The 144,179-nt window shown below is 35.3% G+C and overlaps 5 protein-coding genes across 9 annotated transcripts in view; 1 reads left to right on the plus strand and 4 right to left on the minus strand.

Annotated features, from left to right (window-relative positions):
* Positions 1–4,784: 4,784 nt before the first annotated feature.
* On the minus strand, positions 4,785–86,454 carry LOC110466639 (protein patched homolog 1-like). The gene is made up of 29 exons (XM_021523273.1): positions 86,345–86,454; positions 58,950–59,060; positions 58,176–58,368; positions 40,915–41,104; positions 40,556–40,625; positions 40,302–40,402; positions 36,820–36,931; positions 36,531–36,623; positions 33,465–33,586; positions 32,681–32,828; positions 31,256–31,387; positions 30,820–30,978; positions 27,078–27,176; positions 26,698–26,823; positions 23,651–23,769; positions 23,057–23,289; positions 21,654–21,814; positions 21,285–21,458; positions 20,836–20,974; positions 20,266–20,411; positions 19,799–19,967; positions 19,513–19,601; positions 18,439–18,630; positions 16,816–16,953; positions 16,493–16,635; positions 7,669–8,038; positions 7,412–7,517; positions 7,090–7,196; positions 4,785–6,776 (listed from the first exon to the last, which is right to left on the minus strand). The coding sequence occupies exons 1-28, from the start codon at positions 86,393–86,395 to the stop codon at positions 7,093–7,095; spliced, it is 3,990 nt and encodes a 1,329-aa protein (XP_021378948.1). The 5' UTR covers positions 86,396–86,454; the 3' UTR covers positions 4,785–6,776; positions 7,090–7,092.
* Positions 86,455–105,334: 18,880 nt separating this feature from the next.
* LOC110466640 (transitional endoplasmic reticulum ATPase) lies at positions 105,335–120,448 on the minus strand. Of its 2 annotated transcripts, none has more exons than XM_021523275.1 (18): positions 120,342–120,448; positions 118,995–119,097; positions 117,561–117,733; positions 117,169–117,249; positions 114,932–115,124; positions 114,338–114,469; positions 113,906–114,008; positions 113,525–113,658; positions 113,030–113,165; positions 112,497–112,774; positions 111,349–111,471; positions 110,841–111,053; positions 110,437–110,521; positions 109,677–109,770; positions 108,756–108,885; positions 107,984–108,142; positions 106,973–107,130; positions 105,335–106,484 (listed from the first exon to the last, which is right to left on the minus strand). In XM_021523275.1, the coding sequence occupies exons 1-18, from the start codon at positions 120,356–120,358 to the stop codon at positions 106,388–106,390; spliced, it is 2,409 nt and encodes an 802-aa protein (XP_021378950.1). In that variant the 5' UTR covers positions 120,359–120,448; the 3' UTR covers positions 105,335–106,387. The 2 variants fall into 2 exon arrangements, with proteins under 2 accessions (XP_021378950.1, XP_021378949.1); XM_021523274.1 differs by lacking the exon at positions 120,342–120,448 and adding an exon at positions 119,583–119,690.
* Positions 120,449–122,168: 1,720 nt separating this feature from the next.
* On the minus strand, positions 122,169–128,410 carry LOC110466641. Of its 4 annotated transcripts, none has more exons than XM_021523277.1 (3): positions 128,264–128,410; positions 127,036–127,169; positions 122,169–125,981 (listed from the first exon to the last, which is right to left on the minus strand). In XM_021523277.1, exon 3 carries the CDS (start codon positions 125,335–125,337, stop codon positions 123,223–123,225), a length of 2,115 nt encoding a protein of 704 aa, XP_021378952.1. In that variant the 5' UTR covers positions 125,338–125,981; positions 127,036–127,169; positions 128,264–128,410; the 3' UTR covers positions 122,169–123,222. The 4 variants fall into 2 exon arrangements, with proteins under 4 accessions (XP_021378952.1, XP_021378953.1, XP_021378951.1 ...); XM_021523276.1 differs by having other exon boundaries at positions 128,260–128,410.
* Positions 128,411–131,136: 2,726 nt separating this feature from the next.
* Positions 131,137–135,306, plus strand: LOC110466642 (leptin receptor overlapping transcript-like 1). The gene is made up of 4 exons (XM_021523280.1): positions 131,137–131,199; positions 131,599–131,673; positions 132,190–132,376; positions 134,682–135,306. Exons 1-4 carry the CDS (start codon positions 131,171–131,173, stop codon positions 134,793–134,795), a joined length of 405 nt encoding a protein of 134 aa, XP_021378955.1. The 5' UTR covers positions 131,137–131,170; the 3' UTR covers positions 134,796–135,306.
* Positions 135,307–143,971: 8,665 nt separating this feature from the next.
* The window catches only part of LOC110466638 (BRISC and BRCA1-A complex member 1-like), a 12,401-nt gene continuing 12,193 nt past the window's right edge, over positions 143,972–144,179 (minus strand). Inside the window, exon 7 of the mRNA XM_021523271.1 lies at positions 143,972–144,179. This exon is cut by the window's right edge and continues 926 nt beyond it. The gene's annotated coding sequence lies outside the window, so the exon portion shown is untranslated.

Consider the following 144,179-nt stretch of genomic DNA (forward strand, 5'->3'; position numbering starts at 1 on the left):
TGTGTGGCAGTCCTTCCTCCGTCACTGTGTGGTACCATTCTTTCCTTCACTGTATAATGGTAACCTGACCTCAACCTGTTACGTCATCGGGTCAAAGGTCGGTTCTAGTCACCACCGCTAACATAAATTATATCTAAAACAGATCGGACACCAAAAGGTTCGATATGAATCAGAGCTTAGGCGCAAAAAGTTTATAAGTATTAATTCAATATGATCAAAATAGAAAAAAAATGTATCTTTTTCTCATATTTACTTATTTTAACTGTAACTGGTTCTTACACGGACAAAGTCTAATTGAACAAGATTGACAGTCTACGTCCGATTCGTTTAACTAACACTTATATTAAGTCATTTCTCAACTCATTTATCTAATAACAACAGTCTAACTCCTGCACATTTCGACTCCTTAATCTTATATTTACAGTCTTCCTCCGACACTTTCATTACTCTGTGCATAAGTCCAACTGCTTCATCTTATACATACAGTCTACTTTCAACTCATTTTCGTTTCATTGCATGGAACCAAAACACATTATGCACTCTTTGAATTTAAGACAAAACAATGCCTCATTTATTAGTACCTTACCCACCTCTGGGTGAAGAAAATCATTTTTGTGTCATGTTTGATCACAATTTGTTTATTTTTATGTGGACGTTTAGGTAGCTAGTTCACTTTCAAGTAAGATAACTAAAACAATTGTTTGTGTTTCGACAGAATTGTGCAACTTTGACGGTGGTAGGTTGTTTGGGCAAGATTTTCTTAATGTACTATATCCCTGAGCTGATTGTGTGTTTAGCGTCGTTCGTCCAGGCTATGAATGTTTATCTTAGTAGTACATTCTCGTCACTGCCTCTCAAGATTGCATCGACTTCGGAACTATGCGGGGTATTTACTATCAAACATCACAAAAACTTTCGTACGTTTCAAGCTCGAGAAAGATTGGTTTAGAGACAGTATCCTCACTTGTTATAAAGACTTTGTCTTAGTTCTGCTTATTTGCAATCCGATTTTCTGGAAGATGTTTTGAGTGATACTTTTGTTGGCAATAGCAAACGATTGTTTCCCGTTAATCTACATCCTCAATATGTACAATACCCTGATTATAAAATTTGGACAATTTGTTCATTGCAGCTTTGTTGCCGAGAGTTCATGTTCATCATTTTAAGTTTGAACCCTGATAACTTTTGTCCTATTGCCCCGATCAATATTGATGTTCGTTCTCCAACAGTCTGTGTTGGTGACATTTCTTCACACCTTGTTTCTCCTTGTACCGATAGATTGTGCCAACTTTCAGCTGCGATGCGGTAGGCGATACGTATTTCAGATGGTGTTCTTTTGTCGTCTTCTAGTGAATGTTACAATGTACTCTTCAATTACTTTTCAAAAGTATGGCTTTAGATCTTCTAGCAAATCTTTCTTAAGAGACCACGTGATACTTCAGGTTTATCATGCTGTTACATTTTCTCTAGTGGAATATTTTTACAGCTGATTGACGTTAATGTGTTATCTTTTCAAGGTTAATCATGCAACATTTTGTCCTTTTGATGATAATTTCTATGACACAAATGTACGTGTATTAAAGCCAATTGTATTGTTTACTTCAATAATATGTTTTTCCCTGCCACTTTCGGAATTTCTTGACAATAATTAATTTTAAAATGAATGGATTCCAACCAAAGTCTGGTCAAAAGCTACATAAAAGCAATACCCAAGTCAGTTAGGAGGATTCCCGTTGTCCCCTGTAACTGAGATTAGGGATGTTTCTTTTATTTTAATTTGACTGGTTGTTGAAAAAGGCACATAACATTACAAGAAAGTTGACAACATTCTTGTCTGCACATTCGTTACCGGCACGCGGCTGTCCTGTTCAGTTTTCTCGGGACTACAAAATTCCTTCTTTTATCTTCGGGTCTTTAACATGTTCACTCGTTTTCCTGTTATGATCGGTTCCACGTGTTCAATGGTTTCCCCGACTTGTTGATTTTTCACAAACACATTTTCTGTACTTTGGACAGATCACAACTCTCTGACCAAGCTTAAGGGACACGTCTATGTATTTCCTCATCCGTATCACTTAATATCATTTGGAAATTGTTTAAACATGTGACGTATTACACACGTTGTTAATCTTGACAATGCTGTAACGTTGCAAGTTCTAACTATTGCAACTATTAATTGACTACTTAACATTAGAGTTGCGAGATTTTGGGAATAAATCATTTTCCTTATTAAAAACCTTCGCGTTAATTCGAAAATCTCTTATTTAATTGAAGACGCAAAAAAAATGTGACGTGTTACACGTTTGTTGTGATTCCAACGAAGTACATTGGATAGTAAAAGAAGTTGGACAAAGAGGTCATGAATACCTATGCTGTCTGAGGTTGTTTACGATTGTAGATGTATGATGTCCATGCGCTGACGTAGACAGCAAGACGCGAGGTGAGTTCATTACCTGGATGTCTTGTCATTGTGATGTTAAAAGGTATATCAGCTATTACTGTCGGACTCCAGTCCGGTACACATTCTGATTAACCTAACCTTACTGCAATATCGACTTTCAATTATATTCTCCGTCATTCAAACTGATCCTATCTGACATGTGAAGTTGTAGCACACGGTTACCTTAGTTTGGCTTCTGCATAATCATTTAGAAAGTCTAACTGTAACTTATTACACACTATACTACATTATTAGGAAGGAATGCATTCTAGAGGGAAAGAGGGCCAGCTTCAAATCAACTGGCAAAGACCTGTTGTCAGACGCTGCCTTCTACAGAGTTGAGACATTGCAACAAAACACAGGTAGGATATTGCAATTACCCAAAGGTAAGACACCGTAATTCTGCACAGGTAAGACATTGTCGTTACACGGTTAACTCCTGCTCGAGCTCATTGCATCCAAATATGCAAGACCTACTGCATTTCAACATATCACATATGCCCTGTGAACAAGGGCTATATCCTGATTTCATATTTGGCATTCTAATACAGAACCATGAGGCTCCAGTAGCTTTAAAAACATAACATCATACAAAACACGAAGGCCAGGGTAAGTTCATTTCTTTCATTTTATTCATTATTTGTGTATGTGGTAGTTTACACATACATTACCCCCTCTCTGTGGGGCCTGAACACAGTAAGAAGGGCAATATTCATCTACCATTTACATCTTAGTTGAGTATTATACACCTTTCAAAGGCCTATCACAGGCAAATCACCCCATCTTGGGCCCCAGGCCTGCCACACGGTGTGCCCTATATACTGAGGTAATGAAAGTCACTGAAGTGTGTATTATTTGGTAAAGCAGGGACATTCTGCCATAGTATGGCTTGGCAGGCTGGGGCTCAATGAAGGGCACATAATAAAGAATCATTGTAAATATAACAAGACAAAAAACTTATAATTTACAGATATGGCAGTGTAACATAACTGGATTATCACAGTTACTAGCAATTGCAAACCTGCCATTTTTCAGAATCATTTCAAGACTGGCCTGAACATACAGTAGCACTAGATCAGAAAATATAGCAATTAAGTTTTAATAAAAAAAATGATAAAAAGAATTTTGTTTCTTTTCAATATTGGTAAAATTCTCATGTCCATATCAAAATTGGTTGATTGATAAAAAGTTGTTTCATTTTTTTTTAAATCGCAAAAACTTGATCCAATTCATATGAAATTTATCAAAAATGAACGATTCTTGAGTTTGTACACAATGAAATAATGGACAACAAAAATACTTCCAGAAACAGATAGAATTTTGTAGTTTAAGCAAACCTGGCTTAGGGGTTTCATACAGATCATGAGCCCTTACCAGAGAAGGATTTCTTACAGTTTGTACCCTGATATGCAAGAAAAAAATCTTTATTCTTTCTCTTTATGAACTTTATGGAAAAAACAGATGAAACAAGAACAACAATTACACCGAAAAGGCACTTTTCATTTTTTTTACATTTTAAGATTTCTATTAGATGGGGAAAAAAGAAATAAAGAGTTTTTACCATGCTTTATCATTCGATATTTAAAAAAAAAAAAAAAAAAAAAATATGAGCAGAAAAATAAGTGAGCATTATAGAAAAAATCTTTTGTTCAAAAAAAAATCAAGGTGGGGACTAACAATGCAAATTACGAAAGACACAAAGTCTTTACACATGCCTGAGGTTCTACAAACAATACTATTATGAAAACATCTTTGGTTTAAAATCATTCAATAATTAAAAAGAATGTTACAATATGCGTACAATGATTATCTATCTTAATGGATGCTTGGACAGGTGGGGTCAATACAACTAAATAAATAGGGCAGTTTTATATAACAGTAGGTAGGGAACTAGGGCTATAGTATATAAAATGTTGTTGGGAATCAATTTTCAAATTAAAAAGATAAAATATTCTGTTCCAAACATCCATTAAGATAGTCTGTACTAAGGAATGCTATACAAAAGACTTACAACATTGAGTATTGGTTCAGCACAGACCTGGGAGATGTATTGTATGCTCCCACCCCAGAATCCCTCCCCATACATCCTTCTCACCACTCCTAGTCTCTCTCTCTGGATCTCTCTCCCTCTCTATCTGTGCCTCTCGAGCTCTCCGACTTTCTCTTCCCAATCCCCTCCCTTTGAAAACCTTGGGTCAGTCCCTGCCATCCCTCCTTCCTTTTTGTGCTACTAATTCCGTCTTTGCGTATTGCAGTTATCTTCTCTTGTCAGCAGGTATTGATTGTGACATCATTGGTTTGTGTGAGAAAATTACATCGTTTTCTCAAAAATTGATGACGTAACTCTCACAAGCGAATGACGTAACAATCAATACCTGCTCACAAGGGAAGATAACTCTGCAATATGCAAAGATGGAATAGGCAATAATATCGATGCTATAGCTTCTACTACGTATACCTTGCCAAATATTTCAAAGTTTTAAATATTCATAACAGATTTCTAGTACCATTAATAATACTTCACATATAAACACAATAATGCCCAATTTTATAAATCAGCTTTCCATCCCTTATGGTCATCAATGCCCTTAATAATCGACAATCTAAATAGCTCCGATAATTAAAACCCCAAATCTGTGCCGTCCACACCCCAGTGTATAATACTTTGTATCCTCTTGTTGGCATCCCTATTCGACCTATGATAACAGCACTTTATACACCTCAAATAATGTTTACATCATCATACATTAAAGTTTGTACATCTCGCCTCTGATAATAAACTTAGTTACTACATACAGACTATCTTACAATGTAACAGGACTATTATACATCTCTTATAACAGCATCAGTATTGGCACAGAAGCACAGCACGATTAAGTAATACTTTCAAGATTATAGGAGTATGTGCTATGCTACAGTGCCAAATGATAACATTTGTTTTCAAATTCATAAATAAATAAAATACATCAATTACTTCATAAAAAAAATTGGGTGTCAATATCTTACACCTGGAGCCAGATTGTTCAAAGATTGTATTGCAAAAGTCTTTAAAAAAATACATTTAAAAAAAAAAAAAATATCATTAATGTCAATTTATTTAAATAAATATAAAGACATTAATGAAAAAATAATTTTGATAATACTGCAGACAGCAAAGGTAGAAAAATGACATATTGCCACTGAATTCCAAATGATGACCAAAAAAAAAAAAAAGGAGATGGAAAATGTCAAGATCAAACGCGAAGATTCAACAGTACGTCTTTTTTAAAAGTTATAAACCTTTGAACAGTCCGACCTGATTTTACATTTGTTTATTAATGATTAACTCCCCCGACATCAACAGGATTCATAGTATTAAAATGACACTTTGATAAGGACAATCAACACATAATATTTATTATACAGTACCCGTAGTAAGCAGAAACAAGACAGACCAGATGACCAGTACAGAAATCGGACATTGTCATCTATTATCCCATCTCATGTCTGAATAAAAAGCTTCAAAGTCTTTATCTTACTTCACACATTAAATTAAGAAAGAGTGTTTCTCTCTTTTTTCCCTGGTAACATTAACGTTACAATGTATACTCCACATTTTATCCTTCATAATAAAGCAATCACAAGCCAGTTAAGCTTGACACCCGTTTAATACATATGCGGTCCACTCATGGGGTTAGCTTAAGTCTGTGCTTCACACAACTGCAGGCTCCGTTTCCGTTGACAAGTTTTAACAATAACTAGGTGAATCCAGGTTGCGAAGATTTTGTCTTTAGTAACACAACTTGGGTAGTTATCTCCATGATGTCGTTTTTGAACACGTAACAACGGTAGGTTGATGAGTTGAGCTTGCATGCTGCATGCACACCTGCTAACGAAGTTTTGTTTTACACACCTGCTAACGAAGTTTTGTTTCACACACCTGAGATTTATTTAGCATTGATCTGAAGGATAACACTGGCCATTAGCAAACATAGCTGTCCTCTAGCTTTGAAGTTCAGCTGCCTTTATATTAAGTAAATAATTATGAACAGTAATACGAGTGTCCAGTCACTCTGCGATTTGCCTAGAGGATGGATGTGCCACACCCAGGATGCAGTTATAAGGCTCCTGGACGGCACATCCACCCACCAAGTAATCTCGAACATCACAGTTTAGCACTAAGTGGTACAGTCTTCCAGGTAATGGAAGACACACAACCTTGTTTGAGAGAATACTGAGAAATGTGGCACAGCATTGAAGAAAGGACATTCATATGACGTCCCACACGATGCCTGGTATTTGTCTATATAACACAGGGCCTTAGCACCTTCCAATTATCCACACAGAACTGTACCTTCTGCAATTAAGAAAGAAAGATCAAATTAATATAATATCTTTTCTTAATAGTAGTTCAGACATAAGTTTCTATTACTGTAGTTTATTTTTCATGTATATGTACAATTTTATCAAGTATATTTACAATACCCTTACTTATAATTGTGGTATTTCCCAAACAATGACTATATGCCACAGTGTGTAATTCAATAACACTGGTAATCTTTTTATTGAAAAATTAGAATATCTTTTATAAATGTGGTACCATTATTATACTCAATAATTTGATTCCTGTCTACCTTTTGATCAAACAAGAATAACAATATTGTACATACCTGCTAGGACCTACTACTGGAATCTGAATCTGAACTTTCTAATTCTTTTAATTTCCGTCTTTTGCTTTTGCGGTTTTTATTTGATACTGACATTTCAACTGTGCCTCCTGAAAACGAAATTAAACAATACACATCAGAAACAAATTCCATTTTTTTACACGTATTTGCAAACATTTTTTTTGAAAAAGCTGAACCAAAATGCATAATTGTTTTTCAAAGTATTACCAGGAACATGGAAATTTGGGGGATCTACATTGTCAATTTAACATTCAAAAAGATATGTTTACATGCAGGAGTTGTTTCCCTTACACAGAAGACTTACCGTGCATAATAGGCGTATGGACCTCCACCTTCACAGTTGCTGTAGCCTTCACCCGTGTAATGTGGGATGCCAGCGGCGTGGAGGCAGTCGACCCCGGTGGTGTACTCTGAAATATACATGGAACATTAGGCAATTATTTAGAGTTAATTGATATTTGACCTTGAATTAAGTTCACAGATATTTTTGTTTAATTTGCCCAAATTGAGACCAATGTAGACAGTCATTGTGGCTAATTTGGAGAGATGTAAACTACTTACATTTCTACTACTGTTGTTGCTACTGTCATAGTTAGCACCCACTGGAACATGGGTGGTTTCCACGATGACCTCTGGCTCGACAATGATTTCATGAGAGGAGTATTGTGATGGTTCCTCTGTGATAGTAGTCAGAGAGTTGTCAGATGCAACTCTGGGATATAACCTTCGACTGCTTCTTGTTGCCCGTACCGGTACCTTTTTCTTTGGTTTTGGCGACGGTTCTGGTGATGGCGTTTCTAGTCTGTCTGGGTGCTCTCCTCTTGGTCTAACCTCTCCTTTAGGTCCAAAGAGGGACAGAAGCACAGGTAACAACACCAAGCCATTAAGGAGACCAATTACAACTAAAGCTGCGAGCACATTGAAGAAATACCTGAAAAGACAAAAACAACCAAATACATGTATACATTGTATACCATATTTTCAGATGCAGGTTAAAATTAATCTCTTACATTTAAGCATACTAACAATACCTGAATTTTCTACCAAAGTTTTCTCATTTTTTTTCTCCATTTTTTTAAGGAACGTAGATTAATCTGAAAACACATGCAGAGCACCTGAGAAGCACACATCTCAAACAAGCAAACACTAGGAGTAGGTGGGAGACCCTAAAGCAACAAAACCTGACAGATATACAGTCCATACCCAGAGCCCACCATAAACAAAACCTATTTTATTTATTTTCAAGACTCCTCTGACTTTATCTACACCCATGGAGCCCTACCTCCTCGGGACCACACAGACCCATGTTGAATTGACCAATAACACTGTTTAGATGGAGGAAATGCTGAGCCGCTTTAGTAGAAGGCATCCTGCAGGGCCTGTCTATAAATATCTCCACATAGCTTGGCACCTTGCCCTTCCCTTCATTTCCCTCCAACAATATCACAATCATCCAACCCCACTGTTTCAGTCATTTTTTTAAATGCATACAAAAAGCAATTTTCTTACAAGTTTTATTTAAATGTGAATATCAAAATTATTCCAATGAAATGTTAAAAGTTCAAAAAATAAATGAAAATTAAAACTGGCATGCATGACTGTAAGAAGGTAAAATGATATGACAGGAGCAAGGGAAAAAATAGTCATGTTTAGTGAATTATGACATGTTTAACCCCGTGACCTCCAGGTTTGACCTCCTGACCTCTACATGTGGTTGTGTCAGGTTGAGGTCAGAAGGCAGCCACTTCCTCCTGTGGGTTTGATGGCAAGTAATTTGATTTTTATGGCAAACTTTCCATCAGGTAACTTCTCTTCGATACAGTGTCATAGACCAATCACGCATTGCTCAAACTCAAAGGAAACAACTACATCAAAGGCACCTTCTATGGTAGGGAATACACCCATGTGTTACATTGACAAAGAATTTTATTTTTTTATTTTAATATCACTCTTTTACTTGCTCAAACTTGCTCACCGATTTCTCCTGGCATTTAAAAAAGTACATTTGAACTTCAGATACGGTGAGTATGTTATCACTCTGTGTCTAAAGTAAATCACATAATGTGCTGCGGGATTTCATGTTTTCTTCCTAAGGTGTGTGCTCAAGCATAATACCATTCATATACTACACAGTTCAACTGATGCAAGCTTAAAGAATCGTCTCTGTAATTTATAGACAGGACCACCCATGAGGAATTTCATATTCTATAATTTTACAATTCACCAAACAATGTAATCCTGAGAAGATGTGAAATATTAAATCAAATGGGAAGATTATGCAGAAGGAGGCTGCTTTATTTTTAACAACTGTCGAGGGAGATTCTATCTGACAATATTACACAAATTTTAATTATGTAACATTTTTAAAAGCATTCTGTGTTAGACAGTATGGATCAAAGGTAAGACGTAGAGTAAATCAGGACTCGCTGTAGACATGACATCCACCTTGTATATAAACACATACATCAAATAAATGAGATGGAGCCACCGAATCAGATTTTACAAGAGTATACGGCCACACACACAGTTGGTATTAGCTCTTATAGCTGCAAAACCTGCCTCCACTAGCCAGATGAACTATGTCAGCCCCTCACTCAGATTGCAGCCGTACTTGCCACTGACTACAGATCCTACACAAAATCAAACCTTCCTGCCTCACCATAGCATAAATATTTAGAAGGAGCTGATTACAGCTTTTCCTCTATCTGTTTTTTTCAGATTCTATTTATTCTTTAACAAGAGCACATTTCCTTCCAGATTTTTTTTTAACCCCAACAGAATGTTTTTTCTCTTACTATGCCATTTTGGTATTTCACAATCTTCAAAAATGTATATATACATAAGATATGCAAGTTTTCTTACTCATTTCTTTAGCCTTGAAATTTAAAATTTAAAATTCAATTGATTTAGTATATTTTAAATTAACTTAAAATCAAAATTCAAATCAATAATCTGTTTATTGTGGTAAATATATGTATTGCAGGTATTATATGTGATAACATATTGCAACTGAAGTATAGTAGTCAACAGTTGTCTAAATAGAATTTAATAAAAGCTTAAATTAAAATCTTAAATTTGAAATTACCTTTATAGGTAATCCAAAAAGTTTGTGAGAAAAACCACTTAAAGGATATTACATACTTTGCAAACGATCATTACAGTGAAAAGTTCATTTTATCATTTGTGGTATTTTATCTGATATTTTAGTTACTGTGTTCAAACAAGAAATTCATTGTTACAAGGCATAACTACACTTTGTATCAGTTGGATCAAAATTGGATCTCACCGGAGCATATGTAGGACTACCACAACAAATAGCTGTGTGTAGGCTGTGCATAGCACTTCAAACAGACCATAGACCACCAGGAAACTGTTTATATGAAGTCATATTACTGCAAACAAGGCGAAAGATAGGTTTTGCAGTATTGTAAGATGTCTATCTGTAATCAGTGACTTTATCCACGGCCAACATCTCTCCTTGGCAGGCCTGACTGATACTGGCCACATACCATGGCCACAGACCACACCTGAGCACTGCCACCCCTCTATTGTTCCCCATAATCAACTGCAACAGGCTACAGTTACTTCAGAATTATTACATAGCATACATACCATGCAGTTCTTTCTCCCAGACTAGGTGCTCAAAAGTGAGGATTGTTTTATAGTTTTATTGTACTGTTTTTTCCCAAAAATACAATTTACTTACACTTTGTTTTTCTTCTGTTGTTTTTTCCTTTTTTTTTCTGTTGAAGACATTTATTTAACAGCCAAAAAGGTCTTTAACTATATGTGATTTTAAGACATTTCTATATGAGTATTACATACATTGTTTACTCATTTGAAAGTCTTTCCTTTCTGTTTTTAATTTTGTTACTAGTATTAACAACTTAATTTTTCATGAAGTATTACACCTGGTTGCCGATCTTTAGCTGTTAAGGGAGGCAATTAGCTCTCCTTTCATCACAATGTGATGCATTTGGTTTTCTCTAATGAGTAGGGAGCTGAAAGGCGATGAATGAAGACAACCAGCGCCCTCCATACCCCTGCCTCCATCACTGCCTGGTTCATCACATTCTACACCTCTATCACAACCTAGGACACACTTCCTTTCATTTTTTCGCTATTTTTTTCTCTCGTTTTTTTCTCTGTTTCTCTCAGATGATAAGTCTTGAAAAGTGAAATAATGAAGAAAGAAAAAAGGAAATATGAATTTTCTCCCTGACCCTACCTCCCCAATTTAAAAAAATATATATATTATTAAATGATAATAATTCAGACCTGTCCAAAGTACAACAACCTCACAAGTACATCTTAAGTGGAAGGCTAATAAAATATTTGTCTTTATATCAAAGATTGAAACACCTGACAAGAAAGTATGCTCATTGCGAGATGTAGCGCCTTAGGCCTGGTGTGGGGAAGGTCTTCCCTTCAGTCTAATAGGCTAGCAGACATCCCAATAAACACCGACTACCTTACTTAATGGGTTAAGGTAGGGAGATATTAATTGTTCTCAGCTAATGTTACGATGTGTATAGTCCTGACTCCAAGTAGTGACAACGCTCATTCATCTCATATTAATCTTACAACATTTTTCCTCAAACAAAAAATCTTCCATTTGGTTTTAAGAATGACTCTCATACCAGTGGAATTAATGAGCTAGTGTTCTTGCTTCATATATACAGCTTAATATTCAAATTTCCATACCATATGTTCAGCTCTTTTAAGTATTTTTTATTTCTCCAAAATCAATTACTCAATCTAGAATTGATGTTTTCTTCCTTGGAAGGCCTTCTTTTGTAAGATTAACATTGAACTGTTATCATTGACTGGTTACAATGATGATTGATCAATGCGAACTAACACTATATATACCTGGATAGAATTGATTTATAGACATCACACACAGGATGTTCTTATAACTAAAAGATAAAACTGATTGCAACATTAAATCTCAAGATGAGGTTATTATATAATTACCACATGATTTTTTCCACATTAAAAGTTACTCAAAATATGTAGAATGAATCTTTCAATTGTTCAAGTGTATTGAGGAACGTATACAATCGTTGGAGAAGGCACATAGCATCTGGAAACATTCACAAGATAGGGGAAAAACAAAAGTGCAGCATGGTCCCACAGGTAATTTTTCAGACTTCATTCTTGTGCCTTTACATTATACACAAGAAGGAAATGATGTTTGTCAGAGCACCAGGTCAAATTTAATTTAGTAATTATGCTGTAGCTTTACGATAAATTGGCATTTCACTTACGAGTATTGTTCATAAAGCTCATTATCAAGACGAAACACCGATGTAGCAAACAGAGGTAAAAAAATCAAATCTGTAAACTACATTAAATTCTGGTTTTAAGAGCATAGATATACTGCAGTAGAGTATTGTGTTTATTTCATTTCCTTCTTAATCACAAAGTGTGATGGAGGTGGTAAGACTCTGTGGGTGGTCCCAGATCTGGGCACAACCTTATCATCAGTCAGCTCTGTGTTGCTGCCTTACACTAGAGAACAGCCCTATACGCTAATACTGCTTACACAAAGGAAGTTCATGTCAAGCCCTTGTCAGATTTTTACCCTTTATTCTAAATATGCAAATTTCACCACGGTGGTCCCATCACAATTCAATGTACATAAGTGTCCTATCAATGCTATCCTGGCAGAATTTCACAGTCAGGTGAAAATTTTTGTTTTATAAAAATCTTATCAAACGAATATATATCTAACAATCAAGTGAAAAAAATAAATTAGAAAAATAACAATTATTCCCTTGTGTGAAGACAATTTAAATAATAATGTTTGCTGGTTTGACTCAGACAGCAAGAGAACACAACTTTTGATTTACATCAGAATTTCAGAAATCTTCTTTATGCTAGACAAAATTTCTTGTTGTATTACCCGTGTAATTTGATCAGTTTAATGGTGATTACATAGGCATAACATATCCTGCCCAGAAATCCACAAATACTTGTTTTTGCTATATAAAGACTCGTGCCTCTAGACACGCTTATTACCTACAGTGAAGTCTAGCCATTTCAATACACATCAAAAATCTTTTGAGATGTGTATTTTATGCAGATCTTCAATTTCCTTTGAACTTATCTTCTGCCAACAATTATAAAGAAATAGGCTTCTAATTATTAAATAACATGATCAACATTTTAATTAAACAGTTTTTAAAAATTTGGCCGATAAGATTAAAAAAAACTTGAAAAGAAGTACTGTACACTAAAAATAACTAAAAAAATAATAATTAAAATTTAACATTATCTTGTCCTTTTAATGAATATGCCTTTTAATTTTAATTTTTTCAAATGGAAACCTACCGATAATATTATTATACACATACAAGTTATCCCCACAGCATATACAGGCTAGTTGGTTTTCAGTAACTCACTCCTACCAAAGAAATGAATAACATTCTTGGATAAAAGGTTGTTTTCCCCCCTCTCCTTCCACTTGTTGTAGTGTACAGAGGACTCCGGTAACCCCTTGCCTTTCCCACTGAGGCATGGGCTACGGTATAGAAATTTCATACCCACTAGCTGGGTGGTCCGTCTCTCTCTCTCCAACCCTATATGTAGTGGTACAGCTTTTATGAAAATAGCCCACTGAGTGAAAAAAGCCCGAAGGACAGCACCCCACATTATACAGCCAACTGAATGTCGGCCTTCCATTGTAAGCTACATACTTAAAAGTGAGTTAAGCTTACCGAGAAATGTTTAAATCCCATTTTTTTCTTGAATTCACTCTGAAAACATTGATATTTTCATTTTCAATAGGTTTAGTTGATGATTAAGTGTAATAAACAAGTACAGGTTTTGGTATTCATTTTAATGTATGTAATATTCTGAGAGACAGAAGCACAAGTAAAAACAGAACAGAAGCTAACCAGGCCACTGATGTGGGTCTTAGCTTTTCAATAGAAAGGAAAAGAAAATTGACCCTCCTCACAAACTATAGGTCGGGGTAGATAAATAGAGTTTTTCTTCAATCCCATTCAAACGGATTTCATTATTCACCTATGCTTCTAGCACAAACCTTACACGAAACTAGCTCATAAAGCCGTCTTATTTATTTAAAGAACTGCAGAAAATTATACAAAACCACAAACTCAGTATGAAATGGGTCTCAATTTACCAGGAACTGACAGACGATGGTAACAATAGTGTTGGCCGATCACTAGAGCTGTATGTACTACTATAAATGAACGGGCCAAAGAAAACTTCCTATGCCGTTTAAAAAGTTTAATGGAATACAAAAAAGGCTTGGCTATATCTCTTGTTTAAATAGTCTTTCTGCCATGCTAGTTAAATCCCTGCCCTCCGATATTGTATCTCTGTACCTCATTAGTGAGAGTCAAAATATTTCAAAGTTCTGTGAATGACTCTTGGTATTTTCAATGTCTCTTTACTTAAACTTAGACATTGTTTTGTTGGCATAATTTTACACAAAAAATGGGAAACTGCAATTAAGTGCTTGCACCTGAGGGAGATCATTGTTACCATTAGCCTGGTAGCTTTGATAGATCAGCCAAAACAAGGTTTTTATTTTATTTTAACATTTTAACTTCAATCAGCTTCCAGAAATATACACAAATTAATGTTAATCTTAATATTTTCCGATTTTTTAATTTATTTTTTTTGCGATTCGAGGTAAATTGTATGTTTTTGTGTACATGTAGGTCATGAATACTTTAAAATTCCTGTGCCGATATCTGAAGCTAAGGCGGGTCCTAAAAAGTTCATATTGTCAGTATCTATCAGAGTAAATTAACATCAGTTATACATACATTTCTGTAGTAGTAGTGTGGAAGGCAATGAGGGGCAAAAAAACAAATGTGACCCCCAAATGTACCCCATTTTTTTGGAAACACCATCCTCCCTGCCATCACATTGAATCCCACACTAGAAGTTTTGTAACATTCAGTGGGGCCGAGTTTTATAGGCCATGTGTATCAGTGTTCAGTAATGAGATTGAGTACAACTTCTCTGCTCCTCCGTAAGCTGAACACTTTATATTTTCGTATCATTAAAAACACTACTGATGTCATGTACACAAAACCGAGAGAAAAAAAATCATAAAAACATAATGGAATCAAGAAGGGAACAAAATTGTGTTTGGTTATCATATACAAAAATGAAGGGAATCACACTGCCTAACCCTGTGTTGCAAACTTATCTAGAGTATAAATCTCCTTACATTTTGGATGCCTACAGGTACAACAGTAAATTTTAAAAATAATTTCTTTTCTATTCTATTTTCTCTTCTAACTTATTTATGTCTCCTTAGGACCTGATCATAATAACTTTCAAAGAACCCAAAAACTGAATTATAAACACCAAATTTTCCTGAAATTTTCCTGTGGATTGGTTTATGACAGAAAACTGCGATACTTAAATATTAAAAAAAAATGAATGCTGAATTTCTTTATTTCAGAAAAAAAAAATCTTTCCAATTTGAACCAATGATGAATTTCTAAAATAGTACTAGACCACATCAATACACACTTTATTGATGAAAGTTTGTGAAGGTATATGATGCGAACACTATTCCACCACAAAAGTTTCTCAACATAAAAAAAAAAGGTAGACTTGCTATCAGCGTGGCTATGATGTCATTCATGGGGATAATAAGGGATGTGTGGGGTTCTGATATAACAGCAGCTGGGGAGAGATTACTGCGGAACAGAAAGAGAAATCTACCACATTAATATCTTTGTTTCAATCAATTCTTCATTATCAGACCACACCCCTTCCCAGTCGTCCTTCCCTTTAAATTGAACTATTGCTGCATCCAGGAGGTTTCTACATGGGGGTTTGTGTACAGAACAAATCTAAAACCAAAAACACATGCACTGCAGCATAACTTCTATAACCATCTATGTACCAACAGCTTCACAATGATTGAAAATTTCCTTGTGGATATCAAATTTATATACAGCACATCTATTTCAATTAGATGAAATCTTCATCCTCAAACACACTATTTTTAGAACAATCTCCCATCGTATAAACAAATCATTATCATTTCTGAAAATTTAACCACAACAAACTATCATTTAACAATATACTCTCCGAAAAGGAATAAGTATTTGATTTTAATCTTCGCACAACAGTGTGATTCTGCCTTTTGTTAGAAACTGATATGTCCCGTGGAACTGTTCTTCATTATACTGCGAAATCCATATGAAATGCAAATACAGTGGTAATCAACAAAACCGTTCTGTCTTACTTTCTGAACTACCAATTTCCTAAATTTGATAATATTTTTGACATGAGAGAAAGTGTTGCTCTCAGGCAAAGGCAATAGAAGCAGACCAAGTTTTGGCAATGAGTGGATCAAAATTATCTACAAATAAATGTCAATACTCACTTGACAATGAATTCAAATTCTGCACTCAAGAGCATGACAATTCCCAAAAGTGTTGAGATGGCACCATGAATGACTGGGGCGAAGGTGTGCTGAAGGGAAATCATGATGCGCTTGTTTCGTGACCCAATGGCCGTTAGGAAACCCTGTAACAACCAAAATGCAACATTATTTCCTTGAAGAAATTCTTCATCTACAGGAAAATCCAAAGGCTGAATTTTCATCAGAAATACAGTGGGTTTTTTTCAATAAATATCTTTAAACATTTTTTTTGAGATGATCACATTTTCAAAGTTATATCTGAATTATAAATCAATAATACTGACCACTGCCACATGGACGGTAAATTCCACTCCGATGCCAACACTGACAATGAGAACCACCGCAGGAACGGCACTCAGTTTAATACCCGTCAGACCCATTGCACCAAATAGCTCAACCACAATCATGGTCAGAACAACAACCTGTCAAAACAAATAAAGACATTTTATAAAAATCTCAAATCATTTCTTTTCAAATTTTGGTACAAACATAACCAATATTGAAATACCGGGAAACAACTCTGTTTCGCTAATTATTGAGTCTGTGGTGGGTTCTTAATGGACTATAAGCTATTCTTAATTTTTAATTGTAGATTTCCAGAACAATAACTTTTTATGATTAAAAACAAACTCACAAACTGAATCAATCACTTCCAGCACTTAATATACAACTTTTAAACTAGTTCCAGCCATTTACTATATTAAAAGTTCTAAACTTTGCCAAATAAGCTTCCTTGAACACTTATATCACTGTTGTTAAGTTATAAAATTCTTGTTTCCAAGGCCAGTTTGATAACTCTTCAACTGCAATCAAATAAAAAGAGAACCCATGATACAAGCAGTACTGTACTCTACCTATAATAAACTTGTGGAAATTGTAGGCTACGCACTCACTAAAAATAGCCAGCTTCTATGCCAACACCAATGAAAATCTCGATACATCTTTTCAGAAACAGCAAGAACTTTATGACAGTATTTCAACAACTGTAAAATGTAACACAGCGAACGCTTCCCCATAGTTATACTGTTTTTTGTGGCCTGTGAAGAGAGATGATGAGGGCCGGTCACACATGGTTTCTATAAAAAGTTTACAGTAAAAAAAATGTAAATCTGTTTCTTCCCCATGTTGACGGCAATATAGCACTGCACTGATGGTCACAATCACATTTTATGACAATCTGTACACAAGCTATCCTAGGTCGATGATGCTTGCTTTTTACCTCTTTCAATTAAATCCGGCAAAAATGCATCAACAGGGAATTTCATCACTCAGCTTCACATGTGATTCAGCTGATTTCATGAGTATTTTATCTGTGCTGTATATATGATGCCAGTGTAAATAGGGTCTAGTCTCCTTCTACCGTTTCTCAGGAGTAACTATTTTCTGACACGTGCAGGGATATATCTGAACCATATTGTGCCTGCGTCGACGACATGGAAGATGGATGACTATCGCTATATTTGTGGTAAACATGACAGTCGCTGTTTTCATCCTTACAACTCAAACACATACCTGGCTGGTGTGACAGCACGAGGACGTAATTCAAAACGTATGACAAACTATTATGTCGAGTTTCATTCTCAACTTAACAAACACACACACGCAAACAACACCCGATGTAACGACAGAAATGTCCTAAATATGTCCACGAGCAATTATCAGTTTTTCAGTTTCAACATTCTAACACAACAATCCCTTTCCGACATCTACCAACCAAAGAAAATTTAGAATGAACTTGCTGCGACGGTTACAATTTTACTACAAATAAATCATGACAATTGACAAAACTATATATATAATGATGTATTTTAGCAATATTCTGATTACTAAAACAGCTAATCAGGAAGCCCAAGACTATTTAGTTCAACACTGCTATTTGTGATTTGCTGATTGTCCTGGCTACTCACCAAAATGCTGGCCAGCCAGGGATTCATAAGGATAACGGTGATCACAATAAAGGTAACAACTAAAATACACAGGATGGACAACATCAGATAGAAGCGTAGGTTGATGTACTGCTCCCAGAACGTGAATGGTACTCCGCTTGGATAGTTTGGTAAACCTCGCTCGGTGAATGAGTCGCAGATTGCACGGATGGCCTGTAACAGTCGAAAGTTTTAATTTCAAAATATCCCTACAAATACAGAATTAATGACAAGTTAATTATTTCTTTCACTCCTACAACATCAGATTGATGTAATCCATTCCCATTACTTCTAATGCATACAAATCTGAGGACAAAAATACAAAAAAATAAATTCAAATAAGAGATGTTTAAAAATAGAATAGGAAAAGAACACACACCTCAAAAAAAACCTCTATCTTGAAGTAAATTCTAACTAACCTGTGGCAATAGAGAGTGAAAAGTTAATGTTTTAGTGGTGCTGTTTATCGCTATCACTATGGTATCAGGTATTATCTGTGCAAGTTCTGTTTAGTGGGAGATAGAGACTGGTTACCGGGTACACAGATGCCTGACCAGGCCCTGTACCACACACACACACAGGTGCCCCCAACACGTGATACCTACAGACATATCAACCTCATTTGTAATACCCCCGAGTATAAACTAGGCCTGGGCCCTGACTTTCCATTTAGATTTCACAGCTGCCTTTTCAGCCATGTAACTCTCATCTAACAGACCTTACATCTATAACAGACATGTACACTTTGTTTTAACCCCTTTCTTACATATGTAACGTTTGTTACAATTACATTAGGTCTTCTAGTAAAATTCTAATCATAAATGGTCGGTACTTTCAGAAGTATTTACCACCAGCAATGTGAAACAGAAAATTAACTTTTACAATTGCAGCAGTAAATATTGTTGAAGATGTAATAAGAGTACACATTTCTATGTGGGGAGCAAAGTTTGACTCGTAATGTCTAGTTTCTGGGGTAATGAGTTGAGAGGGAGGCGGCACCTGGCTATAATGGACAGGCACCTGCTCAAGTGCACCAATAAGCTCATCCCTAATTACCTTGATTGTATGTAGGATGTCCTCCGTGTCGGACAGGTTGGTGAGATAAAATGGTATCTGGGCATAAATCAGAGGCTGTGCCTTGGATACTGAAACGGAAAATAAAACATCATCATTAAAACCATACAACAAAGGATGAAACATTTCATTTGGAAGAAATGTGGTTTTAACATTTGGAACAGCATTGAATATTCTGAATTTGTTATGTTTTTAGCCCTTGTAATGCCAGTGCCAATGATTATAATTCATTGAAATCAATTCCCACATGTTCCAATTTATGTCTTACTTTTGAGTTCGTAATCGTAGGAGTCATGCGGCTCATCCTTGGTAGGGGGATGCAAGTCAGCCATGGATGCAGTATAGGCCATTGGGTCATTGGATGTCCATGCGGTCAGGTAGCTATAGAAGGCCTTTGGGGCAATGATTCCATTTTCTACCATACGGTTGTGGGGAAACTGTAAACAACATCATTATTATGGATTTGTTTAATTTGTTTCTCAACAGCCCAACAGCCCCACAGCACACATGATCATATAAAGATAAACAATAGAAACAGTAACACTTCGTAACCCTCTCAATTACAAAGCTATGAACCCACCAAATTTAACATTTAAAGGTTCATCAGTTGTTTAAATATTTAAAAATTAAAACACAAATTTTTCACTTTCACCGAATACATATAAATCTTACCAATATTTTTCCAAACTTTCACACGGAGGATTTTGTTTTTATATCGAAGATGATGTTACGTACCAGGTTTTTGTCATAAGGTGTGTCCACGTCTCCGGTCTGGATCAACAGTTTATATGCCAGTACACCACTGTCTGATGCATTGGTGTACCATCCGTCACGGTACAACCGTCCCTCCGAATATTCACGGTCAAATACTGTCTGCAAGTCTGTAAGTTGATTTCATAATAATGTGATTAATTAAATGATTAGTTTAACGGCCAATTAGTTTTCAAATTTATGTTTCGTACATTATAAAAACAAAATTTACAACAGAGATGTACATTTATACTATACTTTATATAATCAAGCTATTAATTAGTCCTACCTGGAAATGAAACCATGTTTCAGGATAATTTCACCGAAGCAAATATGTCCAGCTGAGCTTTAGAGAACAAATATGGTATACCACAAGTACATTAGGAAGTGGTGATTTGCTCTAATTGAGGAAGGCCCTGGTGGCTTCTCAAGACCAGGCCAGTTACTAACAGCCGTATCAAATTACATGACAACAATTGTACATACTTTTAACATGTAAGTTTCAGACCTTACACTATATCATATAATAGATTCTGACATGGCAGCTTCACTCACCTTCCAGCCACTGCCGGAACATAATCAGCCAAAAGTTTGGCAGTGAGCCATCTTCACGCTTGATAATTTTTCCTACACTTTGGAATGACTTGTGGTACTCCAGTAGTAAGGGTTGGTTGTTAGGATAATCAAAATCTCCCTGCAATATAGAAAGAGACAATAGAACATATTTCACAAATTCAATCAAATGAGGTAGATTTTAATTGTACATAGGATAACGGTCGCCTTCTAGCTTCGCACTAGAGGGAATTCCGTTTTAGCCCAGTGGTCTAGAGTGTGCGACTAAGAAGACTGGGATCGATGTGATCACGATTCGATCCCAAGTGCAAGCACACTACTCTCTTTCTGTTACACAAACAATATGATTTCTATATTTCATCTTACATAATTTGAATCCAAAACTTTCATGTGAGAATATGTCTTTGTGAATGGCATTGAGTTAAACATACCTTTGTGACTAGGTATATATTGTAGAAGCCAAAGTAATCCGATTGTGCCTCTAGGAACTTGTACTCATTAGTGCCCTTCGGAACGATGTCTGTTAAGTCAAGGCCATCCTTGACCTTTGTAATGCCATAGATACTGACCATCAACACAATAACAAATGATAACACGGTGAAAACCTGTAAAGAAAACAAATACAAATATACCGTAACTACAAACTCTCATCATTCCAATCATCGTTTAATTCAAAATAGCATTCTGGTCATTTCAATGCATTATTGATTCAATGATTTTAAGGCTTTGCTTATCTTTAACAATTGTTTTATGACCCCAACTTTGATATGACTTAGTTGATATTTCAAGTTTTCACATACCTTGACGGGAGGTTTCTTCAGAAAAGGTCCCACCCTTCGTGTGGCGAAGCTGGTGAGGCTCAAACTGAGACACTCCCTCTGGGCCTGAGCGAAACGCTCCCCGCAGCTGACTCTGTCGTCGGGGGTCAAACATTGGCGCGAAGAGGTCGTGGATGGGCACACTGACAAAACACAATATAAACAGTTTTAGAAATGGCGCTAAAATGACTAGGAAAGATAAAAAAAAAAATCAGAAATGTTTTTTTGAATTAACAGAAAAATATCAAAGCTATCAATAATATTAATTCCTGATCGTGAAATGAACATAAATGATTAGTAAAATTGTTTGATTAGGGAAATCTCACTTAATGAAAACCTCCCTCGGTGGCTAGTCTCTAACAGTAGAATGGCAGACAGGACGACAAATAATCCATTTTCTGTTTGACATTTGAATGAAAAGTGCACAGGATACTTTGGCATGAAAAAGCAGTTTCTAGATTTTCCTTTTTTTTTTTCAAATTACTAAGTGGTGTAGGTTACTTGTAGAGACTTGAATTTGGGTTGCCAGGTGAAGAATCCCCATTCTTTTTACATATGCATGAAAATAATACTTTGTAAATCAAATCAAATTGAAACCTGAGCTGGCAGCTATGCTGTAGGGTTATGGAGTAAGATAATATTTTTTTCTCTCTCACTGTTTTGTTGATTTCTACATAAAAGTGTTGTGTAGCCCTAAGGGGAGGTCGCTATGCTCACAAAATTCAGTTTACGTCCCCTTAGATAGTCATTAAAGTTTTTAGGTATAACATTCACACTTTTGATCTAGACTATAAAGTTTTGGTAGCGATATTACACAGAAAGTCACACAAGTATGTAAGGAGATAGAGATTCAAATAAAAATTTCACGGAGTGGTTTCAAATGTTTTTAGCATATGAAATTAGAGAAAATGGAGTCTGTCTCCCATCCTGTAACATGTCCTCATGTTAAGTACATGTAAACCAGTGTATTGCCCTGATTTTTTTTTTTATTGATTTATTTCAAGACTTGCTACATTTTAAGTTCATATCTCACAAAATTTATGAAACGTGTCCGTTTCAAGAATGTTAAATTTATACAGAATACCTTTCACTGATAGTATACTGCTAAAATGTCATAAAACAGATCAACACAAAGAATACGTATTTTTACTGTTGAATCCGGACAAGATAGCAAAATATCACAAAAAACATTACCTTAGCTTAAAATTTTAAGAATCAAACAAATTATCAGTTCTCATGAATACGAACATATCGCTAAAATCCTAAATGGCCAATAAATTACAGAAAAAATAATTACCAGAGAGTGTTTATTCTTAAATACAGTTCTGCACAATATAAACTGCATATGTGCATAAAAATATGTAAATTTCAAAATGGCTACTTACATGATGGAAGAGGGGTTGGTCTGGCCACAAACAAGCCCTCAGGGGCAAGAGAAGTGACCACATGATCACCATCCGGTCCGGCATTGACCACTGCATTGTAACTGGGAGGAGGGCTGGGACTGTAACTAGGGGGTGGGGTACCGTAGCAGGGGGGAGGGCTCTGGTCACGCATCTCAAACTCGTTACGGCTGGGAGCCAGATCTATCACTGTGTTGTTGTTATTCTCAGCATAACTGTTGAAAAATAGTCACAGTTCATCAGTATAAACTATATTTTAATTTTTATCTTCATTTACATTTATAAATGGTTTAAATTTATGTACAGTGAGTAGCATACAAAGTCAGTAAAGCTCAAAATCCCAAATCAAAAACTTAACAATTTCTATTTGACCCCAACACCTCTTTAACTAGTGGCAATGAGACAACCCTCCCCCTCCCNCCCCACCCCCACCCCCAACAAAACATGCTTTCACCTGTACAAGTTTAATACTGACCTATGACCCTTGAACATGACCTACCCTGTACAGTTAATTCTGACCTCTGACCTGCCATCACCTATATGACCTGTCATCACCTATACATGGTCAGAACTTACCTCTGAATACAACAGAAGATGTCCACACGCTTGTCTTCCTTCCGCTTCAGGTCCCAGCTACAGATGGCTGGGTATACCAATAGCACTGATCCCAGGTTGAAGAGAATCAAAATACCAGCCTAGAAATATACAAATTAGACATAAATATCAAATGACCATCAACTGCCAACAGCCACCTCACTCAACTTTAGGAAAGAATGTGGGCAAACAAAACTGATACACAAATATTTCTGATTTTATTCCATACATAATTTGATAATTTTATTCAATTGTTCTTACTGTTGAATGGGACATATAAGTAATTCAAGCTATAATCAGAAACTGCTTCATAAAGCTCAACCACAGATAAAATCACTTGAAGTCCTAAACTTCAAAAACTGTCACAAATAGCATGGAGGCAGAAAACAATTTAAAAGCAATAAAATGTTTACATGTTCGCCTTCAGAAGTAGACCACAGCCAGCGATACACACTGATTTTAATATCCTCATAGCTTTGATCCTTTTTATTCTCTATATGTGCCCTGTACAATCATATATTACTTGCAAAGTGTTCACTGTAATTTAGAGATTTTATCACCAGTTTTATATACAAAATAATAGCGATTGTTGTCTTGTGTATCACCACTTCCCTCGCCTCACTTCAAAACATTATGTGAATGAGCTTGGCAAAGGCTGGTGAATTTTATAGATGCATCAGTGAGATAATATACACATGAACAAAATAGTAACTATTGGCAAAATCACAAAATCAGGGTGGCCTTTCACCGACAGGTATTATCTGGAAATTTTAATATTCATAAGAAACACAAATCAGTCAATCACCGAATACCGTTAAAAAAATTGAATGAATTCAGTCGATTTTGATCTGCTGGTGGTCTTGTAACGAAAGTGTCGTCAAATACAGGTTGAAGTGAGGTACAAACCATATGGTTCGTGTTAACACTCTCTGTTTCTTTAACTTGATGAAATTCAAATTAAATTCTCTGTCCAATCACACGTTTCTTCAACAGCTGTCCCCCTTCCTCACTCTCGGAGTTTGACATCGGTAGGAAAGGAATAAATTACCATTTCTCATTAACCAAGGTGAATCTATGCTTTTGCCTTTGATTTCATCATTGTATGTTACAATCAGATATATTAAATTCGGGAGTGACATGGTTTGGATGTGTGTGAAAGGCAACTACCTAGTGTAACCTATATATACATGGTATCCATACTTTCCATGTAACGTAATAGATGTGTCACTGTGTTAACACATACCACCTGGGACTTGGTAATGCTTTAGCTTAAAATTTGACTGACATATATATATATCTTTTCTTTCGGTCATAAAGTATTTGTACTTTATAAGCTTTCAGGAAAGATATTACTCCTCTAAAATATTTATGCAGGTTTCTGTTTTGAACAGGGATGATAAACACAGGGAAGGGTCCCTGGTGGGTTATGATTAGTTGTTTAAAATATTTACCATTTCATTGCTGTAAGGGTCATAAATAAAATGTAAAATGTTTGATACGTAAGTTCGACACCTATAATGAGCAAATTCTAAAACAGTTTCCATATTTTTCATTGCTGTAATTCTACATTAGTAAATAGTGTGTAAAATAATACTGTACAATTACTTTACCAAAAATTCATCCTACTTATGATTTTTAAAGAAACCATTTAACCATTTCACTACGCAATTTTGCCTTTAATTTCAATATCTTGAAAGACGTCATGTTCATTCTTCACAATATTTGTTGGATTTACCTAAAAAGTGTAAAAATACCTCTATCATGTAAGTAAATTCAGTGCAAAGTCGTGTGAAGAGGTATGGAAATAGGTGAGAATGATAGAAATGTATTTCTTTGTGGGATCTTGCCCGTAGATCCAGACCTAAGGAATCATATTATGTTCTTGTCATGTTACCACACAAGTACATAGCTAACACTGAACGTGTGGGAGTGAATGTGGGAGAAGCCCTGTACATTGTACTTAACCCCCCTCCCAATGCATGTGGGGGAGGATATCCCCCCTCCTCTTCAGTCTGCAGTGTGTTAATGGGACCAGTGACCCATTATACTAAATACTACACATTGCACATCCAGAGCCAATACCATTCATTTCCCATCTCCACCAAAATCTTGGCTGTCTGTGATGTACATCTAATGCATGTGCATACGCGTGTGCGTGTGCCATGCATCAATGTACGCATCGGAGAGGAAACTATTCACTACTGCAGCTGGCCGATGTTCAAACTTCTTATACAAACTTACAATAATACATCTATCCCAAGCTGTGAATGTTTCAGTACAGAAATCTAAATCACTGTCATTGTTTAAGGTAATCTTGATATTGTGATACCTTGTTGCTCCCTCCCCTGGATCCCCTCCCCTGGATCCCCTCCCCAATACTACTCCATGCCCTGACCTGGTTGTGTAACCATACAGATACATCATGCAGGTTTAAGCCACCGCTCTGTTGATCTACCTACCAGAATCGTACCTCATAAACCATGTCACCATCGGCTCTGTGTGTGGTAATATATATACAATACTACTCATAACATCGGATACACTGTGGCCTTTTTTTCCCATACCGGGTCACATTTTATTGTTATGGTTATGTGATATTAACCCACGCTTTACCAATCACACTACACTCAGGGTTAGAACAATGACTCCTAATCCTGTAGGACAAAGGAGATACTCTACAGGTAATTGTCTTGTCGCTCGTCCTATATAGCTACCAGCCACTCAATACGTCCGACAGCCAAAGTGGTCAAACCTTGTCATCTCAAATTAGCCCACCTGTACTGGAGCTTCCTAAAAGCACTTAGACACTGCTCATCCAATTGTACCGCCACACTGACGGCATTATTTTGTATATATAACCGGTGAATTCTGAATGTAATGAGTTTCAACAGCAGAAATAAACTAATCTTCAGCATCTTTATGTAGTTTTTGGAGAAAATCAAATTGACCTTTTCTTTTCCAAATATGATCATTTCAAGCAATGATTTCCTAATGTTTTGGGAAAATGAAAAGTTTGTGAAATTGCTTACCTGAAGGGAGAATGCTCTGAGAGCAGGTATTGGGATGATAGCGGCAGAGAAGAAAGCCAGCATGTTATTGACAGAGGTCAAAAGTACAGACACACCAGTCCTCTTAAGACATTCTGCAGTCTGGTCCTGAACAAGTGATAGAATAAATTAATTAATTTCAGCACTGCAAATAATCAAAATCTACCGTATAAACAAAATCTTTAACAGAATTACATCGAGCAAATTATTTTCCTTTTCTGTTTTTTAATTCAATACCAAAAAAAAAATTAGTACAAGTTCATAATTTTTAAACGAGGATTAAAGTTTTTGTTTTCTGCAGATACATGAATTATAACGTGTTTATTTGCAGCAAATGTCTTTAAGTAGGGTAAAACACTTACTGAATAGGGTATGGATTTTTTGTTGCCATTTTCATAATATGTGTGAGCAATAAGAAACATATCATCAACTCCGAGTCCTAGAGCCAAGAATGGAATAATCTGAAATTAAAAGAAATAAATGAAATTTTTTGCTCTTTAAATATATGTATACTTATTGCACAAGGTAGTATCACTGCAAATGGTTGACCTTTCCCCATGGCAACACACACAACAGTCTTCAAATGATATTTCCATCGCTGAAGCACTGTATGTAAAAAACATCTGTGTATTTTTTGCATTTTTACAACAGATAACGTGAAAAACACGTTTGGACTACATCTCTGGGCTTGAATTCTGTCCGTGCCTCTTTTTATCTTCTCGGTAGGTCAAATCCGCTGAACATCTGCTACAATACAGATGAAAAACGTAGCTGATCTTGGCTTTCTAGGTCTACCACTGAGCTTCCCCACAATATTTACCATCAAACGTATTCTGCACTGGACTGTTTCAAGGGAGGTCCAGTGGCTGGCCTCATAATTGTGAACGTATCTTTATTTTCTTCATCAACGTAACTCTCACTTAGGACTGTAATTCTCTCACAAAGATGAGGATGTATTGGTACACACTAAACCCGTAAACTTTCAAAGTCGGAGAAATCTGTACACCGTTAGGGCGTCCTTGGATCACTGATCTAACGGTAAATAACCTAACCTTGATTCTACAAGTCTCTAAACAGGATATAGACATGGGTAGTCTAAAATGTCTCCCCGGGTTAACACGTCTCTGCTCGTTAGATCTAATTAGACGAAATATATGGCACAGGCATCAGTTGTCTTGATGCGTTTCAGCTTTTGACATGTCATGTTTTTCCTTTGTTGATTTTATCATTTTCTTACATAATGGTAAAACCATGCTAATTGAATCTCTTAACACATCATCCTGTACAAATAACAATATTGTTACTAGTAATACTCTTTTCACAGAATATATTACTGCCTTGATATAATAATTAACGAAGAAAAACTGTAGTTAACTAGTTGAAATCAAAACATTCTGATAAACATGCAGATGCAAACATGAAGTAGATGAAAGTATTATGATAATAATTAATTCCCCTGTACATCAAAAACAGATCAACAAAATCTCACATTAAATCAGGGGAAGAAAAAATCTACTGACGAAGATGTACAATGTATTCATCTATGTTAATCTGAGATAGGTACCTGTTTTGTATGTCCGAGGCTTAGCAAGATAACTCAATTACGACATTCCTCGACAAACATTAATCAGTAGACTACTTACAATTAATGATACCAGGTTATTCTCTATCCACTTATGAAACACCAGTATATTATATGATTGAATTGCTGCATCCCCTCCTCCCTTCAACCCCCCTCCCCCCGAAAAAAAACTCTTGATTTCTGTACACCTGAAAAATGGGACAAATGAATGCCCCCCCCCCCCCCCCCCCCCCCCCCNATATGATTCTTGCTTGTCAACGGATCCGTGCATAAATCATCTTTGATTACCGTCGACGACAAAGTGCACACAGTATTGCTACACAAACATTCCAGATTTCTTCATGGGCCAAGGTACTTACTAGGTTGATTAACGGACGTGAGATGAACCAAGAGGCTCCTTGATTAACTTGTGATCTTCTTACATATATCCTTCAAATTGTATTGGTTTTTTGTTGTTTTTTTGGCGAGAAATGAACAAATACCTGATATAATTATACATCTTATGAGTCCTGTCAATTAACGATGATGGGCTCTCGACGGATCCCAGATTTTCTGAGTACCAAAGGAACTGTATGGTTAGACCACGCTGCATGGTTTTTTTCCCATACATCTCTACTGTAACACAATCTACAATTCACTTTTCGATGACAACCCACTCATGATTCCAATAGTATCAACAAACTAATGACTTCTAGCAACTTTTTATGGTATACAGAAAGAAAACCACATAAATAAGCTAAAAGACATTCATTCAATTAAATGATTCTTTTTCTTGTCATGTCAGCAATATTTGTTGTATTTTTAGCTGACGTTCAATGGAAAATCAGCAGTAGTATACGGACACCTCTGAACCGTCCCTTCACACCAAATCACCCCGCCCACCCACACCTGTCGACCCCTGGCCAGGTAAAGTACCAAACAAGCAACTCTCTGTACACCTTTGCATGACTAGAACTTCAAGCATGGCTTGCACAATTTCACAAGCTCAGCCAGACTGCACTGCCATGCAGGTGAAACACTGAGTACACACAGGGCTAATGTTACACATTGTTTACTTTAGTCCTGCGTCGTCTGGATTAATTAAATCTGCTGATAACCTAACCACCATGTCAACGTGTATACATATTTTTTTCAATTTTAAACATAAAAGTGTTATGGCAAAATGTCAAAACATCATTAACGCTTGCAGAAAATCATGCTTGTACTAATTAGATGTTTCGGATCATCCATAAGAAGTTGTAATAACATCCACCTGACACAAAACTACCAAACCTTAACAGCATATTGTTTAAAATCCATACATGTTGAGCTAAAGTAATTTTAATCACAATAAACTGATAAAAAATATATAACCCTTTTTTGCCTTTTTGTGATTTCAAATCTCATCTTCTTTTAGAAAAAATAATTTATACGGATATGACTGACATATCAATCTCTTTAATAATTTTTTGAAACAAAGGGCACATTCCTGTAAAATGCTGACCACTGTTAAGAAGTGTTGGCGGTTTACTGTACATGCCACCGTGTCGGCCCCAGACCATCACCATGCGAATTTGCCTTCACTGCTTATTAACAGTAATGATGATTATGATGATAATGTGGGTTAAGTCAGACTGATGCTGATGAAGTTAGCAAGTTCTACCGATAATGTTCTCATTTCCCTATCTACCAAATTATCCCAAATCACAAGCACATCAGGATAACTACAGCGGCTACACACAGCAACATGGAACAAGTGCCAAACTTCCCCTCTGTAACAAGGGGCTGTGTAGGTGGCATATTCCACCAAAGTGCAGCCCTCGGAATTCCTATAACGGCTTATATGTTCCAGTGAAAGAAATTTGGGTCTAAAGATATTATGATAATACTACAGCTAATTTTATCTCCTCTGTAGTCTGTGTGTGTGAAGCGCTCCAAACACTTCCATCTCCGTTGCCTATCCCCCCTAACCAGTACAATGTTTATGACATGTACACATCGGGTTTCCATGTCACTGACACCCTGGTTCTCCAATTAAGTATAAGAGAAGCAATTTGACACAGAAGTTGTTTGATTTCTTTGCACGAGTCATACAAACAGTAAAAAGGATTGTAGGCAATTTTTGGGTAAATCTAAACATGCTTACTTGAAACATACTTTTTTCTTTTTAATATAGTTTATTTCAAATTTTTGGATACCCATAAAACAAGATTTTGGGACCAGCCCTCTTGGTATTACTCTAATGCCAAGGGGGCTGGCTGGATGTATTTCAAACTATATTGATGTGGATATAGAGGCAGCAATATCTTCGTCCACTAATGTCCTATCAAATCCTTTAAAACTCTATTAATAAGAACTACCTACAATGCTGATATCTGAAAAAGTATGGTATTTCGAGACCTTTTTCAAACTTTGTAAAACATTGAAAATAATGCAAGTCATTAATAGAAAACCATTAATAAAAGATCTAAAATTCAGGTGCATGACTTCAATATTACAGGTACAGTACAGGAAAATACAGGTAAAACTACAGGTGTCGTTACCTGTGTTGTAGAAGCGTTGAAGGGTATCCCTAGTACAGAACATATCCCCAGGCCGGCTGCCACAGATAATGCCACAAGGAGGACACCAGCGACGCCAATGCCACTTTGAGACTGAACTCCATTGTTCCACCGCAGCAACGAAATACATGCATAAAATACCTGCAAAGGAAAGAATTTGGTCAGATCCAATATTTCATTACAGATCACTGCAGCAGAACTTTTCAATTAGACCTTAAATGATCTCAAATAACTGAACCTGATATGATCTTTTATTGGAATATTTTAAAAATTAATTCTTAAAATAACAATATATAAATTATGTATCAATTTCGAAAGTTTCCACATGCAAATAATATCTTGTGATTTTGAAAATAAATTCTGAGAATTCAAAATTTACCAATCAACAACTTTTCAAAGGGTTCCGATGTCAACCTACCATTAGAACATAGCCAAACAACACTCTGACGGTGCTAACGCTGGAGAACTCTTTCATGATGTCCATAAGTGAGGTAGTCGAGAATCCTAACATCTGGTCAGGTGACGTAGAATTGCCCATTCCATTGACCACCTGTAGTCAATAAGATATTGAAATTGATTTTAATACAATACATGATGTATTTCATGATTCCGCTGGTCTGCTGTAAAAGTGTGGACTAGGTGGCAGTTTATAAAGTCTTGTTATTATATAAAACCATATACTGTATATTCTTTTTCTCTTTTTTTTTGAAATTCTTTCAATTTTTTTTTAAATTTTTTTTTTTTGGCAACAGGTAAGCAGTGCATTGTTAAATACCCATAATGAGAGGTAATTCATTATAAAAGGCTGCCCTTGTGTCTCTGCACCCCTAACGTTTATTCATTATGTAATTTTTATGTCAACATTGCTGTTCTCAACACCGGGAGTCCTAACTCTGTAAATGGGTCAGGCTTTTAAAGTCTGGTTGAGGTGGAACAAGACAACTTTTTCTCATAAACCTAGTATCAGCAGCCACGATCTAATTATTTCTTTCAAATTGAAATTTTATTCAATGAATAATAAATGACACAGAACCGGACACAAAGCCATAGAAGATTGAAAGAGAGGCTTACGAAGGGCACCACGACTCAACCTGATAATGTGTGATGGTGTGTATACCCGGTGTACTTTGTGACTTTGGATTTACGGTGTACAGCCTTCAATCATAACGCCCTAATTATCCTATAGCCAATATGTGGACTTTTAAATTTGAAATAGAAACATTTCTTTAGGTTTTTCTTTCATGAAAGAATCTTCAAGTGTTAATCTTGAATAAAAAAAATCTGGGGTTTTTTTTGGTAGGAATTTCAATTTTACCCCTGAATTGTTTCCTGCAAAATTTTTGAAAACATTTACAACAGAAGTCATGACATCAATGCATTCTGGGTGGGAGGCCTACTCAACAGAAATCATGATATAACAGAGATATTACAGAATGAAGAACCTGTATGGACTCAAGTCTAAATTGACATTTTAAATTCAAATCTTTGATTACAAGGACTATCAAAATCCTTGTTCTCTACAATGCTAAATCTGAAGAATAAATTATCTCTAAAAAGAAATTTAAATAATGAGATAGAAACAGCTTTTTTTCAAATTATTTTACTGTAGACACAAACATATTTATGAAATTCTTTTTTTGGGCATCTGTATATAAAGGAATTCATCACCTTATTCATCAAATTGATTAAATTTTACTAATTGATATATAAGAATATTTTCACATTTTAGAACTTTCCGTTTTGCAACAAAAACAGATTGATTTGATTGACAGGGTTGATTTTGTTTACCCACTACTAGAAGTATATGTTATATTTTTTGGAAGTGTAGCGGTAGGTATCGCACCTGAGCAAACTTCCTCTGCCATGCTTCCAGTATGGCCTTAGCTTTGTCTGGAGTCCAGTCAATGCTGATGGTTTTACTAGTGACCTTGAAGAAATCGAAGAGCTGCTGATCGTCCATAAGCTGTACAATAGACTGCAGGGCCTCCGCTCTGAGAACAAACACAAAAGGTAGTCATCAGTATGGAGATCTACCTTCACTGGGCGGTAAACTTCAGTATATATCCACACAGAGCACACAGAATTTCTTTCACAGTTGTTCTCTGTGGGGTTTTAGGGAGCACCACCACCCAACAAGTTTAATCTAAAGTTTTTATTAATATTTTCCTTATTTGTGAAAAAAAACCACTTGTAAGCGGGAGTTAAATGAAAAAGAGATTTCCAGAATAAACACTCTTTTTTCTTTTTGTAAATGGAATTTGCACAGCCTACCAAATGGGTTAACAATTTGGCCCAATTTTCATTCAGGAATAAAATGTAATGCATTGGCTTTAAAGCTTAAATGAAATAAACAAAGAATGCACTATCATCAATCTTTCCACTCGGCATATAAAACATTTATATCTAATGCATGATGTTAAGAAAATATAAAAACCTTTTTTTTAAATGTATTTATTCCTCTGCAAACGATTTTTAATTAATACCAGATCTAAATAATCTCTGTAATTTAAAAGCCATAAGATATATGCATTCAGAATTATGATATCATTTTGAAAACACTGTGCCTCTATCCAGACTACATTGCAAGTCGTTTTTAACTGACAGCAACAGGTTCTGGCTGTATTCACCTGACAATATGGCCTGTTTTGTTTCTGGTAATGCCTCCCACAATTAGGTCTTCCTGCCAATGCATGTATTTGGTGGCAAAACCATAGCAACCACCCGTTAGTGCACCACCAATGTCAGGTAACTGAAAGTAAACAAAAGTCAAATTCATGTTTTCGCTTTAATAAAATCAAAAAAATCTGACACATCTTATCTTATTCTATAACATTGTCATAGGGACAAGGATAGTTATAACCTTGTGTGAATTAATTTTTCAAATCCAAAAATACATTTCAAAGTCACTGAATGCATTTCTCATAGAACTTCCTCTAGGTGTACTCTAGAAAAAATATATACATTCAAAGTCAGCTTTACCTTTCAATTTAGTTGTGTTTGATACCCGATAGCATGACCCTATAGACACCTGTAACATTTAGGCAATACGCTGCTCTGAAATATTATACTGTTTTACTAACAAAAGTTAAACAAGTTTTCTTCCTTCATGATGTTTTTCTTTAGGGATATGTATATCGAGTCTCCTAATCACACAGAACTAACTTTTTTTGGAAGTACATTGTCAAATTTGTCATCTTTTTAAAAAATACCCAAAAGCTAAAGTTTCAACAACAACAAAATATAAAACACCCGATTTTCGATTGAAGAAATTTAAAATTCATGTATCTTAGGAACATGATCCAGTTTCAAAAAAGAACAAGATCACAGAATGAACTGAAACACTGAAATACTGGCGTGTAAATCCGTCGAGTTAAATATCACCAACCACCATTGTTAACAAAACAACAATATAATTGGTCAGAGATCTTTTTTTTTTTAAATATCTTAATCTCTCTATCTATAAAAGATAAAAAAAACGATCCGTTTTTCAAGTCTACAATTAGACTGACGATCTAAACTGTTGAAATTCTTAAGATTTAAGTGGACAATTTGGTAACTGGATATGAACCAGAGCTTCGAGCTACCAAAGGCTCTAATACATAGAAGGGATTGACCAGTAATAAAGCCCGATAGAGCTTTAAATGCTGTTAAGCAGAAAATGTCAAAAAGATTATAATCATGTTGAAACTATGATCATCAAATAAAGTGTAGCTTCTTGTGTGGTACATTTAAACACACACATATACATGGACAAAGCTTTTCCCAAAGTCTGATGCTGTTTAAAGTCTAAACATTGTGGAGCTTTTTTATTCAAAATGCGCTGTGACGTAAACTGTGTACATATAAATCAAACTTTTAACTATATGCAAGGACTCCAAATGATGTTATCAAATAATTGTTGAGCATTGATCTCCGAAAGTACCCTTAGTGCATAACTTAGATATACAGCATAATCAGTACAGAGTATAATCTTTTCCAGTATTTCTTAGACCTCTTTTCTCCTGTTGGCAGAACGGACCACCCAATATACAAATCTTTGTTCTCTTCAAATAGAATCGCTTCAATTTTTTTATTGTACAACCAGTTTCTTGCACATCAGTAACATAAATATATCAATTTTGCAATTGTAAATGTACATCAGATATATGTTTATCTAGCTTTTTTACCCATACGTCAATAAGTTTGCAAAACTACAGGGATTTCCAACAATACCCTTTAATCAAACATCTTACAAGAATGAAGCACCTAGCTACTATCCCTTTGTGGAGGTAAATCTCCTAAAAGTCGACCACTCTTTTTGTTTTCTAAGGGATCCGGTGACTAGTTCATCATCAGCCTTTGCTGTACTCTATAAATGCTGTGGTTATCTCCATCACTAACAGAAGGGAAGAGCTAGCATCAGTACAGACCAATTAACATAGGCCACCAATGCCCGTCCTATTTAGATCCAAGATTTATGTTTGTTGGCTTGAAGTTTTTTTCCTTACACGTTTTATGGCCCCTGCGATTCCCCATGCATTCCTTCCCTACTATACCATTCCTCCCGACCTCTGTGGTGTAATGCCCCCTCCCCTTCCCCTCTCTCACAAAACACTCTGACCTAGATCCGTTGTAATACATAGTTACTCATTCAACCTACCTATCAAAACCACACACTGAAAAAAACCTTACACTGGATGTCGGTTTATAACACTGTGAAAAATCATACCCTGCATATACAACATCGCGAAAAAGACCAGCAGAAAAAAAGATCCAATGATTATTAAAATGTCATTTCGGGTTTTAAAAAGTTGAAAAAGTAACGCTGCTGAAATATGAATTTTATCCCATAAGAAAAGACATTAGGCCTAGTAGATTCTGAAGATGTTTTGTGTGTTTTTATACATGAACCAGATTCTTAGCCTACTGGGTTTATGAGGTTACCAAGCACCACAACCTTCATCACAGAATCAAATTATCTCCCCTCGCAGAGGCTCAACCTGTACATTCGTAAAAAAACATTTCCTGATTGACCAAAAACTTAGTTTTTCACCCTTAGAAATCTGAGAATAAGTTATATCTACAAGAACCATTTTGGACTTTTTGAAAATAATTTGATTACATTTCAGCAGCAGAACAAAACAAAAATTGGCATCGGTTTTTAGCATTCCAGTCTAAAAACACTACTGAATACTGATTTTCATTTGCACTCTAGATGGCGGGCAAACACAGGGCTATGTTTTGTTCATGTGACTGGGAAGATTGTCGTGATTAGGAGTCTACATCCATCTGAAAAGGTGTACATGTTCCTATTTCTCATGTACTCAGCCACTATCAGTCACTTCAAGCTAATCCATTCTGACCACTTGCCCTCCCAAAGAGGAGATAACACTATCTTTGTGTGATTGTCATTCCTACCACACTGGTGCAGGGCACAACTGGGAGATCCCCCCATTGATAGAGATGCTCATCTGTAGATGCCGAGAGTGCCAGGTTGAGCATCCTGAAGGACTTTGACAAGCATTATTGCTACATTTAGCTCACACATGTATAAAGTACAGTGTATGTTTAAAATGTTTTCAAAAATTATTTAAAACTTATTACACAGGACTTTCACATCCTTATTGCTAAACTAAAAAAAAAGTTCTTCAAAACAGCAATGTTTTTGAAAAGACCAATCAAGAAAGTCGATATTAATTGCATGTTGTACTCACCTCCCTTGATTGTTTGTTTGGTGCCAGAGCTGGACAATTTGAATCTGAAGGATCTAAACATGGCTTTTCTTGATACGCTGTAGTTACTCCCGCCTGTCAAACACAAATATCAAAATTCAAAATTAGTTTTAAATTAATAAAACTTTTTCATAAAACTTGACTAAAATAATAAGAGTTTCAAAAACTTAACTCAGCAAAAATTATTTTACAAAAATCAATGAAGTATTTTTTAACATGTGTACATTGTATTTGTTTTATGCTTGTGTAAATTTGAAAATTAAACACTTACCCTTTTCATTACTTCTTCAATAGCTTCGACATACGCAGATGGAGTTTCATCTCTAATCATATCTATTAACTGTTCTGGGTTTAAGTTTGTCCATTTCATTAATGAAATACCCCTGGAAAAAACAAACACACATTTTACTCAATTTAATCAAAATATTTTTTAATATGCAAGTTTCCTATCTCAATCATCATTTTCAACCTACACATGTTAAATGTAGTAATAAATTGTAATGATACAAAAATATTCTTGAGGAAAAATGTATTTAAACTACCACAACAAACTTTAAGCCAGACCAAGAAATGGTAAGAAAGAACACTTGTACCAAGATCATGTCAGCATCTTGTCTTCCTTTCTGATTGACAGAAAAATCATGAATCTGATCTTGTTGGATTTTTTAATTACAAGGTAATGAGTAAAATAGTATAGGTTGGGTATATTTGGAACAACTTCCTCTTTTTTTATGACAATTTGGATGGTATTATATTGAAATTAAATGAAATTTTGAAAAAAAAATTGATTCCAACAAGAAAGATACTTCAAACAGTTCTGTAGTAATGAACATTTTATAAGAATAGCCATAAATTTGCAGAGTAAACAGGAAGCTTAAATTATATAAACACAAAATAGAGAAATGCATTGCACAAGGCTTCAGACATAGATAAGTCTGGAGGGGTCTTGCCTGCCTCTAAGTATCACAGTCTATATATAAAGTAAAAGATATTGCATCCGTGATAAAAAAATTCACCTATAAATTTTGAGATTAATAGATGATTTGTCAACTGGTATCAGATAGGTGGAAGATCCTCGTATCTAAACAGTTACAACTGTTTTGAATCTGGTAGATCAGGCCCAGCCAATGAAAGGAGAGGCTTCCACCCACAGATACCAATCTCCTACACTAACAGGGAACAAACTCCCACTGCTTGGGAAAGGGGAGACAGAAAAAAATGCCTTCCTCCATTAGCATACATAAGAAGACCTGACCTGCGATAGACCACCCACACCTACACAATTTACCCTTATCCTAGAGCCCTCATTCTTCACATTTCCCGTTGAAACTCCCAGCTATGTAAACATTTTGCCTGTGTCTCTCTCTCTGTACTAGTTCTATCCTGTGAAGACACCTACCTTACCTCTACAAGGAACCAAACTTCCTTTCATCAAGTGAAATTAAACTTCACAGTATGCTTATCTTTATTTTTCTTGTATTAGCTTTTCTGGTCTGGAGAGGTAACAAGTTATTTGTAGTCTAAAGTTTCTTGCAGGTGCTCGCTTTTAATTGCTAAACTACTTTTTCATCTTTTCAACTTAAAAGCAGTCCTCTTTAGAATAATTGTATAATTCAGATTAAATCTTGCAAAATATGTATATGTATTTAAATAAATGGAAAATAATAACGATAATTTAAGCCGTTATTTTCAAAATATTGATAATCAAAATTTAGACATAAATATTTATGAAAAGTAGTGGAAATAATTATGTACGCCAACAAATGAGTGTCAATCTCTACAAATATAATTGAGTCAGTAAATGTTTAAGCTTTGAAAAGAAAATCTTTATTTTTCTGATTATACCACTAATTGTCTGATTGTAATTTATAAGACAGTATGGTAATATCTATATTCAGCCAATTCACCCTCCTTTAACCAGTTACAAGCTTAAGGCAGGCTAAGCCCCAACAATGTTTCCCCCACTAATGATCATGAAGAGGAATTAGTTTCAACAGGAGTTTGCCCCCAACTCTATTGAAATGGTAACAGAAACACAGCTTCATGCTAGGTCTACTGATGGAACGGGATAGCCGTCTACTCCACAGCACACTGTGAACCTGCTTTGAAATGCAGTCAGTCATACATTTACACCCTCTTTGTCAAGGACTCCTGACTGCCTATAAATTCTAACTGTAACACTCTCTAACTATAATGGCTGCCTGATATTATATGGATCAAAACTTCTTATCCTTCAAGCTTTGCTAAAGAAAAAATTCATGAATGGTGGTCCTTGGTGTAGGGCTTCAGCTGCCTTGCAGGCAGGCTAGGGCAGGTTTTATCTGTTCAGCATGGAGCACTTGGAGGGAAGGCAAGCATTAAAATGGACTTATATACCACTTCTGTTATCGGTTTATAGGTTCAATCTGGTGGAACTCTGTCTACTGGTCAATGTAGACCACCCACAAACTGACCATTGGAATGGGGAGCAGGTGACCCTGGAGTCCAAACTGTATCCCCAGACCAGATCAATGGTGGCCCTATCTAGCATCGTTAACACACAGTTTTTGCCTTTCTATTTATTACTGATAAGCACAGAATTCCCCCAAGGTAGTTATTGTCAGTCAAATAGCCTCAATTATGGATGCCAAGATAAGCTTATGTTACTACAGTTCTTATCTCTTAAGACAAAATCCAGTTTTTTACATTTTCTAACAAAAAAGGAAGAAACTATACCTTCTTTACTTTTTTTTCCTTTTTCACTTACTTTCCAAATTAAAGAACGCTATGGTAAAATGTATTTATAGAATATCTCTCTCTAAAAGCATAGAGCCAGCACCTAAATTCACAAATGACTTTCTAAATAAATGGGAAAACAGAAATAACAAAGTTTGTGTCCCATTTTTTTTCTCAATGGTTTTCTTGAACTTATTGTAGTCCTACATTTTCTTTTAACAATTTCAGATCATAGGATGCTTAGTGTTAATATCAATATTGAATACAGAGATGATAATTATGAATGATAATTCACAATGATTAAAGCTTTAACCAGATTTCTCTAAATTTAGTTTGCTATTAATTATGAAAGATATTTCAGTTTTCTCTAATTGGGATGTTTATGGTTTCAGGGATGACAAACTGCCCATCTACACTTGTCAAACCTGGGCCATACCTGGACAGACACCTAGAGACAACTGACAAGGGGGAAATAAAGAGATCAATGACAGCTGTGTGTTGATTCACACCTGGAAATCATATTTCATACTTAAGACTATCATATCTCTGCCATTTATAGGATATAACTTGTCCTACAACATTAATTTGTTTCTCGTGTTTCTGTGATAAACCCCCACAGAATTTCCAGTCATCTTCATCTAAAGTCTAAATCTGATACCTGTGGTCTAAATAAATCTTAACTTCTGAATGAAGTCTTGACATTCACTTTTTAACTTTTACTCCTAGGTATTCCTGAAAGAGTTCTTTCATTGTCCAAGTTTGTAATGAATTCTTGGCTTTCACTTTTTTTTATTTTCGTTTCTATCACCCTGGCAAAATACTAGCTGATTCCTACCTCATATAGTTGAGCGTAAGACTGGTAAACCAGAGATCCTAGGTTTGACTCCTAGTGGAGCCATTGAAAAAATAATGACATCTGTTACATTTCTATTCCTGATGTCTTTTCTTGGCAATATTTGGTTAACTTTATATCAACAATGGTGTTTTACTTGCAGCTTAAACAATACATGTACACGAATAAGATAAACTAATACTCACAATCCTGGGAGGAAATCCCTTTCTGGTCCAAGAAGTTTTGAACCATCCCAAAAACAGTCCAATGGGGTCATAATGATACATGGTTTTATATGGCTTAAAATCTGAAATCAAACAAAAAATGCCATTTAAAACAATGTAGGGATTATTTCAAATATAACTGATTATCCTTCATATATTTCTCTCAGTTCTACTGGACAAAGCTTTTGAGGAAAATGACTGCAATATATATATATGATGAAAATATAGATACTTACTGAATTTAAATACATGTCTTCAAATTCTGGAAAATCAGCTACAAAACACAAATCTTTAAAGTTCCATGATCTGAAAAGTAAAGAAATAGTATTACAAATGATATCTAGTCATAAAATGTTTATTTCAAATATGCAATGTTGACTTTTTCAATTTTCTATCAAACAAATTTAAAAACATTTTGTTCACATATTTTTTGCTATAGGAGATATGTTCGAACAAACAAGGAATGGTCCTGTACAGCGAGTAATATTTCATCTCTATTAACTCATTCTCCCCTGGATTTTAACAAAAGACTTTCTAATTCATAGTCTCGGAAGAGTCTATATGTGACTATAGGGGTCAATGAATTGATACTTACTGCTCATACATATCCACTTCTATCTGTGTGACTTTTCGTAATGTCTCTAAATGGAGCTGCATTGATTGCACATCTAATAAATGACTGCCCTTTATTTTAGGGGTTTGTATAATAAGTTCACTAGTAATGCCACTCCCTGTGTTTACAGTATTCCGTGTATAATCCAACTCCTCCTCTAAACGACCTCCCTCTGCAAGAAATTATGCAAATACATCAAAATACTGTACCATATACTGACATAAAATTCACTAAAAATCAAATCAAATGTCATTTTTTATGAAAGGACAAATTAATGCAATCAAACACTAAATTGTGCTATACTTTGGGAATATTTTCATCAGCTAACGTTTTGACTTTTGATTATTTTAGTGAATTTGAATTTACAACTGACTGTTGTAAAAAAAATAAGTATTTACCATTCACAAAATATTTGAATTCATAAATGAGTACTTTTTTTCAAATGAATGTAAAAAAAACACAATTGTACACCTTATATATCCTCATACTACATAAAATTGACACACAGTTAATGTAATCAGTAGGCAAATGTCGCTGTTCTTGTGACCCTCCACGAAATGCAAACATTTTAGAATTGAAGATTTATTTTTTCTGTTTTCTCTGTCAATTTGTGACAGAGAAATAAACTGTTACAAAATATTCACATTCAGTATTGACACAATTTTTTCCCAACCATAAAGGTTTTTCCACCGCTCATGGAAAGAAATTGTCACATAAGGTCTCTGTCCTATATACATCTCTGTTTATACAAGGTGTACAAAACCTTCTCAAAGAAAACAGCAGGTCATTGCTGAGCCGCCATGATGCTTGATCATGACCAACAGGAATTCCCATTTCATAAATAACACTAGGCATTCTATGTGGCAGAGCTCCTTTTCATACACCTCTGATACTAAATAACACTGACATCACTAACATAATACTTATTCAGGTGATTCACCCTGAAAAAGTCACCTCCATTGCAAGGAAACTTTGAATAAAGCACATAGACCTCCCTGGTTTTAATACAAATTGATGCTGTTTAAATTCTTTAATACTTTATTTTTATGATTTATTTTCAAAAATTATTAACAATAAAAACAGTTTTACTTCAAATCTCTATTATAAATTGTACCAGCATACAGATATGTAGACCAGACAAAAAAGTGTATAATACGAAACAAGCTTATCTCAACTTTAACTCCAATATTTTTATTGATTTTTTCCTTTTAAACTGTCTCTTAAACTCCTAGTGCTTGCTGATATCAGTTTCACTATCAAAGACGGTATAATGGATGTAAATTCTACATTAAGGTAGATGATATCAGGGATATAAATTAAGTGTCACAAGTCTAATGAAGCTTTGTGGAGTGGGACCTAAACTATACACTGCACCCTAAGGTAGAACACCACCAAAGCGTATTAAATGCTGTAACACTAGCGCAGTGTGGGATATGGTGTCCCTTGTACTGTGTACCACCACATTTCTTCTAATACATTTAAGCTAATAAAACATCTGGAGCTTGAATGAATCAATTCTGCTCTGTCACACATTAATCTCCAGAGTTTTTTGTCAAAACCTAATGGTAGACAACCACAAGATCATCAAGGCTAGCGGTAAGTAAGGCTATAGACCCACACATCAAATTGTTTATTTTTGTCCTAGTTTGTGTTTTGCAAGACTGTACTAAAAGACGCAAAGTGAGTTTAGCTACTGGATGTTACACTAGGCTGTCTGTAGAGGGAGCAAGACCTCAAACTAGCACGTCACAGGTGGGGGAGTCCTTTCTCATTGGTCCACATGATCAGAATTGCAAATAAACCACATCTCTGTGTGTGGCCCTCTCTCTTCGCCTAGCTTCCAGGCACACTATACAATCCACATGCTAGGTACATAGTTCTCGTGAGCCAGCTAGGCAGTTCCAACACTCTATACCTTGTGTGTGGGACACCACTGGTCATGCTAGCTGTGCCAGGCATAGCACACTAAGTGTCCCATGCCTGTCCGTCAAACCTTACACCACTCAACATGTCTACCTAGCAGTCTTGCTTTTTATCTCAATGTTAATTATTCTATTGAGAAGAGAAGCGATGGTATCCACTTAGGTAGACTAGGGGGGAAAAAGGTTTTTCTGTAGAGAACGAGGTCTTGTATGTCATATCTGTAAATATCACGAGTACATGTAATGAACTTTTTTGGGTGGTTCTTCTCAGTTATACGAGTGCCATTTACATACTTTTAATCACTTTTGACAGTTTTAAAATCTTTGGATCTTGTTTTGTCATTCTTGCTGCTGGAGATGGGGAAAGTTCTGTAGCGTTTTTTGGAATATTAATACAATGAACAACTAAGACTGCTCTTGGAAACTTAGTCAAACTTGCTTTCTGATGAACTGATGATAAAAATTGACAGAGAATGCTTTAATAGTAACAACTCCACTTTAACTGTCCAATTAAACACTGCAGTACACACCAATTACTAATGTCGGAGACTTACATTAAAACCGCACCTATACAAGACGTCCAAATGAAATAAAAACTGTAGGTTTGAGATAACAACACAGGGTCAAGGGTGAAAGTCGTTAGTGGAATCACCACCTACAACTTCCCGTTCCATCCAGTACATTCTGTACAGCACCATTCAGATTAATTCTTTTAAACGGTTTCAAAACAAGTTCAGCACCGAGACTAATTTCATTCCCCCTTCACATGAAACCTCCGTGACATGAGGAACCATTTTCCGGAGAAGTGCCAGCCTACAAATCAGTCAATCAATGGAGACGTTTCGACAAGTTAAAGTTTTTTCAGGAATTTTTCAAATAAATGTTTTGTAGTCATGCAATTTTTTTAAAACAGTACGAGTAACTGTTGAATATTTCATTCATGAATCAATTTCTTTTACAAAATGCCAACCACACACTATCTCCAATATGAATCGGACCACGAAACTACTATATAAGCACTAATGTGTTTCTGCATACAATTTGTCAAGGCACAAGAAAAGCATGTCAAAAATTCTTCCTGGAAAGGATTACATCTTTTCTGGCATTACAGTAATTTTTCTTGTTCATTTTTTTTTTGCATAACTTCTCGTTCAACAAAACAACAAACCTGAAGGCAAATTATATTGTGAATTTCAAGTGCAGAAACTGACCATGAATGATCACGACCTTCACTAACCCCCTGGAAAAGACCAGATTTTGGCTGAGCCCCTATTGTAAAGTCCCAAAGCTGGTGACTGAAAGGCCATTTCTATGTCATCTGTCAAGTAGGGAGAGTTGTGAAGGCTGGCACATACATCAATGGACCAAGTCTAATCATGGCCAAACCGAACAAAGGCACAGAACAATGGAGCCTCCACACCCCATAATGGTTTCCCTCTAGCCATCCCACCTGACCACCCCACACTCGACCTCACAACAGGCTCCTCCACAACAGTCTCGGTTTAAATTCATTCATAATGAAATTTCTGGGGCCAATGTCCATCAGAAAGGGAAGGACACTTCCCGTTTAGTCAGTTTGGACAAAAAGAAAATAGCTTAAGTACCATTTTTAAGTCATTAACCAGAAAGTAAAAGTTTAAAATTGAATAAAAAATCTATACTGTTTAAAAATTCAGACTATGGAAAACAGGAAATATTTTAGATTAAAAATTTGGTATTAATGCTATTTCACAAATCCAGACAAACAGTGAATGAAACCTGCCCAAACTGAACAAAAGATAGGCAAATATATCTGTTCATGATATGATAGACAGATGTTCACATTACAAAGGGTACATTACATACAGATGGAACTAGTTGAAGGCCTGGATTGTACAGGTTTCTGAAGCATATAGGGTTTGATTTTCATAGATTCCACATAAAAAATTCCCTACAAATCTACACTATTTCAAAAAATAAAAAAATAAAAAAAAATCTACGAATTGAAGGTGGGTTTTTTATGTGAAGACACTAAATATGCAACTGAATGCAAAGGTTTGATCTGTAGATTCAAATGTATGGAAAATAATAAGCTGTCAACTTATTTTAATTTTTGCTTGAAAACCCCTGTAATGAAAAACAATTGAGACCCATGTCCTCCATAAAGTGTAATACAGGAATAACAATTTATCATTATACTAAGGTTACTTAAACTGTACATCGTTAATTAGGATTAGGAAAACTATTTGCAAAATCTACACCCACTATTCATGCAAAATTTTGAAATTTCATATTCATTAAGTATTGGATAAACCTTAAACTTTCAACCTGGGTAAATGCTTTAAAGTCGATTCAACAGACTGAAGAGGTGTTTGCAGTACCCCAAGCATTGGCCCCAGTTCCTGGGTTGTATAGTCTGTGGGGCTGAGGGGAACTATCCTATACCAAGTCCTTATCTTCCACATGCTGATTCCACGCCTATAAACCACTCACAACTAGGAAAAGGGGATTCCATTTACAAAACTCATTACCTGATAGCAGTTTTATGATACATGGAAAATATGGTTTGCCAAACAACAAAAAAATATGCCTTGGAATTTCGGGACCTAATCAAGCATCCTCACAGCCATTATATGCCATGATCTATGACTGTGTACTGTTAACTTGTTTTTGTACAAAATATTTGAAAATTGCTTTTGACGATTTGTAGTTTATTTTCATTCTGAAATAAAAATATGACATTTTGTAATTGTATTTAACCAATACGGAAAAAAACTTATCCTTCTTGTAAAAATAGCAAAAAAAGAAAAAAAAGAGAAGATTTTCATAAAATGAATCAGTTTTACTTCTGTTTCTTGGGTGTTCTTCAATATAATCTATGAGGTCTTCAACATAATGTCATTATCAAACAATAATAGCCAGTGTACAAATGAACAATGAGATAATGATTTGGTGTTATTGCATTCGTAATGTTGTTTCAAGTGCTCCATATCAATTTTGTACCTACATGGTATATGTTTTGTGCATGTAGTTGTCTGCCATATGTAGCTTGGTCATTCCGTAGAATGTAAAATTGGGCGACCACTGAAATACACATTCCTCCTCCTTCAACCTCTTAGTGATCTGACACAGCTTGCCAAAACCTTGATCAGCAGATCCATACAGCCAGTCAAAACCAGGCAAAACTCTAGAGGCAACAGTGTGATTGTAGCAAAAGATCATCGTAGAAAAACAAAAACAAAACTCTTGATACGGAAATAACAGCTGTATGATAGAGCTGTAATGTAAGATAACCTTCACCAAACACTGAACAAACGTCAGAAAACCTTCAACAATCAATTAAGCTACATTGTAAAAAAACTCTACATACCAAATTCTTACTTGGTCAACATGTACTAAAAACCTCTACAAACCAAACTTTAACTAGGTCAACATGTACTAAAAACCACTACAAACCAAACCCTAACTAGGTCAACATGTACTAAAAACCTCTAGAAGCCAAACTCTAACTAGGTCAACATGTACTAAAAACCTCTAGAAGCCAACCTCTAACTAGGTCAACATGTACTAAAAACCTCTAGAAGCCAAACTCTAACTAGGTCAACATGTACTAAAAACCTCTGCAAACCAAACTCTAACTAGGTCAACATGTACTAAAAACCTCTACAAACCAAACTCTAACTAGGTCAACATGTACTTAAAACCTCTAGAAGCCAAACACTCACTAGGTCAACACTAAAACCTCTATACACCGGACTTAAGCAAGGTCCCACTGTCTATACACCCCTGTAAATGGACTCCCTCTAGGTTCTTTAATTTGTAGTTTGTACATATACTGACTAGAAAACCTGTGTATGTCTAGAACCTGTAAAAACAAGACTTAGGTCTGGTTAACTGGGCAATGGTGTGGCACAGTTGATAGTGCTCCTGCAGTCTTCCACCAAGACTGCAGGAAGACTGTTTGATTCCAGGTGCCTGATCATGCTGCTTCTTTGGGATTCCTCCAACATCGTTGATAAAACAGTTGACAAAAGTTGTTACATAATTGTCGTAAAATAAGTATTTTGATTTTATCATTTAACCTAAGCAGCATTAGCATGAATTCCATTTCAATCTCACATTATTCAGAAGAAGACCCCAAATATGTATCAATTTTGTTCACCTGTTCAGGACCTTATTTAACTTTTAAATTGCTAACCCTACAACAAGTTTGCTGGTTTTCTTTACATCTGTTGAATTTATAAACCTACATTAATTGAATGGCCTACTTGCCTGGTGGGCCTATATTATGATGTTACATCTGATATTTTGAAAATAAGTCAAGAGTCGAAGACGCCAGACAGTATAACCAAATGACAAATTGGTGTTTACCTCTTCCCCATCAATTAACAAAACATTGCTATGATTATAGTTATCAGTCACAACTTTTCAAGGGACATAAATATAAAAAGTGAAGCTCGTAAGAATTTTGGTCACTACAGATATATTGTTGTTGGTGTTCATCAATAATCACATTAATTTAAATCTACCAATCTTGTTAGCTTTTAGCCACAATTTGCCCAACAGAATGTTGGCATTATAATGGGGGGGGGGGGGGGGGGGGGTGTTCCAACTGAATGTTAGCATTAAGAATGTTGGCATTATAATGGAGTTTCCAACAGAATGTTGACATTATCATGTGGTTTTGCAATATACTGAAAAAGACTTATTTAAAAATATAAAAGAATAGCCAAGAAAAACAGATAAAAGTGAACATGAAAGGGGCGAAATGAGAGAGACACCAGTAAATGAAATGAAAGAAATTATAACAAGGTTTTATAGCATTTATTTATAACAATACCCAAGCAGTTGAACTTTTTTACCTGAATGATACACTTGACAGACATAAATTAGGAAAGACTTCTCGGTTTTGATATTATGAAATGAATTTCAATTATAGAAGGGTCCAAGCTAGATAGGTGCTGAGGTGACAGGTGGAAGAGAGTGGCATTCTGCCAGAAGCTAGAGAGTTCTGCACACCCACATTGATAGCCGATGTAGGTATGTGCATGTGCTGCCTCCAGGATACCGTCAAATACTACCTTCCATCAATAAATCCAAGTTTTGCTTCAATTAACTCATTCACCCCTGAAAGTTCATAATGAACTATTCCAAACTATGAGTTGGAAGAGTTCAAATGTGTCTTCAGGTGTGAATTAGTTAAGTTTGCTGTATAATGCTTACAAAAGATAACTGTATGGGTGAATTTATATGTTCTTTTTGAAAAATCTCATAATAGGTGGATTTTTATTTCCATCTGTACAAATTCAACATGTCCTTCATCATTTGACATTTAATTTATTTTCTGATAGCAATCTCCTGTTAAGAAACATCATCCTTTTTTAATGCAACAATTTTTATCATGAAAATTCTTGCTGTAATGAGTTATGTTATCTTTGTGAACATAACATTTAAGGAAAATTACACTTGTTTCACCTTTCGACAGGTGTTTCTAATCAACAAACCTGTTTTACACAATGAAATGACTTCAAACAACACATATTTACAATAATTACCCGAAAGATTTTTTTTCAATTACATTTTTTTGGGACTTTCAATACGTAACTTCTGAACTACTGTATCACATAGTTGTTTTTGCTGTGGTGTATGAATTTTTAGGATAAATAATTTAGGATTTTTTTTTTAATTGTGACTGTAGCATCACATTTGTTATCCTATTAAATTTATGATAAGATAGACCATGAATTTAACATTTGCAATACCAACATTTTCATAATAAAAATCTTACATGTGGTTTTCAATTCTTACTTCTTGGTGCTTTACTAGAGAAGGGAAATAAATCACAAACACCAAACAAGCTAAAAACATTGCATGTGCATTACATGTCGCGTAACATCGTTTGTAAACAAAATGTGTTTTTTTTATCAACTATTTCCATTATCATGTAAAATGCTTCATTGAAAAAGAAATGGCAAAGTCATCCTATTTTTAACCTTGTGTAAAGGTTCTCTATATAACGAGTTTAAAACTTCCCATCGTTTCATTGTAAATGTTGGGGGTGAGAAGCTCCCATTCACCACTATAACACATGGGCAAATGAAATAAATACACAAACAGGCACTATCTTTCATGAAACTTGTGGCTTGACAGTGAGCAAGTACAGTCATACATCAACTAAAACAAATTTTTGACATTCGAGTCATAATCTTTCTCATCAAAAACTCTATAACATGGTACAAAGCATTTTACCTAAGCCAGCCTTAATGTTAGAGCTTCAATCTCGGTGGTCTGAGGTGTGTAGATGTCAACCCTACTACAGATACATATCAACTTTATACTGAAAGGTTTCAACATTAAATCTCTCCTCCCTTCACAACATCATGGCACCGTCCATAGCCCTACAGTCTGAGACACTGGCTCACACGGGAGGGAGAGTAGATTGTAAACAACCCAATAATCCTGGCGCTATGTAAACCTCTCATTATAAATATCGAGAGATATGCGTGTGGCGCTGACGTTCAACGCAATATTATAATTTGGACAAAATTATTAATAAGGCAACCCTCTGAAATACTTGTCTGATTCACTTATCCATCGGATAGAGCGTCTTGTCTCCTCCTGCCTACAACTACCTATTGGTAGAGACAAGGCAGGCAAACCACAGACAAATTGTGGAAGACATAACCATTAGGGCTGATTATGCCAGTTAGATTAGCATTATCTCACACACAGCAGACTTAACTATGTCAATTTCTTTCTTTTTTGAACTTATCTGTTTCATAACCTTTCTTCCTAATTTTGAAGATTTTTTGTAAATTTGTTAGGAATATTCTGTATTCTCAAATCTCAAATTATGAAAAATTTCACTTCTTTTACATCAATGTAAACATTTACAATATAAGTGGCCCATCCAGTGCCGGATTTGTAGGAAGATTACAGTTGAGATGAGGACACTATTAGGACAGCTGCCTAAAATTGTCCAAAAAATTAAGGATAATTGTAAGAAGTTGGAACAGGTCTGGTGGGTTTATGAAACCTACAAAAATCCTCATGATTCTGCTGAGTTAAAAAGAAGGATCCACCATTTTTCCTGATTTGCAAGGGAAACAACTCCAATATACCACTAACTATGAAAGGGTGAATTTTATTCTGGTCTGCCAGTCATGACGATTCTTGGTGCAATTTGATTGTGTTCCATATATGCAGACAAAATTATGGTACAGATTGTTTGGCAAGAATTCCAGTTGGAACAGACAGCAGGGCAAAGCAGTACACAAGATTGCAACCAATGAAGTTGTTTTGAACTGGTCAAGTCAAAACAGACCTTTATGTTGGAACAAACTTTGGCACTGATTTAGTGTTTCTGTAACTTCAGATACAGAAGAGATATGAAAAGTTATTTTGTCAACCATTTGCATTGGTGCCACCCGCTCCGCTTGACCTTTAACATGCTGACCACAAGCACATGTACATGCATATGCAGACCGTAAACAGCACAAACAGCACACCAGAATCAAGTACACCTTCTGATTTGAGTTCATATCTGTGGGTGTTTCTACAACTGACCACAAAGCTGTGTTCAGACAGGAATGTGTCTAGGCCTGACTTATGCACAGTATTGGACTGTAGGACAGCCCCCACCAGTACACCTGACCAGCAGTCACCAGGTCAACCCATTAGACAATGGACATGCAGCTGTTCTACCTCACTGGACTGGACCTACATCAAGCTTGTAGAGATGGCCTAGTCTATTCATCACACATGTGGAGTGTAAAGACACCCAACCTACAGCACATTAATGTAAATAAGCCATTGTCCCATTCACCTGAGACAAGTAATTCATCTAGTGTCATTCTACATATATATACACACTGCACTGTGTATCCCTGTGTACATTTCATTACAACTCAGGATTTTGAAATCAACAGCTAACATTTTATTTCAGGTTCAATGTTTTATCATAAACTTGTTTTATTTCAGGTACAATGTATTACTGTAAACATATTTTTATGTAATAGTAAAAGGAAAAAGGAAAAAAGCAGGGACTTGAACCCAGGACCCTCCAAACTCTAGATGGGTGCTCTACCTTATTGAGCTACCTGGTCGCCGACAGATCCTGTCAAGTTTCGCCACATTTATTAAATGTATTATCATATTTATTTCAGGTTCAAAGTACTATCTTAAACCTGCATTTTTTATGCACATGTATGGTAGACTTATTGGATATTTACATACAAGGGTAGGGTAAACTTTTCCAACCCTGTACCATGATCTCAGATTAAAAGAAAACGAGCAAGCGTATGGAAACCTTTAGAGATGTATTTATCATGGAAGTGTTGTAACCTTATCTATTCTGAGAGTCATGGGTTTATAAGCATTACAATTGAAGAGGTGGGTTTATAAGTGCAAGAATGGTAACCTTATTCTGTTTTCCTAAGGTGTGTTTACAAGCATGACAATGGTAACTTTATCCTGTATTCCAAAGGTGTGTTTACAAGCATGACAGTGGTAACTATATCCTGTATTCCAAAGGTGTGTTTACAAGCATGACAATGGTAACTTTATCATGTACTTCGGAGGTGTGTTTACAAGCATGACAATGGTAACTTTATCATGTACTTTGGTGGTGTGTTTACAAGCATGACAATGGTAACTTCATCATGTACTTCGGAGGTGTGTTTATAAGCATGGCAATGGTAACTTTATCATGTACTTCGGAGGCGTGTTTACAAGCATGACAATGGTAACTTTATCATGTACTTCGGAGGTGTGTTTACAAGAATGGCAATGATAACTTTATCATGTACTTCGGAGGTGTGTTTATAAGCATGGCAATGGTAACTTTATCATGTACTTCGGAGGCGTGTTTACAAGCATGACAATGGTAACCTTATCCATGACATGTGCTCTCTGTCTCAGAGGTCTAGCCATATGTGCCTGTTTGTGTGTGGTTTCATATCCAAGTTTTAACTCAAGGTGCATGATGTTATGCATTTGAATTCATTAAGCAGGAGGAACAGGCCCCACCGTCTAAACACACTCCAAACAAACTAAAAACTCATTTCCTCAGCATACAAACCCATTTTTTAAGTACAGTAGCAATATATCTTGATGGTTTATGCAAAAAGTTGGCTGTTAAAAACTGGCTACCTAGCTTCGAGCTTTAAATCCGAGGTATTTATTAAAATGGGAATAAAAGCAATAACGAGGTGCATGTGTTTACAGATAAGTTTGAGCTGAACAAAATGATGTGGAGTACATCACGGTGTGTACCTTACCACAGCAGTAACCCAGTCTCAGCAAGTGTTTGGGCAGTAAATTAGCACTAAATTGCTATTCTCTGTCATAATGCTCATATTGTAAGTATATCACTGAGGTACGTCAATAAGGTAAACATTACATGCTCAATAACACTGTAAGTAAACAACACTGTTAGTATCTATAGTCAACAACCGTTGGAACATTTTTGTTTTTTTCATGAAGATATAACAAATTTTCTGGATTCCGACACAGGGTATGGTTGCAGACATCAAAGTTGCAAATATATCATATTTCCTGATATTGGATTCATCATACATTTTATGCAAAAACTACCATTCTTTAATATCACATGTACTAATTAATTAAGTCCTCCTCATTAAAAGACTTGAGTGAAACAAAATAATGATAATGTAATAATTGCTCTCGTCTACACAGAAAAAGTAAAAAAAGTCGCTCAGGGTTTTTGCCAGTAATTGAAAAGGGCCCCTGAATATCATCAGTGTTCTCACATGTACAGGTTTGGGAAAATATCATCAGTTTTAAGAAATAAAACCTACAATGTGATTTGCAAAAAGGTTTTCCTCTAGCTGTTTCTTACAGTAAAAATAGCATCAATTTTCACTGTTTTTGTTTATTCAATTTCAAATTTCCGTTATTTATGTATTTTGAACACTCTTTCATGGACAGTAATACTTTGTACGTTGCGCGTATGACTGGAAACTTGTATAAACATACTTTTTAATCCAATTGGGAAAATAAAGGCTGAAATTGGGAAAATACAGGGTCATTTTTCAATTGGGAATGGGTCCCTGTACCGGACCCTATAAACATCTGGCAAAAACCCTGTCGCTCTCAAAGATTTTCTGATTATTTTGTCCATATTGTTAATTATCCATGATTAATAACAGGAGCTTTATATATCTAATGCAATGAGTTTTTAATTTTCATCTTTTCACTCTTTAGTTCATAATGACAGTGAATTGATCATGACAGCGAATATTAGAACACAACATACTATATATATATATATATGTATGGTATTGATTAGAGAGAAATTAACATTGGGTGAATAGGGATTTTACGGATGAAGGAGGAATATTTGAATGTTAGATATCGTAACACATGTTTAACAAATACCGTGTATACTAATAGTTTCTACAAAATCGTGAGAATAAGTGTTAACTCATTCAAAGCATAGCCTTATTTTATGTTCTTTAACCTTGTCACAAGTACTCCCTTTCTAAATTGAACTAGAAGACCCAAGAGTAATTAATGTCATGTGACCTGTTTACTCCCTATATCTTCTACAATGACGAAAAATTCCTTCCAAAGAAAACATGATCGTAAAAACTACACACTATCAACAAGGGTAGGGTGAAGATATAGAGGGAACACCTACCTACGTGTACGGTTGCGAGAACACCTATGTATATATACAATCTATAACTAAGGGAATTTTATTAACATTGTTCCTCTAAAAGTATAGTCTTATTCATGATTTCTGAACTTAAACCTAAATCTGGATCTAACTGATAGCTGGAGAGTGGTCAGCTGCTGACCTGGGTACATAATGACCAAACCCCCCTGATTTCAATACAGGCCCAGTGAACCATAAAGATCCCACCCTTGGTAGTGTAAAGGATATAAACTTATACAAAAACTCTAGGACACCTCGTATGGAAGGTAGAAGACCGACTATTCATTCTCCACATTCCAACATAAGAAGGCTTGACATAAAAAAGGCCCTAGCCACTTCTTCTCTCTCCCCTGTGTACATTAACAACAGTACAGCCTAGACCGGCTCCATTATACCAACAATAAAACCCACTGCAATCCTTCTACCCCACTTCCACACAAGAAATTTATACGCTGTGAAAATCACAGTTACATTACTGTCTCAACAAAATTGAATCTTGATCCGTCTGTTTTCAAAGAGAACTATTTTGAATGTGAAAAGATAGAAAATTTGGGCATGAACAGTTTGTACAATGCCTTAAGATAAACCCTATGAGCAGATCTATGTGAAACGATGGCAGTATTTTCAATTCAACTTAGTAAAAATGTTACATAAAGACGAGATAAAGACAAAGCAAACATTCTAAAGCTGAGGTACAAGAGATTGGCACGATAAAAATCTAAATGTTTACTTTACATCAAAAGAAACTATTAAATCGGAATGTTTTGAATAAAATGTTGCCTTTATAATCCAAACTTCTATGACACAGCTATATTTGAAATTTGAAAAAAGAAATCAAGCCGTAAACTGTTGAAAAAGACTGTCCTCAGGTTTTTTAAAGCGATAATTGTCAATCTGATTATGTTTCAAACTCCATTCATTAGTAATTCTAGCTATTAAAAAATATGTAAAACTCCCAGCCGGTCTAGAAGTTCGCAGCATGTGTGGTCCGCTTACAAAAGCTGTCATTGTCGAATACCATGACCTGTAGCGATTGCTTTATCAATACCGCGGTATACCTGGAGCCAGTGTTCAGTCATGGCTCTGACTAACAATACACCGATCAACGTCTGTCACACACATGTCCACAGTCAGTTCTGTTCAATTATGCATAATAACTTTTAAAAAACTGTTTGTAGGTACATACACAGCTTGTACTTTGGTTGACAAGTTTTTCATGACAAAATCCTATTACTTTTTTTATTGTAATTGTGAAACCTGCATAAACGGACCACCCTAGCTGTCGACCTACTGTCTATTCTTTGTGGAGTTGAATGGAGACTCTGTCTTTATATATATACACATATATATCACCCTCCTGATCATTGCCATGTTAAAATGCATACAATGAACCTGCCTGCATATCTCTCTATTTAATAAACCTGTCTACAGTGACCAATACATATATTATATCAATTAAACCTGTCTATAGTGACCACCACATGGATCATATCAATTAAACCTGTCTACAGTGACCACCACATATCTCCCCATATATTACACCTGTCTACAATGACCACCACATATCTCCACATATATTACACCTGTCTACAGTGACCACCGCATATCTCCCTATCTGATCTATTGCACCTATATCATCTTTGTAAAGAAGCAGTACTTTCCATGGTCAGATATATAGATTACCCAAGTAATCATTCCTTTATTCTGCTGTTAAAGAACATTTCTATAGCTATAGCTATCTTCCAGCTTTCCTAACTGCCTATTCCATTGGACTGTTGTTAATGAACCTCTCAGACCACCCTAGTGTCTGTTCCATTGCTTTATAGAGAACCTATCAAATGTGACCTGAACTCGCTGCCCTCTTGTTATCTATGATTGCTTTATACTAATTTATAAACACCACTTCGAACTCGTCTATATAGTGACCATATTTCCAACATTTTACTGTATTATCTCATATTATCCTCTTATATTAGTCCTAGTTTTCATGTGTGCTTCCTCACTTTAATTGTTCAGATTTATGAAATTTTAATTTAAAATTTGTAAGTATCTTTACTAATTTTAAAAACAAAAATTTACAAACTAAAGTGAACTTGCATCTATTTTTTTATTCATTGTCCCATGATTTGATTTTATTACAAATCCATGCTCACAAATTATTTTTACATGCATGACAATATTTTTCAATATATACCCAATTCATTTGAATCAAATAATTTTTGTGTCAGTAAATGTTTGAACTCAAGTCGAAAGTTTTTGAATAAATTTATAACCCGATACACACATCTTGAGTAAAGTCATGTATTAACCCTTGCACTTGGGTTACAATACAGGTTCCACAACACCTAGCTCCTATTTTATAGGGTTACTGCAACTCCGGGCATAATAAAAACAAAATAAATATTTTAACAAAAATACCAGATGGTGTAGATGTTATAAACTTTACATTCAAGAAACTGGGAGCATATGGGTATTTTATCTTGGATAACCTATCTCCAACTTACACACAAAACATTTCCCCAGCGTTTTTCCGTTTTTACGACCATCATAGAGATCCTATGAGGCAAGTCTGCATATAAAGGTGTTTGAGTAAGGTGAGTTCACTATCCAGTAGTTAAAAACAGTTTTTAGCATCTGCTGTATCCTATACCTTTTAAGACCTGGCTTTTCCTAAATAGACAGAAAGATTTTCACACAAAGGGGTTCACACAACTCAACCTTTCGCGAAGGTGGATAGAGAAAAAAACACGAGCCAGCAAACATTACACCAGAAGCCTTAAATGATATGTCAAACGCCAGGCGTACATTCAGTGCACCCTGCGTAAGGTCCCTTTTCCAAATTTGTTTTGCACTCGAGTAACCAATTTAATCCTTTATTAATACAAAAATTCAATTGATACAGGAGTTTTTTCCTAATTTGAAAGTGTTTAAGAAAATTCTCTTTGATTTAAAATTCAACACATCAATTACATTTTTTTAAATCTATGATATTTTTTACCTAATCGATAAATAATCAAGCAATGATCTAATGCCCAACTCTGCCATCAAACTAATGAATGTTTCAAAAGTAATTAACTAAACAATTGAATATTTATCAAAAATTGGTCTGATCTGAGCAGCTGACCTGAAATTTGGAGTAAAAGTGCAAAAATGAAAAAATAAATTACACTTTTAGGATATTTCTAAAAACACTAATATCTGAGTTTCAGGTTTTATGTTGGTTATTTTTCTTTTTTCTTATGTAATATATATATTAACTTCAACTTGATGTTAAAGCAAGATATCTATCTTTAGGTATTGAAATTTGTTTGCCAAAACAAAAAAAGGAAGAAGTATTCATGGTTTATTAAGACTAAATTATAAAATAAAAAATCTATCATGTATTATATAGGTTTTCAATTTCTATATTACATTCCCAATTAAAAGTATAATATTAATCGATTTTTTTGTTTGTTCAAATATTTATTTTAAATATTTTTACATTGTTCCTTTTACATTTATCCAAACACATTTTTTACATTGTTCCTTTTACATTTATTCAAACACGTTTTTTACATTGTTTATTTTCAAAATATTAAAACAAATTTGTTCCAACAGTATACCCTATACAATACATTATTACAATGTTATACTTTTAATCATTTTATTACAATGAATTAAAAACATTTTTTAATGTAACTGTTTATCAAAAAAAAATATGTTCATATCAAACAATGTACTACTATACAATGTATATAGTTATATACCACTGTGGAAACTTCTGTGTACTGTGTGTATTAAAACTAGTCTACTTTAAAATATGTATCAAAATCCTGAAAAAAAATCTATAACATCATCCACTGGTCTGTTAATAAAATTCAAATATCAGAGAGGCACAAAAGGAATTTGATACCAATATGTTTATAACCTGAAGTCTGAAGAACAGACGGTCAGGTTCTAGTTTTATCGGACTCCCGACTCCCATTCCTATCGTCGATCATTTTTATAAATCCATGTTTTGTACGGTATATTCACAAATAAACTTAGTAAAATTCAATTATCCAGCATTTGAAACTCGACAATCCCATTCATTCTGCACACAACACAGCCTTTCTCCCCCGACCTGAATTTGCCTTACTATCAGAAAACATAATCTCGTTAACCGTGGCGAAGAACAGTTATACATATATACTCGTTTCCCGGCTCGAGGGAGAATTTTGTTGTTTTGCAGTGAACTTCCACTTCAGAACACCGTGAACATGCCATAAAATGTATGTTAAAACCAAACCGTCAGTATCGCGAACTAAAACTCGCCCGGTAGCCGACGCTATATGGTATATAATATATTAGACTCGCCTACAATATAAATATTGAGTTTATCGATCGGATTAAGGCTGATTTACTTCAGAGTACGAAGGGCGCTAAATTCAACTTTCAATTATCGTAATACATTTCTTTAAACCAAACCCCGGTGAAACATACCATCGGGAAAGCGGTATTTGGTGAAATAATGAGCCAGTGAACATTGCTTCCAAAAATAAACCCAGGACCACACACCGCCAATATTTCGTTTCTGGGTCACAAGATGGCGGACGCCCGATGATCAAATGGCACTTCAAAACATAGCGAAGGTTTTGTTACCATGATAAGACAGAAAATGCAGAAATGTACAAGTAAATCCTTACCTTCAACCCATAATTCCTCGATGTTGGTTTCTATTTTAGCCGTTTTCAGACCAACACAACACAATGAGAGAAGCAATAATCCCACAAAAAGAACTTTTCCACAATGTAAGTCAATGAAACTGCCGATGGCAAACAAGTAATTTTGCAAGTGACATCGTAACCACAGAGCATTTTTGTTACCGTCCGCTTTTCCCTGTTAAAGAAAAAAACACAATATAATGTCATATTTATTTCATTCTCAAACACACGAGCAACATACATAATTCATATACACGAGATTTTATTGAGTATACATGTATACACCGGCGTATGGTTGTATATAAATTGACTTTTCTCCCCGGGGCGACAATTGAGGAACGTGTCTGTAATTCTTATGAACAAAGTTAGGAAAGTTTTATCAATGAAATGTCTTTGCAAACGTGCACTTGTTGATATCAGTGAAATATCATCAATCATCCCTCGGGTGAATGGTTCGACACAATGCTTAGATTTGGCGTGTCAGTCGACACACGGGATTGGGGCCATGCTAAATATTCAACGTATTGTTGATCTTTTGGGGACTTGGGAGGTTTCTTTCAAAAATATCTAAACACTTTGTAAACATCTTAGACCCGATTTGCCTCCGTTGGGGGTACAGCAGCAGTATTAGGCCCTAGAAGGGGGACCCTTGACTATTTACCTCGTAGCTGATGTATATATATAGAGAGGCCCGACAATTTGGATGGGGAGCGCGGAGCGGTTTGGTGTTTACACCAGTTCTACATTAAAGCTTACCTTTTTGACTTGTCTATAAGCCTCAGCTGCATTTACCCAACTAGTCCTTGTAAACAATTCATCCTCAAACTCTTTGTTGTTTCCCTTTCTCCGAACCGTCATCGTGGCTCCCTGTAACGGTGGGGGAAAACAGATCACATTGGAGTAAAGTCGTCGTCTTACCCTCTATCCCACGTGGTTAGTCGTACAAATATAACAATTTCCAAGAGGAACAGTAACAACATTATACATGTTTAACTTCACACATTCAAAATGCTTGTTTAGTCCAGATTTCCATTCCGAATTCGACATAGATTCAAGTATAAATCGTATCCCAACGCATGAACCACTCATCCGATCTCTCGTCTTTCCTTACGTTCTGCCTGTAACAGTTCAGTATTTGCATTAGGGCTCCGCCTTCGGGTCATGATTGACACGATAAGATCACCCATATCTTTACGCCGATTGGCTGAATTTAAATGGGACTGCTCAAATAACAGCAGCCCGACATTTGTTGCTTAGCAACTGGTTTGCCACAGAGAGAGGACCACCCAAGAAGTTGGAACCTCCACCACGGCAAATAAACAACATTCTTTGTATATGTCGTCGTGTACATAATTGTGGCCCGGTCTAGCTATTCGAGATGTCACGAGCTGCTGCTATTGTCCCACCTAGAAAGTCTTACAGTTTTATGAAGTAAAATGTTTTAATTCACTATCAACGTGATCTCTAAACAGAAAAAATATATTAATTGCGACCTTATTTCGTTCTTTTCCCAGAAAGCCGATAACAAACATTTATATTAATTTAATGTTGAATTTTATCTAAGTGGTACATGTATTTTCCTGAATGCGAAAAAATATAGCTTTCAGTGTGTATTAATTTGATAATACACTGTAGACAATATGAAGGCTCTGTGTGCGGTCCCGTCGTATCTTGATATATGTAACGGATGGAAAAGCCCTGTTAGCTTTTGATGTATATTTCATCCGGAGCTACTACAAAATTGTACATCGGTTTTATACGAATATCGTGTAAACACAAGATATTTCTGATTTCTCTCGTTTCATATCAGTAAGAAGGTGAAAGTCTTGACTTGTGTTTCGCTCAAAGTAAAATTAAAAAGGAAAGATTTTAAGTATTTTTAGCATGCCTATTACCGCACATCATCAATTAATCCCCGTATTTATAATAAAAGTTTACTCATATGCACTTGATATTACCTGTCAAACTGCTTGAATTAATAACAAGAAAGGGAAAATACGATGGATAAAAGACTATTTATGAACTATTTGGTAGACTTATGACACCTTTAGTCAAAGGCACATGCTCACAAAATATTATGGTTTTAGAGGCACACATTTATATATTGTTTAAAAAGGGAATTAGAATTAATTATGAAATAATCTATTTTACATGATTTAAACATGGTTGGCCCCATCCCTCTCCCTATGTGAGTACGTTGTGTTTACCGCACATATAAGCCCACCCGGGAGTTTAGAAGACCTACTTGACCGAAGAACGGAGAGTTGGTTGAACAGTTTCTTTATAATTCTGCCTTCCTGTATTCTATATCAGATTAAAAGCGCCGTTCTCGCCAGCCCAGCTCTCTCGGTTTTATCTCATTATACTTGATTGAATAAAAAAGCCGGCGAGATAAAAGTGAAGGCCTGCTCTTGTGGAGATTATAATAATTTTGACAGCCGATCGAACCAGTGTATCTGCCGAGGAAAACAAGTTCCGTTGAATTAAATTGAATAACAGTATACATAAAAGAATTAATCATTTCATCAGCGAAAATAACTCGTGCCGAAGTGGATTTGAATCTTATTTAAGATCGGGTTTAGACATTCCAACTATAAGAAAAAAGACGGGATACGAACTAATTCAAAGTAATACCGCATCCATCGGTATGAAATGGACAAAGCAATACCAATGTTTATTAACAACTTCATACATAAAGAAATGTCAAGATTTACAATCTGAGCGCTATAATTAAGCTCAGATTTGAAAACAATCTCAAATAATCATTTTTTTATCTGAAAATTCTTATAACAATTGAAAACATTTATTCAATTTGGTGGTTTCGTTTTAAATAGATCTGTTTTAAATGTTTTCCCTCCCCTTCGGCACGATCGCTGAAACATTGATGAATCGTATTACTCTTTAAACCTGTTATAGGTCTGACTTTTAGACGCCATTTGGGATTGTCTTTTAATAAAATTGATCCATGGTTTTGGAAAAAAATATTTTTTAAAATGCAGTGAAATCTTGTGAGGTGAAGGAACTGACATTTCCAAAGGGCATAACTAAAACGAGAGTAAATAATCAAAATTGCGTAAAAGAATTTGGAGATAATCAGATCGTTTAAATGTGTGTGTTAATAATGGTAACTCTCGCCGTTTCGCTGATGGTTTAGTGCAGCAGTCCTGATAGACGTGGACCAAGTGATTATAATCATATCTCTTCATAAAAATTGAAATTGGCAACAGAAAATGAATCATAATGTTATGTGAAACTTGTCTCAATTTTTAAATTCTCTACAGGATTTTAAGCATTCCTTTACACAGGGGAAACATTACCCACTAACACATGTTGTACATAACTAATTAAACACTATCATGGAAAACAATTTAAATGTGTTGTCTTTGCTCAAAATTAATGATGAATGCGACAACCCCAATTGTCCATTATGTGTTCACTCGGTGATGAATACACCCCAAACTGTCAAACTACATCTGCCCTCAAACTGTCCTTCGCTTTGCTTCCACTCGGCGAAGAAAACACCATGAAACTGTCCAAATATGACTTCCAAATTATCCATTGCTTTTTCACTCGGCTAAGAGCTCGGCGAAGAAAACACTCTGAAACTCTCCAAACATGACTTCCAAAACCTTCTATCGCCTTTTCACACGGCGAAAAAACACCCTCATACTGTCAATATATGACCAAACTATCCATTGCTCTTTTACTCCACGAAGAAAATACCCTGAAACTCTCCAAACATGACTTCCAAACTATCAATTGCTTTTTTTACTCTGCAAAGAAAACACCCTAAAACTGTCCAAATATGACCTCCAAACTATCCATTGCTTTTCTACTCCGCGAAGAAAACACCCTGAAACTGTCCAAATATGACTTCCAAACAATCCATTGCTCTTTTACTCCACGAAGAAAACACCCTGAAACTCTCCAAATATGACCTCCAAACTATCCATTGCTTTTTTACTCCGCGAAGAACACACCCTGAAACTGTCCAAATATGACTTCCAAACTATCCATTGCTTTTTTACTCCGCGAAGAAAACACCTTGAAACTGTCCAAATATGACCTCCAAACTATCCATTGCTTTTTTACTCCGCGAAGAAAACACCCTGAAACTGTCCAAATATGACTTCCAAACTATCCATTGCTTTTTTACTCCGCGAAGAAAACACCTTGAAACTGTCCAAATGTGACCTCCAAACTATCCATTGCATTTTTACTCCGCGAAGAACTTGGCGAATAAAACTTCCAAACTATCCATTGCCTTTTTACTCCGTGAAGAAAACACCCTGAAACTCTCCAAACATGACTTCCAAACTATCCATTGCTTTTTTACTTCGCGAAGAAAACACCCTGAAGCTGTCCAAATATGACTTCTAAACTATCCATTGCTTTTTTACTCCGCGAGGAAAACACCCTGAAGCTGTCCAAATATGACCATTGCTTTTTCACTCGGTGAACAAAACACCCTGAAGCTGTCCAAATATGACTTCTAAACTATCCATTGCTTTTTCACTCGGCGAACAAAACACCCTGAAGCTGTCCAAATGTGACTTCTAAACTATCCATTGCTTTTTTTACTCCGCGAAGAAAACACCCTGAAGCTGTCCAAATATGACTTCAAAACTATCCATTGCTTTTTCACTCGTCGAACAAAACACCATGAAACTGTCCAAATATGACTTCTAACCTATCCATTGCTTTTTTACTCGGCGAAGAAAACACCCTGAAGCTGTCCAAACATGACTTCTAAACTATCCATTGCTTTTTCGCTCGGCGAACAAAACACCCTGAAGCTGTCCAGATGTGACTTCTAAACTATCCATTGCTTTTTCAGTCGGCGTACAAAACACCCTGAAGCTGTCCAGATGTGACTTCTAAACTATCCATTGCTTTTTTTACTCCGCGAAGGAAACACCCTGAAGCTGTCCAAATATGACTTCTAAACTATCCATTGCTTTTTCACACGGCGAACAAAACACCCTGAAACTGTCCAAATGTGACTTCCAAAACTGTCTATCGCGTTTTCACTCGGCGGAGATAACACCCTCATACTGTCAACATATGACTTTGAAGTTGCAAATTGATTCTATGATAAGTAACAACGCGATAATTTGGAGAGCAAATGGTGAAAATACGAAACTAATTAGATAATATGTAAAGCTGAAGTCATGACCCCTGAATGACACTTTCTACTAATGTTAAAAGAAGCATACTTCAAAGCCGAAAGAATCCCACTTTGTCATCAAACAAGAACGTATAGCTGTTTGCAACTTGTGATCATATTATACAATATTCTTCGACCGAGTGCTCTGTGATGTATTCAATGACAACCGTAACATTTCAGCCGATTATGTTATCTTTTACAGGATAAGCGTTCAATTCTCAAATTGCTGGATTTGACCATAGCATATTGCACAGGCAATCATGCTGATGAACCATTAGACCAAATATGCAGTTAAAGTATGTTTATAAAGAACTTAGGGGGAAAATAACTGATACAGTGCCGCTTAACATTTCTAAAATATGTTCTACGAGAACAGTTCCAGAAAACTATGTCCCCAATGTCACACAAACAAAGTTACTCAGCTAAAATAAAGTGACCAACGATATATATCCCTGACAAGGTAAAGTGGCCGAACAACGCATTCAGTTGGGTAAATAAGAACGATAAGTACAATGTATAACAAAATTCCGTTAAGGTTAGAATGTTTAACGTGTATTCAATTAATATAGAAACAAGGTTATGGCAGCAAATCATATAATAGACATTTTAATTAAAAATGATCATTGCCATGTGTTGGTAAACGCTTAATTGGCGTTTTAATTAAAATGATCTTTGTCATGTGTTGGTAAACGCTTAATTGGCGTTTTAATTAAAAGGACCACTGCCATTTGGTGGTAAAACGTTTAATTGACGTTTTAATTAAAATGGTATTTGCCATGTGGTGGTAAAACGTTTAATTGACGTTTTAATTAAAAAGACCATTGCCATGAGGTGATAAAACGTTTAATTGACGTTTTAGTTAAGTAAATTATAGCAGAAAAAATCAACCGTCGATTGACAGTTTATTCAGAATGATTTTTGAAATGTTGCAATGAAAACCCCCCCATTAAATTGATATTTAAACTAGAATGGTGACTGCAGTGTGGTAACAAAAACTTTAACAGGTGTATTGTATTCGTTGAATAATCAATGCAATGTAGCAAAAAACAAAAAAAATGGCTATGAATAAGAAAGACTATTTCAACTCTTGAATATGGTAGTATTTTATTTTAACTTAATGCACTTTCCAAAATTAATTGTACAGACAGATTATTGCAATTTGCTATACATTGCAATTCATTTGCTATTGAAACTCTTGACCTTATCTTTTTAAGAACATGGTAACTCTCCAAAAAGAATTGCAAAATGACCTAGAACAAGAAAGACTATTGCAATTTGCAGTACATTGCAATTCATTTGCTATTGATACCCTTGAACATCTCTTTCTAACAACAAGGCAACTTCATACACCTTCCAAAACAATTGCACGCCATTGCATTATTTTTTCTTGGGACAGCCACGATGTGAAAGTATGGCTTCTCATAGCATAATGTTATGTGCCTCCACGCTATGTTTGAAATAAATCTAAAATATACATTTACAATAATGAAGCATATGAACTATAACTTCAGAAAATCCGTAAAATCACACAGAGATTTATTTTGATATTAACTTTTTATTTTCTAAAGAGAAATAATAATGAGCTACTAGCTACTGCAGATCAATTCCAAATAAAGGAAAAACAATTTCACAATGGGATGTTGATTTCCGATCACTCTTTTAGCGAGAAAAAGTATCAGCACTTTTATCATCTCTATAAAATTAAAGATTTTTCAAAACCCAAAAGATATTTTTTAATCTGAAAACAATTTCAAAAGTGGGAATGGGTCTTCATGATAGGGGGATTGTTATCAAACAACATGGTGTTTTTTTAAATGGCAACTGACGCCAACGAAAAGTTCAAGCGTTGGAATAGATACTACCAAACCACACATGCTGCGAGCTAACAAACAAGTGACGTTTGGAAATGGACTTTAGGCGTACTACACACACGCTCATTACCAGGTGTCCGTTTAAACGTTAATTGTGAAAGCTATACCACCGTCGACAACAAGGAAAGCGACTTAAAGAACTCCGAACATGAAGATGGTATCAAACACACCCTTAGAAAAGCAAAGGAACTGGATAGTTCAGAGACTGCAAAAACTCATTTGACACCAAGATGTAGATCTTTGTTGGAATCATTGATAAGGGTCAATGGTACCCTAACAAAGGTGTTCGTTAGGCAATCATCATTATGAGGATTAAATCCAATATAAAGGAAAACTACACCCATGAAATTTTAAATTACTTTCGACACGCACAAAAAGTCAGAAATCTTTCGGCGTTTTATTTCATAGGAATAAATACCTTCTCTTACATAATTTATGCTTATCATGAAAAAGATATGTTTCAAAAACAAAACATCATAATTAGCTTGGAACAAATAGCAACCAGTCTATAAAATTAATTGATTTAATATTTAAAATGTTAACACTTTAAATGTAAGAAAACAAGCAATAACATATTTTTTCTAAAACTTTTACTTAAATAGACAGCAGCAATGGTATTTTGAAACGGTAATGGAATGTCTGAAATGTTATCACCTTAACGCCGTCATTGTAATACGAGCATATTGTATTTTCTTTATGTATTGATTTTCAATAAAATCATACCAAGTTTGTACTGTTTAAGGAGATTCCAGGTGACGATTGCCCATTTAGAGTTTTAAAAAATATCATATTTGGTATTAAATGTATATGCAGTCGACGATTTCTTGTAAGAAAGGATAAACCTTTTTGTATGCATTCAAAATAACAAAATAAATCGTACACACACACACACACACACACACGTACGAAATCTACAAATTTTGCTACAAATTACGTACAAACGGAAGGCGTTTTTGATTTGTTTAGGCAAGCAACGGTTTTAGAGATATTGTGTACAGTATATGCAAAGCAACTACTGGATATAAGACTAAAATACATCCTATCCTTTCTAACAAGATTAATTACAGATTCGTAGAAGAAGTCTTTAAAAGCAAGCTAATCCAAAGCTAGCACTTGTTGTGAGCTTAGGCTAAGCCGAACCAGGGTATACCTCCCAAGTAGGTAAATACATGGAACGGTTTACAAGGCTCTTCAACAGAGGCTTGCTTCTAATTATTATTTATTATTTAATAGGAACCTGTGTATACTTGCGTTTGTCACATTTAGGGCAACCGTTGCTCACTTGTCATATACTGTGGGAGGTATTTTATCAACGATCGGAGTAGGTAATAGAATACCATGATTAAGTCAACAAAGATTGAATTGATTATGTATTGACTTTATGTTTAAAAGAAAGAAAAAAAGAAAAAAATCCTCATTGCTAATTCTATTCGGCAAGATGCTTTATCGAAATCGACCCCAGCCATTGTGTGTCAGATTTAAAATGCCATGATAAGTAGGTTTTAATTGATATTGTAATAAGCCACACACTGACCTGTTAGTAAGGTAATAACAGTTTCCGAACAAATAAAGGTTATAGTGATGGAGGAACAAAGGCGAGACATTCCGAGAAGATATAGATACTGTGTTCCCATTAAACAACAGTACGTACATATCTGGCGTGCTCTGTACAAATCAATCACGTCGGTGACATTTTTGACACGTGGCAGTGACTTTTGCGCCCTTTTTCGGCCGGGCCTCGTGCTTTGCCGATCCTGCTAGCTGACCGTTCGCTGAGTAAGAGCAGTACACCACATCTCCCTGTGTGGCATGACAAACAACGATGGAGGGAGTAGTCGGTCGTCTGTTTCTTAATATCCATCTGACACTCGAACTCGTCAAGCATATCGAAGTATATCTGCGATAAACTATTCAAGAAAAACAAAAGGTCTTGACATTTTTTATTGAAGCAAACCTTATCTTGAGTCAAATGCTACCAGAAATATGTAATCGAGCTTTGAGTTGCCCTAAGGTAGATAACTCGCGTAACACGAACATCAACACGTTTCATGTTTAATAAAACTATTGGTTCAAGAAAATATTTGACGCTTACTAAACGATCACCCAACCGACTGGAAAATGACGTTATTAATGTCAAACAACCACGCCAACACTTGGTAAAACTTGAGGCCAAAGCTAATATCCGTTCTCTGACCCTCCTTGATGACCTGTACCCAATCGTCAAAGGTCAACGAAACTTGATTTATCCATCAACATATTCCTGACCGATGTTTTGGTTTTCTAATTTAAATAACTCTGATTTATTAATAGCTTATGAATGGCAACCACTGTCGTGATTGTGTGTTTGTTTCATGAACGGTATTAAAACGGAATTCACATAAAACTAATTTATCTTTAACATGAAAAAAGGACGATATCATTATCCTTTTGACATCATTGAGAACATACTACATTCGACATATATTATTTATGAATTTTCTAACTACTAGTAAATCATTTTCGCATGTAAGTATGTTTATCTTGAGCTGTCGGGCCTTTCCTTTTTTTACCTAACGACTGTTGTCATCAGCATGACAGATGCCACACGTGAGCCTCTCTCACGTTAAAAACATCTGATTGCATACATTCTGCTTCATTTGTGAGACGTGTCATTCAGTTATGGATTGAAATGCATGTTCTTAACATTTATACGCGGAAGCGCATCTCGGATAATATGTGTGTAAGCAACTGGGTTTCAAAACATCGTAAATGTCAAAAATACCCATTTGAGTACTTTTATCTGATTTATATATATGTTCAAGCAGCAAAGAAAGTTACCCTTTTATCTCTCTGTGCGTTTTCCGTCCTTCCTTATTTTCTGAAAGTATGTGGACAGTGCTAAGTGAGAAGCCGGGCCAGAGGCGCAATTCTATTGTTAAATAAGTATATATATACATGTGTATATGATTATACATAAACTGTTTACTAAAATATTCCACCTACTTTCATGTCCCATACGCTTTTACACGCCCTTTCATAAAATTTGTCAATTATATTTACAGCTAGACTGTTGCGTTATCATGCAATGTTTTATAATTCAATAAGGAAAAGGCATAAATAAGTTGTGATAACTTGCGCCTTATCCTTTTGTTGTGATATGCAATAAAATCTGCTTAAACTAAATCTAAACTTAATTAAACTATGTTCTTCACGTCCTAAACAGTCTGTTTTAAGAAAATCTTATTAAAAAACGCGCTTTCATAAAGGATTATATAGGCACCTACCCTTTCGCTGTATTTCTACATGTGTTTTAGAACGCTTTAGACAAGGATTTCCATTCTTTTGACCTACAATAACCGCTAATGAAGTTCTGTGTGGTGAAAGAAAGGCATTTGTCGCAGAAACGTATTTACTTTGTTTTAGAATTTGCGTCTAAAACTTGTCCTTTTTTTTCAAATAGGTGCTTCATTTCTTGGTTTTTCTAGTGATTATTTTCTATGGTTACAATTTTTCCGGAGAGAAACATCAATGAGAAACAATTTGGGATTTCATTTGTCATTAAGTCGTAATTGGTGCCCAGTTATTCATACTGTTAGAAATATCCAAAGAGTTTCCGAACTTTTTAAGATACGAGGTTTATCATGAAAAGATTTGGTATTATTTATTCAGGTACAAACTCTGTATAATACTGCGAGTTAAAGGATTATAATCACAGGCGTTATTTCACCACGAAACAACGCTTATGAACCATTCAAAGAAAATGTGGTGTTCGTTTATTACACTGCACATATCTAGAGTCCATGCTGTTGTAAGACTTATGAGAGGTCCCCTTTCGGCTATAAAATGTAACAAAAGTGATAGTGCCAAGTATAGTTAAAACACCCTGGTAATCAGCCAATCAGTATACACGGTTGGTCATCCAATAAGAAAATACAGTTGGTCATCCAACAAGAATATCCAATTAGCGACTGAGATTTTATCATCTTTAATACTAGTAATAAATTAAATAACATTGCACGTTATATATTATTCAGTGTACACTGTTGCTGTTTTGTTTGCATAAATCTGTGTTGGTACCAATGTAACTTTTTATTAAAAAAAATATCTAATAACGTGAGTTTATAAGCAAAAACAGCAATATGGTTTTTTGGCGTTTATTTCTGTTGTTGATATTGTCGAATTACCTGAAATGAATATTTGATCTGATCATAATCTCAGTTCAGTGTCTGGAAAGTTTTTTTCTACTGTATACTGCGCTTTAGATAGTTGGCAATGACTATATATAGGTCAAAAAGTACTTTAAATGTATTAATAATGGACATTAGACCAGATGGAAGGTAGTGTGGTATTCTAATTACATTTGTAAAGTTATATATGTCAAGATGAAAACGTCTCTGTTGTATACATACAAGCATGTATATGAGGCAAGAACATGTTTTGAGTAATGGTTTCAATTAACGTCACACGATCCGAATGAATGTTGATTTGATGGATGTCCACAAAACCTTTACGACAGTTGCAGGGTTTACGATTGTTAAGTTTCCTCTGACCATTTTTAAACTGTGGTAGTTTTTTTACCTTGATGGAATGAAAACACGTTATTGAAACCACTGACTAAAGACTCCATCGCCCAAAGAAACCGAAAGTGTGTAGCTCAAATTACGAAGAAACACGTAACATTACTGAATAACAGCAAAAGTCGGAAAGCAAACTAGCAAAGAAAGCAAACTATATAAAATAAAATAAAAACAATAAAAAAAACAATTAAGAAGACTTCAGTTCCTAAACCTGAATTTATAAAATTCCCCAGAATACAAGTTGTAATCACTAAAGAAAAAATAACCTACTTCGGACATTTTGTGAAACTGGACTACGTACAAAATCTAGATTGAAACGAAGGATAAAGGCAAGAGCAATTATGTTAAAAACAATGTTATTTCCTACAAAGCATATCAATATCTGAATTTGTATTCCAAGATAATGTATAACAAATTGCGAAAGAAACAAGCATGCTTCAATACACTGTAATGCGTCTTCAAAACCACTGAATGGAATAAAAAGAGATACATTTTAAGCAGAATGAATAAATGTATACCATAGAAGATGTGTTCATAGGAAAACGAATCACGCGAATATTTTTAGTATTGCTTTATTCTGACGCCAGCATTAAAGCACCTAAACAAGAGCAATATTTAAAAGCAAAAAACATATCTGTGGTTTTACTATCTGAACTGAAAGAAAAAGCACAATGTAGAAGCACAATATCTGACTGGTAGGTTAGACTTATTGTGTAATTAAAACTCAATTTGAACGATTGCAAGGTTTTATGTAAGACAGGTATATTTGAATGTGTCTAACATTATAACAAATCATGATACATGTGTCGCCTAAAATTGTGACATTAAAAGCGAAGTGAAGACAAAACGGATGTTTATACTTCCGCAGGCAGGAGTTAATCTAACATATTAATAACTCAACACAGGCTAAAAACAAGTCTCATTGCATTGTACATATCGCTGTTATTAATAATAACTTTTATATATCACCGAAAAAATCCTAAAAATCCTTAGCAAAATATAACAAATATTGCTACACATAGGAAGTCAATGTCTTTACATATTGAAAGAAAAAAGGTTTAGAGTAACTGAAAAATCCTAATGAATCTCTTATTAAAGAATTAAAACCTTAATGGCAATTCGTTGTTTACTAATTAAAACCTAAAGCTTAATTATGCATTGTGGAAAATAATGAAAATAATACTGTATTATTGCATGGCCTTTTCATTTAAAACAATCAAAACAAGATATTTTCATCAAAAAAAAATGTTGAAATATTTAGTAATTTCCTAACTTTGAGTGCGTTCTAAAATTAACAATCTTACTAGTATGTTATAAAAGTTCATAGTATTTACAGCTATTTCCCCATTTATTTTTTTAACTTTGCGTTTAAATGTTAAAAGCCACCCTGAATGAAGAAAGCATTATATGCTATTTTACAGAGGTTGTAACAAGACATTATGTGTAAGCCATTACAAATCAGCGGGATTTTTCACACAATTTATAGAAACAAAAGCTTTGTTTAATTGTATAAACTAACCATTTACACAAATATTAAATTGATTTTTTTATTAGGCCAAAAACTTTAAACTTTAAAGTGCGTTTCCGTTTATTTCTATTATTGTAACAATGTTTTTATTTAAACTTGTTTTACTGTAACAAATCACAAATTACAGAAATATGATTAAGCAAAACGTGTATCAACATTATCAACGCCCTTTTCTTAAACAAATATTAAGCTCAACATGATAACCTTCCTTTGCTCAGCATGACAGTTTTTAACCGTATAAAACGCATTATTATAGAAATGTTATGCATGATTTGTCGACGGTAGCTGGAAACAGCGTTAATAAGAAAGTCATATACCATAGAGGTAACACATGCGAACAATATCGAAACGCAGATTAATATAAAAAAGACCGCAAGAGATCCCAAGCACAAAAATAAAAGATGTGTAGTAAATCTCTACAAAAAAGTGAAGCCGACTCAGGTGATTAATAGAGTGACACTTTTCATAAGCTCTCCGGTAAAACCTAAGATATACACTTGTTTCTATTGTTGAGTAAAACCACCTAACGAAATGACCCATAGATGTTGCGAAAAATGATGAGACTGCATTCTCATTCAAGTTCCATGATGAGCTGAAGCTAACAAGAATGCTCTTATCATAGATGCAGGACCTATACAAAAGTGCACGAGAATTACGCCTGACGACTGAAACGTTGCGTCAAAGCTAATAACGTTACCGTGTTACGATTAAATCACGCCTAATCGTTACCCGGTCACAACCAAAAAAAGGCCAACACTTATCACAAGTTATAATGTCAACTTAGATATACAAGAGAAAGAAACTCATCAGCATTTTCTGGGTAATTACAGCAAGTTATATCACATAATACAACCCGAAAAGTGTCGACTTCGTCCTTTGTGGGCTGCGCTGTGGCTAATGTCATGTTTCATGCCAAATTGATGATGAGGTAATTCGCGTGTGTGTGTAATTGTTAAAGTACAGTTAAATAGGCTGTGTAGCTAACAAAAAAATGTAATAATCTAGGTACAGACAGACATAAAAACAAACACGACAAATTACTGGTTCTAAAGTAGTAAAACGTTATACCCTTACAATTAACAGTTGTTCAATACCCGAACATCGTTAACTGTTCAAAATGACCTACAGAGAGATATTATTGGAATTTCTGTGGGATACCTGCTTAGAAACTTAGTTTTAACGACCATCTTTCTGTTCATAAAGATGTTTCAATTAAAATGAAATTTTTGTTTTGGCGGGTATTTTTTATTCTGGAAAACTTTATATGAAACTTTGGTGAAAGCATACAGAAAACAGTTAAAGACAACAACAAGCGCAAAGATAACATCAAAACAAAAGGAAATGCGTCACGAAACTCCATAATATCAGTTAAAATGATATCATGTCCGGTATTTCATATCACATTCCTTGAAACGTACTGGAGCCAATTTAGAACAGAAACGAGTTTGATTTTTTTTATAGTATGTTAGAATGTATCAAAAAATTGGAGTAGAGGAGCCGGAATATTTGTCATCGTTTTTACATTTTTACATCTTTGTGACGTAACTGAGTGTTATGTCATAATGTTAAATATTAAAACAGCACTTTTATTTATAAAAAAATAGTAAATTAATTATATAATATAACATGTGTTTCACCATATCCACGATTATTTAATCAACCTTGGTCCACTAAAGGTATAAGTTTAAAACAAACAGTAGCACCCTACTTTATCAGGATGTTTCACTTTTTTCCCACGATATGTATTTTATTCCATCATGATACTGGAATTCAAATAACTTTACCACGATATTCAACTTGACTTTACCACGATATTCAACTTATTTAACCATGATCCACGCCCCGCGAACGAGAAATATATAGTGTGCAAATTGTCTTTCCCATATCTGTGAATGACATGTATCCCGAGCAAAGAACATCTCGGCAGAGAAAAGAACGTTTTCGCTTCTGTATTTATATGTATATGACCTAAAGCAAATGTACGAGATTTTCAGGTTAAGAACTAATATGAACTGCATGTGTTTTTCACGCCACACGCAGATTTTAACCCGATCCGGATTAGCCACACCTGATGAATTCGTGTAACCCTTCAATTACCAACTTCCGTAAAGTACAAACACTCATTCATATCGAGGCGTAATCAAATTATGTGATGTGATGACATCAAATAGAAACCTACAGATATTGCACTTACTGTACATTTAAATGTTATAATTCAATTTTCAAATTATCACAGATCTCTGTTCTCTGAATAAGTCATTGATGGTTTCATTTTAACGTCGCAATACGTGTTGTATCTCTAAAATCTATCATCTTTCATCTGCTGTTTTTCGGTTGAGCAAATCTTCAGCGAAAAGAGTTTGTCTTTATACTTGCATTGAACAAGTATACATAGGCATGGCGCCGTCGATGGGAACGCCAGAAACGTTTGAGAGGATTAAACCATGTCATAGCCGGATAAAGATCTTTGTTTTGAATGTTCAAGATGATCTTTATTTCATTCTCGATAAAACGATGCATTGTAATATGTCATGCATTGAATAAGTATTAAATGAAGTGTGCGCCGATGTAACAGTTAATGCCCTTGCCATTGGTGATAAGTAACGAATTCCGCACTACTTCAAAGGCTAACAAACCCACCTCGACAAAATGGCATTTGGTGCGCTGAGATATATCAGGGCCTACTTTAGGAATGGTGCGTTACCTGTATAATTTAGCCTGGCCCCAGAATCATAAAAAAAGAACTTAAAGAACGTGCTCAATTCTGAAAATTGTATTTTTATTCCAATGTTACTAATATAGTAAAATGTATATGATTTATGCTTAGAAATCGATTCTTGACGTTATACAGTAGATAAATTGCAGAAAAATTACATCTAGAACATATGCTAGGAAATCTTAGGAATATGTAAGCATGCTTCGAATTAGGAAGTTTCGCAATAATGGGTCAGATGTTAGCTAAACCGGAAGCTAAATTTTTAGGTTCTTTAATACTTTAGAGATTTGAATATAATTTTGTGTATTTATATATATATATATATATATTGAATTGTACGTGTGATTGTGTTTTGTTTTGCTTTTTTTCTCTGAAGTTGTGTGTTTATTATCGAGAGGATGTATTAGGAAAATATTGAATGATATGAATCCATTAGTTTCGATGTGATTTAATAAATATTCGCTTTGTATTTGAATTAGTAAGGGATACATTTATTTCACACACATATATGTTTATTTGTTGATAACATTTCACACTTGTTTTGTTGAGGTTGGTAAAGATGGTGATTACAACACTTCCATGTCGAGGCAACGTATTGGATTAAATACTTGATATCTGTCTTTATAGACTAAAAACATAAGCATTTTCAGCAAAATCAGCTGGTATCAACAATAGTGTAACCCTTAACTTTTGGATTATAGTTTTTGTTTGACTAATAGGACTTTCCAAAGACAAAACTTGTATCTTTTCCCCTTAACTTGTAATATAATTAATAAATAAAGTTGTACTTGAAAAAAAATCCAAAAAAAAAGAAGAAAAACAATCCTATGCCAGATGCAGGTCTGAATACCTGATACAGCGTAACAAGTAAGGCATGGGAGTAAAAATGTGTTATCCTATGCAGTAAATCTACGTATATATGTTCAACAATACATTACTTTGGATTGGCCTAGGTTTCAATACGCGAGTGTTTGTGAAGAGTCCCAGTCTGACTGGAACTGCTCTGACAGATCCTCTGTATTAAGATTAGTATTAAGATAATACGGGCTATCTCCACGACAGTGTGCAGCCGTGTTACTGGGGAGCCACTCTAAATCCTCGCTAAACTGGGCGGCAGACCACCCACGATGTCAGGGGAACATGAAGCAATTATAATTAAAATTTATGTAAGATTTACGGCTTTCCCAAATATAATTTCCAGATAGAAGTTATTTCCCCACCCATTAAAAAGGTTATTAACTTCCAACACATAAGTTTTTACCTCATTTTGCACAATCTTTAATTTCACAACAAGCCAAAAGAGAGGAAAAGTATAAAATAAAATTGTGCAATTTGTCAATTGTGAGTTTGTCTCGACCTTAAGTGATGTACTACCTACACGCTTCAGCTCCAGCGCACAAACAACTCCTCACAGTAACTACTAGGTTAAAAGTAACAATCATTTGTTAAGAAGTATAAAAAGGAACAGGATCCCTTACAAAAGAAAAAATAGAGTATTTACTCTTACAACGTATGAAGACCGAGTTATTCGTGGGTGGCATTTCAGATTTTTGCTTTCAGTAAACATATTAATTTCATTACATGTATACCTGTTTGCAGAGGTTTCTCGTCTCTCTGTCGGCCTATAACGTACGGGGGAGCCGTCAATCAACTGACGGATAGCATGGCTCTCAATGGGTGATTTTTATTAGTTTTTGAGAGGTAGAATAAAGACAATTTAGAGCCAGGTACATGTGAAGTAACTGTCAATTTATGGTGAGGTAAATTGTTCCTTGCGATGGTTCTATCTCGTCTAGCTACGCACAGAGAATAGGGGACTGATATGTACTAACTAAATTGGCCGTCATGTCACTTTGCGGGTTGAGGCCACCGTCGAAGAGGATATTTATCATAATTTATTGTTCCTTTTGGTAAAGTACACAAGTTTGCCCCCGGGTGAACGGTACACAAAACAAATCAATTTCCCATACATCCACTATAATTTAGTTATTATCACCTCAATTCCGTTTAAGTTGTACATGACAGTGTCCATTCAACATTCTTTTATACATTCAACAATTTTACAGCTGATTTTTATCCAAATACGTTTTACTGGGTAATCTTTGTTTGATCGGTGGCACACGGAAAAATATATAAAAATTCCAAAGGTTAACCACACCTTTTAGACATGTTTTGTGATCGAGAAAAATGGTGTAAATGTTTCTTCTACACGTTAATTTCTTATCGCTTACAACCATTAAGAAAGAATTATGACATAATCTTGATCTATCATCTTAAGGGTACATGCTACCTTTCTGTGCCATACAATTTCCAAAAGAGCTCCTCACTGAAACTCACTGAAAACTGTTGATGGCGCATGTAAAAAGTACTGCATTGTTTGATATCACATAGGATATATCTTATTATCAGATTACCCTAATCAACACATTCTAAGGTGAGATAACTCTAACAAGGATCATGTACTAATTTGTCAAGTTATATACAGTTTAAAAGATGAGTTCCTACTGATTTTAAGCATTTTTTTAGCATTGTTGACGGCCTTTTCTGGTTGTTTTAAATTAAAACATGGTAAATTGTATCAAAAGCTATATTTGATTCTCTTCATGAGCCTATAATAAGTGCCATAGCAAGCAGCTGTTGTTAAGTTATCTTTTAGTCATTTAATTTACTGAATGGTAAAATTTGTTCATAAATGTAATAAATATACGTGTAGTCATTCCGGTAAAACGTTAATGGATATATCTACACAAAGAAATCGTGTGGCCCTCGTACAGCTGTGTAGACATATCTACACAAAGAAACCGTGTGGCCCTCGTACAGCTGTGTAGATATATCTACACAAAGAAATCGTGTGGCCCTCGTACAGCTGTGTAGATATATCTAGACAAAAAATCGTGTGGCCCTCGTACAGCTGTGTAGACATATCTACACAAAGAAATCGTGTGGCCCTCGTACAGCTGTGTAGAGATATCCATTACCGTTTTACCAGAACGAGAAACTTATATATACTTGCTTTGGGTTCATACTTGAGTCAACAATTATTTTTGAATTATTATATTGACACTTAAGTGCTAATTTTAAATTCAATGGTAGTATTTCTGAAACTTTCATAACACAGCGAAAATAATTGTACCGCTTTAGATATTTCAAATAGTGAATAATACAGGTTGTGTTTAGATCTGGAATTAACCATAAAATGACATATTCCTGTTTATATTGCTAGGTCCGCGATATTGTTGCACTGCTTCGTAACGTTTTACTATATCTGTTACACTTTCTGACTCTAAATTAACCAATTGTAACCAACCATTAAGTACTTGTTAGCACAGCAGTCCATCAGATTGATTTGTTTTACATACACTGTAGGAAATGTTGAAATAGCTATCACGCAAAAGCAAAATACGTTAATAAAAGAGGTGGACAACTGGTTGCGTACGATGTGGTATTATTATGTACGTTACACTTTCCATTGGAGAAATATAATCATATAATAATCCACAACCTTAAAGAGGTGTGACCTCAAATAGTAACACGGAAAATCCAATACAATTAAACATTGCTCATCAAGTCACAAATACTCTGTATCATGCTCATTCAACTACAAATAAAATGTAGCATCCTTAATCCAGCCACCAAAACAGTATTGCCTCCTTAATATAGCTACCAAAACAGCGGAGCCTCGCTTATCCAGCCACCAATACAGTAATGGTGGCTGGATTAAGGAGGAAACAGTAATGCTTCCTTAAACCAGCCACCAAAACAGTAATGCCTCGTAAATCCAGCCACCAAAACAGTATTGCCTCCTTAACCCAGCCACCAAAACAGTATTCCCTCCTTAATCCAGCCACAAAATCGTTATTGCCTCCTTAATCCAGCCACTAAAACATTATTGCCGCCGAAACCGCCCACCAATACAGTATTGCCTCCTCAATCCAGCCATCAAAACAGTATTGCCTCCTAAATCCAGCCACCAATACAGTGTTGCCTCCTAAATCCAGCCATCAAAACAGTATTGCCTCCCTTATCAAGCCACCAAAACCGTATTGCCTCCCTAATCCAGCTATTAAAACAGTATTGCCTCCTTAATCTAGCTTCCAAACCAGTATTGCCTCCTTAATCCAGCTACCAATACAGTATTGCCTCTTTAATCCAGCTACCAATACAGTATTGCCTCTTTAATCCAGCTACCAATACAGTATTGCCTCTTTAATCCAGCCACCAATACAGTAATGCCTCGTAAATCCAGCCACCAATACAGTATTGCCTCCTTAACCCAGCTACCAAAACAGTATTGCCTCCTTAACCCAGCCACAAAAACGGTATTGCCCCCTTAATCCAGCCACCAATACAGTAATACTTCCTTAATCCAGCTACCAAAACAGCGGAGCCTCCCTAATCCATCCACAAATACAGTATGGCCTCCTTAATCCAGCCACAAAAACAGTATGCCTCCTTAATCCAGCCACCAAAACGGTATTGCCTCCTTAATCCAGACATCAAAACAGTATTGCCTCCTAAATCCAGCTACCAAAACAGTATTGCCTCCCTTATACAGCCACCAATACAGTATTGCCTCCTTAATCCAACCATCAAAACAGTATTGCCTCCTTAATATAGCTACCAAAACAGCGGAGCCTCGCTTATCCAGCCACCAATACAGTAATGGTGGCTGGATTAAGGAGAAAACAGTAATGCTTCCTTAATCCAGCTACCAAAACAGCGGAGCCTCGCTTATCCAGCCACCAATACAGTATTGCCTCCTTAATCCAGCCACAAAAACAGTATTGCCTCCTTAATCTAGCTTCCAAAACAGTATTGCCTCCTTAATCCAGCCACCAATACAGTAATACTTCCTTAATCCAGCTACCAAAACAGTATTGCCTCCTAAATCCAGCCATCAAAACAGTATTGCCTCCCTTATACAGCCACCAAAACAGTATTGCCTCCCTAATCCAGCTATTAAAACAGTATTGCCTCCTAAATCCAGCCACCAATACAGTGTTGCCTCCTAAATCCAGCCATCAAAACAGTATTGCCTCCCTTATCCAGCCACCAAAACAGTATTGCCTCCCTAATCCAGCTATTAAAACAGTATTGCCTCCTTAATCCAGCCACTAAAACAGTATTGCCTCCTAAATCCAGCCACCAATACAGTATTGCCTCCTTAATCCAGCCATCAAAACAGTATTGCCTCCTTAATCTAGCTACCAAAACAGTATTGCCTCCTTAATCCAGCCACCAATACAGTAATGCTTCCTTAATCCAGCTACCAAAACAGTATTGCCTCCTAAATCCAGCCATCAAAACAGTATTGCCTCCCTTATCCAGCCACCAAAACAGTATTGCCTCCCTAATCCAGCTATTAAAACAGTATTGCCTCCTTAATCCAGCCACTAAAACATTATTGCCTCCTAAATCAGCCACCAATACAGTATTGCCTCCTTAATCCAGCCACCAAAACAGTGGAGCCTCCCTAATCCAGCCACCAATACAGTATTGCCTCCATAATCCAGCCACCAATACAGTATTGCCTCTTTAATCCAGCCACCAATACAGTATTGCCTCCCTAATCCACCAATACAGTATTGTCTCCTTAATCCAGCTACCAAAACAGTATTGCCTCCTTAATCCACCCACCAATACAGTAATGCTTCCTTAATCCAGCTACCAAAACAGTATTGCCCCCTAAATCCAGCCACCAAAACAGTATTGCCCCCCTTATCCAGCCACCAAAACAGTATTGCCTCCTTAATCTAGCTACCAAAACAGTATTGCCTCCTTAATCCAGCCACTAAAACCAGTCATTGAAGGAGACCAAAACAGTATTGCCTCCCTAATCCAGCTATTAAAACAGTATTGCCTCCTTAATCCAGCCACAAAAACGGTATTGCCTCCTTAATCCAGCCACAAAAACAGTATTGCCTCCTTAATCCAGCCACCAAAACAGCGGAGCCTCCCTTATCCAGCCACCAAAACAGTATTGCCTCCCTTATCCAGTTACCAAAACAGTATTGCCTCCTTAATCCAGCTACCAAAACAGCGGGGCCTCCCTTATCCAGCCACCAAAACAGTATTGCCTCCCTTATCCAGTTACCAAAACAGTATTGCCTCCTTAATCCAGCCACCAATACAGAATTGCCTCCTTACAGTATTGCCTCCATAATCCAGCTACCAATACAGTATTGCCTCCCTAATCCAGCCACCAATACAGTAATGCTTCCTTAATCCAGCTACCAAAACAGTATTGCCCCCTAAATCCAGCCACCAAAACAGTATTGCCCCCCTTATCCAGCCACCAAAACAGTATTGCCTCCTTAATCCAGCTACCAATACAGTATTGCCTCCCTAATCCAGCTACCAAAACAGCAGAGCCTCCTTTATCATCCACCAATACAGTGTTGCCTCCTTAATCCAGCTACCAATACAGTATTGCCTCCCTAATCCAGCTACCAAAACAGCAGAGCCTCCTTTATCATCCACCAATACAGTGTTGCCTCTTTAATCCAGCTACCAATACAGTAATGCCTCTTTAATCCAGCCACCAATACAGTATTGCCTCCCTTATACAGTATTGCCTCCTTAATCCAGCTACCAATACAGTATTGCATCTTTAATCCAGCCACCAATACAGTATTGCCTCCTTAATCCAACCACCAATACAGTATTGCCTCCTTAATCCAGCCATCAAAACAGTATTGCCTCCTTAATCCAGCCACCAAGACAGTATTGCCTCCCTAATCCAGCCACCAATACAGTAATGCTTCCTTAATCCAGCTACCAAAACAGTATTGCCTCCCTTATCCAGCCACCAAAACAGTATTGCCTCCTTAATCCAGCCACCAATACAGAATTGCCTCCTTACAGTATTGCCTCCATAATCCAGCTACCAATACAGTATTGCCTCCCTAATCCAGCCACCAATACAGTATTGCCTCCCTAAGCCAGCCACCAATACAGTATTGCCTCCCTAATCCACCAATACAGTATTGTCTCCTTAATCCAGCTACCAAAACAGTATTGCCTCCTAAATCCAGCCACCAATACAGTATTGCCTCCTTAATCCACCCACCAATACAGTATTGCCTCCCTAATCCAGCCCCCAATACAGTATTGCCTCCCTAATCCAGCCACCAATACAGTAATGCTTCCTTAATCCAGCCACCAATCCAGTAATGCTTCCTTAATCCAGCCACCAATACAGTAATGCCTCGTAAATCCAGCCCCCAAAACAGTATTGTCTCCTTAATCCAGCCACAAAAACAGTATTGTCTCCTTAATCCAGCCACCAATACAGTATTGTCTCCTTAATCCAGCTACCAAAACAGTATTGCCTCCCTTATCCAGCCACCAAAACAGAATTGCCTCCCTAATCCAGCTATTAAAACAGTATTGCCTCCTTAATCCAGCCACTAAAACCAGTCATTGAAGGAGACCAAAACAGTATTGCCTCCCTAATCCAGCTATTAAAACAGTATTGCCTCCTTAATCCAGCCACTAAAACATTATTGCCTCCTTAATCCAGCCACCAATACAGTATTGCCTCTTTAATCCAGCCACCAATACAGTATTGCCTCCCTAATCCAGCTACCAAAACAGCGGAGCCTCCCTTATCATCCACAAATACAGTGTTGCCTCCTTAATCCAGCCACCAATACAGTGTTGCCTCCTTAATCCAGCCACCAATACAGAATTGCCTCCTTAATCCAGCCACCAATACAGTAATGCCTCCTTAATCCAGCTACCAATACAGTATTGCCTCTTTAATCCAGCCACCAATACAGTGTTGCCTCCTTAATCAAGCCACCAATACAGTGTTGCCTCCTTAATCCAGCCACCAATACTGTGTTGCCTCCTTAATCCAGCCACCAATACTGTGTTGCCTCCTTAATCCAGCCACCAATACTGTGTTGCCTCCTTAATCCAGCCACCAATACTGTGTTGCCTCCTTAATCCAGCCACCAATACTGTGTTGCCTCCTTAATCCAGCCACCAATACTGTGTTGCCTCCTTAATCCAGCCACCAATACAGTATTGCCTCCCTAATCCAGCTACCAAAACAGCGGAGCCTCCTTTATCATCCACCAATACAGTGTTGCCTCCTTAATCCAGCTACCAATACAGTAATGCCTCCTTAATCCAGCCACCAATACAGTATTGCCTCCTTAATCCAGCCCCCAAAACAGTATTGCCTCCTCGTAAATCCAGCCACCAAAACAGTATTGCCTCCCATATCCAGCCATCAAAACAGTATTGCATCCTTAATCTAGCTACCAAAACAGCGGAGCCTCCTTTACCATCCACCAATACAGTAATGCTTCCTTAATCCAGCCACCAATACAGTAATGCCTCCTTAATCCAGCCATCAAAACAGTATTGCCTCCTTAATCTAGCTACCAAAACAGCGGAGCCGCCCTTATCCAGCCACCAATACAGAATTGCCTCCATAATCCAGCTACCAATACAGTATTGCCTCCCTAATCCAGCCACCAATACAGTAATGCTTCCTTAATCCAGCTACCAATACAGTATTGTCTCCTTAATCTAGCTACCAAAACAGTATTGCCTCCTTAATCTAGCTACCAAAACAGCGGAGCCTCCCTTATCCAGCCATCAATACAGTAATGCTTGCTTAATCCAGCTACCAAAACAGAATTGCCTCCTTAATCCAGCTACTAAAACAGTATTGCCTCCTTAACCCAGCCACCAAAACAGTATTGCCTCCCTAACCCAGCTACCAAAACAGTATGGCCTCCTTAATCCAGCCTCCAAAACAGTATTGCCTCCTTGATCCAGCCATCATACCAAAACAGCGGAGCCTCCCTTATCAAGCCACCAATACAGTATTGCCTCCATAATCCAGCCACCAATACAGTATTGCCTCCTTAATCCAGCTACCAAAACAGTATTGCCTCCTTGATCCAGCCATCAAAACAGTAATGCTTCCTTAATCCAGCTACCAAAACAGTATTGCCTCCTCAATCCAGCCATCAAAACAGTATTGCCTCCCTTATCCAGCAACCAAAACAGTATTGCCTCCCTAATCCAGCTATCAAAACAGTATTGCCTCCTTAATCCAGCCACCAATACAGTAATGCCTCCTTAATCCAGCAACCAAAACAGGATTGCTTCCTTAATCAAGCTACCAAAACAGTATTGCCTCCTAAATCCAGCCACCAATACAGTATTGCCTCCTAAATCCAGCTACCAATACAGTATTGCCTCCTTAACCCAGCTACCAAAACAGTGTTGCCTCCCTAATCCAGCCACCAATACAGTAATGCCTCCTTAATCCAGCAACCAAAACAGGATTGCTTCCTTAATCAAGCTACCAAAACAGTATTGCCTCCTAAATCCAGCCACCAATACAGTATTGCCTCCCTAATCCAGCCACCAATACAGTATTACCTCCTTAATCCAGCCACCAATACAGTATTGCCTCCCTTATCATCCACCAATACAGTGTTGCCTCCTAAATCCAGCCACCAATACAGTATTGCCTCCTTAATCCAGCCACCAATACAGTATTGCCTCCCTTATCATCCACCAAAACAGTATTGCCTCCTAAATCCAGCTACCAATACAGTATTGCCTCCTTAATCCAGCTACCAAAACAGTGTTGCCTCCTTAATCCAGCCACCAATACAGTATTACCTCCCTTATCCAGCTACCAAAACAGTATTGCCTCCTAAATCCAGCTACCAAAACAGTATTGCCTCCTAAATCCAGGTACCAAAACAGTATTGCCTCCTTAATCCAGCCACCAAAACAGTGTTGCCTCCTTAATCCAGCCACCAATACAGTATTACCCCCCTTATCCAGCTACCAAAACAGTATTGCCTCCTAAATCCAGCTACCAATACAGTATTGCCTCCCTAATCCAGCTACCAAAACAGCGGAGCCTCCCTTATCATCCACCAATACAGTGTTGCCTCCCTAATCCAGCCACCAATACAGTATTGCCTCCTTAATCCAGCTATCAATACACTGTAACTATCCTAATCGAAGCTAGTAATAGTTCAGCCTCCCTAATATTACCACCTGAGTACAACCATATATTCAGGTTGAGTGCATTACTGCCACATATTTTTTTTATTAAATAAGAAAACCTCAAAAGTTAGTGGAGCAACCAGATTAGTGGTGGCTGGATAGTGGAACAACTAGATTAGTGGTGGCTGGATAGTGGAACAACCAATTCAGTGGTGGCTGGATATTGGAGCAACCAGATTAGTGGTGGCTGGATAGTGGAGAAACCAGATAAGTGGTGGATGGAAAGTGGAGCAACCGGATTAGTGGTGTCTGGATGGTGGGATAACCAGATTGGTGGTGGCTGGATGGTGGGAAAACCAGATTGGTGGTGGCTGGATGGTGGGACAACCAGATTAGTTGTGGCTGGATAGTGGAACAACTAGATTAGTGGTGGCTGGATAGTGGAACAACCAGATCAGTGGTGGCTGGATATTGGAGCAACCAGATTAGTGGTGGCTGGATAGTGGAGAAACCAGATAAGTGGTGGCTGGATAGTGGGACAACCAGATTAGTGGTGACTAGATAGTGGAACAACCAGATAAGTGGTGGATGGAAAGTGGAGCAACGGATTAGTGGTGTCTGGATGGTGGGACAACCAGATTGGTGGTGGCTGGATTGTGGGACAACCAGATTGGTGGTGGCTGGATAGTAGGACAACCAGATTAGTGGTGGCTGGATAGTGGGACAACCGGATTAGTGGTGTCTGGATGGTGGGACAACCAGATTAGTGGTGGCTGGATGGTGGGACAACCAGATTAGTGATGACTGGATGGTGGGACAACCAGATTGGTGGTGGCTAGATAGTGAAGCAACTAGATTAGTGGTGGCTAGATAGTGGACCAACTAGATAAGTGGTGACTGGATAGTGGGATAACCAGATTAGTGATGGCTTGATCCATGAGACACGTCAGTATTTTTGTTTTTAATCTTAAAATAAATAAAGAATTTGTCCATAATATGATAAAGATTCTTATAGCATTATAGATACAAAAAAAATGGAACACTTCAGATCAACAGGAGAGAAACCATGGAGAAATGTAAAATGTATTATAAGCACCTGTTTCCTTGATTTTGCACGTAATGTTTCTGAGGAATAACAATGTAATGCTTTGTTTTTGCAGAAGCGAACTGGTAGGTTTATAACGATCCTAATTGATATTACATCTGAGGAAAGGAAACATCACATTTTCATTAACATTGGTGTTGGCGTTATGTTATGAAACCACTTTGTTCATTACCTCAAACGACGTTTGGTTGCTACAAAATTATTATTTGCAGTCGAATATCTATATTTCTAATCATCTTCCCATATTTCAAATCACACAGAAAATAATTTATATTTTATGATAACAACTGCATCAAATTTTCGTTACAGAACACATTTGTGTAATATCTAATGATATTTCAATAGCCGCGAAACGTTTAATGTAAACAATGAGTTATTTCAAACGTATCAAAGCTATTCATTAAATAGATTCATCCCCGTACTGTCTAAATAACTGGGCAGTCCATTATCTGCTACACAGTCATTTATCTAGATAGGGATAGACGTTGTTAATAAACTTGTTACCGACCCTAACCATTACGGTCGTACGGCAGGGGAGACATCCCATGTAGACCACACACGGTGTGCTCTGTCAGTGAACATACCGGGCGGCACAGACTAGACAATCCTGAATCATCCCTTTCCCTTCAACTCAGATAAAAATGGATCACACACATACACTTTAATTTAGTTTCAACTTGATAATTCACCTTTTAACATTTCTCTTCTGTTGAGCGAATATTTTAATCTGACGGTATTGGTGTATTTAAAAACCACGACTGATACAACAAAACGATTAACTGTTTAAATTTCATCGACAAGATCTTAATAACGTAATTAAATCTGGATATTTTATAATATTTATATATTTGTGTATACTATTCCTAACTAATTTCATGTTTGATATGTCATAAAACTTTGTAGAATAGACAATCATTCTGAATCTGCATAACTTAAAAAAAGCATGTTTCAAACGAATACGTCACAATCTTAGTCAGTAATATGAAATTCTCCAAACTTTTTAAATAACAACATTGATAGAAATAGAAATATCCACGTATAAAACTCCGTGTAATAGGGACGCTACCATGAAATATCAAACCAGCTTTTAATTTTATACAAATGAGCCCGTAAAAATATCAATATTAATGACATAAAATCACAATGACATGTTTAAGTATTTAACAACATAAAAAAAAAACAAATAAATAAATATTTTAATTAACAAAATGCTTGACTTACCGAGTGCAGGGCAGATATCTTCATTTTCAAATATGGCTGTAAATCATCCATGCTAATGCCGGATATTCAACATGTCGTCTGCTCACACTTCTAAAAACAACTTCAGCATTTGAAATAAAGTTTTTTTCTCAACGAGAAATCCAGATATGGCGTCTACTGATCGACTTAAGGCACAATACATTATATAAATATTTAGACAAGGATGGTACGACTAACGTAGTCAGCGCCACCAATGTGAGGGTTGGAAACTCCTTCTGGGTGGCCCGACGCCACCACGTAGCAATTTGTCAGAACCGATAGTAAATGTTGACGATAATCAGTCAGAAAAAACTCTGATAGCTGGCTCTTAACGTCAACGTTTAAAATCTGATTGTTGCAGGTGGTAGATACGTCTGAATTAAAAGCCTCACAATTTGGCCCCAACCTGTGTTCTTGGATTTAATTTTAAGTTCAAATCTTTTAGATTTCAAGCAGACTATCATTTAACCCAGTGTTCCGTGTAATGAATGTCATCGATAGTCCAAGGTTTACTCACCAGGTAAATCCGCGGATTTTAAACAGGAAAGAGTATATTGAGTGAGGATCATACGCTCTAGGACATTTATAAGGTTGATATTGTCGTACAGATCTGTTTTAAATCATGTTAACATACTTGCTGAAAATAAAAAAAATAAAAAATACAGTTACAGTTCACATGTCACGATGTCATTTTTATTGTTCTGACAATAAAACCAAGAAAAGAAACAAACACAAGTTAAAAAAAAGTCAAGTTTTATAGATAATTAATTTGTCTCGGCATTAAAGGGGAAATTAGTGTATATTATAATATAAAAGTTACTTTGAGGCTAAAATATATAATGCTTGGCCTGGTTCATTGTCATTTCATCATAAATGTAATCAATAGTAATAAAACGAAATTAAAACTCTTGTCACGTTTGCCATATATCGTTCCAAGTCCGGGACAAATATTTAAATACTGATACCAAGAAAGTTATTTGGGAAGATCGCGGTGTTCTTCTATTAGTTTTGGTGTAGTCTGTTTGGTCCCTACACCAACAATTACTTACAGTGGTTTTTCGTGTAATTATTCAATAAAATATAATGTTACATGCCTGAAGCTTGTAATTGTTAGGTGGCTATAGTGACCCCGGATATCTTTTGCTGACGCCTGCCACTTTCTACATTTAAACAACAACATTTTTCAAGCTATTTTTAGTTTTTTAACACGTGCCCGTTTTTGTCACAAGCTTTATTTTCTAAGCTTTTGTTAACTTGTGGTTAAAAGCATGAAAGCCAAAGAAAAGAAAATGTGTTGTCTTTCTTTAACTTTGAGCTCATATTTTTTTCTACAACTAAAGTGTGGATAAAAGTATTCTTAACAAATTCAATTGAAGTTTATATTACATCCACAGAATATAGGAAACAAAAACGGTTTACAGATGAGAATAGGGTAAGCGGAACAGCTAAACGGTCATTGGTTTAGAAAAAAATAGTAGTATGGCGCTGGAACTTACATTTTCAACATTGATTAATATGATATGCTTATACCATTTCTTATGCCTCTTTGCCAAATATTGGTTTGTATTTTGACTTAAATATTTGAGCTATCTTTATGAATGAAATTTTGCTTCACAGAATCACTTAACTTTTCATCTTTCAATTTACATCACATGTCATTTTTTAATTGGTTTGAATATTTGACCTTATTACAAACATATATACTACGGCTTGTTTTCAAAATATTTCAACATACTGAATAATTAAAAACAATGTAATATATATATAGTTTATATGAGAAACAAATCGATGCAATGTAAACGGTAGAAATTGATATTTGAAATTCCATTGATATATTGGATATTTAATTATTTCTATATGCATGTTTGATGAAGGAATATCTCGATAAAAAGAAAAAAAAATCCTTTTATGAAAGAAGTGAAAAGGCGGAAATATGTTCTTCTTAATCATGAATGTTATGCAAAAAAAACAAAAACACATCGAACTGCATTCCTCTATTATTATTATTATTATTTTTGAACAAATTGTATAAAAACAGAAGCAAAAATAATATAATGTATAACGTAAAATAAACAAACAATAGACCATATTAATTAGATGTTTACTTGTAGTAATCAACAGAAAAAATCAAACACAACGTATTCAAGGAATTCTAACCGTGTAGTTGCCATAGGGATAATTCTCAAACCAACATAACAGAAAATACTTTTTTTTTTTTTACCTCAAATCGATGTTCTTTCCATGAAGACAAAAACCGATTGATATTTTTAAAAAGTATAGCAGCTTTAAAATACCATCTGGTGTTATCGGAAACCTTGCTGAATACGACAATAATCAATCGTAAAATGACATTAAAATTCAGAAGAAAAAGAACAAAGCAATATACGGAAGCCAGATTCTCTTAATGTTTCGTACTGTTTATCACAAAACTCAGCCAAGTGGTGCCAACGTATTAACACAGCTGGTGGTAAAATGGTACAGAGAGTACACGGGACCTTTTAATTTTAAAGTATTACGTATTCCATGATTGATAGTCAGATTTAATAATTTCAAAGAAGGTACAAATACATATTCATATTTATCTTTATGGGAACATTTACCTGTGCTTTCATGTGCATCTAGTGCAATGTTAATTAAATTTAGTCCAATTTTCGTCAAATATGAAACACAGGTAACAAAAGCACCAAAACCGTATGTCCAGAAAACAAAATGAAAAACGTCAGGAAAAGTATTAAACTCAAATAAAGAGCATTCGTTTAAAGTAAAACTGTGTTTTAATACGTTTACGTGAGTACTTAATGACACAAACTATAATAATATGGCATTAATGTCTCGTGTTAATAGATTTAGATAGAAACCATATGTTTCTCTGTCAGTGATGACATACAAAGCGCTTCTCTTTCAAAAGAAACCTATAACATTTATTTCGTAATTTGCATAGTATTTTTTCGAACTATTAACAAAGATAACTGATATATGAGAAAAATTGGGGGAAATGCGTCAGCGTCAACACCAAAAGAATAAAATTAAAACTTAATATTGATACGAAGTTTCAACAACATCGCGATGACACACGTATCCTTCAAATTGCTGCAAAGCATTTTCCTACATTTAAAACTATATGACAATTATTTTTGATAACTATCTCTAATAAATATCATCCAATAAAACAGGAGCAGAAACATAGCATTACTTCTTATGGACTGTGAGACAGAAAATATCCGGAAAACGAGTAAATGAGTTAAAAATATTTTAATGAATTTGGAGATTTACCTAAGATTGCGCAATCATAGGCATGATCTACGTCACATTATAATTGTATAATGTTGGTACACACCCTTGATATAATTGATTGGTACACACATAATGTAGGATAAACACACATAGACTCAATTGTTTGACGTTCAACAAACAATCTTTTAACAGAAATTGCTGATCTACATGTAGACAGCTGACAAATCTGTTTCATTACGATATTATCACGTGGTGGTAAAGATAGTTCTGAAAATCAAGAAAATATTTAAAGGACAGAAATAATGTTTTATTGCTCTTTGAGAAACAGTTGCGTTACATTAAAAATATTTGTACCGTTTTTATATTTGATACATATTTGGAATAAAGAATACTTAGTACTTAACTTTGTTCAGTACATTGATGAACAATGTTACTATGGTATTGGTTTTAATTGATACCGAAAAAAGGAAAAAATCTGCATCTCACTAAATAGTTTGTCCGGATGAAGGAGAGTATAATGAGTATACAGAGAATGACATTATTCATAAACTAAAGAAATTTTACAGCAAATCGAGAAGTGATTAGTGTAGGTAGGTATGGTTCCTATCAATAACATGGAATTATTGATTAGGTTTCGGACACTAAAAGATCATTCTTTATTTTAAGAAATATACAGTAACTTCTTTGTATATAAAGACGATTTTATCAATTGAATACTACCGAAATTGCAAGAAAGAAAGACAAAGAATAATCAATTGATTCAATCAATCCTTCTTTACGCCGACTACTGCAGTCTGTAAAAACGTAACATTTGTGCGTCTAATTTCAACAAACTTCAACACAAATTTACAACAAATTTATAAACCTCTGATATCGTCTCATTGCTAAAGAGTTATTGAGACGGATCAGGTTAATGTTTTTGTGGAGTTATTTTGCTTTGAAGGCCCTCGATTTTTAGTGGCAGCAATGTGAATTTCCCCAAACCACCGGTTAACGCTAACAGCCTAAACAATATTACATTGTTTAAAACTTAAGTGTACTGACTTATATGTCAAGATAATGAATATGTCTCGGGTCTTCAATATCTTCCGTTTACTAGAGTGAATAAACGCTTGCTAAATTGGAACAAACGTAAAAAATACATACGAACCTATCTGTACTTTATCTTAGTTAGGCTGTACCTATTTGACAACAACAAGTCGGGAAGTCTGGTACAAACCACACACACACCTAGCAAAACTGACAACAATGACATACAATGTAAATTATAAGTATTAAAGTCCGAGATGAGAATTTGAAATGCATTCGAAAGAAAAGTTGAAATATCTAATAGGTTATTAATCTTCTTATGTCATTTTTGTTGACCGTAATGTGACATTAACTGGTTAAACGATGTAACTGGGCGACATCCCTTTTATCACGAGCACCACGTGTCAGCTACTTACTGAAGCTGGTGGAGTGGATGAGGACACAGATGCTTCAAACATTTACTAAACGTTATTTTTGTATCTATTCCCCCCTCTACAGCTAGCTGTCCTTTGCGTTACTACAAGAGTATTTTATGAACCGTTTAAAAATATAACTTTGATGTCAAATATATTGTGGAGATACAAAAGGCATTTTTTACCTTAACTTACCTGTGAAGTTTCAGGGAAATATAGAATCCACTTAGCCAAGTCGATGAGGACCGTATTTGGGAAAGATATGGAAATTCAGGATACAACCATCAACTTAAGTCTTACTCACCAAGTAAACTTCATGTTTTGATTGGCTTGTTGACATTTTCAGGTTAAGCTGAAAATAAAACATGTACTTAGGTAAAAGAAAACGGCACTTGAGAAGGATTCCTTCAGGACTTTCTGTGAAATTATAAAACAATTTTTCACTGTCACATAACAAGATTGCCTGGTGGCAGCCGTCTTGTATTTTGCGATCAGTCCAAAAGTTAAACACGCACAACTAAGGATTAACATCAACAAACCGGTACAAGTTGAATAAGATCCTCTTGGTACCTTCTGATAAAAAGTTATTATAGTCTCCACACCCAAAATAAATCAAAGAAAAACGGCCGCATCGTAGACGACAGACGGATGACGGACCAAGGAGGAAAGGGAATTTGAACAACCCGCGATCTTGATGATGGCGGGCTAAAATGCATGTTAACGCACAAAGATGGAATAGTTCAGTAGCTTGAAGCAACCAAATGCGTAAAAAAACATATTAAGTGTCCAGCTTTTAAACCAAACATGGCAACCATACAATGTATCGATGAAGTGGCTCCTATCAAAAAGAAAGCTAATTAAGGTGGTAAGTAGTACATTTGTCCAGAATGTCCAAGTCATTTTGATAGATTCGGAGACTAATGCGGGACCCCTGCCGAACATGAGGTTTTCTTCTTTGCCTTCTGCTAAGGGAACATTGGATACGTCAACACTTATCAGATGTCCTAATTGCAACGATTGGGACTACATCTTTACTCTTATACCTATTATTTTCATTAGTGTCTCCCTAGTCGCATTTGGTTACCATGTGGTTAGAATGATGTGTCCGAGCGGAGTATCATAATACCCATCCTCGACAATCCAGGAGTTACGATCACTTTCGCTCTCCGCACCCCTAGAATATGTCATAGCAAAATTTAAGGCACGCGGCTGGCTATTTGATTGGTCTCAGGTGGAAAAAATCTGACCAATCAGTAGGCTGGTACCTGTCCTTTGAAGATTACAGAGGAACGACACCCGACTTCAAAGCTAGTCTATTTAACCATTACAAGACCGATAGATTCTTTTGGATGTACATCAAAGGATCAAACTAGTACAAGCTGAGCCTTCGATTTCGCTATGAAATATTCCGGGGGTGCAGAAAGCGAAAGTGAGCGTAACCCCAGATTATCGAGGATGCATAACACCGTGACTATGTTATGAAATTCCTAGTGAGACATCACCTAAAGTACCCTTTAATAGCCCCATCATGACTTTAGCTTGAACAAAAACAAACAAAACAAATTATCCGAGAAGGATGAACACGTTTCAGTTCATAAAGGACATCTACGTTAGCTGAGGTTTAACTCAGTACTGTTCTCCGGAGGAAACACGTATATTGGCTCGAAGTCCTTAGAAAAATAACAGTTGAAGCTCGATGTAAGTGCAAAGTCATGCCATCCATCTTTACAACAGTACGAAGTTGATAAAGCTATATATTACATAATAAAACACAAAATTACGATCGCTGCCTAAAACATTTCGAAAGTGTGTAATTAAAGTAAATTTTAACTTAAAATGGTCTTAAAAAGTAGTACGGATGTGGTGGAATTCAAATAAAAAATAAATTGTTTGGGGTCTCTTTGCTTTGGAGTTCCAACTAAGGACGCATAAGAATACCGATCATGAAGCCCTTAGTGTGTGTTGCGTGTGTGTTTGTGTATATTGGTAAATATTAATATATAGGGTGTATGTCTGTACGTTTTAATATCGATGTATCTCTGTACGTTTAAACATCGATGTATATCAGTATGTTTTAATATCGGGCGTATAACTGTACTTTTTAATATGGATGTATATCTGTACGTTTTAATATCGGGCGTATTACTGTACCTTTTAATATCGATGTATCTCTGTGTGTTTTAATATCGGGCGTATAACTGTACCTTTTAATATCGATGTATCTCTGTATGTTTTAATATCGATATATCTCTGTATGTTTTAATATTTGGGCGTATAACTGTACCTTTTAATACCGATGTATCTCTGTTTATTTTAATATCGGGCGTATAACTGTACTTTTTAATATTGATGTATCTCTGTATGTTTTAATATGGATGTATCTCTGTACGTTTTAATGTCGATGTATATCTGTACGTTTTAATATCGGGCGTATAACTGTACCTTTAATATCGATGTATCTCTGTCTGTTTTAATATCGGGCGTATAACTGTACCTTTTAATATCGATGTATCTATGTATGTTTTAATATCGATTTATCTCTGTATGTTTTAATATGGATGTATATCTGTAGGTTTTAATATCGGGCGTATAACTGTACCTTTTAATATCGATGTATCTCTGTATGTTTTAATATCGATTTATCTCTGTATGTTTTAATATCGATGTATATCTGTACGTTTTAATATCGGGCGTATAACTGTACCATTTTAATATCGATGTATCTCTGTATGTTTTAATATCGATATATCTCTGTATGTTTTAATATGGATGTATATCTGAAAGTTTTAATATCGATTTATATCTGTACGTTTTAATATTGATGTATATCTGTATGTTTTCATATCGGGCGTATAACTGTACCTTTTAATATCGGTCATATCTCTGAACATTTTAATATCGGGCATATCTCTGCGTGTACAAACACCAGGGGACATCTCTTTACGTTTTGATATCGGTTGTCAACTGTACGTTTTCATGATGGATGCATATCTGTACGTTTTCATATCAGGTGCATATCTGTATGTTTTAATAGCTATGTACGTTTTAATATCGGGCATATCACTGTATGTTATAATATCGAGCATATCTATGTACGTTATAATATCAGGCATATCACTGTACGTTATAATATCGAGCATATATATGTACGTTATAATATCGGGCATATCTCTGTACGTTATAATATCGGGCATATCACTGTACGTTATAATATCGGGCATATCTCTGTACGTTATAACATCGACCGCTTTTCTGTATGTTTTAACAACGGGCATATCCATGTACGTTATAATATCGGGCATATCACTGTACGTTATAATATCGGGCATATCACTGTACGTTATAATATCGGACATTTCACTGTACGTTATAATATCAGGCATATCACTGTACGTTATAATATCAGGCATATCTATGTACATTATAATATCGGTCATTTCACTGTACGTTATAATATCGGGCATATCACTGTACGTTATATTATTATACCTTCTGTTAAAATCTCGTAATCTGATTGGTTGAGAAAGATGTGAAAATGTTACTTGCTCGTTTTACAAAGATAAAGAAGACAGGGTGACATTCCAAAAAATATAACATGCGCCAAACGTATGCGTGCACGGTTTGTCCCAGTGCCAGGGTGTTATCAAATCACATTCATGGTTGGTTCATTCGACAACTGTTGAGATGAAGTCTTGGTTTATGTCAAATCAACACAAGGACCTTTAAAAATGGTGAAGTGGTGAAACACCTAAACATGACACTCGGTATAATAAAATAAAAATCACATTCGCCTCGGTCAACAATGCTTCCTTGGGGTGAAAATATGCAATATCGCCCTCTCATGAATGTGATATTTATATAATATCATACATATCTATGTACGTTATAATATCGGGCATATCACTGTACGCTATAATATCGGGTATATCTCTGTACGTTATAATATCGGGCATATCACAGTACGTTATACTATCGGACATATTTATGCACGTTATTTAAGTAATGATTTTTATTTTTTCAACATTTATGAGGTCATAAAAACAATGGGTTTATGGACATATTGAATGAATCGCGTTAGCGATTCATTTAAAATATGTCCAAAAACCCATTGTTGTTATGACCTCATAAATGTTGAAAAATTAAATATCATTCCTTATATTTACATTGACGAATCCTTTCAGTGGATCGATATAACAACGAATAAAACAAATAAACAGGGCTTGTTCCTGCTTATACACGGGTGCAACGCAGTGGCGAGAACAGTGTTTTTTCGCGGGGAAAGGTGACACTATCGTGAGAGATCTTAGCAACCGTCAACAACAATAACACAACAAAATGTTTTTCCGTATTCAATGTTTATTTGTAGCACAGGACACGTGAATATGTGGATATTTCACCAAGCACAGTTCAATCATATTTTAAAATGTACGAATTAAGCATCTAGGTCGGTCGTTCCGAGTGAGTAGTTTTTGTAGTGTATTACTACGCAGTGTGATCAGGTTACTATCAGTTCCCACGTGCTGAGATTCTATGAACACCTGTGTTATGCATTTATGAATGTAATTTTTGTCAATGGGTCCAAGCATACAGAATGTAAATATAATATCATGCATATCTATGTACGTTATAATATCGGGCATATCACTGTACGTTATAATATCGAGCATATCTCTGTACGTTAAAATATCGAGCATATACTGTACGTTATAATATCGGGCATATCTATGTACGTTATAATATCAGGCATATCACTGTACGTTATAATATCGGGCATATCTATGTACGATATAATATCGGGCATATCACTGTACGTTATAATATCGGGTATATCTATGTACGATATAATATCGGGCATATCTATGTACGATATAATATCGGGCATATCTATGTACGTTAAAATATCGAGCATATATCTGTACGTTATAATATCGGGCATATCACTGTACGTTATAATATCGGGCATATCTATATACGTTTAATATCAGGCATATCACTGGACGTTATAATATCGGGCATATCTATGTACGATATAATATCGGGCATATCTATGTACGTTATAATATCGGGCATAAAACTGTACGTTATAATATCGGGAATATCTATGTACGTTTAATATCGGGCATATCACTGTACGTTATAATATCGGGCATATTACTCTACGTTATAATATCATGCATATCTCTGTACGTTATAATATCGGGCATATCACTGTACGTTATAATATCGGGCATATATCTGGGAAATTCTTAAATTTTACAGATTGTCATAAACATTTAGGGGTAACTTTTAATTCGAATGCAAAGTGGGGGGATCATGTAAATGGAATTTACACTTCTGTTATGAAGAAAATTAATGTCTTACGGAAACTGAAACTCTTACTAAGTAGGGATGCTCTTTTAATAATTTACAAGACTTTTATTTTACCTGTTTTAGAATATGCTTGTGAGTTGTGGGACGGTTGCACTGTTTTTGAATCTGAAAAGTTAGAAAAAGCCCAACGTGAAGCTGCTCGCATTATATTAGGACTTCCTTCATATACTCCTATTAATACTTTATATTACGAAACTAGTCTTGAAACTTTATCTAATCGCAGAAAACGGAGGAAACTTCAACTATTGTATAAGATGCATAATAAATTAACTCCTGATTACTTCAATCATCTTTTGCCGCCTTTATCTGGAGAAAATAATCGTTACGCTTTACGTAACAATAATAACTATAGGATTCCTCCTTTCAGATTATCTCTTACTAATTCTTCTTTTCTACCTTCTACTCTTCACTATTGGAATAACTTAGACAATTCGGTTCGATCTCTACCCTCTATTAATTCATTCAAATCCTGTTTAACATCAAATATTCAGTCAAGTCCACCTATTTACTTTAAAATCGGAAATCGTAAACTTAATATCTTGCATACTAAACTCCGACACCAGTGCAGTTCCCTTAATTATGACCTTTTTAGAGTTAACCTTGTTGAGAGTGCATCTTGTAATTGTGGTCATCCTTGTGAGAATGTCTTTCACTATTTTATGGAATGTCAACTTTTTACAAACGAAAGACGTATTTTGGTTCAAAATTTGATTAATTTGAATGTTGCGTTAAATTTAGAAATTCTTTTGTTTGGCAATTCACAATTTTCCGTGGACCTTAACTCAAACATTTTTAGATCCGTGCAAAACTTAAACTTAAATCCAGCAAGAGATTTTGAGTTCAAATTGTAATAACAACTGTATATATTTATTGTCATTATTGTAATGTCATTTCAAATGTATATTGGGAGAAGGCGTTGATAAGTTGTTATAACTTGTGCCTAATCCCTTGTCTAATTTTGGCAATAAATATGTTTAAACTAATATATCTAAACGTTATGATATCGGGGATATCTATGTACGTTTAATATCGGGCATATCACAGTACGTTATAATATCGGGCATATTACTCTACGTTATAATATCGCGCATATATCTGTACGTTTTATAGGGCATATATGGCGTTTTTAAGGTAATGGAAAGATGTATTTTCAAATATGTATAAAATTTTGCAAGTCACAATAATATATTCCAGGTCATCCGAAAGTTAATTAGTAGGTTAAGCTTTTCCATAACATTGCTTCTGCCATTGACAGAAAGAATTTCTAAGTCATTTGATAACGTTTGGCATAAAGGATTGTTGTTCTAACTTCGCTTGTATAGTTTTTGGGGTAACTTATTTTACTGATTCCCGAGTTATTTGAACAAGGCAATTGTCAACAATATGTTGTGTGTGGCAGTGACGTTTCCATCTCTTATATATAAACCTGCATGTGTACTACATGGATCTGTTCTCGTTCCATTAAAGATGTTGTCGGTCCTATAAAAACTTTCGTTATGCTCTTTGTCGGTAATCACTCTCTTCAAGAGTCTTCTGTGAACGTTGATGTAAAAGAACAGAACACTACATAATAATATTCAACGGCTACATGATTGGTCTGATGAAACCACGGATAATAATTGGTGAACCGCTTTGAGACGACCTACCAACTAGGTTGTGATAAAACGGTATATAAGAACCTCGAATTATTGTTATTAATCTATGCACTTCAATCCCGCAGAGACGGAAGTAGTTCACTTCTCTTGTAGACCCCTTGGTATCAACCCCACACCCTACCTGTAACAATGAACCTCTCAATCTAACTGATGCTCAGCTTCCTCTTGGGAGTACTTCTCAGTGGCAACTGCGAATGGCATGCAGTCTCTTCTATAATATCCGCCTTATGATGGTTGTTCTGAAGACCTGCCAAATGTCTTGGAAGGGATGCAGCTAGAAACCGCCAGAGTTGTGACTGGTCTCTCCACTGTAGGTTCTTGTGGGGCGCTTTAGTTCGAAAATTGATGGGTGCCTGTAAAATCTAGGAAAGAAAAGTGTAAACTTTCTACTTTCTATAAGATTCACAATGGATTAATTTCCGATTATCATCATCATTTGTTCCCTCTAAAAAGAAATGATCGCCATCATGATTTCCGTAACCCATGTCAAGGTGAAGATCCCCTCTACAATAAGGTTATGGGATGGACTTGATGATTCTGTAAAAAATGTCAAATGTACCACACGTTTTTACCAACATATTGGAAACCGATATCTCTTTCAGTCCTTTTAGCACGAATAAGACACACCTATAGTGGTCTTCCGTGTAAGTATTTGTTTCTCCTATTTGCCATTTTGATGATGATAATGAATATGTATATCATAATATTGTGTGTCTGTTCACACTTTTAGATTTCCAAATAGGATTGTGTAACGCTCTTGAAGATTTTGGTGTTGAAGGCAGTCCCTTATATCGGTACTCTTCTATGGGGTAACGCAGATCTTCCATTCCAGACTAATGTCAATATCATACTTACTTAGTGTCATTCATAAAATCGGCAATAAAGGTTTAAATCTAATAAGTGGACAACATGTTCAACTGCACAGCCCCAGAGCCTGGTAAGTTGTAAGAACCTTTACCTAATCCCGTTGGTTGTTTGTCAATCTTATCAATATAATTTGTTTTAATATAGAGCGCCTCTCTGTATGCTATAATGAGGGGCGTACGTATGTGTACGTTTAATTCAGGGCATATCTCTGCTTGTTAGGGCGCATTTTGTACGATAATAAAGGATGCATGTACGTACGCTTTAGAATAGTGTATTTCTGCACATTTTACATAGTACGAATATGTACTCAATATATACGGCGCATCTCTGAAGGTTTTTTTATATAGGGCGCGTCCTCTGCATTTCAATATAAGGAGATAAGGTGTATCTCTGCGGTTAATTTTGGGTGTGTCTCTGGATGTTTTAAATTAAATGGCGTATGTCTGAACGTGTTAATATGAGCCGTAACTCTGAACGTTTCTGGGCTTCTATAATATTTGCGAAATTTAACCATGCAAATCCGGTCGTAAAACAGAGGGAGACATTTTATGAATGTTATTAAACCCCGCATTGTTTATATATATGTGAAAGCGAGAATCTTCACTGCAGTATAGTCTCACGTGCGGTTGACATGACCTGTTTCCATGAAAACACACCGTTCTTGACACGTGAATGGTTTAACGCGGAACATTTATGTCTTTCTGTGAACATTTCTTTAAAAAAAAGATATATATCCTATTCATGTTGTGTAACCACGACATAACTGACATTGATTGATAATCTAAAAAAATATGTGATAAATTTGTCTACATTCTGTCGTTGAAATGAAAACATTGATTTTTTCTAAAATTGACAGCACGCATCTCAATAGCAAGTCATAACTCTTACGTGTAAGTTACAGTTTGCATTTCATGGTACTGTAGTTTTTTCAACTTCCGGCTAATTAAACGGATTCCGAAGAATCCGTCGTTTACTGCCGTGCATATTTTGTAATTACAATTTGTTATTAGGACAGAGGGAGCTGGCTGTATTCCAACTTCGACTGATACTCAGCACGGCGACTAATTAACACTCGCTGTTTCTGTTATGAACATATTTAAGTCAAGTGGCGAAATAATTGTGCCTTGATCATTCAATTATAATTTTATCAATACTGGAAATTTCATTATTAGCTGCCCATTAACGGTTTAAGGGAAGTAGTTTTGTCACTCTGTTATCTTTTTTCATATTTTGATTTTCAAAACATCAAACTATGTTACCAGGGCCCGTATTCATAAAACCGTTCTCATGCTCAAACATGGATTTTGTGCTCAAACCAACTTTCTTGTGGCTCACTAAAATCATGTCAAACGATCAAAAAGTGAAAATGTAAACAGTTTTTGGCTTTAAGTCTCAAGTTCAAATGTTTTCCAAATCATTGACAAAATAAGATTTTATTATATATTTATAACCGGAACAAGAAATCAGACTTGAGCACAAAATCCATGCTTGAGCATGAGAACAGTTTCATGAATACGGACCCAGAAGTATTTCAAAACGTGAGGTTTCTGTTAAAACAAAAATTCGTCAACTGTGTAGTTCAGTTTCCTTGTCATCTATTATATTATCAATAATGTTTTTGCGACATTTGTTTTGTTGGATTGTTTTGATTATTAAGCTACAGTTATACCAGAGCTCCCAGTCGAGTGTTGGTTGGTTATCGTACTTGTATAACCAGCAATAGTCCATTGAAAACTGCATGAAGACACGAGGATCACAATTTATAAATGACCAGACCATCACGAGTAATGGAATATATTTCTATCAGAATATAAAAATCAATATACTATGCGTGGTTCCAGTTTCAAATGCAGAAGAAATAAACCGCAAATCACTCTTTATATTACATCTTCATTTCAAATATGACGTTTGTCTTCAACACCAAATGCATGAAGCAAGCATGTTTATTATTCCGGCTGCTGTATGTTACAAGAAAAAGGAATGATGAAACACATGTTATGTTAGATATGTTATGTTAGATACACGGGTTGAGAGTGATGAAACACATGTTATGTTAGATATGTTATGTTAGATACACAGGTTGGGAGTGATGAAACACATGTTATGTCAGATACACGGGTTGGGAGTGATGAAACACCTGTTATGTTAGATACACGGGTTGGGAGTGGTGAAACACATGTTATGTTAGATACACGGGCTGGGAGTGTTGAAACACATATTATGTTAGGTAGAGTGGTTGGGAGTGATGAAAAACATATGTTAGATTCCCGGGTTGGGAGTGTTGAAAAACATATGTTAGATACACGGGCTGGGAGTGATGAAACACATATTATTTTAGATACACGAGCTGTGAGTGATTAAAATCACATACTATGTTAATTACACGGACTGGGAGTGATGAAAATCACATATAATGTTAATTACACGGGTTGGCAGTGATGAAACACATATTATGTTAGATACACGGGTTGGGTGTGATGAAACACATGTTATGTTAGATACACGGGGTGGGAGTGATGAAACACATGTTATGTTAGAAACAAGGGCTGGGAGTGATGAAACACATGTTATGTTAGATACACGGGGTGGGGGTGATGAAACACAGGTTATGTTAGATACAAGGGCTGGGAGTGATCAAACACATGTTATGTTAGATACACGGGTTCGGAGTGATGAAACACATGTTATGTTAGATAAACGGGTTGGGAGTGATGAAAAACATATGTTAGATACACGGGTTGGGAGTGTTGAAAAACATATGTTAGATACACGGGCTGGGAGTGATGAAAACATATGTTAGATACACGGGTTGGGAGTGATGAAAAACCTATGTTAGATACCCGGGTTGGGAGTGTTGAAAAACATATGTTAGATACACGGGCTGGGAGTGATGAAAACATATGTTAGATACACGGGTTGGGAGTGATGAAACACATATTGTGTTAGATACATGGGATGGGAGAGTTGAAACACATATTATGTTAGATACACGGGTTGGGTGTGATGAAACACATGTTATGTTAGATACACGGGGTGGGGGTGATGAAACACAGGTTATGTTAGATACAAGGGCTGGGAGTGATCAAACACATGTTATGTTAGATACACGGGTTCGGAGTGATGAAACACATGTTATGTTAGATACACGGGGTGGGATTGATAAAAAACACATTATGTTAGATACACGGGTTGGGATTGATAAAAAACACATTATGTTAGATACACGGGTTGGGAGTGATGAAACACATGTTATGTTAGATACACGGGTTGGGAGTGATGAAACACATATTGTGTTAGATACATGGGTTGGGAGTGTTGAAACACATATTATGTTAGATACACGGGTTGGGAGTGATGAAAAACATATGTTAGATACACGGGTTGGGAGTGTTGAAAAACATATGTTAGATACACGGGCTGGGAGTGATGAAACACATATTATTTTAGATACACGAGCTGTGAGTGATTAAAATCACATACTATGTTAATTACACGGACTGGGAGTGATGAAAATCACATATAATGTTAATTACACGGGTTGGCAGTGATGAAACACATATTATGTTAGATACACGGGCTGTGAGTGATGAAAATCACATATTATGTTAATTACACGGGTTGGGAGTGATGAAACACATATCATTATAGAAACACGGGCTGGGAGTGCTGAAAATCACATATTTTGTTAATTACATGGGTTGGGAGTGATGAAACACATATCATGTTAGATACACGGGATGGGAGTGCTGAAAATCACATATTATGTTAAGTACACGGGTTGGGAGTGATGAAACACATATAATGTTAGATACACGGGCTGGGAGTGATGAAAATCACATATTATGTTAATTACACGGGTTGGGAGTGATAAAACGCAGGAGTGTTACACATTTTGTTACAGGAGATCGGAGTTGCGAAACATAAAGTTGGTGCTAGATATATAAGTGGGGATTGGGGACACAAAACACATATAGAAACACGTGATATGCTACCTTGCATGCAGCTTCTCTTCAAATATCTTCCAGATTACAAAGGTGCTCAGATGGTTCAATCAAGAGGGCCAGAGGGCCTGTATTGCTTGTTTGTCATTGTCGCCTGTTACCTTCAAGCCATTGTCAGATCTATGTGAACAAACTTTATAGCAAGTCACATAAGACTAAAGGTTGATATCATTACCTTTCACATCATGGATCTTAATTGAATTTTGATCGTATTTTACATATTGGACTTTCAAAAGTTGATAACTTGCTTGAAACAGTTATGACAGACTTTTACAAGAGCTTGCTACTACTCAAATACCATGACCATATGCTAAACATATTTCACCTTTTTACCTGCTCCAACAATGATAGGGGTTTAACATGGCGAGATACTTTTGACAAGCGCAGTCGGCGGACTCAAATAGGACTACTTTTTGATCTTGTATTTTGATTATTTTTTGTATTTTTGCAGATTTTTGGCATAGCATCTAAGAAAGCTGCTGACCAAATATTATGGTTTTAGGCCTCTTTATTCTGCATAATTAGTCGTTTAGCATTTACACGAACTCTGACTCATACATCTTTAGAGGTCGTAGATTTCAACACGTTTCGCCTTTCAACCTTGAAAAGTGGCAAGGTCATTTATTTGAACCTAGTGAATAGCTCTTTATTACAAGCTAAAAGGGTAAATATTATTCTAGGATCTTTAGAACAAGTCAATTGAAGATCGTAAATATTTGACCTGTGACTTGAAAAATGGTCACCAGTATTTATTCAAATTTGATTGCCCTTTACCCTTAGCATGCTGGTCAAATCAAGACCATAGGCCTCCTAGTTTTCAGAATATGTTGACATATTGCAACTTTGGCCCCGTGACCTTTAATGTGTCAATGTTATTTCTTTTATGAAAATAAACAGCACTTCATGCCAGCATCCAACAGGCCAAATAACTTATGGACTTTCAGTTTTTAAGAAGTCGTTGGATGATTAAACAAGAGGCCCAGAGGACATGTATCGCTCACCTGTTTCTTTTGTTACATCAGATCGAAGGACTATGTATGGTTTGGGCGTGTTTTGGCCCCCAAATGCATCAAAATTCAAAACCTTTAAATGAACTTTGAAAGGACGGTTTACTTTATTTTTGTCATATTTTGCATAGTTTTTCTCCTCGAAACTGTAGAGCGCATGCTTGAACAAACTCAAAATCAAAGGATAATGTGTAGGCACCTGTAATACATCTTTAGGAGAAATATAAAGTTTGTTCAAGAGTGCGCTCTATGGTAACTAAGAGAAAAACTAGGCAAAAACCTGTCAAAATTTACTGAATATTAAAGTTTCATTAATTTATGCAAATATTCACTGGTTACCATGGCAGCCATAATTGAAAACCTAAATAAATGCTCACATAATAGTACCAGGGAAGAATTCAAAATTAAAGAAAGTCATTTGAAAGTTCTATTGAAGATTTTTTATTTTGATGGATTTGGGGGCCAAAAAAGGCCCAAACCATACAGTCCTTTGGCAACTAAAACACAAGACATTTTAACATCTCTTAAACGCTTCTTAAGATATTATTTGAAATTTGAATTTTAAAGCTTTTAACCCACGTTGACTCCGGCTAGCACTTGAAGTTGCCATTTGACCTAATTACTGTAATAAAGAAAAAGATTTGCACTGCTGGTCTACATAGCATACCCAAGTATCATGACTCCAGACCAAATGCTTCTTAGGATATCATTGTTTGAAGTTTTTAACATATTTGACACCTGTGACCTTGAAAGTAGGTAAAGGTCCTTTTAATGACGAAACTTTATAGCACCTCATCCCAGGTCCCTACTGGCCAAATATTATGACCCTGGGCCTTATTGAACTTTAAAAAAAGATTGTTAAAGCTTTTAACCCATGTTGACCTTTGACCCCTGACTAGCACTTAATAGTTGAGATTTGACCTTATAATTATTATTAAAAAAAGATTCGCACTGATGGTCTTCATAACATACCCAAGTATCATGACTCTAGTCCAAATGGTTCTTAGGATATTGTTGTTACTGGCCAGGTAAGCTAAAAATGTGTCATCCCAGTGACCTTGAAAATAAGTCAAGGTCATTCGTTTCTATGAATAAACTTTTGGTTTATCATTTGACCAGTGCCTATGACATTGGGTCAAGGTCCTTTTTTCCCCGTCATCTTGTGTCTTCATTCCCGAGAGATACTAACCAGACATCATAGCTATATACCCTACAAAAAATCTTTTGAAGTAAAAGTTGACGAATGATTGATACCATGTAGACAGACAGACAACAGATACAAACCCAAGAGATTGGCACAAACTATCCAATAAGCTCAGACACTTTTTCAAAGTGAGCTAAAAAAAACTCTCACACTTTGTGTTATAAATGTTTCTACAAAACCAAACAAACACCGTTTATTATTTTCAAGAACTTTTAATTTTTTTTTCCATAATGTTTCAGACAATCTGTAATCAATGACAAGCTTTGTCATTTCACCGCTCATTACATAGCACTAATGACATCACAAAACATAGCATAGAGACCCCAGACCTCATCACTGGAGTCCACGTATAAATGTGTGTAGGTTTACCTTCAGAAAAAGCTAATGTATCAACAATAAGCATTCATCTAACTCATCATCTTCGTGCATCAAATATATTTGCTTCAAACACCAGATAAACCTATGGTGGATAACTGGAAAGTCAGGGCAACTTATTTAAATCTATATACAATGGATATAAAACGGAAAAATAATGGTACAATAAATTATGCCACAGAGGCGTCGAACTGTACTATTAGGTTTGAAGGGAGGTAATCCATACACAGAAACAAAAACTCCTTGCTAAATAATATTTCTATAAAACCTGTAACAACAAAAACACAATTCACGTCATTTATTCTTGGTTTAATTCATCAGTCTGACTTGTAATCACTTGTGTTCTTTAGTGTCAAGATTTGTGGGGGGGATGTTCTGACCCCATTGACATGTTTCTGGTTTTAATCAAACACAAGATTTGTGGGGGGGATGTTCTGACCCCATTGACATGTTTCTGTTTTTAATCAAACACAGCATGCTGCCATCAAGGAAAGTTGTTGCAACAAATCTACTAACACCTTCCATACCTTGGGAAAAAATTGCCATTGAGAACACATTACAAATTTAGATTACAAACAAACAATGCATTATTATAGTTGCACTGGTTACTTTTCTTGCAGGAATTTACTTTGCACATGAAATGATTCATCAAGGTGAATAAATAACATCTAAGATATCATGACGGAATAATCCCCAAGTCTGTATGAATGAAAAATTATGTTCAACAACTGAAGTTGTGATGGAAACGGCACCAGATAACTCCACAACTTAGGGTGATATTATTGATGCACACATTATTACACATAATGTCACGTTAAAATGATAAGTATCCGAGTTTGGGATATATTCTGATTATGAAGAAGTCTATGTTTAACTATAGAGGTCATCATCATCTTGTTCATTGAAGTTTCCTCCAGAGTTTTCCCCTTGTCTTGGCTCATTACTGCCTTCACTTTGTCCAGGGAATCTTTGAAAAACAGAATGTCCATTATTAATAACACATTTATAAAGAACATTAAACAGCCATTGGCTGGGTTTGAGGATAATAGGTGCTTTGTTGAACCTAAGCACCTAAGCCCATTCTATTGCCCAAGGCTAAGGATTCAATGAAAATGTTTAAAACATCTGACAAGATTCATAAGGAATTTATAAATTCTAATAAATAAATAGAATTTGCCAATTACATTACATCTCCAACACATGCAGGCATACACACATAGCGAGATATTAGCCAGGTGGCACAGGACTAGTAGTAAGCACCTGATAAAGCAGCTCCTGCGAATTCCTCAAAATTGTATTGATTAATGTATATGCTAATTGTATTAAAAATGTATATCTATGTACTGTAAAGCGCTTTAGAGTGGCTTATGTTAGCTAGATGGAGCGCTATATCAAATGTTGTATAATATATCATATTATCATAATGTTCTCCCCATTCTAATGAGAAGTGCTCACCTGAAGTTTCCTCCAAATCCTCTGCTCTGTTGCAAGGTTTGTGCGAACATTTCATACTTCCTGATGTCATTGTCATTTACTGATCTCCTGGCAAATTTCATCGACTCCTCGAAGTGAACTCTTGATATCTCTGGTACTGGGTCATAGTCTTCAGTTTCCTTTAATTAAAAACAAAACGTTATATAAAAGAACGTACTGGCAATACAAAACACCATCACATAGTCTTTCTTTGGACTGTGAAGACAACAGTCCATGTTATCTTAATGTAAAAGGTACCACTGCTTCAGTTATAATCGCAAAGAAAAGTTCCACTTAAGTATTTTTCTTTCTATATAGAAGATCAAGCAATCAAAAGATATTTCTGGCTTAAGAATAACTTCTTCGGTCAAGTTATACATCTTTCATGTTCATTGTTTTTTCATAGGTTTTGCGGCCAATTGGACACGAATTTCGACACCATGCATTTATAATTCCTTGATGGAAACAACGGTAAAGTGTAGGCCTGACAATTTAAAGGTTCGGAGTTTGACCTCTGCTGATTTTGTTTTCTCTTTTATTTGCATTTTCAAACATTAAAATTTTGAACAACTACGATTCTGTAAAATGCAAATCAACATGTGAAAAAATACTTATTTGAAAAGATTTAAAGCAATATCTCACAATAGTGACAGTGGTACTTATGTTGTTCCGACTCATTGGTAACTTTTACCTCCGGTGAAAGTAAGATATATTTCAAAATTTTACCTTTCATGTCATTACAAAATTGGAGCAATCAAAAGTGTTTTCATGGCTGCACACAACGGCTTGTCAATAGTTGAGGTACCCAACCACTTTTTCACCAGGCATAAAATCATTATATGACAATCAAAATGAAACATCACATTTAATATGATTTTACTCTTTCACTATCTTGAAAAGGAGAAATTGATATCAATACTACAAAATAAACACCCCTTCCTCGATCGAAATTCACACAACTTTACAAGAATAGCAGTTATAATGTTCCATTACCATATCTGCGTCTGGGTTGTTAGCCCGTTCCTTTTCCATCCTGATTTCTGCCTCTATAGACTGTCGGATGGCCAGCTTACATGCCCTCTGACAGATCTCAGTCAGATCAGCACCACTGAAGCCCTGTGTGACCTTGGCTAGGTAGTCCACATCAACATCCTGGGCAAATCATTGAGGTTTTAGAATATTAGTGACAATTTACCAGAAAGAAACAACGGTAAAATATGTTTGTAGCAAACTCTGTGGGGCCAATGAAATTGGTTTGATGTAAGTAGATTTTGATATTCACAAGACAATTGTTATGAGGGGACAAAATATAACTGTGTTCCCTATAAATGAGTTTGTACTAAAAATGTTTTACTTTACATGGGAGACTGAATACTGTTAAAAGTTCATTACAATTTTTCTTTCATAAGAAGCACTTTTCATGAGAAAAATGAATTTTTATTTAATACATCATAATGACAAATTTGCATTTTCACCTCTTTTTTAAGATTCATAATTTTGTTTGTTTTCAGAAGTCGATGATCTATCTCATTCTGTTCAAAAAAGTTGTTTTTTTTGTACTAGCAATAATACATCAATTTAATTTTCGACTTTTATCCATATTGATGTCATTACAACCTGTTGTCATTATAGATCATTTGTATCAAATCAAAACAATAATCAACCTTCATAAAGTCAGTTTACATGAAAGTCAAGCCACTACACAGATCCTTCCATCATATACTGTTTGCAACCTTGCAATATTTGTTCTGAGGGATCATTGTACCTTAGAGACAGGCGATTTCCTGAGGTTTGCCTTTAGAATGGAAATTCTAGATTTGATGTCAGGAAGAGGAATGTAGATCAGTTGGTCCAGACGACCAGGTCGCAGAATGGCAGGGTCAATGATATCTGGTCTAAAAACAAACAAATTTAATGCAGGAATGAAAAATAAATTTTAAATCACATTATAGTTGTAAAATCTGGACAATTGAATTTTTAAAGTATTTTAAAAAAGAACTATCTCAGGAGCTACACAGATTTTACCTCTTCAAATGAGATTTATTTTTAGTATACTTTGTAGAATATCTTTTTACAACTAGTGCCATCAAAATCGCTAATAAATATATAGAACATTTCACTAGATAGGTATATAATTGTGAAATGTCTAGTGCCATTGGCATTGCTGATAATCCAAATTTCATTTTAATATATATGATGCATTTTTTGTTTTATCATATTTAATATAAGTTTTGTCCATTTGAAATCAGTTTGTCATTGATGAAGTATTCTTCTGACACTAGTATACTTATTAAGTAAAATGTTTTATTGTTTTTTTTTAAAATCCTAGATACCTTTAAAATGTCTTGCTAAAACTGCAATAAATGAGCATTTTGCCTTGAATACTGTTTTCCTGTTCCTCTTTCCCGAGACAGGTGTATCCACACTCTTCCCATTATTTTATCAGATTCATTGACCTGTAGCATTACTGATCAGTAATGCATTATATATGTGACAGAGTCAAGAGAGTTAAAAACAATGAAACATTCATCCTCTTGGAAGTATTTAGGGGGTCTCAACCATTTGGGAAAGATACTTTAGTTGCCAACACTCAGCAAGTCTTGTGTTAAGCAACTTCATAATTTCCCCTTTTGGTTGAGGTCACCTGTCTCACCCCAAACTAGGCAAGCAAAAGAAAGCAACGCACCTGTTTGTGGCTCCAATGATGAACACATTTTTCTTTGCACTCATACCATCCATCTCTGTGAGCATCTGGTTTATCACTCGGTCAGCAGCACCACCTGTTCACATAAAGCAATAGTAGGGTCACATGACATTCATAGTGGTGTTCATAATTTTCTTTTAAGGATACCTGTCCCATTGTACTATGGTTTTTCCATAATACAGTAACCTCCCCTTAACTTCCATTTGGATATAACTGTAAAACTATTGGGCCAGCACACGTACATTGACCAGGTAGCTCAATCGGATAGAGTGATTGTAAAACAATCCAAAGTCCAGGGTTTGAATCCTAGTCTAGCCCCACTGATTTTTTACACTAAAAACACTGTTGTTGATTATATGTTATTTCTTTCATCTTGTCTATTTTCTCATAAAAGTCTCTTAACATATGGTTTTCTTTTCAGAATTGATTATGAAAGCTATAGTCATACAGGAAAAAGCAGTTGCCAACACTTAGTTACAGTATTTGGCAGTGGTACGGGGATCCTTAATACAAACAGCTCACTGTGAGAATTCATTTCAATGTTGAGGGGCTGTACCTTTATAAACCTAGTAAAATTCATCGTTTCCAATCAAAAATTTCTGTAAAACAGCATAAACATTTCACGGTTATTTCAGGAATATCTATTCAAGATATTAACAAGTTCTTCAATTTTTTTTCCAAATCATTTAATCATAAGTCATGATGGACTTTATTGGGGAAAGTTCTTTTTAATCACACTTGCCTCCGTCTCCTGCATTACCACCTCGGGCTTTTGCTATTGAATCCAACTCGTCAAAGAACAGAACACAAGGGGCAGCAGATCGTGCCTGAAACGAGAGGTTAGTTTAAACTGGGAAATGATCTCATGACTTAATAAATGTTATATTAGCTGTCAACCATGGGCCTCACAATGAATGATTTACAATTATACTATAATTTTTTTGAAATGCCAGTAAAATTTTGTATGAAATAATGTTATTTATAGGTAAATATAAACATAATTAAACTCTTTTAAAGTTGCTTATTTTCCCCGATATTTTCCAAAATTATTTCTTTCATTATGTAGGGGTCTCATTCCCCCCCACCCCCCCACATGAAGTAATTTCCTTGGTGTTCCCTTAAACCAAGTTTAACAATTTTTCTTACTTTATCAAAAATATCTCTGACATTGGCTTCTGATTCTCCAAACCACATAGTGAGCAGTTCTGGACCTTTGATTGAGATGAAGTTGGCCTGGCATTCATTTGCAATAGCCTTAGCCAGCAAAGTTTTACCACATCCAGGTGGGCCGTAGAAGAGTACTCCCTTTGATGGTGTCATACCAAATTTCATGAATTTCTCCGGATGTTCTACTGGATACTGAAACAAGGCAGAACAAATAGTAAATGATATACATCGTGACAGAAACTATCATTATTCACATATCAAAAAACAACTGGACTCCTTGCCTTTGTAATCATGTTACCTACAATATATTTTCAAAAATGCTGTAACCATAAATTTAATTCTTAATTTGATTTTTATTTGGAACTTGCTGATTGGTTTAACTTTTATAAAGAAAAATTATGTTTTCTTTTTAGATAGAACAAAATTCAATTTTTCATTGGGATCTTTGGACCAAAATGCCCTGGTAAGAACTACTGTCTTATATTACCTGTACTAATTCCTGGAGTTCTTTCTTGACGTTTTCCAAACCTCCGACATCCTCCCATGTGACAGATGGCACCTCCACGGCAGTTTCTCTGAGAGCACTTGGATTGCTCTTTGCCAAAGCCCACTACAAAGAATCAAGATTTTTTTATGTTATAAAATATAGAACTTCTGTGCATGGTTGGAGTGAGCAAAGAAAAGCTTCTGCACCACATGCTGATCTGGAGAAAATCACTTCTGTTCATAGTCTATTATTATCCTTCATTTTAAATAACATCTAGGGCATTGTTGTAATACATTAAAACTACAGCTAATCTGGGAAGATATGCTAGAATGTTTTAAATCTTTTTTTATTTCCTGTTCTGTCTTTTTTTTTTTTTCAATGTCGGGAAACGCTCACTTCACAATCGCGACTGTCTCAAATGGTTAAGGGGAGATAACGCTTTCATAAGAAGATGGGGGACTGGAAAGCTTGAAGTGTGGAACAGGTCTGCGGCTGGCTAGAGTTGAATGAGTTAGGTACCGTTACAGGGAAATTTTAGAGGTACAACTCAAATTTTACTTGAATAAAAGAGATTAATCATTAAAAAATTGACTCATTCTTCAATAAGCCCACGTATAAATCACAATGAAACCGCCTGAGTATATGATTTCCCACATGTCAACGACCATGTGTGTCGGTCAACTTTTCCAGTTCGCAATTGATGATATATGGAAAAGTAGGTGTTTGTGGCCTCTGATTTGGACTCAGAACAGCATGTCTAGTTTTTGGCTGATAGTTTACAGATGAAAAGTCGTCAGTTTATTACATGGTGAAAGTCAGGTGCATGTAAAGCTTTTTGGTAATTTTAAAACAAAACATGATCAGAGTTATAATACGTTTCGTTTATATTGACAATTTGATTATAGCTACCAGTATTACTGTGCTATACATCAATTTGAATTGACATTGATGCAATATATATATACATATTTTGGATGATGCAACAAGACTTGAATATATGAATTAATAGAAATATATTGCTTCTATGGGTGGTCCTAAAACCCAGAAATATAGTTCTATGCCATGTACCTCCTGGAAAAAACCCACTTCTGTAAGTGAATTAATTCTGCAAATATATGTTTATTAGCATTATTAATCTTTCTACTAACCCTGAAATCTTCCATGGTCACAGCTAAAGAGTCGAGCACTTCGGCATCAATAGTGTCATCTTCTAAATCAATAAGATCCATCTTTTCTCGGATTTGCTGAAGGGCAGCCTCTGAGCAGAGAGCAGCCAAATCTGCACCAACATGTCCATGTGTCTCGGAGGCAACCTGTTCCAGATCTACATCATCACCAAGCTTCATGTTCTTAGTGTGAATGCGTAGAATTTCCAAACGTCCAGTAGCATCAGGTATACCAATGTCTACTTCCCTGTCAAATCGACCTGGACAAAAGATATAAAATGACAGCTATATAGCCCTCTACCAATGGAAATGAATCATAAAAACTACTGCAGCACCTTGACATATCAGTGCTTATTAGCATGTTCATTATTAAATGAGGAAAATAAATCCCAAAACAAAACATTCCTCTCAAGTTATTTGTATAGATTCCTTCCATTTATAATCATAAAAATAAAGACAATTGTGTCCATAAAACACATTGTATTAAATCGATTAAAAGAAGAAAAAGAACATACCAAATCTTCTCAAAGCTGTATCAATGCTGTTAGGTCTGTTAGTTGCAGCCATTACAATGACATGGGATCTCTGTTTCAAACCATCCATGAGTGTCAGGAGCTGTGATACAATCCTTCTCTCAACCTCTCCATGAGTCTACAAAACAGTGGAATTTGTTATGAAATATCCGATAATTTTAAAGAAATTTGGACATAACAATTAGGTTGACAGGAATTCCTTCACATATTTGGAACTTCAGAAAATCCACCTATAATCTGTAACCCATGAAAAGGAGAATTGCAATTTAAGACAAACTGTTCAAGTGAAATATCACTTGAATTATTTATCCCAATTTTTGTACAAAAAAAGGAAGATTAAAAAATAAAAAAAAAAGTAAAATACTTTCAACAACTGATCAACTGATGAAAAAATTGATTTAAACTGTAAACAATACAACAAATTATAAATTTGATTTAAACTGTAAATAATACAAACGAATTATTTTATATATGTACCTTTTCTCTCTTTGGTGCAATTGCATCCAACTCATCAATAAAGATAATGGCTGGTGCATTTTTCTCTGCCTCTTCAAAAGCTTTCCGGAGGTTGCTTTCAGATTCTCCAGCTAATTTGCTCATAATCTCGGGACCTGCAAGTTGTAAATACAATAAACATGATATTTTGCATTTTTTATTTGGCCACAAAATGTTAATTTTAATACATATACTTCATATAAAGACCAAGAATTAAAGACATGCAATTCATCAATGTGAATATCAAATGTGAATATTTCAGTCAAATAGGCAATAATTCTTTCTTTAGCGGATAAGATTACAATATATCATGCATGATGTTATTTTATTTATTATTCTACTAAAATTTTCTCTGTTACTTACCATTAATGAGAAAGAAGAAGGCACCCGTTTCATTAGCCACAGCCCTCGCAATCAGAGTTTTACCAGTTCCTGGTGGTCCGTACAGCATGATACCTCTTGGGGGCTACAATGACAACACCAAACATGACTTCTTCAACACATTCTGAGTAATGATACATTATATATAAACATGTATACTTACACAATATTAATCACATTGCTAGTTTAGGTTAGATAATGGTTTTTCAAATAATCACTTAAGTAAATTTAGAATGATGTCAGCTCCACTCATTCCATTCTCGTTTAAACACTACCATATTTTTATTACCACACTTTTGATTCGGATAAATTTAGTGGTTGGACAAAAAAAGACCTCAAAGCATTAAGTAATTTTCATCCCTACTTCTTTTTGTATTTACTTGAGAGAAAAACAGACTGGTCTGCAATGCTTACCTTCACACCAATAGCTTTGAAGAGCTGGGGATGTCGCAGAGGTAACTCAACCATTTCCTTGATCTGAGCCAGCTGTTTTCTGCAACCTCCAATGTCATCATACCCAACCTCATTCAGAGCTTCTTCCTCCTCCTATCCGACAAAACACAAAATCAAATAAGTCTTGGAGGGCATGATAATATCACTTCATCTTTATTTACTTTCGTGTTATGAAAGAAATAGAATATCTAACTCATGATGATTAATTCTTATTTCTATTCATTCTGTTGAGTTAGTTCTCAATTTATTATCTTAAGCTTGTAGACTCTATTTGAAAACTGACTTGCATGAAAGAATGTATCCCCTTCATATCTATAGAATAATTGGCATCAACCTTTTCACATGTTAAACTGTGAAGTTAACATCAAAATGAAATATACTTTAGTTTGTACTTAGGTATATATATTAATATAGCACAACCAGTGAAGGTTTATTGTGGGACATTTGGATGATTTTTACAATATGTATTCATATGAAGGTGATAGAGTACATATCAAACTAGTTATCGAATCTATACTTACCAACCTGGAGAAAATGTTTGAAAATATCATTTACCTCTCTCTTAACAGGATCCCCTTCACAGTGGATGACGGTTTCTGGTGCTACAATACAGTATGGATCAGGGTCTGTAGCGATCACCTTGAACTCCACTCCTCTCATGCCTCCACGGATGAGGAATATATCTCCTTTCTTAATGGGTCTGTATGCTTCCATGAAGTATGGTTTGAGATAGACATCAAAAATATTTCTAAAATAAAAAGAAATTATGTAACAATACTTAGAAAGGTACATGAATACACTTTGTACATCTGAGGATTTTTTTCCAGATGACATCAAGTCGTGGATTCAGATGGTGGCCCCACCCTACCAAATTGTTAATTTCCTTGATGTCAATGACTTCACTTGCATGTTTTGACAAAAGTTTATCTTCTTTCATTAAATCCTGAATATGTCTGTGCAACATTACTATAATTTGCAACTACTAAACTAACCTCTTTCTGTAATTTTTTTTTGTTTTAAATATATTTAACCTCCGAAAATAACTTTATGACTTCTAAACTAACCTCTTTCTGCAGATTTTGTTTTGATTTAAATATATATGGAAATAACTTTATGAATTAATTCCTTTTGTGTGAAAAGTCTGAGGATTATGGACTTTAATTACAAGAATTTACCTGGCAATTTTGGGAATGGAAAGTCAAACCTGTTCCATAATAGGCAAAATGGATTTTATCATTTTCCATAAAAGGGTTCCACTGTTTAAGTAACAGTGACCTTAACCTGTGACTGAGTTCGGAACTATGACCAGAAGGGCTTTGCTGGTTTTTTAACCCTTATCCCGCCAAGTGCAGCATATGTCGTTTTTATAAACCAGTTTCCCACTGCCAAGCGCGGCATATGTCGTTCCGCAAAACATGCCTTCCACAGCCGATCGCGGCATATGTCGATTCTGGGATTGCCCGTTTAAGTACGGAACTGTGGTGAGAAACTCACTGCTAGCTTTACTTAGAAATGATGACGTGTTAGCTTATACCTTAATTTCATTGGCTGACTACGTGATACCCACAGTTTATTTATAAACTAAGCCACCGTGACATTTAGAGCACGGATTCAAGGTTTTGTTGACAGCGCGAAAAAATGGCGGACGACAAACTGACAGAAGACGAACGACTGCAGATTATCGGCGATATATTTGACAGTAACAACAGTGACAATGACTTTTAGGGATTCGGACCAGATGATTTACTTCGTGACGCAGAATTCGTACAAGAAATTGACTTTGATCAATTATATAAAAACGTGGACATTCCTGAAGACGACAACACAGCGTACCACCATTAAATGCCCCATTCACGGGACGGCCCGGTTTGAACAAAGATATTCCAGGTGACTGCGACCATATTTATTTTTCTCTCTCTTCTTTTTGACAACAATATGTGGACGACTCTTACGACAGAATACTAAGTACTTTTGATTATGAAACTTGGAATTGTTTTCAGGTGATGGTAATAAATAACCTGTTTATTAGACGTAAATCATCTTTATTACATACAAAACTCACCTTTTCTAACCTGTAGTTTTGGAAAGGTAAGCGAGATATCCAAAATTACTTTTGATACGCAAAGAAGAAATCTTCCTGAACAAAACACCTTATAAATATTTTCTTGGATTCGATAAAGATAAAAAGTTATTGTTGGTTTAATCAGCTAATTAATTTTGATTAATAAAGCTGTTGTTTATTTGGCAGTGGGGAGGTATACCACAAATTGTATACACAGCAGTGGTGTGTATATATACACATGAGTGAATGGCAGGATAAGGATTAAGCCAGCCCATGTACTAAGTTTGAGCTTTTTGAAATAATTTCTTAAGTTAGAATCCACTGAAGCAAGCACTTTTATACGTGAAATTCTCATTTTAGTAAGCGACCTTGAGCTTTTACAGACCATGTCCAAAAACTAAAAAGAATAACCTTGACACAGGACACACTATTACAATAGGGGTATTCCTCTTCACTGGAGCAACTGGCATAACAGTCTGGGTTTTGTGCAATCATTTGTTTTGAAATAAGGACCCATACAAGAAATGTAAATGCCCAGATAGAAAGAAATCAGGTATGATTGCTACATCCACCAACCTTTCTTCAATTTTAGCATAAATAAATTAGAAAAATCTCTTTTAATCCAACAGATTTGGATATACCAAAATCATACTTTCTCTGGACTCTGACAAAATCAAACATATTCAAGGTTAAGTTCATTTCCCTCGAATTTGATGTTACATTAACCTACCCAGTGAGGCCTTCCACGGTGTCATCAATTGGTAGGACATGAATCCTCTTTCCGTATTTTACATCTGGACAGGCTTGGATGCTAAAAAATTGAAGTGTTTTTATTTTAATTTGTCTTCTTATAACATATATATTATTGCAACATAGTATTATGATGACAAACAAGTTATGACTTTAGCAAATTGAAAATGACATTCCATCTTTTAAAGGACTGTCTCTTTAGCAACGCTGAATACAAACATCACATAGTGTTCATCCCAAATTTTGTATGAAAAATATAGAAGAACTTGAAGATTAGACGTGCTTCATTTTTTAAAAATGTTTTTGTATCAAGATATCAACTTGATCAATGTAATTTCAGGAGTGTTTGCATTACTTTATTAAGTCCTTTACCTGACAACATCTCCCAAACGCACTCTCAGGTTGTTTCTGACACATCTGTTGATTCTGATTTTGTCATCTGTAACTGTATCATCTGACAATACAATGCATACAGTTTCCTTACGTCTCTTGCCCTTCAGAAGGACTGTGTCTCCACGAAACAGCTGTAGCTCATCCATTTTAGTCTACAAAACAAAACCAAACATTTCCCTCAAACAATCGCTCCCATACAATTTTTGAATATTAATATTCCTGAATGTTTCTGAACCATTGAAAACATGATATGTTACACAAAAAAATGACTTTTTCTAATATTTGGTGAAACAGTTGGTTTAGCAAGTATATAAAAACAAATAGAATTCAACCGGAAAATAAAAATTAAAAGATATGTTACTGCCAATCATGGGATTATGTTAGAACAGAAATGAAACACATACCATTGAAATATTATTTTAAGATGCAATTTACTCCTTTGAGTTAGGTATGTCAAATTATCATAAAGGTATAAACATACGTTATTACATGACATTGAGATTGATATAAAACCATCTGTTCCATTAAAAGTAAAGATTCTTTGACTTGTGCAATTTTTTGCATCCTCAAACAGCTAAGATCATATGAAGAGCCATATAAGGGCCACTTTGAATTGTGATCTCACTGAAATGTCATAAGCAGGTCCAGTACACTCTGCCGATTGAGCTATATAGCTATAAAGACCTATATAGCTATAAACACCTATAAATTATAGCTGTATTGAGCTATATTTTCTCAGATTTCAAATTTCATTAAATTAAAGCAAAGTGGCATAAAACAATAAGGTGTATGGTAATGTTGACTACAAAGAGCATACAGTTAGATGTTTATTTTCATTTTTCATAAATGTAAAATTTCCGATTTTTTTACATCATTATTTTTTAAAAAGAATACTTATTTTTAATGTCTTTTGTTATCAACCTAATGATACAATCTTCTTTTAAAAGCGACTTTGTTTCGTTTTCTTTAAAAAAAGAAAATCACTTGAAAATAGCTCAAAAGACCTATTTCAGATAGGTCAATAGAGCTATTATAGGTCTTTACAGCTATATAGCTCAATCGGCATAGTGTACTGGACCTGATAAGCTTGACACAGTAGCCGACAGGCTGACCAGTGGTATCAAGGCAGATGCCATTGAAAAACAGGCAGTGTAAGGAATTGGAAAAGTAGAGGTACCAAGTTTATGTGTTAAATGGGGACAGGAAATCAACTTTGTCCTTTTTCGATGCCCTCTATAACCCTAAAGGCAGGAGGAAACCCTAAATCTATGGGGGCCCCAATATTAGCTGTCTTGTATGATCATGAAATAAGGACAAAGGAAGTCTGTTCTTGTCCAGAAACTACAAAAGTAAGAAGGAGAAGAACAAGTTTAAAGACAAGATGAAAATACATTTTGATTAATTTATACATACCTGTGAAAGTGATACAACTGAGTTGTCTTCATTGATAGCTTCTTCAACAAGGAGCCTGTTGGGCCGCTCCTTCCGCTTGAGGATAGCTGTTGCCAAGTCATCACTGATTAAAGAATAAGAATAAAAAGATTGTAAATTAACAAATGTCTCTTTTTCCATGTACCTCTGCTATGAATAGATCCAAGGAGTACAGGTTACTGATCTAGTAGTACTAGTATCCTATTGATTGAGCTAAAGGGAAAACTATCCAGGGTCTGTAACAATCAACTAGTCAGACAATTCTTCAATATAATATAAAGCAAGATAAACGTATGTCTGTTTTTCAATTTAAAACATTTGCAGATCAAGGAAAAGGGGGCCTTAAAGTAATAATCCCCCCTCCTTTTTATATTTCTTATTCTATAACTTTTGGGGGGCTTCAACCCCCAAATGGAGCTTTGTCCATTGATCATGACTCCTCCCACCTCCACAAAATCCTTGATTCAAACATGCACCTGAAAATTAGATATAATGAAAAAAATGGAATTTTAATGACAAAATTAAAACAAAACTTTAATTACACAGGAATTATCACAACCCCAATATTACCTTTCTAGATTGTCAGATTGTTTGCCTTCAGGTCTTGGTGGCATTTTCACTCTCGTGTTGTTGAAATGTTCCCAACTATATAGTAGTACTTATCCAGCTATACTGACAGATGATTCAGAAGTCATCATATATATAGTGGTGTATGACATAGCGGAATTGAATACAAATCTCGAAAACGTCGTGACGACACGTTTACTTTATCAGCCAAAATTGTGTATGACGTCACTGTGTACGAAATAAACAAAGAAAAGCTATGTCAGTATGTGTCAAATTTATTTTTGGAACAAAATAAAATTCCAAAATCATAACTATATTAGGCCATTTTCGTAACTAGAATAATAAAACAAGAGGTGATATTTCAGACAACGATATCGCTCGAAAACCAACACAGAAGAACAGCTGATCTTGGTCGTCTGCAAATCGATACTGCGGAGATCCAGACGAAACTTGCCTGGACAGAACAAAGCCGAACATCGCGTTTGAAAATTTGTCTCCTTTTGAACTTTCTTTTAAGCTCTGATTATGTTGCTGAAACAAATATATCATTCATATGTGACCTTCTTGTTTCGTTAAATGTAACATAAATAATTCCGTTTTCGTTTTTCACCCGGGTTTCCGTTCATTGCGAAACCGGTCATGACGCAGGGAAATTGAACAAACTAAAACGGTATATTTTTATAAGTACTGTCCATTTGAACTTACTTTCCCGTCAACATCAAGTTTTCATCCTACTTGATAAAACTGTGAACCAATACTCACTTTGTTCCATCTGCCATCTCTATATTTTTAAATAGAATATTCACGCGAGGTCCACGTCCTCTTCACTCACAAAAATGGCCGTAAAGTTATTGTATTTGCTGAACCAATCAACGGGAACTCTTATCCGGAAAGACAATCTACATGATAAAGAACATTTCCCATCATAAGAGTGAGGAAAGAAGCTATAAACTTATGATAGTCTGTTTTGTCTGAAAGAGTTTATATTGGTTAGTTAAATGATCTAGTATGTGTCATGATGTTTTAAATAATTTTCAGGATTAATAGCTATGTGCGGTTTATATCTGAATTTATATAACATGGTCACCATTCACGTCGAAATTAATTCCGTCAAAATTGGGGTTTGCTATCAAAACAAAAGAAAGTGTCGCAGTTATTTTTAAGTTTATGAAAGGACTCGGTATAAATATAAAGGATCTTACATGAGTTTTAATTTACGAGATTTATGAAGTGAATCTAAGATGGGTTTTTTCCCCCATTTTACCAGAGACGTATATATTACGTCTCTGATTTTACCACCCTTCTAGCAAACTAAAAAAAATCGTGACGAGTTTCAAAAGATCATATAAAATAAAGAAAAAGAAGATAATTTATCGGGCGATCAAGACTTTTTTTGCGAATTTCAAATTAAAGTCTATGATACCGCCATTCTGACCAAATCATATATCTATTCTCCGCTAAAATGTGACCTCAAATGATATATTGAAGGCCATGGCGTCGGTTCATTATCATTTTATGACCCTTCGATGCTTTAAATACATGAGTTTAAAAGCAAAACAACGAAACGTAACAGGTAATAGTATGGTAGTCACGTGATAAATATTATATAGTATCTTGCATGAATGTCATATCATATGATATAAGGAGGCACGGTAGTGTAGTGGTAGGACGCCGCGCTCGTGACCGAAGAGTTGCGGGGTCGAGTCACGGCACGGCACTGTGCTGTATCTTTGAGAAAGATACTTTACTCCGCTTGTTCCAGTCTACACAGCTGTAAAAAGAGTACGTGGTTGGGCAGTGCTAGAATTGTTGGATGCTATCTGGTGAGCGTCGAAATGAATGGCGGCATCGGCTGTGTGCTCCCCAGTGTATTGAGAAAGATATTGGCTGGTTGCGAATGCCCTATAACCACGGATAATAATTTGTGAACCGCTTTGAGACGACCTACAAACTAGGTTGTGATAGAACCTCGAATTATTATTATTATATGCGGATAGTTTTGAAAGACTGTAGATAATGTTTCCCCATAGAACCCAACAGTATCAAAAAACAGGCTGAGCTGCTTGATTAATTGGGGGCAGCCAATAATATTTGAATACTAGTAATTGTATATATTGCAATAACATTTTGTGAAAATGGCAATATATTGATACAATTTTTTAACAAATTGCCTTGGTAGTTCAAGCACATTTCTGTAATAATATTCCAGAAATAACGTTAACATCATGATTGGATCAATATTATCCTTCTTAAGATGTTTTGGTGTGTGGATAACTTTCAAAATTATAAGAATTAATTTTCAACTTATCATTGAAGCTTACTGAACTGGTTCTCACATAATAAAATATTGACTTTTAGGAATACAATATATACCTTGTGATATATTGTAATATTCCTTCAATATTGCAATAAATTGCAAAGTGAAAATTGCTTACAATACCCACCCCTAGTATCATGTGATAAATCAAAGTTGGACAGTGATGCATTTTCTTTGATCAGTCATTAATTAAAACTTCAAACATAGTCTAACAATATACATTGGCATTGGTCTGCTTGAAACTATCTAGAACGTGACGTGCCACATATCAGATCAAAGTTGACTGTAAAAGAGTTGTCTGCCCTTTGGTCAACTTCGTCACGTTTCGCCTATGCATTACCGGCTCTTAAAGTCAGATTGTTAAGCAGTCCTTGATATATTGACTTGGTATCGTTTATTACTCCCGATTGCAGTTAACTGTGTTTATTTCGAATTGAACGAATGTGTTTGCATTTACATCAGGATCAGCTACACGTCGTAAAATTGTAAGTAAAGCCATCCGATCGAGTGGTTTTGCCAAAGAAAAGGCGGCGTTTGGTGAGAGGGTAGCCCAACAATTTATTATATTTAGAAACTGTGAACAAGCCAATCACTTAATACCTTTGGAATGACATCATTGGAAATCACAACTATTCAGCCAATCAGGTTGGAGATAGATATATCTAAAAATAAATCCGTAATTTCCTCGTTTTCTTTAGTTGAACGGCAACTGGTGCTGGGTGAAAATCATAGCCAAGAAAAAATTCCAGTCTAACAATTTTATTGGCACTTGACATATCACATTTTAAATCACAGTTTACATATTACAACCGTTCCTTTCCGGCGAAATAAAAAAAATACACACTTAGCAATTAACAATTAATGTATAACACTATTTGTAGATAAAAATTAAAAATAATAATAAAAAAACAAATGAACACATCACATCAGAGATCTCTTTTAGGTTTTGACACAAGAGGACAGATTGTTAAGAAATAAAAAGCACAATTTGTAGATAAATCAATGTATTAGAAAAAAATACTTGCAACATTTAACAAAAACAAATAATACAGTGTAAAATCTCTTACAATTTACAATGTGCTTTCAACAACTTGATTTATACATATATGTATTGCCATGGAATGTTACTTCATATATGCAGGTCAGGTATTACTTCATAAAAAAATAAATAGCATTATATTTCATAAAGAAATAACATGTGCTATAAACAAAGCAAACACATACCCTCACACATATGTAACTAGTAAGTTTTCTTAACTTTCTGTCACGTTAAATACAGGATTACCAACAACAAATCTTTTTCAGCTTTTCTGTTCCGTGTATATGTTATGACTTACCACAACTAATTTTATTATGATCTGCACCACCACAACATGAACATTTCAGTGTCTTTGATTTTTGCCTTTGTGAATTTTCCAAGATTGAGATTCTATTTTGTTTTTCCATGATCTGGCGCAATGCTAGTTGAGGTTTATGACAGCTGCCTCGAAAGTATTGTTTTGTGATGGTGTCATTTAATTTTTCCAGTCCTTGTTGGGTAAACGAAGAAATATCTCCATGACGCCTGATTAATTCATGTGCATGACATCGAAGAATGTGAATGTAAGGTGTGATGTCCCGGGACTGAAAGGCTTCAACATACAGCAAACACCACTCTTTTGTCCGTTCTTCTAATTCATCAGCATCAGGAGTTTCAGATTTCATAATTTTCTCAATTTGAGAAAAACCATCCCATACTTTCTGCAAAATTTCTGCTCGTCCATCATCTGAAATGAGATCATTTGCACAGAATGATTTCATCAGTTTCAGTTTTTCTGGGCCAATAAGATCTCTGTACTCAAGGCGCTTTGTATCCCGGTTTACAGAGAGCGAGAAATGTATTCCCAATTGTTCCAAAACAGTTTCTAATTTTGCGACATGTTGAACTTTACTTCTGTCAATCACTCCTGTGTTGAAGGTAGTGTTTCCATTTATGTTATCAAGTGTTCTGAGCTCTGCTATAAGCAGATTGAAAAGTTTGTCTGTAATTCTTAGAAACATGTGCAAAGGGTCCACCACAACCCTCAGTGGACCAATATGTGGGAACAGTGGGGGATTAACTACAGAAAATGCTTTTTTACTAATTTTTTTGCGAGCTTTCAGACAACCGTCAGGGCATTCATACAGAGACCTAGCACCCTTGGTTACATCCTCCATTGACCATTCTAAATCTAATTTACATTTTTCAGACTTACTGCACTTGCAATACACACAGAAATATTCTGAAGCTATACAAGGTATTCCCACTGCAACCAAGAGAAACTTATAATCTCCACCAAGGAGTATTTCAATAGTAAAATCCCTTCCATCAACAGTGATAGATGAATCCTGTAATTCCCCAACTTCCTGTCGTAAATCTCTAAGTCCATCAGCAAGCTCACTGTAAGCTTCCTTCGAATTCATCACACAAAGAGGGTAGTTTCCACTGGCAGCTCTGCATCTCTTCTCATTGATCACTGTGAATGACACATTTACAACGTGCAGACGTTTACCAACATTTGTACCATCTCCTGATAACTTGATTTTGATTTTTCCATCAGGTGCAAATTTATTATCTTCTGCAGTTAATGAATTCAAAACTTGCAAAAGTTTAGTTTTCAAGGACTGTTGGACTCCGAGGCCATTGGGAGTATCCACAATCTTAAATCCAGTATTTAGCTTATTCACATATTCCTGTAACACATGACGCCTTGGTAATTCTTTACAATACATACTAAGTTCGGCATATGCCTCTCTGCTGATATTGAAAGTGTCTAAAATATAAAGCAATGCACTCAACTCATCAGAGTTTTCCTCCATGTCTTGCTTCTCTTTACTTTCTCTGAGCACCAACACTTCTTTCTTGCCATTTTCCCTCTCAACCGATACAGACAAAGGTTTTATATTTTCTTTATCCAAGAATTTCAATGACTTTTTCACTGTTTCTCTCTCCACCTTCCTTCTTTTGGACTGACCAGACTTTGTAAGCTCAGAAAATTTCCGACCAAGTGGCTTTGAACATTCTGGTATGTTATTGTTTTTTACATTAAGTAAGATAGTTTCTGTTAATTTTTTATTTTCTTCTTGACATTTTAGCAACATTTCTTTATGTTCTTTAAGCACATTTTCACATTCATGTCTATCTACCGGAGCTTGCCATTCAAATGCAGACGAGGAAAGTTCAGAAAGAAATTTCCTGAATTGGAATCCACCTAGTTTACGTTGTTTTTTTGCTTTGTCTTTCAGCTTAAAAATTAAAGACTTCAAATTTTTCAAATCACTTTCAGATGGATTCACTTTTACAAAAATTTTGTCTTCAATTTTTCTAATGACCTGGCGAACAAAGTAATCATTCATAGGTTTGTCTCGAAACTGATCATTATCAATTATTTCAAACAGAATCTTTTTTGAAAACAAAACCATTTCAAATACAGTTTGTAATCCTACATGTACCTAGGATAAAAGGAAGTTGTAAATGAACATCATAACTGAATACCACTGACTGAAGTGTTCAATGTCCAAAAAACACACAATAGGTTACCTAGAAGTGTTGTTGAATCAATTGAATTTTCAAATTGAATCATTGTTTAACAGATTCTGAAACATATTTTTGTTGCCTGGTTTCTTCACAAATGAAAAAGTTAGTTGGCTACCACGGTTCATATAATCTTCTTCCACATGGTCCGGGAACAATAAAAAATCTTTCAATGCTTTCCTTTGCCCTAACCAGTACCTGATGGTGGATGTATCGATGAAAAACGAGTCACCTTGCTCATTTAAAATCCTATAGTCAAAACCGACTCCCAGTAGCCGTTCGAGGTCTTGTCTTTTTGCTATCCGATACACCTTACGTGTTCTCGTCGCTTTGTGGAGTGTTCCACAACATTCCAATGGTATGAATTCCTCTGAAGTCATATACTGGTGCAAAATAATCTTGCTGTCACTTCGTCCTGGTGAAAGGGATTCTTTTATATTGATTTTTAAGCTTTGGATCTGTGTAGAATGATGTAGAGGTGTTGATTTTACTGCACTTTTTTTTATGTATTCATCGTATCGATGATGCCATCCTGGAAAAAAAAAGAGCAAGCAAATAGTTAAGACCAACAAATAGGGTATTTAGGGTCTGCTATAGATAATGTAGATCTACATTATACACAAAGTGTTTAAAAACTTCAAATTATAAAATAACACAAATTGACCTACCAACCATACATTTATTGTATTTGTAAACATATATTTTTGGCTTAATAGTAATAAAACTAGTACATAGAACTTATCACACACATGGGGTGGGGTGGGGTGTGGTGGGCGAGGCGGGTCGGCTGTACTGTGTGCTTCAGTAGTCAGTATGCTATATGGATATATATAGCTATGTATTTGTACATCCTGTACATGTTCTGCTTTTAAAAACAGTGAACTTGAGATTGAATGACAAATTATACAAACTCATATTGCATATGAAATTACATGACAAGTCATGTATCTATATATGTGTAACAGTGTATCTATGTGAAAACTCAGCAATTTTATATTTATATAACATCCATAAAACAAAGGTGTGTCCACTGCCTGTCCAGACTGCAGACAGACAGATGAATGGACACCATGGAATTATTGCTGTTGGTCCCTTCCATTTTCAAGTGGGGCCCTTATTATTATAGAATATTAAACATTCCTATTGGTTTTTAACTCAAGGATGTTATTTATTAAGTTATTTCTATATAAACCAGGAATTTGAACTTTTTAATTTAAATTTTAAAGCTGGCTGATCAAAAGCATTTCTGAACAAAATCTGAAATCTACAGAAAACCAATTCTAATATTTATTCAAATACTTTAATATATTAGCAAAGAAAATCCTGTGAGCAATTGGTCATTTACTGTTTAGAGCATTTTTTTTTCAAAAACAAGAGGACCTTTTCATTTCATGTAAAATTAAAAGAAAATTGAAATATAGGCACTATATTATATATATACATATTTTTATCATTTGCATCGCTTTATTCTGTGTGGCCTTGAGCTTAAACTTTTCATTTTAAAAAAGACACATGTACATATTACACATGCATGGTAATGTATATATACAATTAAGTTTGTCAACATTCTAGTGACTATAATTTACCTATGTAGTGAACCTTTACCATATCCTTATACTTGTCATCATCAACAACCTCAATCGGATAAAACCCTGCTGTCCAGCTACGTCTTCTGTTACTACTTGACGTGATGGACGTGTTCGGTGGATTGGCAAGGTCACTGCAAAAAAAAGTTTTACATATAAATGTAATTTCTCAGCCTACCAGTAGTTTGGTTTCAACAAATTCTATTTCTAGCCAAGTCTTTTCCAGGTTGCACAGCATCAGATACATATGTAACCGGTTATATACGTCTCTGACAACATGATGTGCATTTGTACAATATTGATTATTATATTTTAGTAATTAAGCTAATTTAATTTTGTTAAATTACTCATGTACATACATCAGTAAGGAGTACATGTACCATGATATTATCATTTTTTATTTGTTTTTAAGATTGTTTTATCTGCACAGCATATGAATCTATAATGATGCACATCATCTATTAGCAGAGTTCTCTGGCCCCTACGTATACACCAGACTCAGACAATTTGACAGATACCTGGGGTGGACATCTTTTAGCTATCTGTCAAAATGTTTAGGTCTGGTCAGGCTAACTGTGTATGTCATCTATGTTTGTAAAGATAAGATCATGATTATTTATTTTAAAGTAGGACTTTATTATAGGTCCCCGAGTAGGAAAAAGCTATATCCTGCACTCCTAGTATCTTCCTGCACTCCCGGATCCAGAACTTATACCAGTATTAAATTCTTAGCTCGAGGCATTAATATATGAACATTGACAACTGAAGAAAAAGATGCCAATGTGAGTTTCTGTCAGTCCATTTCAATTATGGAATTTTAAATATCGTACACTGTTAAAGTGTTTAGACGGTCTCATATCAAAATCAAAGTAATGAACCCAGGAATCACAAGAATTCATTTGTTGCCATGTATCATTTTAATTAACTCAAGAGCATGTATATATATCATTATATGTCATTAGCTTTGTGCCGTTTGTAAAGAAATCATCCAAAAGTATTATTACACAACTGTCACCTCCTAGAACACCTAATTGTGACAACTGCACTCAAATTGAAAGAAGATGAATTCTGCTCTATCTCTCTTAGTCGTATATTACCGGTAGCAAAATTGCCCGGACACCGGCTTCACTTCACTCGATGGAAATGTAATCCATATTAATAGTGATTAACATGAAATATTGCCACTCAGTAACGTATATTTTGTGAACTGATATAATAACTTACTTACGCATAGGAAGACATCTGATTTCTGTCCTTTGAAACTATCTTTTTTGGACGAAGTTTAAGCGCAGCCGGTTCCTTCTCAGCATTCGTCGCCATTTTGATGGAAACTTTTACAGGGGAGATAACTCTATGTTACAGTCAATTTTGATCTGATATGTAAGCCGTTTTTTACTTTCAATGTTAATTTACTTACTTTCAATAAATTTTCCTGTTGTTGTTTTTCGTCCGATTTTGATGATATTTTTGGTTTTATTTATATAATTACATTTGTCTTCGTTACTGTGAAGTTTCATCTTCGCATAAAAGTTACTGTTGACATCATTCCAACAGGCCGCTATGTATTTGCATATTAATATTGTTTTGATAAAATAAATTATCATGTTTAAAAATCTAAGAAATGCATAGTTATGTTAATGCTATCAATAGAAGCGCTGGGTAATTTCTAGATGTGTGCCAAATTATAAAACAAAATGTTGAAAAAAAGTAAATATTCCTATAATCCGAAGGGAAAACGGGCATTGTATATCCGAATTTGCCGTCATTTGGTTCTTTGTTTAGAAACAATAAAATTAGTTTCGAAAAAATCCTTGAAAAATAAAGATAAGAGCGTGTTTATAAAAGCTAATTACAGTTAAATTATGTGTTTTAAATATCATTGACCCACTTTCTTAATGATTTTGATAATTATTCTATTTCAGGGTACGGAACTAACATGACGTTACATATATTCAACATGGCTGGCATCAGAGGTAAACAGCAAGTGCTCTGTCATATTTATCATTTAATGTTTATGCGTTGCAAACTTTACGATTTCAGAAGCACGTGCCTTTTGTTTGTTAGCTTTCATTATTAATATATGATGTTCGTCGATTTTGACGATTGGTTAAACAGATTTTGAAATGTTTTATGTTGGTTTTCAAACAAGTCGGATGAGTGACAGGTAGACTCACCGTAGAGTCACAAGAGATATACCTGCTATAGAATGTCTGTCACATGAGAGCATTAGTCATAAAAAACATTTTTTCATAGATATTTTATGAAAATTGTGTATATACCTTATACAAATACAAGTTTTTCTTCTATGATAGATTTTCCTTTTTCCATCAGAAAGAGAAATAACAATTTTTTGCACATTTGAAGATAAAATACTGCTACTATTGTGTACTAACTAGATCTGTTTTGTACATGTTTATGTGTATATTACCTGGTGAATCTTACTATATGAACACCGACAGCTTTCAAGACTTATGATGCAAGGTTTAAAAACAACATTTTCGTTGAAATCAACGAGTCGTGTTGTTACTCAACTGATCAAATTGATGGATTTGAAAAGCGCATAGAAAATTTCAAACATTACATGATAACATGGCATCATTCTTTTGTTGTTTGGTTCGAAGTTTTTCTGGAAATCCAGTCGAACATTATGAGGATATTTGTTTGGGGTTTCACGTCTTTGCAACAGCTACAGTCATTTGATTCGACAGGTTCTAAGGAGACACAGGAAAATATAGAGATCCGAAGTGTTGTAAAAGGGCACGGAATTATGTTATCTAAGTCCGTGAATAGGGTCAGCAGATCAATTTAGTTTTCTGCATTGAAAAATCAATGTCCCATTAAGCAGAATTAAGATGTAGAAAAAACCTGATTCTGCAGGGGGCCCCATGCATATATAGCGCAACACACATACCTCCATACACAGAGTTATCACCCTTTCTTTCAGATATATTTTTAAAACAAGTTTAAAACAACTCTTCAGATAGTCATTTTGGCTATAAAAGCTCAATATCCATCTTTATAAAGCTCTGTACTGCACCTAACTAATGAGTCATTACAGGTACTGTTAATATAACGCATCCTTGAAATTTAATTCAAGGGGTTATGCTCACTTACGTTCTCAGCCCCTGGAATATATCATGTCAAAATAGAAGTCTCGTTGTGTGCCACCTTAAGGATGATACAAGAAGACCAATTTCATCCTTCAATGTGTGTCAAAAGTGTCGTTGGACAGTGTAACAGTAAAACTGACTGTCTTTGATGTCGGCTGTCACTCCTCTAGATCTAACTGTCAATTCAGATGATAGGTATATCAGCCTAGCAATTGGCCAGGCTTTTTTTCCCCCTGAAACCAATCAAATAGCTAGCTGTGTGCCTTCAATTTTGCCATGACATATTCAGGGGTTGCAGAGAACATACTGTAAGTGTGCATTACTCCTGGAATTTTGAGGATGACGTAAACATGATAGGTAACCAAGGCAACCAGATAGGTAGCTTGCTATATAAACATCATAATGCAGCAGCTGGTTCATTGCCATTTTCCCAGTTCTATGTTTGATTTGTATACTAACGTGCTATAAATCAATATTTTATGAAACTATAAAGCAGCAGTAATTTATACAAATTGTTTTAAGTTTTCAATGTCGATATAGATACCTAATAAGATATGTATTTTTTTGCGGATTGTATGTAATTTGTCTCCATATAACCATTTAAATATAAAATGAAGTATTTAAAAATCTTGCTTCCTACTTACCCTAAGCATAATTTATGAACTGAAAGCAGAAACTCAATAACTCTCATGGTTGACCAAACCAAAAGTGGAGACAACAAATATACGTGTATACGATTAGTATATTTATGTAGTCTTTGATGAAACAAACAAATAATTCATTAATTACAACTAAAATTAATCATGCAATTAGAATCGAGAGACACATGGATGCAAATCTTCATAACTTATAATAAGCTTAAATTTACAACTAAGGCAACATTTTTACTGTGTGATTCTTTCAAGGATTAAAAAGAGTTCAAGATTATCAATGAAAATTTTATGTTTTTTGGTGTTATAGATATTTTTTTTATTTAAATTGGGTGCAATTAAACTAAATTGTTGTTCTTTTTTTATTTTTCATTCATGTCAATTCCATCCTGTCAACAAACAGCGTAAGTATTTATTATCTTTAATTCCAATCAGACTTCTTTGTTAGCTTAGCATTCTTTTCTTAAAAGAAATATGACATTAAACTGAATAATTATTTCCCCTTAAGTAGTTACTACAGTTATGCTAACAATTTTCACCAATTTCTTGATTTTAACTCAAGAACATTTCTTTATGATAAAATCTTTTTGACAGAAATTGAATACACAATTGGTCTTTTAAAACTAAAGACTTAGATATTCATCATCAGGGATAATTCAAAAATTGACTAAATTTCTTAATACTGGTAAGGTTTCTTTTCTTCTATCCTGTCAGTATGACTCAATATAGATGTTGTTATCTTGCATTTGGTGTTAATTGATCTACTTTCTCATTGTGATGCTAATGCCTTAATTATTTTCCAGGTTGATAAGCCTTGCATTTGCAGCTGCGATAGGTATCACATTTTTGGTGTTAGGATGTGCCCTCCCACAGTTCAAGTAAGAATAATCTGATCTAACATAAATACATTTGTGTGTCAAGCTTATTTTTAACATTATCTAAAATTGTTGAATGAATTACAGGTATACTGGTACATTAATTTATACCAGACATGTGTGTTTCTTGTGTGTAAAATTATATGTATCTTAAAGGCAAAAAGTTCTCTGAACAGCCCTAGGAATACCAACTCGAGCCATTGTAATTTCAAAGTAGAACAATATATGATATGTACCTTTGACTTTACACTCTTGGATTGTTATATATTATGAATTGGGAAATATCACAAAAAAATATTTGTTATTATAAGTATTGAGTAAACTTTTAAATAGAATTTCCACAAAATATCAAACCAAACTAAACCATAACTGTGAAAGCATTTAATGATGATATCAAAGTTTTACTTTCTACACAAACAATGTACGTATTAAATGTGTCGCAACGTTTCAAGACCGACGGGTCCCTTTGTCAAGCTATGACTGAGTGAGCCATTTAATGGTGTTTTGGTTTCTTTACAGCAATTGGTGGCCCCTGTTTGTGCTGTTTTTCTACATCCTGGCCCCTCTGCCGATGACCCTGTCCAAGCGATGTATGAACTCATTTGACTCGTCCAGTAGTGCCTGTTTAGAAATGGCTATCTTTGTTACTACAGGGATAGTTGTGTCATCGATGGGGTTACCATTGGTATTGGCACATGTCAGTGTGGTAAGTATTAGGTACATTAAAAAAGTTGAAAAATTAAGGCTACAAATATGCTAATTCCATGTTGGTCAAGTAATCGGACTTAGTCCTAATGATATTTTGTTCGTTTGTTTATGTTTAACGGCCCATCGACGGCTGTGGTCATTTAGGGCCACCTAATGATATCAATGGCCCTAATGATATCATTGGGCCAATATGGCATTATCTAATTAATGACACTTTAATTAATTGTCTTTCTAAAATAGCAGAAAAAGTTATTAATTTTAGTGTTCAAATGTCAGAGCTGCGTTCAGTTGGCATTCATTTCAGTATTGGTTCATGATCAGTTTGTTTTGTATTGGCCCAGTTGGTCGATAATGGCCAAGTCCTAGCCATATTGGCCCAGTTGGTCAATAATGGCCCATTCCTAGCCATACTGGCCCAGTTGGTCGATAATGGCCAAGTCCTAGCCATATGGTCCAGTTGGTCGATAATGGCCCATTCCTAGCCATATTGGCCCAGTTGGTCGATAATGGCCAAGTCCTAGCCATACTGGCCCAGTTGGTCGATAATGGCCAAGTCTTAGCATTATTGGCCCAGTTGGTCGATAATGGCCAAGTCCTAGCCATATTAGGCCAGTTGGTCGATAATGGCCCATTCCTAGCCATACTGGCCCAGTTGGTCGATAATGGCCCAGTCCTAGCTATATTGGCCCAAATGGTCGATAATGGCCCATTCCTAGCCATACTGGCCCAGTTGGTCGATAATGGCCCAGTCCTAGCCATATTGACTCAGTTTGGGCACAGTTTTCCCATATTATTATCAAGGTGTGAATAGTAAATTTATTCAATATTACATAAACACGGGTACTATATACATGTAATAATGTAATACATGTAATAATGTAATACTTACACATGTAGTATATGATAGGCTTATTAGCCAAGGGCCAGTATGGCAGACCAAGGCCTAATAACTTGGCCAATATGGAATAAGCTTGTAAATAACACTATCATATAGGTGTATATGTGGGGTTATTAGTTGTGGGCTAATATAACGGACCATGGCTAATAACTTGGCCTAATAGGGATTAAACTTATTATCAAACCTTCCTATAGTACAATTATAAAAACTTGTGGCCATGGGTGAAGACTGAGGCCTACTAACTGGGTCAATATTAAATTAGCTGATAAATAACACTTTTATTGATTAACTTTCTAAAAAAGAAAATTAACCATAATTCAACATATTCCACATTATTTGTTTAGTTGATTTATCCCTATCATGTATGGATAGACATTTTATTTTTTCACGCTCCCCTTTATTGTCATTGATTGCCATGAGATTGTGCAGCTTTTCAAATGAAAGTCAGTTTAAGTCACTTTTGATACATGTTGATGACATTGTGTGGTAATACTTCCAACCCAACATCACCTCTCCTTGGATTTCTACTCCAAATGTCACGTTCAACGAAGAACTTCGAATGTGAAGGCCATTGTATATGTAGATTCCAGCACCATACCTATTCATTGATGATAACTCTAGAAATGTTAGAATGACAAGGGATGAGTTGGATGGAGCAAATCTTGATATTGATCAAGTTTGTTCTTTATTGGCCCAGTTCATCCAATATTGCCTCAGTTTATTGGTGATATTGAGTGGGTATTTTGCCATATTTGTATCACTCCTGTTGTAAATATAAGTATATAGGCTTAATCGTACAAAAAGAGGAAAATGAAAGGGACTTTGAATACAAAAAGGAAAATACTTGGAATTAACATTAAAATACATCTATATTTCAGAATAAAGATCTAGGGTTATCCATCGAAACTTGGAAAAGAAAATGAAGCATGTGTTATCAAAAGCATCTTATAATTAAAGAGTCGCCAAATTAACAAGATCTAGAGGCTAAAGGAGATTAAACACTTATTTGAGTAATACGGAAACAAACATTTGTTTTAGATGGCAGCCATGATAGCCACCTTTGATTCAGATTGATGATTGGCCAATAATTGGTATTGTGTATTTATAATTCTGACAAATTTTCTGCTAAACTGACAAAATTAAACTAGATAAGTGTATTAATAAATTTTCAAGATGGCAGCTGTGGTAGCCATTTTGGATTCACAATTGAATTGGAGGGAAAAACCCCAGCTTAGTCAGGATTGTACGATATTCATTCTTACAATGTTAAGAATTGTAGAAAGACTAACTAGAACATTTGGGAGGAAGAAAAAAAAGAATATTCAGGTTATGAATGTCTTTCAGAGTTTAGAAGTTTTTCCATACCTGGGCCAGATAAGCTAATACAATGTTGGTTTATTTTCAGATCCAGTGGGGAGCATGTGCGTTGGTGCTGTCAGCTAACATTGTAGTGTTTTTGACAATTCTTGGCTACTTCTATGTTTTCGACAGTGATGACCTTGACTATTCAATGTGGTAAATGCCTGGATGCATGTAGAAAACCTCCGCAGATTTGTTAGACAGTCAACAATCAGCTTTTTGCTGGACATGTTAAGTTTTTCCAAGCCATTATCTCTACAGTCCATGATGGATGTCTGTAGTTCTGAAGATTGTATGGTCTCCTGTGGTCAGTTGGAGTTGCCAGAATAAATACAATCAAATGAGAATCTCCCTGACATCAGCAATATTAATATATTTCTTTTAGTTAAATATAACATGCAGGAGGGTTTTAGAACTTACAATTTCTCGAGGAACCTTCATGATATTCTTGATACAGTAATGCTATGAAGCCAACCTATTTTATCATAAGAGGATATACAATACCTCTACAGTTATAAAACTTTAAAAAAACACTTTAAAATAAACTGATTATTATTTCTGTATTACAGTATCATAATTTTTGTTTATCTTACCATAGTTTGTTAATAATCAACTTGATTAAAATTCATTTAATGTATAGTACATATATTTCCTCTATAGTATATATATTTACTGTATAGCAATTATATTTACTTTACAGCATTTAAATTACTGTAATACATATTTACTGTAAAGCACTTATATCTACTGTAAAGTAATTTTATTTACTGTAATAGCACATGCATTTACTGCATAGTATTTAAATTCTCTGTATATAGCACTCATGTTTACTGTATGGTACTTATATTTACTGTTTAGTACTTATGTTTACTGTATGGAACTTATATTTACTGTTTAGTACTTATGTTTACTGTATGGTACTTATATTTACTGTTTAGTACATATAGTAATTATAGTTACTGTATTCTAAATATAATACCTATATTTACTGTATATATTTACTGTATAGTACGTATATTTACTGTATGGGACTTATATTTACTGTATGGGACTTATATTTCATAGAGGTTTTATTTTTGCTATAATTGTGACCTAAACATTTACTCAGTACATAAACCAAACAAATGTCTTGCCTTCTGATAGATGATTAGTTATGATATATATATTAACCAGCTTAAGTGTTGCATGAAATTTATACCCTGAAAATTTGTTCCAGGAACAAAAATGTGTATTTTTGACCTCATGAAATTAAAGTGCTATACAGTAATACAAAAATTGTATATTTCCTTATGTGACGCTTTAAATTTATTGTTCGTTTTGTTAAATGGTCAGCACAAGGCTTGTTTAGTTTCAGTACACAGACATGTACTGGTATGATATTGTGCTGTTTCAGTACACCGACATGTACCGGTATGATATTGTGCTGTTTAGTTTCAGTACACAGACATGTACCGGTATGATATTGTGCTGTTTAGTTTCAGTACACAGACATGTACCGGTATGATATTGTGCTGTTTAGTTTCAGTACACCGACATGTACCGGTATGATATTGTGCTGTTTAGTTTCAGTACACCGACATGTACCGGTATGATATTGTGCTGTTTAGTTTCAGTACACCGACATGTACCGGTATGATATTGTGCTGTTTAGTTTCAGTACACCGACATGTACCGGTATGATATTGTGCTGTTTAGTTTCAGTACACCGACATGTACCGGTATGATATTGTGCTGTTTAGTTTCAGTACACCGACATGTACCGGTATGATATTGTGCTGTTTAGTTTCAGTACACCGACATGTACCGGTATGATATTGTGCTGTTTAGTTTCAGTACACCGACATGTACCGGTATGATATTGTGCTGTTTAGTTTCAGTACACCGACATGTACCGGTATGATATTGTGCTGTTTAGTTTCAGTACACCGACATGTACCGGTATGATATTGTGCTGTTTAGTTTCAGTACACCGACATGTACCGGTATGATATTGTGCTGTTTAGTTTCAGTACACCGACATGTACCGGTATGATATTGTGCTGTTTAGTTTCAGTACACCGACATGTACCGGTATGATATTGTGCTGTTTAGTTTCAGTACACCGACATGTACCGGTATGATATTGTGCTGTTTAGTTTCAGTACACCGACATGTACCGGTATGATATTGTGCTGTTTAGTTTCAGTACACCGACATGTACCGGTATGATATTGTGCTGTTTAGTTTCAGTACACCGACATGTACCGGTATGATATTGTGCTGTTTAGTTTCAGTACACCGACATGTACCGGTATGATATTGTGCTGTTTAGTTTCAGTACACCGACATGTACCGGTATGATATTGTGCTGTTTAGTTTCAGTACACCGACATGTACCGGTATGATATTGTGCTGTTTAGTTTCAGTACACCGACATGTACCGGTATGATATTGTGCTGTTTAGTTTCAGTACACCGACATGTACCGGTATGATATTGTGCTGTTTAGTTTCAGTACACCGACATGTACCGGTATGATATTGTGCTGTTTAGTTTCAGTACACAGACATGTACCGGTATGATATTGTGCTGTTTAGTTTCAGTACACAGACATGTACCGGTATGATATTGTGCTAATTATATTTCAGCACACTTTACAGGCATGGTTAAGTGCTGCTTACTAGAATACTGAACTGAATTAGTAGGATTTAGTACACATTTCTGGTTTGATAGGGCTATTGTGTATTTTGTATGTAATATCATAATGTAGTAGGTGTCACTATTATGGTAGTACTAGTGCTGCTATTATATTTTAACATCAATTATACATCATGATTTTATTATATATATGTGGCAAGTACTGTAATTATGTATTATGTTTTAGCAAACATTACTCGTAAAACTGTGCTATTTAGCACGTATCACTTGTAATATTGAGCAATTATAATTTAGCACACAATATCTGTTTTTCGTGCATTGTTAACGCATCAATATGTTAGCATGATAAGATGTCTGGGAAAATACGTATACCCTTTTATTCAGTAAAGTGGTCCGTTTGATTGCCCTCCTTTAAGATGGCTGAGAATTTACAGGAACATAAAAAAGATCAAAGGTAAAATATGAATGTTTAGGGTAAACAAGTGATCAGGTAGTATAAGTGTTGTTTGTACTAACTAACTTGAAGGAAAGTAATGTATTAAACACAACAGTTGGTATTAAAATCAAAAGCCAATTTTGTACATATATCTGTAAGATTTTGTTTGTGTACGTCTTGTGAAAATGTCTTCGATGTCAAAGAACAAGAGTTTTTTATAAATCTATATTTGTACTTTCATGGTGTATGATAATCAGAATACATGTACATAGTGTCGATTCTGCCATCAACACATATGAGACACAAATAAATAACTAAAGTAACGTCAGTTGTTTTTTTAAGTAGTGTACCGTTGAATTTTTTTGTGCTCAGCAGAAATCAATGACAGCGTTTCAGAATTAAGGCTTGGTTAGACCTTTTTACCTTTATAAGTAAATTATTTGACATTTTATATATACATCTGCTCATGTATGTTAACCCTTTCACCCCTATGCAACTTTAGTAAACTCTACCATGCATTGATCTGGATGAGTCCATTTTGGTCTACAGTGGTGAAAGGGTTAAGACTGTCAATATTGTGTATCATATTGTATAGCCCTCTTGCTTTTGTATTCAAAACAATTTGTTAATTAAATGGTCAAAATTCGGACATTTCTATACATGTTGAAGTGATGCCATTGAGTTTCCATTTACACCAATACAACATGTACATGTAATTAAATCAAACTCTCTTATAGATAATACACATACATTGTACTATAGATTAACATATTGTAATAAATACAATACATTGTACTTTAAATACAAAACATTGTACTTTAAATACAAAACATTGTACTAGATTTAATTTGGTTAAAATACAATGTATTAAACTATATACAATGTATTTGTAACAGAACTGGACCACGTCCTTGACCAGGTAGCTCAATGGAAGAGCCTCCGTCTAGAGTGGTTTGAACCCCAGTCTCCTTTTACATATTTATATATACAGTACATTGTAATACATGTATAATTCACTAATACAATATGATGTAATATAGATACAATACAGTGTACGATAGATACATACGTCATTGTACGTTCAATAGAAACTTCAATTTTACCTCACAAGTAATGTATATATGTAATGCATTGCACTTATAATATTACAATACAATATTAAATTTTTCATAAAAATAGTACTTTGTAATAAGAGTAAGAATTTAACAGCATGTACAAGATGGTCATATGGAAGATACAGTACCTGTATATATATAAAAAAAAATCAATACATAGTTGATTTGTAGAGTAACAGGAATATGAATCCTGTCAATCAAGTATTAAGTTGTTTGTGTATGTATCTATAGAAAATTAGCCGATGGTACTATTTCTCACTGTGTATACGTCAGTGGTCTGTCGAAATACACAGCACTAACACTCCCAGAACACCATATAAGGAGGCAGTACCCAAATCGGATCACTTTTTGCAAAAATACTTATGAATAAATAAATGGGTCAACAGATCAGTTATAACAATGATTTAGTCTTAGAATAGATAGCCATGCACCATTTTTTGTTTACAGATGATTAGTTTTTAAGTTCAAATAGCACAAGAAAACGTAATTCAAACTCAAATGTCAGTGTTTGGTAATGTTTTTAAAAAATGGTGTGTGCGACGACTATGCATTCTGTTTTGGACTATAGGAATAAATTCACACTATAGAAATACTTTGTGTCTAATAAATTCTAAAAGTCATCATAAAATGTTAATTTGCTAACAAAACAATATTCATTTGAAGCGTAAGATACTGCAAAATTCAATCCTTGATCCGATATGGGTCCTGACATTCGCAAAAAACGTTTCTCCTTACTAAATAGGTATGTTTGTCAGTGTATTGTTCAAAGATCACTATACTCCTCCCTACATTAATGTAGTATTGTGATACTCTCATTGACTCATTCACCCCTACATATCCAAACTGGACTTGCCCAGTCTTTGATTTAGTTAGGTTCAAATGAGACTTTAGGGGTGAATGGGTTAAGTATTGGTATATATTTTCCTTTCTTTTATTTTGAGGAAGGCATAAGGGCAGACTATTTCTTATTTAATTGGTCTTCTTTCAATAATTTTCTTTTGATAAACATATTTCACTTTTCTTGACGGAAGAATCAGCATGGAAAAATCTAAGCAGTACCTGCAAATAACCTATATTTTAAAAAAAATGGTAGCCTAAGTGCCAAAGTGTTTTCTATAAAATAAATTAAGGACATTTTGGTGAAAAGCAAATTATAGGAAAATCTTTTGTTGTGTACAGTAAAAAAATATGAGTGCAAAAATTGGGAGCATCTGTCCAAAATAAAGTGACTTGGAAACAATTGACCTTCTAGATATATTTCTAATATTTGATTGAAATTGTATCTGACATCTTGATAAGACGTCAAAGGCAGAGCAGTCTTTTGGGATCGACACCGATATGTTGGACACATGTTCTCCGTTTGTTCCCACCAGGACTCATACATAACTCTTAAATTTCAGTAGATCATCCTGTATTACACTTCATTGGTGAAGGGAGCTATTTGTGTATGCAATTAATCGGTTAACATCATCACCATCTGTTAGCATGTGATCCTGTACAGTTAAAAAAAATATAGTTACTTCCATTAGAAGACCAGTTTTTAATCAGAGTATTTGTGAAAATTTTAAAAAGGTGAAAAATACTTGATGTTGTCAAAGACAATGTCATTAAATAATCTGATAAATAAGTGTGATTCTGGGTATGCAGGACTGAACTTCTTTTGTATAATTTATTTAAAAAAAAAAAAAAAAAAATATGGGATTTTTTGGACTTACTTATAAGAGATTCGATTCTGCAGGTATTACAATAAGCAGATTACCATGGATTTGTAGATGATCACACTTTGTATTCAGTGATAGTCATGAACAATCATCGTCTCGTTCTTGCATACCTGAAATTTCAGGTCAACAGTCGTGAAAAGATAGAATGCTAGCAACTCACTACATATAGCCAGTGCAATAACCTTTTTATACTTATGTGTGTATATAGTGTATATAGTATTACATACACACAGTTCTGGTAACGAAATATTTCATAGTGGATGAAGTAGTGTTTCAGTGGTATCAAGACAGTAGTTCTGATTCCTGTACACCGAATTGTCTTGCTGAATTCTGGAAATTATTATTAACCTTTGACTAACATCAAAATAAATATTAAATATGAATACCTGTTGGTACTTGCTGTCTAACCTACTCTAGTCTTTTGGTAGTATCTTTCAAGGCACCTCCGAGTCCTTTCTCATAAAAATGTGACCCAGTTTAGGTGTCGTACTACGCATATGTCCGGGTTATAATATTGTAGTGTGATGATACTAAAATGAGGACCTTGATTGACCTACCGGTAATCATTCGTGGACGTTGTCTTTATATTCATTATTTTTCACAGATAAGAATTTACTCCTCACCACATCTGCTCTAGATTGAAGCTATTTAAAGCTATTACTTGATCATATTGGCAATATCATCCACTCTCACTATTGTTATTAATAAATCATAAGTCTATTATGATATATGATGGACACAGGCTTTTCAGCCTCTTTTTTTCAATGTTCATCCTAAAGGATTTCTATTTATTTAAATTTTGAGGAATCATAGACATGTTGCAGTCAATTATTCCATACGTCTAAAATTCTAAAGCTGAAGAACAACTTTTTGAAAACATTTTTTGAGAATGACCTACTGGTAGACTACAATGATTACTTTGTCTGCTATACTTCTGTAAGCCACTTGTTTTGAAAATTTTGAGAATGAGATAAAAAAAAATACTGAAATATTAATTGATGACAAATTCATATTGTAACTTGAATGATATGTAATCTACCAACTTCAGTAACCAAGGGTTACCAGGTATTAATGGATCGTGACCCAAGGCTAGCAAAGATGGTTATCAACTTTTATAATTTAGAGGATATCAGATATTCATTTTTTTTGTTCATGAGTTACTGTAAAGATATACAAATGTACAATTATAAAAACTTTCTAATATTGTGTAAATTGATCCAAAGGTACAGATACAGAGTTGATCAGTATTCACATAAAAAACGTAGAGCAACCTTCCTATTTCATTTATTTGGATCCAGATATTGATTTAGTCTGATTGTCATACTTTATTTGCCATTGTTATTTTGCTTTTGTTTTGTTACAAGCAAGACCTTTGATGTACTAATTATTTATTTGTACATAATAAATGTCTTTCTAAACAAAATGTTGTTTTGTTTTATTTTCAGTAAAAGGTTGTTATAATGCCACCGACTAAAATTTTGGCAATATGACAGTATATTGAAGGAGACATGAAGCTAAATTATAGTACAACTTTATAATTGCCACACTGTCCTGCTGAACATTGGCATTACATAGACAGTATTTTAAGACAGACAAGAAGACTTTAAGGATAGTAGAACTTGTTAAATTGCCACCATATGTTCAGCTGAAGTTTTGAATTACAAAGAGTTTTTTGAGGTAGACATGAAGCTAAATTATAGAAGACCTAATGCGACTGTTTATCCAGCAGAATTTCGACACTAGAAAGACAGTATATAGAAGGAGAAATGAAGCTCAAGTTTAGTAGTAGTTCTTTATACTATTAATGCCACTATGTTCAGCTGAATTTTTGCATTAGGAAGTCAGCATACATGGTACCCTTAGATATTGAAGAAAAATCTTTTGTAATAGACAAGGGTAATAAATTTGACCACTGTGACTTTGAATCAAGCTATTTTTAGGTCACCTGAGCTTTGCTCAAGTGACCTATTCCAATCGCTTTTCGTCCGTCGTCGTCCGTCGTCCGTCGTGCGTCGTGTGTCGTGCGTAAACTTTTACATTTTCAACTTCTTCTCAAGAACCAGTGGATGGATTTTTTTCAAACTTGGTCAGAATCATCCTTGGTAGATGAGGCTTCAAAATTGTAAAATTGGGATTCCTACCCCCACCCCTGGGGCCAGGGCGGGGCCCCAAAGGGAAAATTATCCAATATTTCAAAAATCTTCTTCTCCAGACTCACAGGTACTACAGTGATTTTCTCTACGTGGAAAGAAAGATCATCAGGGGCTTTACTTAAATTGTAAATTTCAGGACCCCCGAGCTATCCGTTCTCCCTTGGGGAGGGGGTAAAGTTTACTATAGTTTATATAGGGAAATAACACTTTTGGGTATATTTTGACAACTTTCTGTAGGAAATTATTTTTACTTGGTGAGAATTATCCTTGGAGGTAGATGGTTTCAAATTGTAAAATTGAGATTCCTACCCCGACCCCTGGGGCCAGGGCGGGGCCCCAAAGGGAAAATTAATCAATATTTCAAAAATCTTCTTCTCCAGACTCAGAGGTACTACAGTGATTTTCTTTACGTGGAAAGAAAGATCATCAGGGGCTTTATTTAAATTGAAAATATCAGGACCCCGAGCTATCCGTTCTCCCTTGGGGAGGGGTTAACGTTTAATATAGTTTATATAGGGAAATAACACTTTTCGGTATATATTTTATATATTTTCAGCAGAAAATTGCTCAAACTTAGTCAGAATCATCTTGGGTAAATGAGAGTTTTACTTTGTAAAATTAGGATTCCTGCCCCATCCCCAGGGGCTAGAGCGGGGCCCCAAAGGGAACATTTACCAATATTTTCAAATTCTTATCCATTGATGACATGACAAGTATTGTATTTCACTTAGTTTACATGCTGATTTCCACATCACATCTAAACAGTAAAATAAAGCTACCAGTATCTATGATATAACTCAGGTGACCGCTAAGGCCCTTGGGCCTCTTGTCTTTTACATTTATAACTCATACAAGCTTCCAAGGTACTGACCAAACATCACGACTGACTATGCCTGTTTTAAAAAAAATTGACCTCAATGACCTTAAACAAAGGTCAAAGTAATTCTTTTTATTTTGTAATGCTCCATGCCAGCCAGCTTTTGGCCAAGTATCATCATCCTGTACAACCTCCGGGATACTGGTGCATTAGTAGTCGAGATTTGAACAACATAAACAAACATATTTTATGTCCTGTACACATATCTAGGATAGTTTGGACATACAGGAGAAGTGTGGAAAGTGCTTAATAATTATTTTTTACAGACGGCAACAGATTGCAATTTCTCTCTTGACAATTTGGGCCAGACGAGCTAAAAAGAATCAATGCTATATACTTAAGACCATTTCTGTAGAAGTTGTAACAGTGTACTTCAGATTAAACACAAACACTACCAATTACTTTAAATAAAAATCTTTAATGTTCATGATAAACGCGACAAAATGGATTGCATGATAATGAGATTACATTCTAAAACTTTCACTATATCTGTTGTTCACCAACCAAAGTACCATAATTTCCGCAACTAATATATCCAACATATCAAATTTAATTTTTTAAATCATTTTTATAACTTGCATTGAAACTTAATATCTGAAAAAGTAA

The sequence above is a fragment of the Mizuhopecten yessoensis genome, unplaced genomic scaffold (assembly GCF_002113885.1).
Source record: "Mizuhopecten yessoensis strain PY_sf001 unplaced genomic scaffold, ASM211388v2 scaffold11139, whole genome shotgun sequence".
Lineage (NCBI taxonomy): Eukaryota > Metazoa > Mollusca > Bivalvia > Pectinida > Pectinidae > Mizuhopecten > Mizuhopecten yessoensis.

Coding starts and splice junctions, on each gene's coding strand:
- LOC110466639 (XM_021523273.1), bottom strand. CDS start 86,395: ATGGATGATTTACAGCCATATTTGAAAATGAAGATATCTGCCCTGCAC. Junction 32,829..33,464: donor AAAACAGGCCATATTGTCAG/GTGAATACAGCC, acceptor GTTTGTTCTCAG/AGCGGAGGCCCTGCAGTCTA. Junction 27,177..30,819: donor TCAACGCTTCTACAACACAG/GTAACGACACCT, acceptor TTTTAATTTCAG/ATTATTCCATTCTTGGCTCT.
- LOC110466640 (XM_021523274.1), bottom strand. CDS start 119,626: ATGCCACCAAGACCTGAAGGCAAACAATCTGACAATCTAGAAAG. Junction 110,522..110,840: donor TCAGAGATATTTTTGATAAA/GTAAGAAAAATT, acceptor CTCTCGTTTCAG/GCACGATCTGCTGCCCCTTG. Junction 108,886..109,676: donor ATCATTGGAGCCACAAACAG/GTGCGTTGCTTT, acceptor GTTTGTTTTTAG/ACCAGATATCATTGACCCTG.
- LOC110466641 (XM_021523277.1), bottom strand. CDS start 125,337: ATGGTTTTGTTTTCAAAAAAGATTCTGTTTGAAATAATTGATAATGAT.
- LOC110466642 (XM_021523280.1), top strand. CDS start 131,171: ATGTCAATTCCATCCTGTCAACAAACAGC. Junction 131,200..131,598: donor CCATCCTGTCAACAAACAGC/GTAAGTATTTAT, acceptor ATTATTTTCCAG/GTTGATAAGCCTTGCATTTG. Junction 132,377..134,681: donor TATTGGCACATGTCAGTGTG/GTAAGTATTAGG, acceptor GTTTATTTTCAG/ATCCAGTGGGGAGCATGTGC.